The 129,301-nt window shown below is 42.3% G+C and overlaps 3 protein-coding genes across 6 annotated transcripts; 2 read left to right on the plus strand and 1 right to left on the minus strand.

Moving 5' to 3' along the window:
* The first annotated feature begins 42,511 nt into the window (after positions 1 to 42,511).
* On the plus strand, positions 42,512 to 74,752 carry NUDT4 (nudix hydrolase 4). Of its 3 annotated transcripts, none has more exons than XM_060245184.1 (5): positions 42,512 to 42,532; positions 64,590 to 64,700; positions 68,742 to 68,786; positions 69,750 to 69,837; positions 71,835 to 74,752. In XM_060245184.1, exons 2-5 carry the CDS (start codon positions 64,647 to 64,649, stop codon positions 72,035 to 72,037), a joined length of 390 nt encoding a protein of 129 aa, XP_060101167.1. In that variant the 5' UTR covers positions 42,512 to 42,532; positions 64,590 to 64,646; the 3' UTR covers positions 72,038 to 74,752. The 3 variants fall into 3 exon arrangements, with proteins under 3 accessions (XP_060101167.1, XP_060101164.1, XP_060101166.1); XM_060245181.1 differs by lacking the exon at positions 42,512 to 42,532 and adding an exon at positions 42,550 to 43,053; XM_060245183.1 differs by lacking the exon at positions 42,512 to 42,532 and adding an exon at positions 42,550 to 43,053 and having other exon boundaries at positions 69,753 to 69,837.
* A 9,354-nt stretch (positions 74,753 to 84,106) lies between these two features.
* Positions 84,107 to 102,026, minus strand: UBE2N (ubiquitin conjugating enzyme E2 N). Its single transcript, XM_060245185.1, has 4 exons — positions 101,839 to 102,026; positions 87,304 to 87,550; positions 87,007 to 87,147; positions 84,107 to 84,795 (listed from the first exon to the last, which is right to left on the minus strand). The coding sequence occupies exons 1-4, from the start codon at positions 101,866 to 101,868 to the stop codon at positions 84,755 to 84,757; spliced, it is 459 nt and encodes a 152-aa protein (XP_060101168.1). The 5' UTR covers positions 101,869 to 102,026; the 3' UTR covers positions 84,107 to 84,754.
* Positions 102,027 to 104,874: 2,848 nt separating this feature from the next.
* Positions 104,875 to 116,638, plus strand: MRPL42 (mitochondrial ribosomal protein L42). Of its 2 annotated transcripts, none has more exons than XM_060245187.1 (6): positions 104,875 to 105,188; positions 110,507 to 110,663; positions 113,809 to 113,872; positions 114,566 to 114,650; positions 115,407 to 115,570; positions 116,487 to 116,638. In XM_060245187.1, exons 2-6 carry the CDS (start codon positions 110,582 to 110,584, stop codon positions 116,530 to 116,532), a joined length of 441 nt encoding a protein of 146 aa, XP_060101170.1. In that variant the 5' UTR covers positions 104,875 to 105,188; positions 110,507 to 110,581; the 3' UTR covers positions 116,533 to 116,638. The 2 variants fall into 2 exon arrangements, with proteins under 2 accessions (XP_060101170.1, XP_060101169.1); XM_060245186.1 differs by having other exon boundaries at positions 104,986 to 105,188; positions 110,445 to 110,663.
* The last annotated feature ends 12,663 nt before the right edge of the window (positions 116,639 to 129,301 follow it).

The following is a 129,301-nucleotide window of genomic DNA, read 5'->3' on the forward strand; positions in this document are numbered from 1 at the left end:
GGTCAGCGCTTCTGTTATTGTAGACCTTACAGCAGCGTTCAACACAGTTGACTATGCATTGTTGACTCACCACCTCGCCAAAGTGGGAATACGCAAGGTGGCCTTGCAATGGCTTGCCTCCTTTCTGCACAGTCAGGGACAGAGGGTGGCGCAAGGTGAGGATGTGTCCACTAGATATCCCCTTTTATGCGGGGTTCCACAAGGGGCACTCCGCTCCCCAATGTTATTCAATGTCTATATGCGCCTCCTTGCCCAACTGGTATGGAGCTTTGGGCTGGGATCAATACGCAGTTGACACCCAGCTATATTTGCTGTTGGATGATCGGTCGGCTGCAGTGCCACCAAATCTGGCTGAGGATTTGGAGGCCGTGGTGGGCTGGCTAAGGAAGAGCAGGTTGAAGCTGAACCCATCAAAGACGGAGGTTCTGTGGTTGGAGGGAGCAGGGTTGGAGCTGGAGCGTAGACTGCCGACTCTTTATGGGGCGCTACTAACACCAGAGCGTACCATCAAGAGCTTAGGAGTGACACTTGATACCTCACTTTCAATAGAGGCCCAGGTCACACATATTGCCAGGGTGGCATTTTTTCATCTTCGTCAAGCCCAGCAGCTGGCTCCTCTCCTATCTCACTCGGACCTAGCCACAGTAATCCAGGCAACTGTCACCTCCAGACTAGACTACTTTAACTCGCTCTATGCTGGCCTACCCTTGAGTCTGATCTGGAAGCTCCAACGGGTTCAGAATGCAGCAGTGTGAGTCCTGACAAGAACGCCATGGATGGCACATATTCTACCTGTGCTGCACCAGCTACACTGGTTGCCAGTTGAGTACCAAATCAGATTCAAGGTTTTGGTTATGACTTTCAAGGCCTTCAGTGGCCTGGGACCGATGTATCTACGGGACCGCCTCCTCCACTATGTCCCTGGAAGGGCGTTGCACTCCAGTAATCGAAATCTGCTGGTGATCCCTGGCCCGAAATCTGCTGGTGATCCCTGGCTGTCCTCAACAAGGGCCGGGGCTTTTTCAGTCCTGGCCCCGGTAGGACACTCTGCCAGAAGACATCAGGGCCCTGCAGGATCTTTTACAGTTTCGCAGAGCCTGTAAGGCAGAGATGTTCTGCCAAGCCTTTGCATGAGGACAGCAACGGTTGCTGTGCTGGCACCTTTCCTCTCCACCCCCTCTTGGGGAGATTCCCCCACCCCTGATGTGGTCCAATAACTGAATAAAAGCACTTTAAAGATGCCATCAGGGTTTGTAATTTTTAATGTAATTGATTTATATATATATATATATATATATATATATATATATATATATATATATATATATATATATATATAATGTAACTGATTTTACTGTTGTACATCGCCCTGAGTCTGGCACTGGCCAGGATAGGGCGATTCATCAAATACAATGAATAATAATAATATTGTTTCTTACTGCTGATGGCTTTATGTTGTAAGCCACTCTGAGCCTGCTTGTGGGAAAGGGTGGGGTGGGCAAATAAATAAACATTTGCAATCTGGGTCTCCATAGATAAGGAGACATCCAGAAGCACACCCATGCTCTTGATGATTGGCACCTGTATTAACAGTGCACCATCAAGAGCTAAGAGTTGGCACCCCAAGCTTATATCACCCCCATCCTGCCACTGGACCTCTGTCTTCAAAAGATTCAGTCTCAGATGGCTCTGTTTCAACCATCCAACCACAGCTTCCAGTCCCTCAGTCAACTGGTCATCCATCAACAGATACAGCAGAGTGTCATCAGGGTATTGGTGACTACCCAGCCTGAAATTCTGAACCAGCTGGGCAAGAGGGCACATATAGATGTTAAACAACACAGGAGAGAGGATTTCCCCTTATGGAGCCCCACACATCAAAGGGTGCTGGAGTGATTCCTTCTCTCCTAACACCACCCTCTGTCTATGACCCTGGAGAAATGAAGCAAGCCACATCAAGGCTACCTCACAAACTCCTGTGTCAGTGAGGTAGTGGGCCAACAGATTATAAACCATGTCAAATGATGTTATCAGATTTAATAACAACAGCAGTGCCAACCCTTGATCTAGCTGTCTACAGAGATTGTCATTAGTGACACAGGATATAATAAGACCTTGTTTCAGAGAATTCTCATGTTCCAGTTCTCTCTCACCATATTGCTGCTAGGAAATGCTGAGTTCCCTGCTCACATAATGGATCAAGATTGACTTTGAATACGTAATGATTCTGTGAGTATCACAAGCACCTATTGATCAGTGTTGGTGACATCTCTCAAGAAACATCCCTAGTTACAAGAAATATACAGGACTGTGAACTTTTAAAAAGTTCTTGTTAACTGTTATCATTTACCAAAACTAGAAGTTGGAGAATTTCTTACTGTATCACTCTAAGGACAAACAAAATTATTATGAGTGTGCATTCTGATATTTCCAGTCTGGAACAGTGCCTGAAATTCCTTGTTTTGGATTGAAAGTATCTGAATTTGCCATCCTAATAGTCAGTCACTTACTTATAGAAATAAATATCATGAGCAATATCACCAGCAATATCTACTCATGCCATAAAAACCTGCATACCTATTTCTGATTTATACTGATGTGCTAGAACAAGGCCCTTGGCTTTCTTTCAGAAAACTCCATAGTCATCTTACAGTATTCTGTTCTTGATCATGTACTTATTTATACCTCTGTAGGTCAGTTTCTAAAAGTACTGCTCCAATCAATTTTCTTTGGCACCTTCTCCAGTTTCAGGATAGATGATAGTGCTAAGCTCTTTTGGTATTAGTTATTTGCTGACTGAGCTATGGATGGCATTTACTTTCTAATGGGTTGAACATGAGTTCAAAGCTGGGTATTTCTCTGTTATGAACATATGAAACTGCTTTATCCTGAACCAAACCATTAGTCCATCTATGCTAGTATTCTATGTTGCAGCTGGCAGTGCTTCTCCAGACTCTCAGGCTGAAGTCTTTCATTACTCTGATACTTGAGATCCTGTGTGCAAAGTGCTAGCTCTATGTCTGGTCTTGGCCATGCTGCCTTAGTTCAGATAATAATTAAGATCAGATTGGAATAATCCATAGAGTCATGCACTGCCCTCTCTCTCCCCTTTCTCACATAGCAATTCTCTCCTACATTTCTTTTCAGGAAGGCGCTGTGGCTCAGTGGCAGAGCCATCTGCTTGGCATGCAAAAGATCCCAGGTTCAATCCCTGACATCTCCTGCTTAAAGTATCAAAAGTTCAGTGATATGAGAGACCTCAGCATGATACTCTGGAGAGCCGCTGCTAGTCTTAGTCAGTATTGACCTTGATGGAGCTGCTTCATATGTGTTTTCATTTACATTCATTTCTGAGCTGTGATAGCCACAAAGTGTATCTGAAGACTTTATTTTTTATTCTAAATAGTTATTTGTAAAAATGGGCATAAGGTTATTTATTCAGTAAATTAATAAAATCAAATTCAGTAAATTAATGAAATCAAAACAAACACAGATATTTGATACATTGAGTACTAGTGATAATTACAGTATTGTCAGAGCAGTTAATTTTCCATATGCCAACTTTTTATGGAAGCTTGTATACACTTCAGAATTTACATTATCATCTCAAGCTGGAGAATCCTGAGGGACTATTCAGTCTCGTTTCTGCATGTGAGAACGCACATGTACTGTGCTGCACATTCAGGGATGCACACATATAGTTCTATACAAACAGAAATATAATGTGTAAGAGGACTACTCACAGAGCAAGGAACATGAAGAAAGAATGTTGGTGGGAGGCAACAAGGAAGATGGCTAGAATGATAGTGGAAGAAGACTTGAGATGAATGTGATAAGACACAGACTAAAGATCATTTTAAAGTGTTCTCCATAGTCGTAATAGAGGCAAAGAAAAAATACTTTCCCCCCACCACCACATCTGTACTGTGTAGCTGTAGTCAAAGGCCTGTTGGGGTCTGGCCTGCAGGAAGAAGTGAATTGCTCAGTGGTCCCGTTATCATTTTCCTCAACACTTTGCAGATAAAGTCTCTTTCATCTGTGTAAACTTGGCCTACATTACTAATGACAGGGTCAGATGGTGCCAGGATGCAGTTCCTTCAAATGCCTTCTCTAAGCCATATGACTCCATGATTAGTGAACTCCGAAGGCATTTAAAGTGCACATTTAAAGAGACTCTAAGCCCTTTAAATGCCTTCTCCAAATTGAGAGTTCACTCCAAAAACATTTAAAGGGACTGCGAGCCATTTAAATGCCCTTTAACTGTGGTTATTTAACAGTCCTGAAAAATCCTGAATATTTTCAGGATTTTTTTGGAGCAGCCATTTTCAGATAGCTGAATCAGTAGTCCACTTAGTAACCAATAAGGTGTTTTCCAGGAATTTTTTCAGTTTGGTTTATACTGAGAGCACACACTTATATCAGACCATAGAGATTTGATGGACCGCTGACAAGTTAGTTTCTCCAGGGTGCCAAGAGTCAAAGCTGTTTTAGGATTCTATAGATGCAGCGGATTTATTGTGTTAGTCTGCAGTAATAGAACAAAATTCAAGTTCAGCAACACCTTAAAGACAAACACAATTTTTCAGTCTTCATCAGATACTCTGATAAAGTGAGTGTAACTTATAGAAACTTATATCCTGGAAATTTTATTAGTCTATGAAGTGCTGCTGGAATGGGGTTCTATAAATGAGCTCTTACAAGCAGTAACAACCTCAGAAGGCATGTTATAAAAAAGCTTCCCTAGCACTTCCCAGTGTCCTTTCCTATTTTAAACAGTCTGAAGAAATACATTGACACAATACATTATATAGACCTTGTTGTTTTAAAAGGATTCACTGTGTATCATTGGGATTTTTCTGTCTAGCCCTAGGAAGAAGGACAGAGTTGTTAACACTTGTTCTCACCCTAGACTTTGACATTTGAAACTAGCAGCACCATGTTACATTTAAGTCTGGTGGACAAGTTCGTCATCTCTTGCTTAGACCAAGAAATCTTTGATGGTGCCTTGCTAGAGAAAAATTAAATAATGGAATTGAAAATATTGGGGTGAGTAAAAATTCCATATGTTTTATTTAGGGTAGTTTTTGGAACTGAATGGAGTGTAGCTTTACGACTGCTGGCTGTTTTAATTATGTATAGTTATAACAAATGTTTTATTTTAATTATATATTGTGAATTGTTAATTTAAAGTGTAATTTTATACTTTTATGTTAGTTTTATATATGTTGTAAGCCGCCCTGAGCCACTCGATGGGAAGGGCGGGATATAAATCCCAGATAAATAAATAAAATAAATAAATAAACTCTGAATGGAGTTTAATTAACCCCATTATATTTTACAAGCACTGTGGAAAATTGTCATAATTTACTAGGGACCAATTCAGTCAGCACAGTAGGGTAAGAATTGTAATAGATATTTTTTATTATTAATTCATTTACGTGGCTTTAAATGGTTCATAGTTTGTCTTGTCTTTATAGTTCACTGAATAAGAGTATTCGCAATGAAATATATATCTAGGATTCTCAAAGGAACAGAGTGGATTTTGAATACTGTATTGAATGTGTTGATTTCTATTGTATTTACTGTTTGAAAATGTTATATTGCCACTATTGACTTTATTCTTTGTGACTTTGAGACTATATTCTAAATTAATCTTGTATTGTGGTATCTGTATATGCCTACTGTTCCTAAGGATATTCTATGTAATGTGACTTACAACAAAAAGTACACACACATTGTGGTGTTTTATGGAATTTACTGAGATGCTATTACAGCTATCGGTAATTCTCCTGTTGTACTCAAGTTCTAGATGCTGTAATCCTTAACTATATTAGTTGCTCTACCACAGCCTGATAGTCACCTTTCCCAAAAAGGGGAATTGGGAGAGAGGCTGATATATGTTCACATCCTTTCTATCCAAAGATGACTTCTTCAGAAGGGGTTATCAAAAGCAGCCCCACACAGAGGTGCAATAATCAGTGTAGAGAGAAAGCTAGGAAATCTAAAGATCAGTATGAGTTTAGGCTAGCAAGAAACAACAACTAAAATCTTTTTCTTATGTTCAAAGTAAGAAAAAGAACAAGAACATGGTAAGCCCATTGTGGGGATAGGAAAGTGAAATTGTAACAGGAGATGAAGAGAGGGCAGAACTGCTCAATTCCTACTTTCCCTCAGTCTTCTCCTATGAGGGAAAAAATGCTCAACATAGTAAAAACAGAACATATGATGTGGAAAGGGAGTTGCAGCCTAGGATCAACACAGTGGTGGTATATCAACATCTAGTTTCTTTAAATGAAACTAAAACCCTAGGGCCAGATAATTTCAGTCAACCCTGCTTCAACCAGTCAGCCATGGCCTCCAGTGCCCTGGCCAGAAACTCTGGGAAAATATCTGGGTGGCAACTTCTGGACTAGAAGGTCAAGAAGGCACATATAGATGTTAAACAACATAGGGGAGAGAACTGCCCCCTGGGTGATGCTGCATACCAGAGGGTAATATGGTGAATCCTCTCCCCAAGTGCCACTCTCTGTTCCCGACCTAAGTGACATCAGTGTTCTCTATCATCATTACTTCTCAAAGATTTCAGGTTTTCACGGCTGGTAACATCATTAGGGTTTGTAGAATCTTTCGGGCTCAAGTGCCGTGTTCTACTGGAAACGTCTGGAAGGAAAACTTTCTCCAGTAGAACACGGCACTTGAGCCCGAAAGATTCTACAAACCCTAATCATTACTTCTATTTTGTCTGGATTCAATTTTAGTATGTCCTCCTTCAACGATGTGGGTTCTCATAGAAGTGATTGTTAGTTCTGGCTGCTCAGATATTGAAATACAGAGCTGGATGTTGTTGATCCCATACTCCAAAGTTGCAGATGGTCCCCCATATACAACAGCATTGCCACCTAACCAGAAGATATTCTACATACGAGGTGCTAGGAAACCTCACCTAGGACAACTCTTTGGGTCTTAGTGGTAAAAATAGATTGAAAATACTTGAGATGCTAGACAGTTGCACCAATAGGCTTCCCAACTCCCCCACCCTGGCGGGGGACCCCCGAATTTGCAGCCTCCTCCCCCGCTTTCAAAAAATCTGGAAGGGGGGCGGGGGGGAGAGAGAACATACCTGTAGGCATCATGTCATTGTAGAGCTTCTGATCCGTTTTTAAATTGTGTCCCTTTAAGGCTGCACAGGAAACAGGAAAGGCTTCATGGGAAAGGGTCAGTAACAGTTTCCATAGAGAACGGCCCCTCCCTTTCTTTTCCTGTGCAGCCTTGCTTTCGTTTTCACAGCAAGCAAAGTTCTGCTGGAAGAAGACCAAGTAAGTATTTGTGTGTGAGAGAGAGGGAGGGGGCAGGGAGGGGGGATTCCCTGGTATGGAGGCCCTCCCCCACCCTTTAGAAAGCGTGGGGGAGGGAAATGTCTACTAGGCACTCTATTATTCCCTATGGAGAATGATTCCCATAGGGAATAATAGGGAATTGATCTGTGGGTATTGGGGGCTCTGGGGGGGCTATTTTATGAGGTAGATGCACCAGATTTTTAGTATAGCATCTAGTGCCTCTCCCCAAAATACCCCCCAAGTTTCAAAACGATTGGACCAGAGGGTCCAATTCTATGAGCCCCAAAAGAAGGTGCCCCTATCCTTCATTATTTCCTATGGAAGAAAGGCATTTAAAAAGGTGCGCTGTCCCTTTAAATGTGATGGCCAGAATTCCCTTGGAGTTCAATTATGCTTGTCACATCCTTGTTCCTGGCTCTGCCCCCAATGTCTCCTGGCTCCACCCCCAAAGTCTCCTGGCTCCGCCCCCAAAGTCTCCAGATTTTTCTTTAATTGGACTTGACAACCCTATGCACCAATGATGTCATTATCAACTTATTCAAGGTCATTAAAAAGTTCAGAACAATTAACAAGGAAGAATTATCCCTTTCCATCTGCATCTACAGATCATCCACCAGAGCAATGAAATTCTTATTGTGGCAGATATGATTTTCAAATATGATAAGACACTGAAAAAATAATTTAGGCATCCATTTTGTAGTTTCTTTCTCAGAAGAAACATAGCCATGACTTTGCTCTTTAAAACATTAAAAAACTGTTGCAAGGAAAACTGAATTCTGGGATCTGTATGCAAATCAAAGAAACATGCATATATTTTCCTGTGTTTCATATCTGTGCTTCCTGCGAAGCTATGAAGTTACCTATGTATCCCAATACTGTCCACCATGACTGCTGCCCAGGGTCTTAATATCAGGGCTTTTTTTGAGCAGGAATGCACAGGAACACAGTTTCAGCTGGCTTGGGATCAGGGAGTGTGGCCTAATATGCAAATGAGTTCCTGCTGAGCATTTTCTACAAAAAAAGCCCTGCTTAATACCATAGCCTTTCATTCCCAACATTACTAACTCAGACGCTTTTACTGGAGTCAGAAATTGAATCTGGCACTTTATATGTGCATAGGGCTGCCAAGCCCTTGCTCCAGGCTGGGAATACCCCGACTCGGAGGTTCCCAACCCGCCAGCCCACAATGGGCCGGTGGGGGGAACCTCCCCCCACATCGCCAGCACGATGATGACACCCAGAAGTGATGTAATCAAAATGGCAACGCACACACAGGGGCCACTCTAGGTATTTCCAGGAAAACTCTATGGTTTTCCCGGATGCTCTAGCCATTTGGGAAGTAAACTCTATGGTACAATGGGTACCATAGAGTTTTAACCTCCCAAATGACTAAAGAGGCTGGGTAAACCATAGAGTTTTCCCGGGAACGCCTGGAGCGGCCCATGTGTGTGTGTGCCACCATTTTGATGACATCACTTCCAGGTGACGTCATTTTGTCGTGCACATGCGTATGTCCCCTGCCGGGGCTTCAAGAGGACTTGGCAACCCTATACATGCACATTATAAATTCTCTGTTGCATCCTGGTTATGTTTGGCTAAAGAAAGGAGATGTGTATTTACATGTCTTTCCCCCCGCCCCCATTTCAAACACAGGCCCAGAAATTTCTGTGGCAACATTTCTAATAGGGTGTGAGTTACTCTAAGAAAACACACACATGTTGCAGCATTCTCTTGAGGACCATGCTCCTGCCAGAGAACCAATCAGAACATCATATTCTGTCTTCCTTTTCTCACAGTTAGAGAGGCAGTGAAACAGTACATAAAGTAGGCCTGAAAACAGTCAATTTTTACCCAAGGTGACCTATTACATTCTTGATTACAAATGCCGATATAAAATGTTCATCATGAAATTTATTCCCTCTCAGCGAATCGTATAGCTATATAAGAGAACAGAACATGGTGTCTGATGTTCATTTCTGACACAATAAAGCCATCGCTAGAAGACATCCTCCCATCTTGTGTTTATATAGCAAACCTTGCTTCAGATAGGCCTTCCATGTGGTGGAAGGATTTTACCATACACTAGACAGGGGCAATCGAACAAACTACATGAGAGCCATTTTCCACTTTCCTCTCACCTTAAATTTTATTTAAAAGAACTTGCAAGAACCCTTAAACTGAGTCAAGGCCATGGTTAAAAAAAATCAAAATCCACCTCTTTACTGCTATTTGTTCTTATAGGGGAAACATATAGGTTTCCCCTATAAGAACAAAGGGGAAACATATAGGTTTCCCCTATAAGAACACTGGAGGCAGCAAATTCAGAGAGAGAAAATGTTCATCCTGTAGAAACAATGTAGACAATTCAAATCATTGTAGCTTTACAATGTAAAAAAAGTAAGATTCAGGCCAGAGCAATTAGAGATGTGCATGCCCTTCAGCAAACCTCCATTCTTTGTTCTTATAGCTAGAGAGGATTATTTCACCAGTATCTGGTTTTACTTTTAGCCTCACAAAGTAAGCTTTCTTGCAAACACATCAATAGAAACAAAAAATGTCAGTTGATCCAGTGATCCCCATTCCCACAATAATCAAGTAACCAGTTCTGGAAATTGTACAGCTTTGAATTGCCAAACTTCACCCAAAAGCTTACAGATGGAAAAATCAAAGGGCTTTTGCAAAAGTTGTTTAAAAAGGGATCTTTTGAAGCATCTCACATGTGACTTATGCCTTTGCAAATACAACTTTATATTGCTTTAAAAGTCAGTTTGCATAGTATTGGGGTGCATTCACACTACACTAAATAATTAGTTCTGCAACTGGATTTTTGCAATTCTTACACAGTAAAAATCCAGTTGCAAAACACATTATTTAGTGTACTGTGAATGCATCTTACAGTCTTAAGATCTGACACTAACAAATGGGAAATTATATGTTTCCTAGGTCTACAAACATTAGAAATATCCAAGCCAATTAAATATTTAGATAGCATCTATAACATTTTTGTTGTTGTTATTGAACAAAATAACCCCATGTCAGATCACAGTTTCAGAAGGAGCTTACATACATCTTTTAGGCAAGTGGTTGATTATAACTGAGAAGAGTGAGGCAACAGGATCTAGAGCTGCTACACAGGAAATCTAGAGGAATCATACTTTAAAATATGAACACCTTATATAGTCTGCAGAACCAGAAAAAGGAACATGTCTAATAGATACTTTTAGAGGATATATTTGAGCCATGTTTCCAGTTTACTGTGGAGTATATCCCGGCATTTGTTGTTGCAGATTTAGTCTGTACCCTCCACATTTAGAGTGCATGGCTTTGTTTGGTCTTGTGAACACAGTGTGCACATCATGCACTTGTTCACTCCCTCTCTGCTTCTTCCTCCCCTCACATACCATATTGAAACTGAAGGTCTTATTACAATCCTCGGTTTGTGGCAATGTCCATATCCAGCACTTTAACAAATTACAACTTGTTTCTTTCTTGTATACTAAGCATGATACTAACACACAGTTTAATTGCGCTTTAGATCCTTCCTTTTCAGAAAGAAACAAACCACAATTTGTCAAAACAAAATAGTTTCTTTCAAAGCAGAAAACTTGGGGTAATGCACAACTGGAAGAGGAAGGGGAGTAAGCATATGAGAACGACATCTCTCCATGAATGTCTGAATGTAGCCTATATTTGGTTTTGCCCAAACAAAATATGAACTATCCTTGCCCTTTAGTAACTGTTGGCTGTTCCAGGAATTGATCCCAAAACAAATGTGCAAAAAATATTTAGCAACAGCTACATAGCTTGGGAGCCAAATTTTTGCTTCGCTGAGTTCAGTGGGGCTGTCTGATGTAACCAAGACAGGAGTTTGGCCCAACTAATCTTCATTCTACTATCATAAGTTTTAACATGCTCAGCATTGCAACAGGCTCTGCTCAAAGGGCAAAGTGCACTGAGTGCAAATTTTGTCCCTGCCAAAGAAGCAGTCAATAAATCATGCCACTATTTATTAAATCCAACAACTAACTGTTGGACTAGTAGCAATGTGGTGCTTAGAAAACATAGCCGTTGTCCACTCTGGGGCTTACACTCTAGCCTTTCTGATGATAGCAGGGTAACAGGTAATTCCTGCTGTGCAAATAGAAGCTGATCATTATGGGATCCAATCCCAGCTTTTTTTTTTTCAAAGTAGATGAGGGCTTATTTTTATTATTTCATAATACAAAAGAAATTAAGGCTTTTTCATGAACCGTTTGCAACACCTTTTAATCTGCTACTTTGAATGCTATTGTGATGCCTATTTATTTCTTTGTTTGCTTAAAACCATTATAACATTCCATCAAAATGTCTCCCTACAAACGCCTATTAGCAATGAAAATAACAAGAAAACTGGAGCAGCAACTAATGAAACCACATGATTAAAAAAAAAATCCAAAATTACTCCTATGGTTGCCAAGTTCCAGGTGGACCCTGGATATCTCACAGATTTCCCCCTTTCCATCAATAACCTGATGACAGGGCCGGATTTAGAGGGGGGCACATGGTATCACTTGCTCCGGGTGCTGAGAAAGGGGGGACGGCATCAGCTTGGCAAGGCACGTGATCAGGGAAGGGAACCTTTGCTGCGTGCGCCTCTGCCCATCGTGCCGCCGCCCCCCTTCCCACCTCTCCAGAGCCGGCTTCGCTTCCACCTGAGACGGCAAAAGCACCTCCCACGCTCTCTGAGGCACAGGCACACTGTTGGCCCCACCCCCTAGACGTGCGTTGCACCAGCACTGAGGAGCGCAAACTAAGAACACGTGCGCCCTGCCTTGCTTCCCGAAGCCTATCCAGCAACTAACAACTGTACTGGTAAGCAGAGGACAGAGGGAAGGGAAAGTTGGCTCAGCTGGCTTGGCTTGCCTGGGCTAGGGGTCCGGAGAGAGGGGAGGGGATGCAGTGTGGGGCTGGCAGCTGGAGCACTCATAGATTGGCTGGTCTGGAAGTGCCAGTGGAGAGGGGGAGAGGCAGCACGGGCACCGGAGGAGGGCACAGAGAGAGCTGGGGAGAAGAGGGGAGGGAGGCAGCCGGTGCAGGAGCTTGAGGAGCGCACAGGGAGAGTGTGGGAGAAGTGGGGAGGGGGAGGGAAGTAGCAGAACTCCTTCTCCAGGAAGTCTCATCTACCCCCCCCCCTTGAAGAGGGGAGGGAGGCAATGCCAGAGGAGCGCAGCGCACACAGATCTGGGGAGAAGTGGGTGGGGGGAGGCTGGCAGTGGGTGTTGGATGTGGAGGATTGCGCAGAGAGAGTGGGAGAGAAGTGAGGACTGGGAGGGGGACTCAGGAGGGAGGCAGAGCTCAGGAGTACCCTCCTAGTTTCAAAAAGTTGGACAAGGGGGTCCAGTTCTATGAGCCCCCAAAAAGGTGCCCCTAATCCTTCATTATTTCCAATGGAGGGAAGGCATTTAAAAGGCGTGAGGTTTTTTTAAATGTGATGGCCAGAACTCCCTTTGGAGTTCAATTATGTTTGAAACAATCTTGCTCCTGGCTCCAACCCCAGTGTCTCCAGGCTCCACTCCCAAAGTCTCCTTGCTCCACCAGATATTTCTTGAATTGGACTTGGCAACCCTATGTCCAGAGGCAATTTTTTAAAAAGATGGCAAAAGACCTGTTGGCATAGAGGAGGAGGGCAGTTCTGGGGGACTGGAGCAGGGGAACCTAATGTTTGAAGCTCTCAGCCTTGGACCAATATACTTACAGCCTGTAATGTTCCTTTAAGCTGCAGAGTCTTGTGAGCAAAAATTCTACTTTGTGAGCTACTGCCTGATATTAAAGTTGTGAGCTACTGGCATGAAAGTTGTGAGCTCCTGCATAAATTATTGTGCTCTGGGGCCATTTTTCCTGAGCTAAGACAAAAATTTGTGAGCGGGAGGCTAAAAACCTGTGAGCTAGCTCACACTAACTCAGCTTAGAGGGAACACTACTTACAGGACCACCTCCTTTCATATGAATTTGTCCTTACACTCTGGTCATCTTTAGAGGCAACCCAAGAAAGGGCTTTCTCCATCCTGTAACCAAAACTTTGGAACGCCTTCCCCAGGGAGCCTCATCTGTCTCCTCCCCCACTTACAGGTGAAGACTTTTTGTTTTGTCAGCCATACCCCATACTGCCATAACTGTTACTGGTCCTCCTTCTAGTGTTGTTTGTGTGTGTTTTAATTGAATTATTTCATAATTTTAACTGTATTTATAATTTCTTTAATGTTTTAAAGGGTTTTTTTTTACAATTTCACTTTTATTTCTGTGTCACATAGTAAAACTTCCTGATGCACATTCATAAATAAACTCTGGATTGAATCCGGCCAGCTATTTCACTTAATGTAGGCCAGTTCCACTCATTATTATTATTTTTTAATCATTATAAATTAATATTTTATTAAGTGTACATATATCAACAGATTTATACATTTATACATCTCATATAAATACTTCTCAGTTTTGCTTGTTGTCTTCTACAAATTAAACTGAATACTAATAACACATAAATAATCTTCTGCCTCGTTATCTTATTTCCTTTCTTTACCTGATTTCACCTGATCCCCATACCACTTTTCCTAATTCTTATTCTAATCATAATTATATTCTTTCTTTTGTTTCCAACACTTCCAAAAAGGCTCCTGACAACGTTTCCTTGGATATTGTTGTTGAATTTAAACAACTGCAGATGAAGAATAAACTTTTTAAAATTGCCAGAGAAAAACAGGGACTGTGTCTTGAAGACACAATCATTTTTTTTTTATTTCCGGATATCCCAGCTGAAGTCATTAACGCAAGGAAGAGACTGAGAGACACAACAAAGATTCTACATGATAAAGGAATTCAGTATAGATGGTTACCGCTAGGCCACCTAGTGGTCAATATGGAAAATCAAACTTTTCTGCATATAATGAGGCATTTGGCAAGGAACTAATTGACAGTGTAATGAAACAAAAGTCTGGAGGAGTTTGAACCGAGAAATTATGTTTTCTTGTGGAGGAGAGTAATTAATAGGAGTATATGTATATAGTTAGTAGATATGAATAATGGGAATGGAAAATAGAACTGAATTGTTAAAGTCAATGGATTAGCAAGGAGGTGGTGGGTGTGCCCCCCCAGACCTCCAACTGTAGAGATTTTCTGCAGCACCCAGTTCTGGAGGTAACCCTGTCCAGCTTTCTTTTGCAGGTATGAGAGAAGATAGCTAAAGTTTTAAAAATTAAGTGTAATAAGATGGAAGTTCATGAAGAAGTAATGTTTTAAAGTTCACCACCTTGTGGACCCTAAAAAAGAGCAAAAACCTCTTTTTAAATTGTGTGGCATTTTTGATCCTGGGGAAAGTATGGCGGCAGAAAAAAGGTCCAAAATGACAGTAAGGCAAGATATGGAAATAAATGGGAGAGGCGGTCTTTATGATCAGTAGCCCCAACTGCTACATCCAATTGTCGCTCAGCTGATATTTGCTGGATCAGGGTGTGAAGTCAAGGCACTCACTTGTCTTCATTAACTCCCCCCCCCCCACAGCATTTTGTTGGCACTGAACTCCAGTTGAAGTAAGCTAAGATTTGTTCATGGTCATTTGAATCACTCTGTCTCTAGTAGTGTCTCTGTGATTTTTGTCCAGTGCTCAGACTTCACTTGTTCTAGATATCCAGTCAGAGGTTTTTTTTCACAACTTTTGTTAAGTGGTGTTTTTATTAAATCGATGCTAATCTAAATGGTATTGATGTTATGTTATGTACTTTTTATTTTAAAATATTTTCTAAAAAAAATAAATTAGCCTCAAAGTCTCAGGAGAGAACACTGGTCTGGATATTGCAAACCATGGGGTTTACAAATTGGAAGAAGATCATGGTGAAATTACCCCAGCATGAATCATCATCAGTTCACAAAAGTGTGTGCAGTAAGATGGACAACTCTTTTGAAGACTATAAAAAGTTGCAGTGGCATTAACAAAGCATTAGAGACATTAATAGAGGCAGAAAAGCAAAAGTGAACCCAAATTATTCACATTGTAATTGATGCAGTCCTCTTTTCCTTGCGAGGCTCTCATGAGAATCCACATGTGCTCACCATGACTTCAAAATCACAAGGAAATTTCCTGAACTTGATAGCTGTTTTGGCAAAGCATAATTCCACTTTAAAGAACATGTTGGATAACTTTAAAAAGGGGCAGGTGTCTTATTTATCAAGCACGACTCAAAACGAGATAATAGAACTCATGGCTCAGGAAGTCCGTAAAAAATATTGAGAGACATTAAGACTTCAAAATACTTCACCATCATGTTTGATTGTACACCTGATATATCTCACTGTGAGCAAATGAGTCAAATCATTCATTATGTTAAAATCGATGAAGGTGGGAAATGCAAAATAAAGGAAAACTTTATTGACTTTATAGACTTACATGAGAAGACAGGATACTACATTGCTTTTCAAATTTTGGGAAAATTAAAGAGTGATGGCCTTCAATAATTATCGAGAACAGTCATATGACAATGGGTCTAATATGGCTGGAATTTATAAAGAAATTCAGGCAAGAATTCAAGAAAAAAATAAGTTGACTGTGTTTGTGCCATGCCTAGCTCACTCCCTTAACCTAATAGGAGTTCATGCTTCATAAGCCTGTCCAGAAGCATCACATCTATTTGGTCTGCAAGTGCGGAGTGCGGAGGCTGTGAGTGCCCTTAAGAAAAACCCGGGTAAAGTAGCTCAAGCACTGGAAGAAATTAAAGGTGGATATTTTCTTCCTGACGCAAAATTTGATGCAGGAAGCCTTTTACACTCAATACGGGATTTTAGGTTTATTCTGAACCTGGTAATATGGAACGATATTTTGAGAGAGATTAATCATGTGAATACAGAAATCCAAAAGAGTGACATCATACTGAGCAGATCAGTCGCCTTGATTATGGGTTTGATCACTACTTTGCAGCAATTGCGAGATTCTGGCTTCAAAGGCTGGCTTGAAGAGGCAACAAATATTGCCAGTACAATGTCTGTGGAGGCAGCATTACCACAGAGAAGAAGTTCCAAGAAAAAGAGGATGGCAGATGAAGTTGCAAGTGATGAGTCCTGTACATTTGCAACAGAAGAACTATTCAAGCAAGCAATAAACATGTTTTTTGGCAAAATACTTTCAGAATGGAAAACACCAAAAGACTAAACAGACTTTTCTTTTCTTGCTGGTGAAAGATTAATGAAAATTAGTACTGCAGACTTAATGGGGGCTGCAGAAAATTTGGCAAAAAAGTATTCAGAGGACTTAGATATTGCCGAATTTAAATGTGAACTTGAACCGTTCAGAGATCAATGTCATCCTCTTTCTGAAAACGCAGAACTAAAGAGCTGCCTAGATATATTATCTGTGATTTACAGAAATGATATTCAGGGTGAATTTCCTAATTTATGCATAGCCTTAAGAATGTATGCTACTCTGTCAACAACATCAGCATCCTGTGAGAGGAGTTTTAGCAAAATGAAGTTAATAAAAACCTATCTTAGGTCAGCAATGTACCAGGAGCATTTATCAAGCCTGGCTATACTTTCTATTGAAAGTGATGTGGCAAATACCGTAAGTTATGATGAGGCAGTGAGAAGCTTTGCAGGAAAAAAAAGCAAGAAAAGTTCACTTTTAGTTGAAGACAAGACAGTTTACTTTTTTTGTCTCAGCTTTGTGACAGCTCTGGGTTCTTTTGGTTGTCAAACTTGCCTTGGCTAACCAATAAATGCTGTTTTTTCTAGAATAAATAATTTGAATCTATTTTCTTTGTTTGGGCAGTGAGCTTCCTTTGTTGGAGTTTAAATTTCTCCCATCATAGTGAGTTCCCTACTACATTTGTCTTACTGGAAAATTGACAGCTTGAGCTTTCAATAGCTCTTTTTTAAGGAAAATCCACCCCTCACTTGCTCCTCTCCCTTCAGTATTTTTTGTCAGGGAATGACTCTCATCGTGCCTCTGAGTTCCTTAAAGTCTGTCCTCCTAATATCTAACATGCATGTCTGGCTATGAACTCCCTACAACAAAAGGAATTCTAGGATGATGGATAAGGTAATGTATGGCTAATGATGGATAAGGTAATGTAAAAGCATTATTAACTATTTGTAGAAGTCAACACAATTCATTCTGTTGTTTAGATGAATCATTTATTATATATCTATATTACAAACATTGATCATATATGTAGGGCTTTTTTGTAACAGGAACTCCTTTGCATATTAGGCCACACCTCCTAATGTAGCCAACCCTCCTGGCGCTTACAGTAGGCCCTGTAAGAAGAGCCCTGTAAGGTCTTGGAGGACCAGCTACATCAGGGAGTATGGTCTAATATGTAAAGGAGCTCCTGCTACAAAAAAAGCCCTGCATATATGTATATATAAAGGAAAATATTAGGGGGCGGCATTTTTTACTTCCCCCCCCCTCAAAAAATATGTAGATCCGGCCCTGCCTGATAATCCCGCAATCATCCATCCTCCCCATGCTCCTACCAGTTTCCTAAGCCTCCCTATGTCTATCTGCAGCACTAGTTTATGGCTGCAAAAATGCCACCTAAAGTTCTCTCTTTTTTTCTTGAGACATAGATCTTGTATAGATCTATTGTGCAGCCTCATTTGGAATACTGTGTACAGTTCTGATCTCCATATCTCCAAAAGGACATTGCAGAGCTGGAAACAGCACAAAGGAGGGCAACCAAGATGATAGAAGAAGAAGAAGAAGAAGAAGAAGAAGAAGAAGAAGAAGAAGAAGAAGAAGAAGAAGAAGAAGAAGAAGAAGAAGAAGAAGAAGAAGAAGAAGAAGAAGAAGAAGAAGAAGAAGAAGAAGAAGAAGAAGAAGAAGAAGAAGAAGAAGAAGAAGAAGAAGAAGAAGAAGAAGAAGATGATATTGGATTTATATCCCGCCCTCCACTCCGAAGAGTCTCAGAGCGGCTCACAATCTCCTTTACCTTCCTCCCCCACAACAAACACCCTGTGTGGTGGGTGGGGCTGGAGAGGGCTCTCACAGCAGCTGCCCTTTCAAGGACAACCTCTGTGATAACTATGGCTGACCCAAGACCATTCCAGCAGGTGCAAGTGGAGGAGTGGGGAATCAAACCCGGTTCTCCCAGATAAGAGTCCGCACACTTAACCACTACACCAAACTGGCTCTCATAGTGTTGGAAAGGCTGAAGAGTCTGGGTCTTTTAAATTTAGACAGCTATGGAGGGGCATGATAGAGGTTTATAACATTATTCATGAGGTGGAGAGAGCTGACAAAGAGAATTTTTCTCCCTCTCCCAAAGTACTAAAACTCAAGGACATCTAATGAAGCTGATGGGAAGTAGGTTCAGGGTGGACAAAAGGAAATACTATTTTACATAGAGAGTGATTAAAATGTGGAATTTGCTGCCAGAGAATGTAGTGATGGCCACAGCTTTAAAATGGGATTAGGCAAATTCATGGAGGATGGGTGTATCAGTGGCTACTAGCCACTGTGTCTGAGGGGAACCTCTACATTCAGAAGCACTAAACCTCTGGATCACAGAGTCAGGAGGCAATATTGGGGAAGGTCTTGGCCTCTATGCACTGTTGTTGATCATCCAGTGGAACTGGTTGGCCACTGTGTGAGGCAAGATGCTGGACTAGATGGACTATTGGTCTGATTCAGCATGGCTCTTATGTTCTTATGACATCTGCACATGTTACTGTTTTGGAGTATCCCCCCATTTTTAAACCTTTCTTCTATTTCTGCAAACATAGGGCTTCTACCAGATACGTAGAAGCCTATACCCTAGCTAAGGTTGACAACCTTCTGATAGGGCATGAGGATCTCAACTGACCAGAATTACAACTGATCATTAGGTTACAGAGATCAGTTCCCCTGGAGAAAATGGCTTTCTAAGGAAAGTGGACTCTATGGCATTATACCCCGCTAAGTTCTCTCCCTTACACACACCTTACCTCTTTCAGGTTCCACCCCTAAATCTCCAGGAATTTACTAACCAAGAGTTTGTAAAAGCTAGTTCACCAAGTTTTCAATTAGCACCTTAAGGCTAGTAATGTAGGCACCTGTCACTGGGGAGAATGCACTATAATCTCCCCATCTCTAATAATAACTCACCACACCTCTGAAGAAGAGGGCATTTGGAGCAGGATCTCAATAGAACAACTTAGTAGACAGGCAGATTAATCATGGCCACAGACCACTTAGAGCTTTAACCATCAAAGCCAGGGTTTTGCATTGTACCTAGAAACAAGCTGGTAGCCAGTGTAGATTACTGATAAAATGTGATCAGCTCAGCAAGTTCCATTTAACAACCTGGCTCCCATGTTCTACACCAGTGGCAGTATCCCAACATTTTTTTTGCAAGCACCACAGTGTATAAAGCACATCACAGTAATCTAACTTAGACACGGCAAAACCATTGCCAATTGCAGTAGGATCAAGTTTTTTCAAGAAGGGCCTCAGCTGAAACCCCAACCCCAACTGGCTGAAGGTGCTTCCAGCCACAGAACAGATACCATGTGGGCAAGATCTAATAGCACCCTCCAGCTGCAAGCCTGATCTTTTAAAGGGAGTGCAACCCACATCCAAAACAGGTTGACTCACATTACAGAGAGGTATAAAAGAAATCATCAGCAAGCACTCCAGGTAAACAAATTGGAGGCTCATCTCAAGCAGTTATAATGTGCATAATTGTGGGTCTATATAAAAATATTCTTTCAGTTAACTGTTGTAAAATCTAGATCGATAAAAACCTGATTGGCTTATTAGTGACTAGGGCAAAGACAAGCTACATGTAATTGCTGCTTAAGACTTACATGAAAACCCCAGAGGCGTGAGATGAAGGAGATGAGAGCAGTAACCAAAGACATGCTGCTCAGCTGAGTCTAAGATAGCAGGCAATGATGACCATACAATGAAGGCAGATTTTCTTTCAACTATAATTATAGTAGATTAGTCATAAAAGGGAACAGGTAAAGTATCCACATCTGGTACATTTATCTAAAATTATAATAAACTCACTAATAGGCATGTGGAATGAACAGAATGTAACATACATTTATTTTCCCTAATAAATATAAAGGAGGCAAAATGTGTGCAGACACTCCAGCAGTGTATACCAGACACATTTTCCTCAAATTGTGGCATCCATGCTAATATTGCCATACTCCTTTAGTGCTTCTTATTCTACAGTCTACCTATTCCAGAGAATAGTGACAATCCCTTTTTTTGCTAAGAAAAGATCAACTTAGTTGTTGTGGGCAGTTGAGATGTCTAGACCCATGATAACATATTTTTCCCAGCACACAAACCAAACTACCATGTCTGTAGAAAAATGCAAAACATGCGAGCCTCTTGTGCTAATCCTGTTATCATGTGTGCATGTTGCAGCACCTACTGAAGAACACACATCATGCTACTGACCAACACCAGCACCTACCTGTGTTTTTTAACTTACTTCTACTTTAAAATAAAGTATTTTTTTTAAACTAGTGGTTCTCAGACATTTTAAAGTGGGATCCTCTTCTCAGTTTACTTCTCAGTTTACTGTGCTTTCAGAGATCCATGTGTAAAGCAACTCTATACTACTTTCTCCTTCCCCAGCATAAAATATGGGAATCTCACATCACTTAACACTGAACAAGTTTATATTTCATTTTTTGTGTCTAGCAATTTACCGTACATATATAACTCAAGTCCCAAACTGGTCAAAATGTATGATGCAAATTGGGTAGGGGTGGTTGCCCAATCTGACTTGCAGATGCATGTAATGTAATGCTCTCAAGCATTCTAGGGCCCAATTTAGGTTGGGAGCAAGTCATGGAAGAAGGAGTGGCTTCAGCCTTCCCTCCTGCACCACAGAGGGGCCTGTTTGTCCCCTGTGGGTCCCCATGTGTACTGAGTACTGTATGTGGCACCCCACAGTAGGGCAAAAGTGAGCTCCCTGTGACTGTTTCAGCTCAGGAAAACGGCTTGGGAAGGAAGGTGGAAGCCCCTTCTTTCTCCAGACCATGCTCACAAGCCAAATTGGGTCCTGGAGCACTTGAGAAATTTAGTTCCTTGAACATATGTGTACTTGCAAGTTCAGTCTGGAGAACCCTCACCCAACTTGTGTCACATGTATCTAGGGTTGCCAGGTCCCCCAAGCCACCAGCAGGTGCTGGGGCAAAGGGTTGCCAGATCCAGGTTGGGGAACTCCTGGAATTTTGGGGTTGGAGTCCAAGGAGGACAGGGATCTGGGTGAGATACAATGCCATAGAGTCCACCCCTCCAAAGCATCTTTTTTCTGCAGGGAAACTGAATTCTGTAGCCTGGAGGGGTCCCCAGGTCCCACTTGGAGGCTGACATCCCTATTTATCATCTAGTTTAGCCCAGGGCAACAGACTGTGACCAATTTTGCACTAGGGCTTGTTCCAGGTGGAGAGCCCTTTTGACCCGGGTGCTTCTCTTGGTTTTTGCACAAGCTACCCCAGAACTGCGAGTTGGCACGCCACTTTTCCATGCCAAACAGAAACTGCATGTAAGAAAATCTTGCTTGCTGCAAAAAAGCGGCACGCCAACTCACAGCTCCAGGGCAGCTTATCATAAATGGAGAGAAGTGCCAGGAGCAAAAGGGCTCTCCACTAGGGGTGTGCAAAAATTTTTTTCCCGGGAAAAAAACGGATTCAGAAATATACAGGGTCAAAATATTCGGAATACCGTATATTTCTGAATACCGGTACTCAGAATAGCCATATATAAAGGAGATATACACCTATTTCTGAATATACGGCCCAATTATACCCTATGGGCCATTGAAATCAATGGCAAAATAGGGTATATTGGAAGCCGCCTAGAGGGGAGGGGGTTTGAGTGAGAGCCCCCAACATTGCAGGGGATCTACAAGGGAATCTCCCCTACAAACCCGCCAAGTCCCAAAAAGATTGGGCCAAGGGGTCCTATTCCAGGGGCACCAAAAGAGGGTGCCCCTATCCCACCATTATACCCTATGGGCCATTGAAATCAATGGCAACATAGGGCATAATTAGAGGCTACTGGGGGGGCAGGGGGTTTGAGGGAGAGCCCCCAAAACTGCAGGGAACCCGCAGGGGACTCTCCCCTACAAAACCCCCAAGTCCCAAAAAGATTGGGCCAGGGGGTCCCTGTCTTTGGGCTCCCCAAAAGGCCCATAGCTACCAATGCTGGTGAAAGCCCAATTAGCCACTTCCTCCACTATAATTGCTGTGGGGAAAGTTGCTCTGGCCAGAGGGGAGTTTGAGGGAGAGGCCCCAAAACTGCAGGGCAGCTTCAGGGGACTCCCCCGCATGCAACCCCCCTGGCCCAAAAAGACTGCACCCATCTGTGGGCACCCCAAAAGGAACACTGTTCCCAATGGTGAGAAAAAACCAATTCCCCCACTGTAATTGCCATGGGAAAAGTGGCTCTGGGGAGCAGGGGAGTTTGAGGAGAGCCCCCCAAACTGCTGTGCAGCTTCAGGGCACTATCCCACATAAAACCCATAGGGCCAAAAAAAAATTGGACCATGGGGTCTAATTCCTGGGGCACCCAAAGCCAAACCTAACTTCACACCAGAGAATTTCCATAGGACCCAAATGCACTACATCCCTCTATCTACTCTATGAACCCTGCAGGCCTGGAACCAATATAAACCCAGTTGCTAACATCACTGCCACCCAAAACACAATCTGCTCAAGGTCTGCTCTGCAGACCTGGCTGCAGCAAACCCAGATGCCAGGTCTCCAGTCCTGCCCCAAACAACACGGGGAGAGCTGGCCAAGCACAACAAGCACGCTGGTTCTGGGTCTCTCACCCAGATGCCAGCTTCCCTGCCACAGAACACACAATCTACAGATGCCAGGTCTCTAGCCCTGCCCCCAAACAACGTGGGGAGAGCTGGCCAAGCGCAACAAGCATGCTGGTTCTGGTTCTCTCACCCAGATGCCAGCTTCCCTGCCGCAGAATGTGCAATCTACAGATGCCAGCTATCCAGCCCTGCCCAAAACAACACGGGGAGAGCTGGCCAAGCACAACAAGCATGCTGGTTCTGGGTCTCTCACCCAGATGCCAGCTTCCCTGTCACAGAACACACAATCTACAGATGCCAGCTTTCCAGCCCTGCCCCAAACAACACAACTCTCAAACAAGAGAAGTGGTGGACCACACCTAGCTCCACATCATTCTGTATCTGACACAAAGCAAGAAGCATTTAGACTTACCTTGAGTGATGGATGGTTGGCTGGTCCAGGCTCTTCTGCATTACCCAGGGTGCACCACGAAGAGGCGAACCAGAGTTGCACCCCAAATGAGGAAGATCACTGGGAGGACCTCAGATTGTGTGAGAGGAAGGGAACCAGATAGATAGATAGATAGATAGATAGATAGATAGATAGATAGATAGATAGATAGATAGATAGATAGATAGATGATAGATAGATAGATAGATAGATAGATAGATAGATAGATAGATAGATAGATAGATAGATAGATAGATAGATAGATAGATAGATAGATAGATAAGATAGATAAATTTATTGTCATTGTTCTCAACAAAAAGAGAGCAACGAAATGAGGTGCTCTTCCACAAAACATATCAACACATCAAACATACATATTCATATTCATACCATTTAAATACATCTAAAACCATTTAAAACATTTAAACCATTAAAACCATTTAAATACATCTAAAACAGATAAACATTCATAAAACCATTAAAACCATTTAAACCATTTAAATATATCTAAAACAGATAATCCTTCATAACCCTGCATTTAGCCTAACCACAGCACTTGGATAGAAACTGTCCTTAAATCTGTTTGTCCTAGCCTTCAACACTCTATATCGTCTACCTGACGGTAAGATCTCAAATAGCAAATGGCCCAGATGTGAAGGGTCCCTTAGGATCATTTGTATCTTCCTTTTACATCCCATATTATACAGATCCACCAATGAGGGGAGAGAACATCCACAAATCTTTTGTGCTCTTCTCGTCACTCTTTGGAGCACCCTTCTCTCTGCTTCCGTACAGCTCCCAAACCACGCGCAGAGGCAATAAGATAAAATGCTCTCAATGGAACTACGATAAAAGGCAACCAGCAGACTCCCTGACAGTTGTAGTGATCTTAAGAGTCTTAAGTAGTATAGTCGTTGCTGGGCCTTTTTCTCTAGAGCTAAAGTATTTGCCCCCCATGTTAGATCCTGTTTCATGGTAATTCCCAGAAACTTCCATTCTGTCACCTGTTCTACCATAACACCATCAATAAACAACGGCTGGATGTCCAAACTATTCTTCCTGTAATCCACTATAATTTCCTTCGTCTTATTTATATTAAAAATAAGATTATTTACTTTACACCAAAGGGACAGCTGTTGAACTTCCCTCCTATACGCAGACTCATCATCCTCAGAGATGAGCCCTACCAACATTGTATCATCTGCATACTTAATGATTTTGTTACTCAGACTGCTAGAAACACAATCAGACGTGTAAATAGTGAAAAGAAGTGGACTCAAGACACATCCCTGAGGGGTGCCAGTATTTAAGATCTTCACGGAGGAAATATATCCATCCATTTTAACCCTTTGTGAACGACCTGACAAAAAATTCAAAATCCACTCACATATAGAGTCCGACAGCTTCAAATCTTTAAGCTTAAACAACAATCTATGGGGTGATATTGTATTAAAAGCAGAACTAAAATCTACAAACAACATTCTAACATACGTCCCCCTTTTATCCAAATGCGATAAAGCAGTATAAAGAACAGTATTAACAGCATCCTCAGTAGATCTATTTTTCCTGTAACCATTCCTTCTCTCTCAGCTCAGCAGCAACACACCAGCTATCACTGTCCCATTAGAGGGACCTCAGCATTGGTATGGCTGCTGGCTGCCTGTCATCATCACTGGCACCTCCCTCTTTCTTCCTCCTGCCTCTGAAAAAAAAACCTAGGTTATCCTGGCTGGACTTGTGGGTGCTGTCAGTTACAATTGGGGGCTGCAATGGCCCTTTCAGTATTATTAGGCATGTGTGGATGGGGACTGGGGAAATTTGGATTGCTTTGCAGATTTTAAACCAGCATTCACTTTTGGTTTGAGGATGGATGAGGGGTGGGGGGGTGCACTGCCAATCAATTTGTTTTTGGGCTGTCTTTGGACTCTAGTTTATGTTTAGTGGGAGAGTGTTTTACAACCACCTTCCAAGCATGGGCCAAGAGAGGATGCAGGCACAAGTAGGTGCTCACTTCATTCACTCTCAAAGTCTACATTTGGGGAGCTGAAGAGAGACAAGCTGACCTTCAGGAAGACCAACTGCTCAACTGTCCAGGGTTGCAGGCGATTGCGATGTGGGCAGACAATGTCACCCATATGCGAAAAGACGCGCTCGCTCTGCACACTCATCGGTGGGCATGAGAGGAATGCCTACCGCTCCCAGAGGGGCCAATGAGCTGCCCGATGAATGTCATCTCGGCACTCTTCTTGGCATGAGTCTAGTGGGAAACACTGCCTAGCCAGGGAGGTTGGGGATGAACAGCAGTGGAAGTGGCAGATGAGCTGCTTTCACCTCCCTCCTCCTCAGCTACCAGCACTGGGCCCGCCCTGACTCTGCTGCGCTTGACCTTCTGGGAGAGCTCGTCTTGCCAGCAATCAAGCTTGTTGGCCCATTCGGCAATGGTGCCCTTAAGGCACAGGCCTAACATGGTTGCCATCATGTAGACCTTATCCTGGGTGAAAGTCTGAAAGCGGGCCTCAAGCCCTTCCTGCAGCCTAACAACCCAGGCGCACACCGCTGGAAGAACGAGCCAGGTCCTCACAGGCCATGTCCTCACAGGCCAGGTCCTCACAGGCCATGTGGACCATGGGGACCACCAGTGCGATGCTCACCGTGTCAGACGAGAGCATTTCTGTGCTGGTCTTGAAGGGCCCAAGAACCTCCACAGTCTGAGAAATGGCCACCCAATCCTCTTGGGTGAGACGGTTCTCATCCCAAAAGACTCTTGTCTCAGAGACAAAGGCATCCATGGCTGTTCTCTACTCCACCATACACTCCAGCACAAGTGGAGTTCCAGCGTGTGCTGACATCACCAATCAGACGGTGCCCTGTCATGCCTGTCAGTGTCTGTTTCTCATGCAGCAGATAAGAGGGCGTATTGCTGCATGAGAAGTGACCCGTGATATGCCGACACTTCTGGAGCAGAAGTCGATACTCATGGGTTGCGGATACCAACAATCCTGGCTTTTCATCTGGCCCAATGCGTCCTTAACCATGAGGTGGAGAACATGGGCCACGCAAGGAAGGCGTTTTAGGCCCTGACGCTGGACAGCCGCCTTGATGTTGGAGCCACCATCAGTCACCACAAAGCCCGTGGCGACGTTCTTGCTGCCTACCCAGCCCTCTAACTGCCATGAGAGGATGGCTCCAAGAGTGTCCACCGTGTGTGGCGCAATGACTGCTTCGATGTGCAGCAAGGCCCAGCGATAGCTGGCCTGGTGACCCTGACCCTGCCTGCCGCTACTGCCACCCCCACCCTGCAGTTCACTGTGTTGCCACCAATGTGCAGTCAGGGAGAGATACCCCTTGAACGCATGTTGGGAGGTCCAGATATCTGAGGTGAAATGAACAGTCCCCCCGACAGCATGGGACAAATGCTCCTTCACCACAGATCTGGTCGCCCTGAAAACAGATGGCACAATGGTCCTGCTAATGGTGGTTCTAGCAGGAACTTTGTACCAGGGCACCAGGTACTTGAGCAACCCTAGCACCCCATGATTCTTGACCACTGAAAACGGAAGCCCATGGTCGACCAACCTGGCAAAATTCCAGGTGATCATCCTCCTGCCGTACCTGATTCCCCCTCTTGGCACACAGATGCCACCCCCACCAAACATCTCAGGCAGAGATGGCTGGCATCCCTAAACTGTCATGGAACTCTCCTGGAGAGCTCTGGAGGTAGTCGCGATGGGACAGACCTCCTGGCTGGGTGATGTTGGCCGCTTGGGCACCCCAGCACCAGCCTGCTTCTCCCCCTTAAGACTGATCCTTCTCCACCCACGACTTATCCGGACCCTGCACAGATGGCACTGCACATAGCGTGGATCCTCCATAAGTCAAAAATGCTTCCAGACTGGAGGTGTACAGATGCCCAAGCTGACCGGCAGCATGGGTGTCCAGAGCCATCTCCTGTGAGGTGCTTGGGGCAGACACATCATGTCTCGGCAAGAGGGGCTGGCTGCCAGGGGGGAAGTGGGCGGAGATGGAGGCACCTCGTTTGTCTCCATTTCTTCCCCCTCCACCCCATGCGACCTCCCCTCCTGACCATCCCCTGAAGGACTGCTGGTGCCCGAAGGAACCGAAGAAGGGGGCTGGTCCTCCTCAACCAGCTTCTCCTCCAGCTCCTGCATGACACTCTGCACCCTCCTTGGGGTGATCATTTTGGACAGAAAACTGTCCCCAAAGCTCATCTCCAAGGAGGGTTGCTCTTGCTGCTCCTCCTCTGGCTGCTGAGGCCGAGTGACATCAGCTGGAGGAGAGACTGCCCGAGCAGCAGACCCCTGCTCAGTGCCGGCACCTAATGGCACCACTTCTGGGGGCGCCCCAACAGCAGCCTCGATGAAAGGCCCAAGGCGGGCCTTCTTCTTCATCACACTCCGACCAGAGGTCAGAGTGCTGGAAGGCGGCTGTGGAGTGGCCCTATGCACAGGTGTGGGGGGGGGGGGAACTGGGTCCTCCCCCTCCCCTCCACCCCTCTAGTCTTCTCCTTGGCATTGCTCCCAGGGCCCCTCTTCTGCTGCCTGTCACTCATGTCACCCTTGGCCAGTCTCACATAACCTGAACTGAGAGTGGGGTTTTTTACAAACCTAACTCACTACACTGTACCCTGAACCAACAGGTGCCCTGACTTCTTTTTTAAAAAAACACCCTTATTAGTAGGGCAGTCTATTTAGTGGCTCTAGCCAAACCGAAAGCACCCTCAGGCTCAAAAAATAACTCTATAAAAACATGAAAGTGACCCACCTCACACAGCCCACACACCAACCCCCACACCAACCAGAGGTAATTTAAAAAAACCAAAACATGACAGAAAGAAACTTTTAACCCACCCACCCCCAAAACCAGAACCAGGAAAAGGGACAACAGGACAGGATGCAAAACCAACAACAACAGATCCAAACAGATCACTGAGAAAAGGCCAAGAAACTCAACTATTAAAAAAGTGACCTTTTTAACAATAAAAAACCTCAGACCAAATCAGTCAACAACATTCCCACCCCACAAAACCAGAACCAGGAAAAGGGACAACAGGACAGAATGCAAAAAAAAGGCCAAGAAACTCAGCTGTTGAAAAAGTGACCTTTTTAACAATAAAAAACCTCAGGCCAAATCAGTCAACAACACCCCCCCCCCCCAAAAAAAAAAACCAGAACCAGGAAAAGGGACAACAGGACAGGATGCAAAACCAACAACAACAGATCCAAATCACTGAGAAAAGGCCAACAAACTCAACTGATAAAAAGTGACCTTTTTAACAATGAAAATTAGGCCAAACAGCCCCCACCCAAGAACCAGAAGAGAAAAGGAACAACAGCAGCACAACACAGCAGCAACAAATCAAACACAGAATCCTTTTAAAACAGTAAAAAACTTGACTTTTAACAATACAGGAGCTTTACCAACCCCTCCCCCCAAAAAAACCTTCACCCTAACCCCAAGAAATCCAAGCCACCCAAATCAGGAAAAGTAAAAGGACACTGCACTTTTAAAAGTCCTCTCACTAAAATAAGATATAGGCAAATTGGCAACCTCCCCACCCCCAGCAGAACCCCCTAACCCTAACCCCAAATAAGCTACCAGTACTCACCCACCCAAATTTGGATAAGTAAAGGGACTCTGAGTCTTAAAAAGTCCTTTTACTAACTAAAATAAAAACAAGAACCCCAAGATTGTCTTACCTAAGTTGTCTTCTCTTCTCCAGGCAGGTCAGGAAAGGCTGAGAGAGAGCAGCAGCAGCTGAGGCCAAGGGCCAGCACAGCACAATCTCTCTCACACACCAACACCAACACAGCAGCAATGGAATGGAGTCCAGTCAGGCAGACTCCTTAAAAAGGTTCTCTGGCCCTACACAGAGCAGTTTCAAAAAATACCACTGCTCTGTGATTGGCCAGATAACAGTGTTTACTTGGATATCTAAGTAAACAAAAGAACAACAATGTTGCTGATGGCTGGGAGATTAGCCCAGTCATCAGCTACACAACAGCCCTGCAAAGCATGCATTTGCAATGCATTTTGCAAATGCATGCTTTGGATTGGCTGCTGGGGCTCCTCTCCTCCTCCCCCTCCCTCCCTGATCCCAGGGAGGATATGAGAGAGGCGGGGAAAGGCTTCCAAAGGTGGGAAAGGAAGCAAGCAGCTCCCCTAAGGCTGCAGACGCTCCTTTCCCGCCTTTTCTATGGACTTCCGTATACTTCCGAATATTGATACTTCCGAATCAGGGGGGATTCGGAGGTTTATTCAGTTTGGCTGAACCAAATGCACACCCCTACTTTCCACGTGGAACAAGCCTAGTGCGAAATTGGTCTGTATTTCATGACTACTGCACACATTATGCAGGGGCAAACTCCAGTTCGTCATTTAATCTCCCAGCTCATCCTCTTCCTCTTCCTCCAGTTCCTCTCCTAGCCTCACAACCCACCTGTGGTCCCAAAGTTTGAGAACCACTGCCTTAAGCAATTTATCTGCCCTTCTCCGCTGTATCTCAACAACTGAGTAGCTACTCAAATTCTGTCAGAAAAATTATCTGGACTTATCTGTCAAGACTTTGTCACCATTTGTTTGTCCTTTCCCTGAAAGCCTTAAAGCAGGGGTGGGGAAGTCCGGCCAAAGGGCCGTTTATGGCCTTCAAGATCACTTGATCTGAGGGATTGCTGGGCCGAGCTGAGCTTCTACAAAAAAAAAAGCCCCATAGCTAGGCGTTTTCTAGGGTGACAGGCTGGGGGTGTGTGCGCCAAGTTAGGCTCTCCCCACATAATTTCAAATAGAAAAACAATTATTTGTATTAATTTTGCTGGCCTGAATCATTCTCCATCGGTGGAGCACTGTTTTTAAGTTGATAATTTTGTATGGCCCGCAAATGATGTTATAAATATCCAAATGGCCCTTGGCAGAAAAAAAATGTTCCCCACCCCTGCCTTAAAGGTTCAAGAACCTCAGGCAGGTTGAGTAGTAACTCTAAGGGCACATTTCCCTCACGAAGCTGGTGGGAAATAATCTGTACTCAACTGCATTTATGAGGAACTTGCTGCATTTGATCTGCTTTCACTTTTCAGCTTTTGCTCATCAAACAGAAACGTCAGTCATGGGTAGGGTTGCCACTTATTTCTGGCAGGGATACCTGGCTTTAATATCTGCATGACAAGTTGAAATTTAACCGATGAAGTGTTTCCTATTGTGGTTCCTTATGTAACCAAAAGCTACACCTGTTCAGTTACTGCTAGTCATACAGCTGTTTAAAGTTCAACAATTGAAAAGGATGGCAAACCTACTATTATTACAAATTCTAAAATTATGATGAAATACAAGCAAAATACCAAAATCTTTGCTGTGGAAGTCAACCACAGAGAAAACTGAACTGCATTCAGCACAAGTTGAGTCTTGCTTTATAGTCTTTGGAATGTATACCTACAAGATCTCACCCTATGAAAACAGATCTAAAGCAGAAAATCTTGTTCTTGTGAAGGCAAAGAAAAAATAACAAAGTGATGATAACCTTGCTTTCAGATATGGGCACCTCTCGGAGAACAAAGTTTCTTTAAAATCTGAGGTTAAAATTTCAACCAAGGTGAGAAGATGAAGAAAAGTGGAGCTTTTCTGAAAGTGCATTATGGATGCTTTCAGATGGAGGACATAACAGATATATGGCAGCACTGATCTAATCTTGCTTGGATGTTAGCATCAGAGTCTGAGAATGGACGGTCTTAAAAAATCTTCTATATAATTTCTCACATGAGCTAAGCCAAACACATACAAAACATATCAGATTCATATTTGGCTTAATTCAAAGGTGAAAGGATGTTCAGCACAAGAATTTGCGTAGAGGAGGACACAATAGCACAGCTGTATTTTCAGTTCTCTTTGATGCATCACCTGGGGTCTCATCCTGTACCTCTGTTCCATACCAATATAAATGAGTAGGGAATTCCAGGTTGTGGAGCCACAACCTACTTTTGTAGTGTTGCTTTATACTTTATAAGGAAAACCATGTCTCTAGAGTGGCATTTTGAAACATTTAATAGGAAATACGGAAGACATGAGGCTACAAGCTTTAAAAATGATATCTTCAGGCAGGGAATATCTTATATGTTTGCATACAAATGTCTCTTTCCTTCAAGCATTATTGGCAAGATTCAGTTGGCACTCTGAGGCATAGCAAGTACTATCCTTTTCATAAGCATATGAGTGATCTCAGGCAGATTCTCTGGAGAGGCAGCACAGATTTTTTAAAAACAAATAATAATGTGTGAAACAAACTTCAGATTACTGAATGCTTGCCAAGAATTGTGAACTTTGCCTCATAGTGCCTACCTGCAAGCACTGTCAGTCACAAAACAAACATGTAAAAATGAAACATTAATATTTATCAAATATATCTTTAACTTGAATGTCTTGTTTTGTTTTTTACCATTTGTATACTCAGAAACACATTGCATTAAGCAAATGCACCTGCTGCTTCCAAGGCAAAAAACTACAGTAGCAAAAAGACACATAGCTACTTTACACAGTGTGTGGCAAAAGTAGGTGTTCAAAATATCTACTTCAGTTGCAGTGCATGAAATAGTCTGTGCTAACGGGCCAGTAGATGATAAGTAATATTTCAGGGAGGAAATAGGCATGTACATTCACGGAACTGAAAAAGCAACTTTGCTTGATGTTATTATGGTACCTTTAGCTAATATCATTTTTGTGATGTAACAGCTAACTCATTAATATTTTTAATGTGATGTAAAATGTAATTTTGAAGAATTATTTATGCTAGTGTATAAATATTGTGGATCTATGATTTTTTTTTTAATTCTTAAGGATGAAAATAAACTATTTTGTCAGGTTTTTTTGCTAAATTATATTTTACTTGATTTTGTTTCATGGCATTTCCCCATTATGTTAAGTTAATTTATGTTAATTATGTTAATATACTTAAATAACATTATGTTAAGCTAATTAAGTATATCCCTCAGAGAAATAGGCACAGGATGTTTCAAGAACCATATCTATATATGTAATAGCCAACTGTAGCCCCACCCATGTGGATCTTTAATTCCACACAAGGCCACAAAGTCTAGGATTAGGGTTGCCAACTCTGGCTTGGGAAATTACTGGAGAGGTTGGAGCAGAGCCTAGAGGTGGCAGACCTTAGGGAGGGGAGGGTCATCAGTGGGATATAATGCCCTAGAGTCTATCCTCCAAAGCGGTAATTTTCTTAAGGGGAACTCATCTCTCTAGTCTGGAGATCAATTGTAATTCTGGGAGATTTCCAGGCTCTACCTGAAGGCCAGCAGACTTCGCCAGGGCATCATTTTCTGCAAATCTGGTAGAAATCCTGTTTGCATAAATACAGGAAAGGTTTAAAAATGGTGGGAGTACCCAAAGACAGTAACATGTGCAGATGTTGCAAGGGAAAAAAAGGAACAGAACCTCAGGTGGTATTTTGGCCCCAAGAACTAGTGTTAAAACAGAAGAGGATAAGGGTTATGGAAAAGTAGAAGCATGGAGAGATTGGGTGGGGTGAGAGATAATCAGTTAGTAATGGAAGGGGGTGTCAGTGAGAGGAGGAAGAAAAAGGCAAACATTTGGGACGAGCTGCTGGGAGGGGAGGGGAAGGGCAGGCACTCCGTCAGGAAGAATTAAGAGATAGGTGACCAGGTAAGGGGAAGAAAAAAAGCACATGAATAGGGAGTAAATAGGAGGTGAGGAAGTAGAGCCATAGAGAAAGGGAAGGATGAGGAGACAGAGATGAAGTAAGAGGTAGGGAACAGGTGAGGAATGAGATTTTCTTCAGGCGTCTTCACACAGGCCTCTTTCCTGAATGCAAAAGTTTGATGATAAAGTTAGAGGTCACAGAAAACTTACTGTACCTCAGTGTATATCTGTTGACTCAGATATGTGCACAATTTATTACACAAAAGAAGTATTTTATTTTCTGCTAGTTCCTTGATGATAATGTTCAGAAGATCACTGTGGGGAGAGGTAATAAAACTTGCCAGAGAAGAAGCATGGCATCTAGTTTCTACGGGCAGAGAGCCACAGTTTGGGAATGTACATCATTAAATTAGCACTATGTCTAAAGCTGACATAGTGGCAGTAATCCACATGTCATGGAATCTTCTTTAAGGCACCAGAGGTTACAAACTGGGACTCATGGCTGGCAGTCTCCAGAACTGTACGTCCTATACAATCAGGGCAGAACATCTATTAAATAAATTGGAAGCTAGCTAGGTAATATTCGTGTAGCACTAGTTCATTTAGCTTCTGGTCAAGTGATGCAAGGAACAAATGTAGCTCCATGGCACTATAGTCTTAGCCGCAGGATCAAGACATTGCTATCTATAAGGGCTATCTTCCTTCAAAACTCTGCCATAAAACCTTTGGCTCAATCCTCACCTTCCCATCTCAGTCTAAAATCATGCTGATGTATGTGACATTTTCCCATATTGTCTTTCTCTTTCTTCCTTTTCTGTCCTGGGCAACCCAATTCAGACATAAGTGGCGGCCGGCCATGGCGTAGCTGCCGCGTTGCTACTATACATTCCCCCCCCCCCAAAGAACCAAGTCTGTCCACCCTCCCAGGCATTCCCTCAGAGAGGCCACTGACAGAGGGGGGGGGGGTTGCCCAGGGAATGCGAGTTTGCCCTGTATTAATTCTGCCCCATTTTTATAACTTTTTTCCTATTACTTATAGTATTTAATAAACTTTTTTCTGCCTGGGTTCTTCATACATCAAATTTGGCCATAAATCAGGGTATGCCTTACTAAAGAGGTGGTGGCCTGGGGGCATGGAGGTTGCTCTGGGCACTCTCCAGTAAAGCCCTAGAATCAGACAGGTGGCAGTCAATTAAGGCCCTTCCTTACTCAAGGGCTGAGGGGGGCAGGAGGAAAGAAGGGTGTGTGGGGGAGACAGAGGTCCCTGGTAGGGATGTGCATTCGGTTCGCCCAAACCGAATCAACCGCCAAATCACCCCTGATTCGGCTGTATACGGAATCGCATACAGCCGAATCCAATTGGGGCCCATTATGCGGGAGCCGAGTATGGCTCCCCATATACTTCCGTATAGATATACGGAAGTATATGGAAGTCAATGGAAAAGGCGGGAAAGGGGCTTCTGCAGCCTCAGGGGAGCTGCTTGCCTCCTTTCCCGCCTTTGGTAGCCTTTTCCCGCCTCTCCCATAGCCTCCCTGGGATCAGGGAGGGGGGAGGGGGAAGAGGAGCCCCAGCAGCCAATCCAAAGCATGCATTGCAAATGCATGCTTTGCAGGGCTGTTGTGTAGCTGATCCCCCAGCCATCAGCAACATTGTTGTTCTTTTGATCTTTTGCTTACTTGGGTATCCAAGTAAGCACTGTTGTCTGGCCAATCACAGAGCAGTGCTATTTTTTGAAACTGCTCTCTGTAGGGCCAGAGAACCTTTTTAAGGAGTCTGCCTGGCTGGATTCCTTCATTGCTGCTGTGTTGGTGTGAGAGAGAGATTGTGCTATGCTGGCCCTTGGCCTCAGCTGCTGCTGCTCTCTCTCAGCCTTACAGGACTTGCCTGGAGTAGAGAAGACGTCTAAGGTAAGACAGTCTCGGGGTTCTTGTTTTTATTTTAGTTGTTAAAAGGACTTTTTAAGACTCAGAGTCCCTTTACTTTTCCAGATTTGGGTGGTGGGTACTAGCTTATTTGGGGTTAGGGGGTTCTGCTGGGGGAGGGGGCCTGGGGTGGGGGTTTTTTGGCAGTTTGCCCATATCTTACTTTAGTGAGAGGACTTTTAAAAGTGCAGTGTCCTTTTACTTTTCCTGATTTGGGTGGCTTGGATTTCTTGGGGTTAGGATGAAGGGGTTTTTTGGGGGGGAGGGGTTGGGAAAGTTCCTGTATTGTTAAAAGTTTTTTACTATTTTAAAAGGATTCTGTGTTTGATTTGTTGCTGCTGTGTTGTGCTGCTGTTGTTCCTTTTCTCTTCTGGTTCTGGTTCTTGGGAGGGGGTGCTGTTTGGCCTAATTTTCTTTGTTTTAAAAAGCCACTTTTTTAACAGTTGAGTTTGTGTTGGCCTTCTGTTTGGATCTATTCTCTATTGCTGCAGGTTTTGCATCCTGTCCTGTTGTCCCCCTTTTCCTGGTTCTGGTTTTAGGGGGGGGGGGGGGTTGACTGATTTGGCCTGAGGTTTCTTATTGGTGAAAAGGCCACTTTTTAAACAGTTGAGTTGCTTGGCCTTTTCTGATTGTGCTGGTTTGGGGGGGTGGGGGGTGGGGGGTAGGTTAAAGGTTAGGTTTCTTTCTGTCACGTTTTGGTTTTTTTAAATTACCTCTGGTTGGTGTAGGGGTTGGTGAGGGTGTGTGTGGGCTGTGTCACTTTCATGTTTTTATAGTTATTTTTGGAGTCTGAGTGTGCTTTCGGTTTGGCTAGGGCCACTAAATAGGCTGCCCCACTAATAAGGGTGTTTTTAGGGATTGTGTTTTTTGAAATTTAAAAAAAACCTTAATCCAGTTTAGCGCTTTATCTCCTCTCAAAATTCAAGTACGCCAGATAAGGGTGATTTAAAAAGATTTTAGGTTTCTCATAAAAGACAGCGTGACTACTAGGCCACATCAGGCTCCCTTTAAAGAGACTAGGGTTGCAGTGCATCTTGCTTTCAGCCACTGAAAGCTGGTGCATCCTTAGATTTCCATAGGGTAAACCACAGCTTCTCTCAAGTTATAGGGGACACCTGATTTCTAGTTTTCAAGGAAATCAGGTTTGTCCCAGGATCTAGTTAGGAGAAGTTTAACTAGGAGGATATAACAAGGATTGCCTTCATCTCAAGGTAGCCTTTTAAAAACTGTAGCGAGGTAGAGGCAGGATCACCTAGTCTCCTAAACTTTACCAGACTACTAATACCCCAACCCAAAGAGGGACAGCTTAGGGACCAAAAAAACAAACAAACAAGTTTTGGTGGGAGGGTTTTTTAAAAAAAGTCAGGGCACCTGTTGGTTCAGGGTACAGTGCAGTGAGTTAGGTTTGTAAAAAACCCCACTCTCAGTTCAGGCTGTGTGAGACTGGCCAAGGGTGACATGAGTGACAGGCAGCATAAGTGGGGCCCTGGGGCAATGCCAAGGAGAAGACTAGAGGGTTGGAGGGGAGGGGGAGGACCCAGGTCTCCCCCGCACCTGTGTGTGGGGCCACTCCACAGCCGCCTTCCAGCACTCCGAACTCTGGCCGGAGTGTGATGAAGAAGAAGGCCGGCTTTGGGCCCTTCATTGAGGCTGCTGCTGGGGCGCCCTCAGTAGAGGTACCAGTAGGTGGCAGGGAAGCTGGCACCTGGGTGAGAGACCCAGAGCCAGCATGCTTGTTGTGCTTGGCCAGCTCTCCCCGTGTTGTTTGGGGCAGGACTGGAGACCTGGCATCTGGGTTTGCTGCAGCCAGGTCTGCAGAGCAGACCTTGAGCAGATTGTGTTTTGTGTGGCAGTGACATTGGCAACTGGGTTTATATTGGTTCCAGGCCTGCAGGGTTCATAGAGTAGATAGAGATATGTAGTGCATTTGGGTCCTATAGAGATTCTCTGGTGTGAAGTTAGGTTTGGCTTTGGGTGCCCCAGGAATTAGACCCCCTGGTCCAATTTTTTTGGGGGGGCCTTGTGGGTTTTATGTGGGACAGTGCCCTGAAGCTGCACAGCAGTTTGGGGGGCTCTCCTCAAACTCCCCTGCTCCCCAGAGCCACTTTTCCCATGGCAATTACAGTGGGGGAATTGGTTTTTTCTCACCATTGGGAACAGTGTTCCTTTTGGGGTGCCCACAGATGGGTGCAGTCTTTTTGGGCCAGGGGGGTTTCATGTGGGGGAGTCCCCTGAAGCTGCCCTGCAGTTTTGGGGCCTCTCCCTCAAACTCCCCTCTGGCCAGAGCAACTTTCCCCACAGCAATTATAGTGGAGGAAGTGGCTAATTGGGCTTTCCCCATCATTGTTGGCAATGGGCCTTTGGGGGAGCCCAAAGACAGGGATCCCCTGGCCCAATATTTTTGGGACTTGTGGGATTTGTAGGGGAGAGTCCCCTGCGGGTTCCCTGCAATGTTGGGGGCTCTGCCTCAAACCCCCTCCCCTCCAGGCGGCTTCAAATATACCCTATTTGCCATTGATTTCAATGGCCCATAGGATATAATTGGGCCGTATATTCAGAAATAGCTGTATATCTACCGTATATGCGGCTATTTTGACTACGGAATTCAGAAATATACGGGATTCCATATTCCCCCCCCCCCCCCGTATATTTCTGAATCCATGTACTACCGATTTTTTTTTTTTTTGCACATCCCTAGTCCCTGGAAGGTAAAACCTGCACAGCCTGTGCACCACACCATGGCAAAGTATATTCAGAAGTAAGTCCCATTTTATTCAATGGGGTTTACTTCTGGGGAAATGTTTTTTAGAATTGCAGCCTAAGCTACTTTAATATTATAAAATACAATGCAAATTTTTCAAACCATTGCTATTCTTTTTAAAAACTGTTATTTGATCAAGGAGAAGTTGACTGTGCATATACAAGTGCAGGAAACATAGAATAAAGGTATACTTATCTATCAAAACTATACGCTCTCTAGAAACCTCAGGACTTTCACCAGGAGTGATTTTAAAGATTTTTTAAATATCTTCTATAAACAAGGCCAAGATCCAAAGTGATCCTATATGCTCAAAGTGATCCTAGATGCTCAAAGAGTATGCATCTATCCCCCCTACATATTTAACTGTTTTCCTTTAGGTAAGAGACTATCATGCAATAGTAAAAACTGCTTGTAAAACTCCCCTCAGATTAGAAAGCAATTAGCCATGCAGTGAGGGAGGCTACAGTTTATTAATGAAAATAAATTCAGTTTTAAATGCACAATGTCTGCAATCACATGCATCAATTACATAAATATTTTAAATAGTTTTCATCTCAATCAAGTTTAATCACTAAAGAAATATTTAAAGGATAAAGTGTGTCCACAGCAAAGATAAAATGTCAATTTATTGTGACAATGTGAATGTAGTCCCATAATAATTTGCTGTAAATTATTCTGGCATTAATAATAATACCATACGCTTCTTGGCCTTTTGGCTAAGATTAAGTGTAGTATCATTAATTGATACCTTAATAGCTAAATCCAATGTCAGTTTAGTAATCATAGAATCATAAAGTTGGATTCCAGGGTCATCTAGACCAACCCCCTGCACAATGCAGGAAATTCACAAATACCTCCCCCTAAATTCACAGGATCAGCATTGCTGTCAGATGGCCATCTAGCCTCTGTTTAAAAACCTCCAAGAAAGGAGAGCCCACCACCTTCCGAGGAAGCAAAGTAAAGCAATACCATCACACTTCATGTGATCTGGACACTATACTTCTGTTGATACAGCCCAATATTGCATTTGCCTTTTTAGCCACCGCATCGCACTGTTAACTCATGTTCAGCGTATGGTCTACTAAGACCCTTTTCATACATACTACTGCCAAGACAAATCTCCCCCATCCTATAGCTATGCATTGGATTTTTCCTACCTACATGCAGAACTTTACAATTTATCCATTAAAATTAATTTTATTAGTTACAGCCCAGTTTTCCAGACTGTCAGGGTCATCCTGTATCCTTTGTCTGTCTTCTACTGTATTTGCAACCCCTCCCAATTTAGTATCATCTGCAAATTTAAGAAGCATTCCCTCTATTCCTTCATCCAAGTAATTGATAAAGATGTTGAACAAAACAGGTCCCAGACAAGATCCTTGAGGCACTCTATTTGTCACTCCTGTCCAAGAGGATGAGGAACCATTCACAAACACTCTTTGGGTGCAATCTGTCAGCCAATTATAGATCCATCTAATGGTAACACTACAGGATCCAAACCACATTTTACCAACTTGTCAACAACAACAGTATGTAGAACCTTATCAAAAGCCTTACTGAAATCAAAATAAACTGTTTCTACAACATTCCCCTGATCCAGAAAGGTAGTAACTTTCTCAAAAAAAGAGAGATCAGGTTTGTCAGACATGACTTGTTCTTGAGAAATCCATGCTGTCTCTTAGTAAACACAGCCATCCTTTCTAAATGTCCCAAGACTGACTGTTGAATTGTATATTCTAAAACTTTTCCAGGTAGAGGTGACAAGTTGACGGGTCAGTAGTTACCTGAATTTTCCCTTTTCCCTTTCTCATAGATGGGGACATTTGCCATCCTCCAATCTTCCAAGAATTCTCAAAAATAATGGCCAGAGGCTAAGAAATTACATTCTCAAGCTCTTTTAGTACCCTTGGATGCAATTCATCTGGCCCTGAAGATTTAGTTTCATTTAAATAAACTAGATGTTTATGTACTACCCCTATGCTGATCTTAGGTTGCAACTCCCTTCTCTTGTTATATGTTCTGTTTTTGCCATGTTGAGCACTGTTTCCCTCAGAAGAGAAGACTGAGGAAAAGTAGGAATTGAGCAGTTCCACCCTCTCTTCATCACCTGTTACAATTTCACTTTCCTGCCCTCACAAATGGGCTACCATGTCCTTGCTCTTTTTCTTACTCTGAACATAAGAAAAGAACCCTTTTTTGTTGATTTCAGCATCTTTGGCTACAGGGCCAGTACATGGGAGTAGGCCAACTAGGCGGCAGCCTCAGGTGCCACCTCTCTGCACACCCGTGCTGGTTCTGGCTTCACCCAGGCTTCCCGAGTCTCAGGAAGCCTGGCAAAGTAGACGGGTGGGGCTGCAAGTGCTCGCTGCCATCCCGTTGAGACTTTGTCCAAGCTTCCTGAGGCTCGGGAAGCCTGCACAAAGTGAGGGAGGGGAGGCCGCAAGCGCCTGCTGCCGTCCTATTGGGACTTCACCCAGGCTCCCTGAGGCTCAAGAAGCCTGGGTGAAGTGGGGGGGCGTGTCAGTGATGTCATTGGTGATATCATCAGGGCGCACACATAAAGCGTGCAAAATATTATGGTGGAGATGGTGGAGTGCGATTCGGCCTCGGGTGCTGGAAAGCCCAGTGCCGGGTCTGTTTGGCTAGCCTAAGCTCATACTGAGCTTTAACTTTTCTAACTCTTTCTCTAGAAGCACTGGTGATTTGTTTACATTCATCCTTGGTTATAAGACCCTCCTTCCATTTCCTAAAGGAGTCTTTTTTATTTCTCAAGTCTTTAGAGAGCTGTTTGTGGAGCCATCTCGGCTTCTTTAGGCTTCTCCCATTTTTTTCTTCTCATAGGAATAGTCTGTAATTGTGCTTTCAATATTTCAATTTTAAGAAACTCTGAACCCCCTTCTTCCTAAGTGTTTCTGACCATGGGGTTTTACCCAGCGAAGTTCTAAGTTTGTTGAAGTTTGCCTTTCTGAAGTCCAACCTATATGTCTATGTACAGCTTTTTCCTTCCCTAAGACTGTAGATTCCAAAATCACATGGTCACTACATCCCAGGGTACCCACTATTTCCAACCTCATCAACCAATTTTTTCTTGTAGGTGAGAATCAAGTAAAAATTAGCAAATCCCCTTGTTTCCTTCTCCACTTTCTGAAAAAGGAAGTTTTCAGTAAGACAAGTCAGGATCTGTTTTCTAATACTCAGAAAAAAAGAAATCTGACCTTCCAATTTTCACCCTTTTCTCATTCCAAATAATGGCCCGTTCACATCAGATATTCAGAGTATGAGCACTTGGAGTTGCTAGGGGAGCTGTGAACTCATTCTTGACTCATTCTGTTTTTGTTTATACTGATCAGCCCAGGAGTGCTAATCTGCCAGTGCTAGCAGCAGACATTTTTACCCTTGAAATTAAAAGTCAGCAGGGCTTTTTTGAGCAGGAATGCACAGGAACACAGTTCCAGCTGGCTTGGCATCAGGGGGTATGGCCTAATATGCAAATGAGTTCCTGTTGGACTTTTTCTATGAAAAAGCCCTGAAATTCAGAATCTCATCTCTTCTCCAGATGTTTTTATGGCAACATTCAGCTCAGAGGTTAGGAAAATACCACCTTTCTTGGTGGTGGAAAGTGCCATCAAGTCACAGCTGACTTATGGCAACCCCATGAAGTTTTCAAGGCAAGAGACTAACAGAGGTGGTTTGCCATTGCCTGTATATGCATCACAACCTGGGTAATCCTTGGTTGTCTCCCATCCAAATACTAGCCAGGGCCAACCCTGCTGAGTTTCCAAGATCTGATGAGATCAGGACTATCCAGGTCAGTGCATTCCTTCTTACTGCTTCATATAATTCTAAAGTCTATTGTTCTCCTCTCTCATCACATTTGCATGTACTCTAGGGGATTAAGATAAACGTACACACAAGTAACTAAATAGCTCTATTCTAACTTTTCAAGGTAAATTGTGTTGTAACCAAACAGGTCTTTCAGACAGGCTGGGGATCAGGGACAGCTTGTCACAGACGCTGAAGAACTGAGGCTGTGCGAACAAGTGATGGTTGGTGGTGACAGGAAATCTAAAACCCCAAGTGTCCAGACTCAAGCTGCCTTGGGGCCTTTTGAAGGAATAAAATATATAAAAAGACATTTATGCTTTACGTAAAAACCTTTAAAAAATGAGAACCAGGCTTTGTGATCCAAAAATTCAAAAACGAAAGCACCATGTGGAAACTAGTCAGTGATGTGTGAGCTGCGTACTTTAAAGAACGAATCTGACTAAATGGCGCAGGACCAGTCCGGGCTTCTGTCTCCTTGCTTAGTGGAAATTGCGTCAGGTGCTAATGAGGCTGTGTTGGGCCCTTTAATTCTTAGACACCTCTTTTTGACAATTCCTCAAGCCTATCGCATGACTTTTGATAACATCAATTTCTCCCTGAACGAGCCTCACCACCTCTCCCGCGGCCTTCTCTCCTCAACCGACCACCCTACTCCTCTGCACCTCCCTCCTTCTCGTCGCCCTGCCTCCAAGGCGGGCTCGGTTGCCTCGGCGCCTGCGCAGACTGGTAGGGAGGCCGGGACGCGGCGGGCGGGCGGAGGAATGCGCCGTACAGTTAAATAGTGGGTACAGCGGCCGCAGGAGTGGCGGGTGGCGCTTGTGGAGTCGGGCTGAGACTAGCGGCTACTGCCGGATGAGGCTAGGGTCAGCCCGGGTTTCAGCTTTCTCGTGAGGGTAGACAGACGTGACGGGAGGGAGGGAGAGGCGGGACGGCGGGCGGACGCCCTGGCTGAGCAGACGGATGGGCTCCATGGCTTGGCGTGGGCTCCTAGAAGGCAGCGGCGCCGAGGGCTCCTCCGCCACCGCGAGTAGCGGCGCTGGGTTCCCTTGAGAGGCGCCTTCCCGCTTGAAGGGAGGAGGAACTGACTATCGCCTGGCAGGCCGGAGGAGAGAGGAGCCCGCGGGGGCCTCTGGGTCTCTTTTCTCCCTAACGGGCGCGCCGGGGATTGGAGTTGGCGGCGGCGGCGGCGGCGCCTCTGCCTCTATGATGAAGTTCAAGCCGAATCAGACGCGGACCTACGACCGGGAGGGCTTTAAGAAGCGGGCGGCGTGCTTGTGCTTCCGCAGCGAGAGGGAGGACGAGGTGAGAGCGGGGCTTGGCCGGACCTCCTCGGGGGCGGGGCGGCGGCCTGCCGGGTCTAGCCGGAGCGACATCCCCGCGCCCACCCACCCGCCGACCCCTTTGTGTTGCGGGGTCCTATGGAGCGGGCGGGGCCTGTCGCCCCCTTGCGTGTCTCCTCGGTTCCTTCCTGCCCAGCCCTCCTCCTCCGCCGTGGCTGCTATGGCCGCCGAGGAGCGACGATGCTGGCTGGGGAATGACACGTTCCTCTCTTTGCTCGGGGGGGGGGGGGGGTCGGCTTGGATGCCCCGTAGGCTGTGCCAGGCAATCTGGACTACAGTTTGTGGCTGCAGGGCAGGGAGCGAAGCTGCCTGTAGACTTGGTAGTTGGGCCCTAACTCAGAGTAAGTCAGCTGCTCTTTAAAGTCAGCGACCTGACATTCAAAGGTCTCGATGGCCAGCCGTGCCTCTAGCATTGCGCATCCTTCGTTCCTTGTCATCAGCTGGACAGAACTGGCTCTCCGCTGGTGGCCTGGCATGTTTCAGCGCCTTCTTCCTTGGGAGGAGGGGGGGGGGCGGGGAAGCAAGCCCCATTAAAAAAAAAAAAAACAAGCCAAAACCCTGTAGGCCAGGCAGATAGGCGGCACCAGTTCTTATTTATGCAACAGTGATTTCTGTAACTGGCTCCTGGAGTCGACTTTTGTGTTTGCTGCTTCTCTTTGTTACTTTGAAGCATGACAATAAACCCCTAGCTGGCTGCTATTAATGTACAATGCCAGGTAGGTCAACGGTAGTATTGTGCCATACTTATGCTGATTTCATGCATAGAACTCCTTGGGAGCTAAAGTACACTTGATTCTTAAGTCACATTTAATTCAACAGTGTGCAGAAGGTACAGTGATGCTGTGCAGCTTTAAATGCTACGATTACTTTATCTCTGCCTCAAAAAAGTATTGCCTGAAAGAAAAAATTATTTGGTACACAGGCAGATGCCCCACTACGTTAGGAACATTTTAAACCATAATGTAGACTTGCCTTCTAGTGCTTGTCAAATAGTTGTTCCAGCAATATCTAGGTTATGAAAATACTACTTGTCTGTTGTGCGAATGCCCATATGGGCAAGGGGGGGGAAATGAGACTCTGGAAAATAGGCATGTGTATTGAGGAATATGCTCCATTGATAACTGATAAAAATATTTTATGTTTTTGGAAGACTGGCACAGAAATTTTCTAGAAATACTGTTTGAGGTGAGCTACGGTATGTATAATAAATGAAAATTAAAACCATCCATAATTAAGTAAAGATGCATAAGAAGGAGACTACTTGTTAATGCCATTTTTCCTCCCAGCGGTCACCTCCAGTGGGCTGTTTTTAGATATTTTCTGAATGGTATTCATGGTTGCAAGGGACAAGACCATGGTCTAGACTTTTGTGCTTTATAACATCTGGATGTTTATGCTATCTAGAGGAAATGTGTGGTGTTAAACTTTGCATTGTCCCTTGCTTTATGCAGACATAAAAAATCTGAGTTTTTCAAACTAAAATCTGTCTCAGATTTTAACTTTTGATTATACCCTTGAATAAAAAAACTCACCTCGCCTGTACATGGCATAAAGGTGTCTAAGTAAATGGCTACTTGCCATTTAAAAATTGCAGTTGTAGGGGGAAACAAAGACATTCCTGCATCAATAAAGCCAGCACCATGGAAGATTTCTGTGGACAAAAGTGACACAATTTTCCATGATAAATCCAGTAACAGCAGATCTCCATCTCTCTTCTGCCTGCTGGCTTAGGAGGTTCTGGCTATTTGGGAACTTGTAGTGAGAAGGAAAGGCAAGGAAATAGCATTATATGTGCAAAAATTGCTTTTGGATCCAAGCCTGATTAAGGATGGTATGGTCACGCAAACAGAGGCAGTTTTGCCTAAAGCAACCTTAACTGTTGGAGGTGTTGGCAGAAACCTCGCTTGTTATGTTTTGCAGTTGTAGAATTTCCTATTACTGTTGGGATGTTGATGCTGGAAGTGGATGGGATTGCAGGAAGCTCCACCCATCTGAAATAACTATAATATGATATTGCAGAGTCCCCTGTGTGTGCACAGGGACTGCCAACATAGAGGTATAACTCTCTAGAGAGCTTTATCCTGTCCTGAACATTGTGACATACTAACGTGGTTGGCCAGGATCCCTCTGGTTTCTGAATCTAGCATTTTTAAGCTGACCTTAATGCTTTTCACCTGATCAAAGTGTAGTATCAGAATGCAGTTATTAATGGAAATGAGATAATAAATGTAGGAAGGTATTCACAAATTGCCAGTGCATCAGTTTATATGAGCTGATACTCAGGGGTCGTTTTGTAGAAAAATAGGTGGTGGAGCTCATCCAGGGATTGTTATGCAGCTGCACATACTATTCAATGGATAAGGAGGTGGAACTCTCAGAAGGGTTCAGGAGCTGTACTGCTGTGAGCTCCACTGAATCTGATGCCTGCATGTTTATGTGGTTCAACTTCAGGTTTAACTTAAGAATGAAAAAAATGCCATTCTTGAGTAGATCAAATGTGTGTCTAGTACAGCATTTTGTACAATATTCTGAGAAATTAACAAGCAGCATGGTGGTGCTTTTATATTCTAAAATTTATAATCTTATAGTAAACACCTGTTTAAATTAGATTGTATATTGCCATATGTTAAGAACAAATATGTTAAATTCTAAAACTAACTCTGAAACTGAATCATGGATATCTGATTTTTAAAACATGAGTGAATGGCTGATTTTCTGTATAGAACAGAGATGTCAAACATAAGGCCCAGGGACTGGAACCAGTCCATCCAGGGCTCTTATCTGGCCTACAAGCAACTGGGGGTAGGGAAGAGGAGGGGGCGAGGGAGGGTGGTGAGTGGGCAGAGCCATTTCAGTTGTGGCTTTAGCATGGTGAAACAACCTGGTCTGCAGCAGTCAAGCAGAAGCCCTTTGCTTCAGTTGCAGCTTCAGTGGTAAGTTGAGAGCCACCACAGCTGCAATCATGTTAGCTTTGGATTCCAAGGTGAGGTTGCACACCTCTGCTCAGCCTGCAGCTCCAAGGATGCTGTCCTGGATGGCTACAGGGATTGGTGTTTGCCTTTGCTGGCTGGTAGTACTGCTGCCATACTCAGACTCCCCCATGTGGCAGCTGTGCTTTGGCCCATGGAAGGACATTCTTCAGCAATTTCTTCCACACATTGGGGGGGGGGGGGCTAGACCTGCCTCCAAGCATGTTACATGGCAGCCAGGCCTCCTTCACCAATGGACCACCTGGCAGCTTTCAGCTGTAGGTGGCTGCTGCCAGGGCTGGCCCTAGGGCACATGGCGCCCCAGGCAGCCTTTTGCTCATTGCCCCCCCTGCGTGCCGTGCCCCTCCACCCCTCTTCGTGGCATCACCCCCTTCCTCCCAATTTTAATGAAGCGTTGCACTCCCAGGGCTCTTTCAAGCCCCACCACCACCAATCAGTTGATTGGTGGGTAAAGCAGCACAGAGGCCGGCAGCTCCTATGTCAGCTTTCCGTGAGGTCACCAGGATCAGCGCTGGGGCAGCGGGAAGGACGAGGAGTGCCTCCTCCCCACTTCCTTCCCATGTGATCCAGGGAGGAAGAGGGGAGGCGGCATCTGGCAGCGGCTGCTTTTTCAGCAGATCCTTGTCCTTCCTGCTGCTGCTGCCCTATCGCTGATCCTGGTGAGCGCATGGAAGGTCGGCATAGGAGCCATCGGCCTCCATACTGCTTTACCTGCTGATCAGCTGATTGGTGGTGGTGGGCGGCCTTGAAAGAGCCCGGGGAGCATGGCGCTTCACCCGGGCATTACAATTGGTAGGGAGGGGGAGGCAAACAGGGATTTGCCTAGGGGGCGGGCAGTGGAAAGGGCCAATTTTGGTGCCACTGTCTTGCTGGCATCTTAGGCAAATGCCTAGTTTGCCTAGTGGACGAGCCGGCCCTGGTTGCCATCTTGGGGTGGGGGAGCAGTGCTGGCGATCTCCGGTTATACCGGTCACTGAGTTGCTTGGGGCCTCCACCACAGTGGGGGATGGTGGGATATAAGTGGAATAAAATAAATTAATTAAAACGTGCGGTGCCCACTCCCCCATCAGATAAGCTGGTGGCCTTCAGCCGGGGTGGCTGCAACCTCATAGAGGTGGTGAGGCTTGCCAATGATCTCTGGCTTGAGAGATCAGCCATGGATCACCTGGTGGCCTTGGCTGGAAGTTGCTGCTGCTGTATGGGTATCTCCAGTTTATCAGGCTTTGCTTGGCCTCGGTCCCACTGTGCATGTGACCTTGGACCTGGTGTGCCACCCCACCACACTTATACAGGCAGGTGAGGTTAATTCAACTTGCCTTCCCAATCTCCTTTGATCATTGCTTAGTGGCAAGGGAGAGCTTGCAACACTGAGCTGCCTCGTATTTTTACCCTGCGGCTGGGATCACAGGAGGAAGGGGTTTGCCCCCTCCAGGCAGCACAAGAGCATCTGCCCAGCACTGCGCCACTGGCTCTCTAGTCTGCCCATTCAGGTTTTCCTCTGCGCATGCGCACGCACACACGCACAGAGCCCATGGGACCTTGCAGTGAGGACACACCAATTTAGAGCTTACCAGCTGCTATCCTTTATAAAGTTTATATCTCCAGTACCTGGCGTAATGTTTTATGGCATATCTGGCCCAGCTGACAAAGTCACATTTATGTCAGATCTGCTGCTTGTAACAAATGAGTTCAACACCTCTGGACTAGCAAGTGCTGGATGTGCCAGGATCATCTACAGAGCCAGTATGGATTATGTTCTACCTGAATTCTGTCAGAACAGTAGCTATGTTAATCTATTGTAGGAGAGAGAGAGGGGGATAAAGTGGCACTTCTAATAGTATATAGGTTTATTCCAGTTCCAGCCTAAATTTTCTCAAGTCTTGTTCATATCTGAAGAAGTAATACATGACTAGTAAAAGTTTATACTGGAATAAACCTGGTTAGTCTTAAAGGTGCCACGTGATTTCTCTTTTTGTTCACCTGAGTTCTGCAACATAGTTGGTTCTTAAATTATGTGTACTTAGTTTTCTGTCAGCCAAACAGTGACAACTTATTTTCTTAAGGAAAAAAAACGCCACCCAGTAACTACAGTCACTTGATTCTGGAAGGTGTTGGACATTTGAAGTGGGCGGCATACACATTTAAAGTAAATAAAATAAAAAAATTCGTTGTAGCCTGATTCCTTCTGTATGGAAAATCCACTTTATTCAGTGAGAATCATGAATAAATGTACATGTGATTGCAGTTCTGACTTTCATGTAAGGAGTATCCTTTCATGTGCATGCAGACAGAAATCGGTTGTAGGCAGACACGGTTCTATAGTTCAAGGTACGTGGGTTGCATTACCCAAAATTGCATTGCAGGTTACATTACCCAGACTGCTCAAAAAATACAGAGGAACTAGGTTCTGAACAACATTGTATGCATTTCAACTGAGAGATTGGTATAGATCATTAAATCAATATACTCTAAGCACAACGTGAATCTGATAGCTATTTCCTGTTTATCTACAGTATCTAGTAATCTTGTCAATGTGCAGTCTCTATTTTTCAGTTATCTTGTCAGAACAGTTGTTGATAATCTGCTTTACAATGTATTAAAAAGGTAACTTAAACCTAGTGGCAATGAATTAATATTTTTCAGCTTATTGCATGAGAAGTCATCTCAAATCTGTAGGTGTTCCCCTTGAGTCATCTTGCTGATGTTTAAAATATAAAACTTTTTATACAGCTTGAGCTGTAGAGGGAGCTCTAACCATACTAGAAAATTAAGTGCACCAGAATTGTAACAGCTATGCTAGGCTGGAATAGTTTGCTTTGAAAGGGTAAGACTACTAACTCCTCTGTACATCTCAGATCTAGTCCAGGACATGGAAGTTTTACTGGGCAAGTAATTTGTCAGACCTGTTGCTTGAGCCGACACACACATGCATGATGGCAAGCTGTCCATCTTTGTGGGCTGGTCTGTCTTGTAGTTATGGATGAGATTTGAGTGGCAGATATGTTGATTATGAGAAGCTTTATAGGCTCTGAGGGCGGTCGATTTTATTTCTTAAACAATATTATCCTGTTGGCAGTTTGTTCTTAAACAGTCCCCTGCAAACCCACTAATTTCAGAAAACCCTTCAAGGAGTTAATACTCAAAATGTACTTGGACTTATGTAAACGTTGTCATTGGTGAAGTTGTAATAATAATAACAGTAAATAAATTGTAAATGGAAATAGAGTGGAATGTTCTGCTGTACAGCACAAGTCTTGCAGTAACTGCCCTTTCTTGCAACTGATTGGATTTCTATGTAAGATTAAGCTGCCATTATGCCAGCAGGCTGGACTCAGTTGGGTTAGCCGGAGTCTCATTGCTTCCAGTAATGAAGAAGCAGCTGACATTTGTGCACCTCTGTCAAGATTCAGACTGTTTTTGTCTGGTAAGTGGGGATGTTGTTATCAAGCTCATTTGATGGTGGTATAATTAAAACGTTGATTCTGAGTTTTCAGTAGACATAATGGCTAGAAATCTCTGATGGGAGTCACAGCTTGAATGGTGAAGGCCATGTAATAGTTGTATGTACGAATTCTTGATGCATTTTTCCATTTTAATTCTCAAGTGACTTCTGCTGCACAGGAAAAAGTGACCTTATAATTTGAAACAAATCAACACATAATTTGCTTCTCTGGTCCTTAACTGATTGTATGCTGGAATTGTTATGTAAAGGATCTAGGACTGACATCATGGTAGAAATTTTGTACAAAATAAGGGTGCTGCATCCTGAACAAACTGCAGTGATGTTTCTAACTACAGTGCCTGCAGTCAGGTTGCATATCTCTTCCAGGTTGATGACATGGCATATGTAATGTGAATATCCTCTCTGCACTGTCCTTGTCTTGGTTGAATAATAGAACTTCAGCGGTGGATACATAGGAACTTCAAACAACTCTAAATTATTCTAATAGCTTTCAGATTACTAGAGGCTGTCACTGTCACTTAGTCTCATTTGGCTTGAAATGGGTAAAGACACTGGTTAAACCATTAAAAGGTTAACTTGCTGAAAGATAATTTGGCTCTTGTGGCTACCTATAATGAGTTTAGCAGAAAGGTTTACGTCTAATCTGTGGTCTTACAGTTTCTGGAAAATCACCAGTACAGTAATAGTTGGAGCCTTGGTAGGCTTGAGTTACCAGTACTATTGACAGCATTTTAACTTACTCCCTTCATGTCAGCTTTCTCTTTGGAAATCTTCCAGGCTTGCTGCTCAGCTTATTTCCAAGGCTGCAATAGATCTCTTATTTAAAGTGCAGTTTTAGCACACTGTGGGACAGATTTCAGACAGAATATGAATCAAATGTATGGGACTTTAGTAAATTCTTAATATCTCAGATCTCCACACAAGGCTAGAAATATGACTTTAGACATTTTTCTTTATTTAAAAACCAGGGAGAAAGTCAAAATCAAGCAATTAAATAGAATACAAAAAGAAAACCAAAGGCTATATTTAAGGGATGTGTTCTATGACTTACAAAACCAATTGTAAGACATTTTACTCCATCCGTTGTTAAAAGAGTCACTGTGGTGTCCAGTATATCCGAAATGGTTTTTGCTGCTTGTGTTTCAACTTTATATCCATAGAGAGCAGTTATAAACTTCAAGGCCGTTGCTTTGTACAATCTAGCTCCTTGTTCCATTCATTCCTGAGACTCTGCATATCATAATTAATGAACATCCAGTATGTATAGACAAAATATTGTAAATTTCATCTTCTGTATAGATTTAGAGCTTCAGGAGCAAAGGGGACTCAAGACATTTAATACCATGTATGACAGACCCCTGTCACTACCTTACTGTGAGGCAGATTTTCCTGCCAAAAGTTTTGCTCCATGCTGTGACTGAGCAGCCCAGGTAGCATGCTAATATATGTGTTTTTGATAGTCTATTCTTTCCACCCTGTCACACAAAATATAACTTGGCTTTTAACCCAGCCCAGCAACTTGATGGGGGAAACTCCTGAGACGGCCATCTTGTTTTACCCTTTGAAACGGCACTTATAGAATCATAGAGTTGGAAGGTACCTCTAGGGTCATCTAGTCCAACCCCCTGCACAATGCAGGAAACTCACAAATACCTCCCCCTAAATTCACTTGAGCTGGTATAACACTCAAACAAAAATCTGAACTTTATTTAACAGGCAGGGGATATGAACAGGTGTAGTCAGGGGTTGGAAAAGTTGAGGTAAAACTTGTTGCTATTTCAAAGTACACTTTTAACAGGCAAAATAGAGATCTTGAAGCTTGTTTGCATATATTCTAGGCTCTTAACAGAAGATATGTTTACTTAGTATTTTAGTTACAGCAACAATGTTTCTTCAGAGAGTTTCCTGTGACAGTGCAGTTCTACTGGAGTGGGTTCTCTTTCTTTGAGCACCTAACTCACTCCTTTCTTTAAATTAATTTATTTCTGTCTCCTGAGTTGTCTGAAACTGTTTTTCCTTCATCTCAGACCTGGGGTCCTCCTCAAATCAAACCCCCAGGAATTAATCTTCTCCAAAGAAGATAAAGCCCAGTTACTTTTGGCTTGAAAGGGAGTTTCAGCATACTACCCAATCACTCACCAAATCACCATCCCAGCTCTGTTGTCAGTGTAAAGTGTACTTCAACTTAGGCTGATACTTCCTCAGGTTGGGAGTACTACAGTTAAGGCAAATGAGTCTTTTTCCTTCAGTGAACCTGTCCGGCTTTTCCTTCAGTGAACCTGTCCGGCTTTTCCTTCAGTGAACCTGTCCGGCTTTTCATGTCAGACTCACTGACTCCAAACTGTCAAAAACCGACTTGACTGCCTTCAGAATGGTTCAACTCAGAACCTCCAGAATGGGATGAGCCCAACTGAACTCTCTTCAGCACTGGTATAGTTCTTCTCAGCTGGTGCTGGCAAGGAGTAGCCCTTCACTAAAGCTCTCCATTCCATTGGAGTGCTAATACCTCACCTCCCATATTTCTGATTCTGCTGCACTAGGAACCTGGTTTTTAAGGGTGGCACTGCTGCCAGTCCCCTTAACTACCCAGACAGCTGGAGACCAAGGGACAAAACCTTCAGTCCTTCTGGGACTAAGATCAAGAAAGTCAACCCTTTAAGGTTGCACACTCACAAGGCAAGTTTCAAAATATTTTGGTAGCTGTAGCCAACGTAGGTCATAGTATTGGATTCTGCAAAATACAATTAAAGTGATTTATTCAAATATTAAATTGTTCAGGAATATGCAATAAAGGAGCAGTGAATAATGATAAAAATAATAAACCTAAATAACTTTTCTTAAGCACTTTTACAAGCATTGGTTCCAGTCTAGATGTTACTTGGGGAAACCCATTCAAAGATAGTTCCAAAGTTGAAGTCAAAACAGGTGCCCGGCCATTGTTTTCCACTCAGAAACAAGTGTCCCAAAGCTAGTTGTATACAAATCAAAGGGAAAAACTAGAATTAAAGATATTTCCTTTATGTCTCATAATCTGCACTGGCATGATTCTGGTTGACCAATCAAGTATAGGCCCAGTGCTGTAACGTAACCCACCAAGTGACTCCATATATCAGGTAGGATTGCCAGTTAGCTCTGTAATTTTACAGCTGTACCAAATCCAATTTAAGCAGACATTTTCCTACAATCCATAGACTTTTGTGTTAATGAGGCAGAATATGTAGGTCCACCCTGGTGGCCTTGAAACTGCTAGACATGCTGATCTACCCAGCACCTATGAAAACCTCCCATCTTCTTTATCTCTTCTGTAGCTGCAGTCAGCTTGACCTTGGTTTCTCAGGGAGCAGAAAGCTCCCATAATTTTTTTTTCTATGCCTCAGCCTGAACATTGTTGGAATTTTGAACAAGAGGCTGTGGAAAAGGCCTGATCTCTTGACAGTGCAGGGCCATATTTAGATACCAACAGATGTTGGAATTATAAATATTGCAATTCAAAAGTTGACAAGTCATATCTAGACCTCAGCTAAAAAAATTGCAAAAACACTCATAGTCCATCAGTTAGTCAGATGTAAAAATTTCCCTAGTTGTCCAATCCTCCCATAAAAAATTTCTTCCCAGTTTTTATTAGCCCATAATGTTAATTTAGCATATGAAAATGGATCAAATTTCTGTTGTCATTACATTACACATCATTGTTCTCTAGCTGCAAAAACTACAGGAAAAACAAGATCCACTGTAGCATAAGTAGGCTCTGCTGCAGGAGTGTCAAACAAGGGCAGGATCAGGCCCACAAGAAACTCACTGTCATCTGCTTCCTTCTCTCTCTCTCTCTTGCTTTCTTGTGCATCACAGCTTGCTTTGCCAGGCTCGCTCAATGACACAGGAGTTACAGAGCAAAGCCTCTATTTTCTCCATTGGCTGACCAGCACATGAAGCAACTTATGTACAAAAGCTTGCAATGTCCAGCCATTTCGTGTTTTCCCCTGGGACTTAGACTCAAAGCATTACCATGAGATTTCTGTAATGAATGTCAATCAAAACTAGGTTTGGAATTTAGACACACACCTGAACAGCATAGTCAAGATTGCTACAGCACATTGTCTCCAGATTTTGACACAATAATTCAAATAGGGGTCAGTTAACAGAAACTGTTAAATAAACAAAATAGTGCAAGAATGCTAATCTTGTAAGCATATTTTATTTTAAGTTTTTTTAAAAAAAAAATATTTAATTGTGTTTGTGTCCTTTATAAAGTTTATATCTCTGCCAACCTGGCATATTTTATGACACATGGCCTGGCCTGACAAGGTCTCATATATGTCAGATTTGGCCCTCATAACAAATGAGTTAAACACCCCTGCTCTAGTGTGTTTCAGTTAGAGAGAGGCACCAGTCAAGAAGCCTCCAAAAGAGCCCAGGATGGATAGCCCAACTGCAAGGAGCAATTACAGTAATTAGTGCAAGTTAAACTGAGAACAAGGAATGAGAATCAAATAGGACTCCCAGGGTCATCTAGTCCAACCCTCTGCACAATGCAGGGAATTCACAAATACCTCCCCCACACCTCTCCCAGAAGATGGGGGGGGGGGAGGAACCCTCCAGGATTCCTGGCCAAACTGGCCTGGAGAAAAATTGCTGCCTGCTGACCCCAAAGTGGTGAACAGCATTTCCTTGGGCATGAAAGAAAGGGCCACGAGAACTCACCTCTGGTGCAACCCTTGCTGTTCTCCCCCTCATGATCTGCCTAAGTTCACTGAATCAGCATTGCAGTCAGATGGCAATCTAACCTCTGTTAAAAACCTCCAAAGAAGGGGAGAGCCCATCGCCTTCCGAGGAAGCCTGTTCTACTGACAGCTCTGTCAGAAGTTCTTCCTAATGTTTAGTGGAAAACTCTTCTGATTTAATTTTAACCTGCTGGTTTAGTGGAAAACAACTCTGCGCCATGTATATGACAGCCCTTTAAGTACTTGAAGATGATGATCATAACGCCTCTCAGTTATCTCCTCTCCAGGCTAAATATACCCAACTCCTTCAGCCTTTCTTCATAGGAGTTGGTCTCCAGACCCCTCACCATTTTCATTGCCGCTCTCTGGACATGTTCCAGCTTGTCTATATCCTTGAATTTTGGGAAACCAGATCACCCTCCATTGAATGGAAGTCGTGTGTGCTCTTTAAAAAATTGGAGGCAGTAATGAATAGGAATGGGCATGAACTGGGAAAATGGAAGTTCATGGTTCATGGGGTCTCATGACCCACAAACCTTTCTGTTTAATGAACCAATTTGAGGATCTTGATTGGTGATGTGGCATGTCTTGAAAAAGCCATTTAAAGGGTTCCCTTTAAATGGCTTTTGCAAGCCCTGCCACTGTAGTGCAACTCACAAGTGAACTCGGAAGTCATTTAAATGTTTCTGAATTCACCTGATGAGTTGCACTGCCACTGTAGCATGGCTGGTCTCTTTAAATGCCTTCTCCAAGCCCCATTGCCAGCACAAACATGTCTGTTGTCACAAACCACACAAGCCTCCCAAAGCTTCATGGGAATTTTGTGGGGGCTGGATGGCATGAACAGAGGTTCGCAAACTATGAACTGTGTCCAGTTTGTGACGAACTTCGCTTCATAACTCAGTTCATGCTCATCTTGAGTAATGAACCCTACATAAATTTCTTATGGTATTAATTTTATGACTATATTTGTAAGGCATACAGAAAGGAACTGCACGTAAAATATAAATAATCCTAAATACAATATTATTTATTTTGCGTATGTTTACTTTGCTCCATGAAGACAAGTTTAAAGATGTCAGTTTGTCCAATCAGAAATTATATTAGCAATTAGCTTGTTAAAATTTTGCATAAAATAAAGTGGAAATGGCTGTAGATAGGTCAGAATGTTTGTAGATGGGTGAGAAGTATAGTGTTGGCAATTAATAGTATTTAATATTTTTGGCGCATCCATACATATTATATGTGTAACTAACAATGTATAGGCGGACTTCTGGCTGCTGATGCTCTTTATTTACCCTTTGGTGTCTACAAACAGTTTTGTATAGTCCCAGAGAGACCTAGGAGAACACCCCCTGATTCCTCTCAGTCTTAGGTATTACCGGCCTGGGTTTTGGCATGGTTAGAGGCTTCCCCTTACAGCTAGGCGGCAGGTCTAGTCCCCACCAGGAGTCCGCCCAGCTTCCCTCTTGTTGGGTGAGGCGGCTCGCTTCGCTGTTTGGCAGCCTGAGTTCCTCGCAACTCCACATGCCGGCCTCAACCTGTGCCGGCGTTCCGTTTAAATCAGCATTGCCTTGTCTCAGCTGTTCTTACTCTCCAACCCTTGCCAGCTGGGGAACCTCAGAACCTTTTTCCTCCAGGGGCTCGCCCTTGCCTGTCTCACAGTATGCTTTGTGAATAGCTTATTCTGGGCACAGTTGCCATCTGTGGTTCTGGGAGAGCCTGGTCTTGCCAATGCATCTTCTGGCAAGAAAGATAAATCTGAAAGTGTTAATAGATGGAATCATGAATATAAGTAATCCTTCTGGATCATTCCCTGTATGACTAGACTGAACTTTTCAGGAAGGTAATACGCCGCAGTTACTATTCATAAGATAATACTTTTCATGAGCATAGCTCTGAATTCATGAGCATAGCTCTGAATTCATGAGCATAGCTCTGAAGGTAGCTGAAGAACAGTATCTCTTTCTTCATTAATGTTAGTCATTTACCCAGACTTTAGTGTCATGTTTTCATATGTCATAGCTGAAACGTGTATAAAGCCATGAATTAAGCTTTTGGCAGACCAAACAATGACTTCTTCCTCTCTGTGCTAGTAAACTGGAATTTCTGTCCAGGCATATGGTGAATGATAAATGCTGATTGAATCAGTTTCATTAAGCTAAGGCTGTCTGTGTAGAAGAATAATACTGTTGTTTGCATTAACTCGTGACTATAGAAAGCACTAGTTTAGTCAGTGCAGAAAAAATGAAGTAGAATTTGGCTGCTACAAAAGTAAACATGCAACAAATCTACTAAACACCATTTTAAAAGCTAACCTAATTGCATGCTAACCCTTCTGTTTGTCCCCATGCCTCACCCTGCATTACAATAGGAAACCTGCAGGTGTAACTAGATATATGAACACTTAGTGCCTGTCTTGGCTAAGTAGGTTGGCTTTCAAGCTAAAGTAAACTGATCAGTTTCCAGAATTTGTTTTTATTTAATATGTTACCCACTGTAAATTTTAAGATCTAAGTAGCCTAACACCTTGACTTTTCATTTCAGAGCATTAACTAGGGTGGTCAGCTCCCTGTTGGGAAGGTCTTGGAGATTTGGGGGTTGAGCTGAGGGGAGGGAGTGGAGCTCAAAAGGATATAATGTCATAGAGTCCACCCTTCAAAGAAGCCATTTTCTACAGGGGAACTGATCTCTGTAGGGGAGATCATAGAATCATAGAGTTGGAAGGGACCTCTAGGGTCATCTAGTCCAACCCCCTGCACAATGCAGGAAACTCACAAACACCTCCCCCTAAATTCACAGGATCTTCATTGCTGTCAGATGGTCATCTAGCCTCTGTTTAAAAACCTCCAAGGAAGGAGAGCCCACCACCTCCCGAGGAAGCCTGTTCCACTGTCAGGAAATTCTTCCTAATGCTGAGCCAGAAACTCTTTTGATTTCATTTCAACCCATTGGTTCCGGTCCTACCTTCTGGGGCCACCGAAAACAATTCCACACCATCCTCTCTATGACAGCCCTTCAAGTACTTGAAGATGGTGATCATATCACCACTCAGCCGCCTCCTCTCCAGGCTAAACATCCCCCGCTCCTTCAGCCTTTCTTCATAGGACTTGGTCTCCAGACCCCTCACCATCTCATCACCCTCCTCTGGACCTGTTGCAGCTTGTCTATATCCTTCTTAAAATGTGGTGCCCAAAACTGAACACAGTACTCTAAGTGAGGTCTTACCAGAGCAGAGTAAAGCGATACCATCACATCACATGATCTGGACACTATACTTCTGTTGATACAGCCCAAAATTGCATTTGCCTTTTTAGCCACCGCATCACACTGTTGACTCATGTTCAGCGTATGATCCACTAAGACCCCTAGATCCTTTTCACAAATACTACTGCTAAGACAAGTCTCACCCATCCTATAACCATGCATTGGATTTCTCCTACCCCCTCTCGGCTTGGCTTCGCGAACGAAGATTTAAGAAGGGTGCAATAGTCCACGTCTGCTGCAGGCTCGCTGGTGGCTGACAAGACCAATGCGGGACAGGCAGGTCCGGCCACAGTGGCTTTCTCCTACCTATATGCAGAAATTTACATTTCTCCCTGTTAAAATTCATTTTATTTGTTTTAGCCCAGTTTTCCATCCTGTCAAAGTCTACCTGAATCCTCTTTCTGTCTTCTACTGTATTTGCAACCCCTCCCAATTCAGTAGTATCGGCAAATTTAATAAGCATTCCCTCTATTCCTTCATCCAAATCGTTTATAAAGATGTTGAACAAAACAGGTCCCAGGACAGATCTTTGAGGCACTCCACTTGTCACTCCTCTCCAAGAGGATGAGGAACCATTCACAAACACTCTTTGGGTGCAATCTGTCAACCAGTTACAGATTCACCTAAGGGTAACAGGATCCAAACCATATTTTACCAACTTGTCAACAAGGATAGTATGTGGAACTTTATCAAAAGCCTTACTGAAATCAAGATGAACGATGTCTACAGCATTCCCCTGATCCAGCAAAGTAGTCACTTTCTCAAAAAAGATCAGGTTAGTCTGACATGACTTGTTCTTGAAAAACCCATGCTGGCTCTTAGTAATCTCAACCATTCTTTCTAAATGTTCCAGGACCGACTGTTTGATGATTTGTTCTAAAACTTTTCCAGGTATAGACGTCAAGCTTATGGGTCGGTAGTTACCCAGATCATCTTTTTTCCCCCTTCTTGAAGATGGGGACAACATTCTCCCACTTCCAATCTTCTGGCACCTCTCCTGTTCTCCAAGAATTCTCAAAAATACTAGCCAGAGGTTCAGAAATTACATCCACAAGCTCTTTTAGAATCCTTGGATGCAATTCATCTGGCCCTTAGTTTCATTTAAAGAAACTAGGTGTTTATGTACTACCCCTACGCTGATACTAGGTTGGAGCTTCATACCCTCTTTATATGTTCTGTTTTTGCCATGTTGAACACCGTTTCCCTCAGAAGAGAAGACTGAAGAAAAGTAGGAATTGAACAGTTCCACCCTCTCTTCATCACCTGTTACAATTTCACTTTCCTGCCCTCACAATGTGCCTACCATGTCCTTGCTCTTTTTCTTACTCTGAACATAAGAAAAGAACCCTTTTTTGTTTTTTAGCATCTTTGGCCAGCCTATGCTCATACTGAGCTTTAGCTTTCCTAATTTTTTCTCTACAGGCACTTGTGATTTGTTTATATTCATCCTTGGTTATAAGGCCCTCCTTCCAATTCCTAAAGGAGTCTTTTTTATTAAGTCTTTAGAGAGCTGTTTATGGAGTCAACTTGGCTTTTTTAGGCTTTTTCAATTTTTTCTTCTCATAGGAATAGTCTGATTGCACTTTCAGTATTTCAGTTTTAAGAAACTCTGAACCCACTTGAACCCCTTCTTCCTAAGTATTTCTGACCATGGGGTTTTACCCAGCAAAGTTCTAAGTTTGTTGAAGTTTGCCTTTCTGGAAGTCCAACTGATACGTCTATGTACAGCTTTTCCCTTCCCTAAGACTGTAAATTCCAAAATCACATCGTCACTACCTCCCAAGGTGCCCACTATTTCCACCTCATCAACCAATTCTTTCTTGTAGGTGAGAATCAAGTCCAAATTAGCAGATCCGCTTGTTTCCTTCTCCACTTTCTGGAAAAGGAAGTTGTCAGCAAGACAAGTCAGGAATCTATTTGACTTTTCATTTTTAGCAGAGTTGGACTTCCAGCAGATGTCTGGGTAACTGAAATCTCCCATGATCACTGTATCCCTTCTCTTGGAGAACTTTGCAATCTGTTGTAGGAGTATCTCATCTAAGTCCTCTGCCTGGCTTGGTGGTCTATAGCAGATCCCCACCATAATATCACTGTTATTTCTTACTCCTTTTATTTTTACCCAGAGACTCTCAACTGAGCTTCCATGCTCAGATTCACATATTTCCTCACAAGTATAAACCTCCTTCACATATACTGCTACGCCTCTGCCCTTTCTCATTTGTCTGTCCCTTTTAAATAAGTTGTAACCCTGAATCCTAATACTCCAGTTGTGAGTGTCATCCCACCAAGTTGCAGTAAGGCCTATTATGTCATAGTCCCCTTCCTGTATTAGGACTATCAGTTCTTCCTGTTTGTTTCCCATACTCTGTACATTAGTGTAGAGACATCGGAATCCATGTTTTATGCATCCCGGGGGTTTAGTTTCCATACAAAGCTGCAAGTTAACATTACCTAGCGTATGCGCCACTCTCTGCAAAACTTTAATGTTCTTATCCCCAGATTCTGGCATCATACGAGGCTTTGAATTATTGTCTCACTCCCCCATACAATTTAGCTTAAAGCCCTCCTTATTAGGTTAGCAAGGCTGTTACCAAACACTCTTATTCCTACTGCTGTAAGGTGCAAACCATCTCCCAATAAAAGACCACCATCTAAAAAGCGTAAGCCATGGTCCAGAAATCCGAATCTTTCCTGACAACACCATCGATGTAGCCAGTTGTTTATATGAAGTATTCTTCTTTCTCGTCCTAAGCCACAGCCTTCAACAGGAAGCACTGATGAGAACACAACCTTTGCACCCAGTTCCTTCACCTTCTGACCCAGAGCCACATAGTTTTTTCTAATACATTCAGGGCTATGACGGGCAGTATCATTCATTCCCACGTAGATCAGCAAGAAAGGATAGTAATCTGTGGGCTTGATAAGTCTTCCAATCCTTTCTGTCACATGCTGGATGCGTGCACCCAGCAGACAGCAGACCTCTCAGGATGACAAGTGTAGTTGGAACACTTTGGACTCCACCCCTCTGAGCAAGGAATCTCCAATCACCACCACCTTCCTCTTCCTATATTGGGGAACAGAAGCTCCAGGTTTCTTATCTACAGGATCCCGAGAAACTTTGATCAAGCTTCGTGGAGGCTGGGGAAGTAGCCCTTGTTCTAGTGGTTCAGAATCAGTTACTTTGGGGAGACCCTAGAACCTAATGGTGAGTAGCAGAGGCTCAGAACATTTCCTGATTTTTTTTTCTCCTTCGGGTTACATTTTTCCAGGAACCCTCCTCCTGTGTTGGGTTTTCTTCTAATTGCTGTGATACCGTTTCCTCTCCCTCCTCTTGTCCTTTCAAGAGTGCCTCATGTGTTTTGTCAAGAAAATCCTCACCTTCCTTTATACACTGCAGTGTGGACAATCATGCCTTCAATCCCTGTATCTTCTCCTCCAGTAGGGCCACTAACTTACAGTTGCTGCAAGTGTAATTGCTGCTACTGTCAGGTAGAAATGCAAACATCCCACAGTCTTTGCACGTCACTGCCTCTGCTCCCTCACCAGCCATGCTGCTGCAATCCATTTCAAAATTTTCTTTATCTTGACCTCTTTAAATTCCACTACCAACTGCCACTTGAAACTACTTGTGAGTAACTACCCACCTTTCTACAGAACCCCCAGGCTAAGAGCCACAGGCCAAGAGCTTGTGCCTCTGGCAAGGATAAGCCTTGCAAATTAAAGGCTTAAGCCCCCACCCACCTCTGACTCAACAGCCAGAGCAACAGCAGAGGGTGGGGACAGCAACTACCCCCAGGCAAACAAGCGCTCCTCACTCAGCAACAGCTGCACAAAAGACACACAAAAGCAATCAGAAACCCCTCTCCAGCAGGCACCAAGCACTCACACATTTCCCTCCCCCAGCAACCCTAGGTAATAAGTTGTAGGTAATCAGTTCTAAGTCCAGAAGATTGCCAGGTCCCTCCTGGAGGCTGGCAACTCTAGTTAATCTCAGTTGAGGACTGGATGGGTATTTGGTTTTTTTTGTACTAGTTGGTTCTGAACTCAGTTTTCACCTAGTTGTTAAATGTGCCTTCAAGAGTTCAGGTACACACAGAGAGATGTATTTACACACACACACCCCTTCTAGTACTTATCCTTCATTTTGTGGAGAGTGTTGGCCAGCTTTGGACTATGACGTAGACCAGGGATGCAAAACATGCTGCCCAGGAGCTGAATCAGGCCCTCAGAGGGCTCCTATCAAGCCCCTGAGGAACTGGCTGTCATCTGATTCCTCCCTCTCTCTTGCTTCTTTCTGCATCACAGCTTGCCGTACTTGCTCAATCACACAGGAGCAAAGCCTCTATTTTCTCAATTGGCTGAGGCTCCTCCTTTGGGGAGGAAGGAGGGAGGAATAGTTTGCTTTGCCAGGCTCTCTGTCACACTACTGGGAGCTACTGAGCCAAGCCTTTCTTCCTTCTATTAGCTGAGGCTCCTTTCCCTCCTCATCCCTTGGGGAAGGAAGGAAAGAGCCAGAGTTTCCTTTTACTGGATTGCATGGGAGAGATACAAAGAAAGCACCATTAAGACCAACAAGTTTTATTTAAGCATGCTTTATTTTAAGCTTTTAAAAAACATGTGTTTGTCTGTGTCCTTTATAAAGTTTATATCTCTGCTACGTGGCATTACATTTTATGACACAAACAGCTTAGCCCGATAACATCTCATTTATGTCAGATCCAGCCCTAATAACAAATGAGTTTGCCCTGAGTAGACCGTGTCTTCTTTGCAGACAGCCTGATATCAGACTTACTTAGAGTGTTCTGTGCCTGTAAATGGGCTCTTGCAGAATTCTGGTTTCAGAACAAGAGCAATTTAAAGACTAACAAAATTTGTGGCAGGCTATGAGCTTTTGTGAGTAACTTATTACTCCTAAAGGTAGTTCTTTGGAAAACTCATACCCTACCACAAATTCTGTTAGTCTTTAAGGTGTGACTGGACTGTTGCTCTTTTCTGCTGCTACAGACAGACTAACATGGCTACCCATCTTGATCTGCCGGCATGACTAGTGTTTTCTGTTTCATCAATACAAGGCCCAAGGAATGGTAAAGGCTTGGGTGATTAGAATCAGGGGATTAGAATCCTATCAGTGAAAGCTGTAACCCACATGCTTGACTACTCATGTTTACAAGAAAAAGTTGCCCTATCTTGAATCTAGATTCAGAGTTCAATAGTACTGCTCTATATTTGTAACAAAAATGTGAAATTGTATAAAAGACACGTGCAGTTAACAATAACCTGACTTCTGAAAAAACAGAATTATTCTGAAGGAAGCTTGCATTTTAGGAGATCTTCCAACAAATACATTACTTTAAAAAATAGTGACTTGCTGTACATGAGACTATTTGTGCTAAGAAATTAAAAGTTCTGATGCAGTGGCTGAGGAAAAAGAGCTGTAGTGTAAATATCCAAATACTGTTTGGAAAAAAATACATGGTCCTTGGGCTTATGAGTATCCTGAAATAGTGGAATATTTGGTGTCCTGTGTGACCTCTTGACCTATGTAATAACTGTACTTTTCTGTAATGGATATTTTGAATATATGGATGTGGATATTTTGAATAGTATATGGATATTTTGAACTATATTCTACTTTTACTGTCCTCTGAACAACCCCCAAGTTAGTAAACCTTTGGTATGCCTTTATTCTGCATGGTAAACCTAATGGACCAGCCATTAAAGTATCTGATTAGTTTTCCATGAATATATGCTACATAGATATCTCTGCTGCTTACATTGCTAAAGCAATTGAATGATACTTTTTAAAAAAGGATACAAATGAATAGATTTTCACTGTTTTTTAAAAACCATTTATTAAATTAGGTTGTTGGTGATGGCTGTTGTACTGCTGTTATGATGTGTCACATGTTTACATCAGTTAACCTGCCTTATGAATCTTCTTGATTGAAAAGCAGCATACAGATATTTGAAATACCTAATAATGATCAGACAAGCCTACCACATGCTATAAAGAGGGTAGCCAAACTTGCTTAAAGTAAGAGCCACATAGAATAAATGTCAGATGTTTGAGAGCCACAAGACGTGAGTATCAGCTGTTTGAAGCTGTAAGGAGGGAAGCAAGCTAAATAGATGGGGGAGGGAGAGGTGGAAAGAAAGCCACCAGCTGGCTTGGCGTGGAGAAGTGATTTAAAAAGACAAATGCTTTCTCCAAACTGGCCAACTGGGTGGTGGGGGCCTTGAGAGCCACACAATATGTGTGAAAGAGCTACATGTGGCTCTTTGGTGTAGTTTGGTGTAGTGGTTAAGTGTGCAGACTCTTATCTGGGAGAACCGGGTTTGATTCCCCACTCCTCCACTTGCACCTGCTAGCATGGCCTTGGGTCAGCCATAGCTCTGGCAGAGGTTGTCCTTGAAAGGGCAGCTGCTGTGAGAGCCCTCTCCAGCCCCACCCACCTCACAGGGTGTCTGTTGTGGGGGAGGAAGGTAAAGGAGATTGTGAGCCGCTCTGAGACTCTTCCGAGTGGAGGGCGGGATAGAAATCCAATATCTTCTTCTTCCTAAGCCACAGTTGCCAGCCCTGTGTTACAAGAAGCAAAGTCTCAAGTAAAGTTGATACTGCTTTTCATTTACTCAGTAAAACACATCTGCAGTCAGTGCCAGACAATTATACTGAACAAAAAAATGTTGAGAATTTGAATCAACAGCCTTTTGTTAATTTCTACAGGGGTGACAAATGCCTGATTTAAGTAAGGTGACTATGAATAGCATTGATATTAGGACAGCATACTTTAAACATGATGTGCTCTGAACTGAAATGCATTATTTATAACTATCTGATATAAACACGTCAACTCAAGACTCCTTCCTTTTGATGCTAGAGATAAGAGTACATCATTCTTAGAGTTTGCAGTTTTTCAGTTGGAACAATATCTTGCTTATTTTGTCTAAACACAGTTTGCTTTGTGCTGTTCTTAGAAGATGTAAATATGCTGTCAAAATAAGTCTTATTAGTGTGATATTTATTGATGGCTTTATAAAATGTACTTGTCTTTTATAGGTTCTGTTAGTAAGCAGTAGCCGGTATCCAGATCAGTGGATTGTTCCAGGTGGAGGAATGGAACCAGAAGAAGAACCAGGTGGTGCTGCAGTCAGAGAAGTCTATGAAGAGGTAAACAGTTTGAGCTCACCATTTGAGATGAACACTCATGTCTCCTATTGGATTTTGGCTGGTGACTTTTACAGGGTTGGTTCATGTTGGAAAGTTGCTGTGGTCAGAATGTCAGACTCGAAGGCCCAAGTTTAGAGCTCTACTCTCTATCACTGGGTAACTCTATCAGTTACACTTTCTTTCTCCATTTGATCTACTTGAGAGTGTTGTGGTAAAGAAAAATTGTAGAAGGAAGGAACCCTGTATGCTAGCCTGCTCTTGGAGGGAACTGGGGATAAAAATGCAATTGAACTCTAAAATATGGTTTAGTGCTACTTGAACAAGTCTCTGGCTCCTTCACTTCCTCCCTTTGTATAGCACTATTCACGTCTTTGTCCCCAAACTGTTTGTATATAGTAGAAAACTATCACTTTCCCCAAAGCAAAAGCAAAGATGATTTTGAGGCCTTTTCCAGGTTTTTTCAAATAGCACCAAGTTGCTCCCTGAACAACTTGACATTGATCTGACTGAAACCATAGAGAGAGAAAGCATGTAATAGCTACTAGTTCTTAATACATAATGGATATAGAGCCTTATGCATAGCATGAAGTAGTTGTTGTCAGTCTTCCCTTTCTCCAGACCTTGCTTTCCAGCAGTAGCAGTTTCTTGGTCAGCTTTTTGTGAGACTTGGGATGAGTGTGGAGTGGTTGCTATTTACCATAGGCTGATGGTTGGCAGCAGCACTCTGCTTTGTGCTGCTTTGATGTTCATGAGATGTTGGCTGTAAGGCCTGATAATAGCTTCTCAAAAGAGATTGTATTTGCTCATTTACATTAGAAGCCTGTGATTAAACAATCAGTCAGTGCTCAAGGCCAGAAAACTGCTTCATAATATCAAATTCATATACAGGTTTTTGTTGTAGGACCAGACTTGTATATGGGGTCTACCTCTCAATTACCAGAGACTTTCAGTATTTGCTGTTTAATGCTAATATCATACATGTTGATTGTTTTAAATGATGACTTTTTTGGATGCTCTTAAAACTAGCTTTGTTCACCAGGCATTCTGGAATGAAGTCTATAAGGTTCATGGTGTTCACAGGTGAATTTCCCTGCCTTCCTCCTTCCCCAGCAGTTCTTAGATCCCTGAAATGCTGGGAGCCATGAGAGCTTTGGGGGCATGGCAGAGCTGCAATGCAGTGGGGAGGCATCAGGTTGTGAATGGTTTATAACAGGGGTGGCCAGACTTGCTTAATGTAAGAGCCACATAGAATAAATGTCTGATGTTTGAGCGCCACAAGGAAAGAAGGCAGGCAAATAGATGGAGGAGGCTTGGAGAAGTGATTTAAAGAGAGAAATACCTTCTCCAAGCTGGCTGACAGGGTGGTGAGGGCTTCAAGAGCCACACAATATGTACGAAAGAGCCACATGTGGATCGCAAGCCACAGTTTGGCCACCCCTGGTTTATAATATAATTGTTAGACAGCAGGTTGTCAGCTTGACAAGGATTATTGTACAAATAGTGGCACACCAACTCCAGAAATACTTGGATGAGATATCTGGCCTCAATCTTTTTATGCCTTGGTTTGGCTTTAGTGGGCTTTGGGGACATTCCAGTCTTCAGTTGGACAAAGACAATGCACCTATATTGCTGCTGCTAGATCTTCCAGCAGCCTTTGACAGTATGGACCATGTGATACTGCTGAGGTGCCTGGAAGGTGAGGTGGGTCTGGCACAACAGTGTTGAGGTGGCTCCAGTCTGTACTGCTCACAGAAGGCTGCAGTGGGACATGCCAAATCATACCTTCAGGAGCTGATGGAAAGCACTGCAAGGCTCTGTTACCTTCTGAACTTCAGGCCTCTGCAAGGCCCGTTAATGAGATCATCCACAGTATTAAAGTAGGTTGTCATCAATATGCCAGTGATATCTGGATGTATATTACTCTGAATAAGCCATTTGTTGCTGCTGTTTCTGTCTCAGCCCAGTGCTCAATGTGATGTTCAATTGAAATTGATTCAAGATAAAGCAGAACTGATGCTAGCTGGAAGGGTCAGTGCTTTAAATGAGATTATCCTCTCTACTGTCAGTGGTGTGCCAGCATTCAGGGGGAAACATTAAAAGCTTCAGAGTCTTGCAGGATCCAAGTTTCTTGTTGGAGAAACAGGTGCCAGAGACAATGAAAAATGCTTTTTTTCCAGCTACTTCTAATTAGGAAGCTAATCTCCATGTGTCTGATCTGGCCATGTTGATCCATGTGTCAGTAACCTTAAGGCTAGGTTTTTGCGGGTTTTTGTAATGCACTTTATATGAGGCTGCCCTTGAAGGTGATGTGGGAGCTAGGATTGCCGGGTCCCACCTCGCTGTCAGCAGGGGGGCGGATCCTGGACCTGGTCCAGGAGTTTTCTGCTGCACATGCTTTGTGATGTTGTCACCTGGAAGTGACAATGCCCCTGTTTGGGGGTGGGGTTTCTTCCACTGGCCAGCTGCGGGGGGGGGGGGGGGGGGCAGGCATTGGAGCCCTGAAGACTGGGGGATCCTCTGGCCACATTGGGAGTCTGACAACCCTAGTGGAAGTTGCAGCTGGTGTAAAATGCAACAGCTTATCTGTTACTTGGGACTAACTAACAGGACACTTCATTCCTATTTTGAGGTCCCTTCACTGCCAGCTGATTAATTTCCACGACCAATTCAAGGTGTTGACCTGGGGCCCACATACTTGAAGGCCTGCCTCTCCCTGCATATTTCCATATGGCACCTCAGCTGTTCCCACCATAGTCAATTATTAGTTCCTCCATTGTCTAAGGCAGAGATGTCAAATTAATTTGAAACAAGGGCTGAATCTCACATAAATGTCACTTTGTTGGGCAGGCCATGCATGCCATAAAATGTAACATGAAGTACAGGAGATATAAACTTTATAAAGGTGATTTCAGATGTCAAATGGTAATAGCAGGTTTGATTGGATTAGGTGTGATATGCAGAGGGATAGTAGGCATGGAGATACCAGTGTTGGTAATGAGGCAGGAAGCCTAGGTCTCAATTCCATCCAGGATTCAGTCCAGTAGGATGCAAAGAATAAATGGACATAAGTATGACATTAGAAACCACAACATTCAGTTGACCTAAGAGTAGCAGTGCTCTTACAAAGAAATTTCAAAGGGAGACTAGAAAGAGAGACTGCTGTATTATGATCAGACCCATAGCCAAGGCAGGGGGGGTTGTCTCTGGGGGCCCTGCCCCCTGACTTCCAGCAGAGGCTCCCAACCAGGAGAGGGCAAGAAATACCATGCCGGGTCTCCCTGCTTCTTGCAGCCAGCTTTAAAATTTTGTTGTCTTTCTCTCTCTCTTTCCCCACATCCTCAAAAGAGGAGAAGCAACCCAGAAAGGAAGTAGAAGCTCTGTGTGTGAAAGAAAGGGCAGGGGACATGTTTTTGTATCTGTCCTGAACGGGGAGCAGCCATGGAGCGCTCTCTCTCTTGCTCTCTCTCTGTCTCTCTCTTGTCTCTCTTGTCTCTGTCTTTCTGTCTCTCTCTCTGTCTCTCTTTCAGAGAGGGGGACGGGGAAGGAGGCAACTGACAGGAAACAAAGAGCCACTGAGGGAACTGGGGAAAAGAAAACTATGATGTGGCTGCAGTAGCAGCCCTGGAAATGGAAGCAGGAGAGGGAAGTTGCTTGGGGATGGATGTGAGCCCTGTGTGGGCTGCATCTTTCCCACAGGCTGCATGTTTGACACCCTGGTCTAAGACATGTTCTGCTATGGTCCCGACTCAGGCTTTTTCATTGGCTACCCACCTAGGTTTCTGTCAAGGAAGGAAAACAGCTGTTCTCAACAACTTTTGAAACATTCTAAATCTTGACAAAGGAGGGATACCCTGCTGATTGGGACAGGTTTTAGTTTTGTTATTAATGCTTTTAAAGGTTTTATTAAATTGTTTTGTATTTTTATATTGTTACCTGCCTTGGATCCTGGGATGCCTGGTACAAAGTGGTATATAAATATTTTAAATAAATTGCCACAAGGTACAGAAAACAAACCTAATTGTCGTTTTTTTATTCTTACAGGCTGGAGTGAAGGGAAAACTTGGCAGATTGCTGGGAATATTTGAGGTGAGATTTTCTTTAAAAGTGTTAGATATTCGGAAATTTAACTAATCTGAAGTTAAGGTTCTCTTTTCCATGTGCCAGAAAGCCAGTTTTAGCAAAGATTCAGGAATGTTGCCATACTAGTGTAAAAACTATGTACAAATGAGATTGGGGAAGAAGGAGAAGGAGATGATATTATTATTATTATTATTGGATTTAGATCCCGCCCCATACTCTGAATCTCAGAGTCTCAGCAGTCACAATCTCCTTTACCTTCTCCTCCCACAGCAGACACCCTGTGAGGTAGGTGGGGCTGAGAGAGCTCTTACAGCAGCTGCCCTTTCAAGGACAACTACGAGAACTATGGCTGACCCAAGCCCATTCCAGCAGCTGCAAGTGGAGGAGTGGGGATTCTTACCCAGTTTTCCCCAGATAAGAGTCTGCACACTCCACCGCTACACCAAACTGGCTCTCATAATATAGGTGTATGCAGGTCTTTGATTATTAGACACAGTTGTGCCCTGTTTGTTGTCTTTAAACAAAATGAGTAGTTTACTATAATTTATGTAAGTTGTGATAGGCATAGGTGTATGCAGTTCTCCAGAAAACTCTGAATTGTCTGCATTGTGGAGTAGGAATTTAATGTGTGAATGCAGAGCACCATGGGTTGTTCCAACCAGCTTTTTTACTTATCAAAAAGGGAGAATGGGGTCCCCACCAAGAAAGCTGTGCTAGTGATTATGGAACCTGCATGAACAAGAGAAGATTATAGTAAGAAGCAGAATTGTGTAGGACTGAGTGAATGAGCTGGCTGGATCCAACCCTGTTTGTACTACTTTGTACAAATGTTTTTAATGAAATTCATTCTAATTCTGACTAAACTATAAGTGCTATATACATATGGACAGCCCTGCCCTTAAGGCTGGTTCATTGGTCATACAAGTGTAATTAAAATATGTATGTTTCTCTTTTTTCTCCATACTGAAGCAGAATCAAGACCGGAAGCATAGAACCTATGTTTATGTTCTTACAGTGACTGAAATCCTGGAAGACTGGGAAGATTCAGTTAATATAGGCAAGACTTTTTTCCTCATGTGCTTATTTATAATGCTGTATGTAGGAACAGTTCTCTTTTTAGCACTCATGTAACTGGTATCAAACATGTGATATTCTGTTGCTAAAATTATATAGACAACTTTTTTTCCAAACGTAACTGAGAACAACTAAAACCAGATTGTTCTAACACTAATATGGTTCAGTTGAAAGCACTGAAAAGTCAACTTCCTGATGGCACCTGGGGTTTTTTGGCCCCTTTGTGACACGGAGTGTTGGACAGAATGGGGCATTAGCCTGATCCAACATGGCTTCTCTTATGGTTTGTAGAAAGAGGTCATTTTTATGTATAATCCATTCACTGCTTTCTGATGTCTTCATCTTTGAAGACACTCTAAATAGCAAATCTGTTGGTCTGAATTTTTCCTGGGAATCACCTCCCATTGTCCATCTCTTTCCTGACTTCCTCACTTCCCTGGGGAATTTTAGCAGGAATAAAGATACAAGAAGATGAAGTCTGGGTATAAACCCACCCGTGCCAGGAACTGGAAAAAGATAAACTGGTAGGAAATAGGATGATTTACTTTTTAAACTTGAACAAGAATGAAGTTTATTTGAAAAAGAAGCACAAATTGAGGTAAACAAAGAGATAATGTAGAGAAGTTGGGTGGCAGTTTTTAAACAGTACACTTACATTATTAAAAGCATAAGAGAAACCATGTTGGATCAGAGCAGTGGTCTATCCAGTTCAACACTCTGGCTGGTTCCACACTTCCAGCTCAGAGCAGCAATGTGCCAACCCAGAAGTGAGACGGCAGAAACAGCAGTGCCCTGGAGCGTCCAGACGGTGCACAGCCCACTCCCAGAACAGGGATGGGCTTCAGGCACCCTGGAGGAGCTTCCAGAGTACTTTTGCTCCCATCCTTGGCTTCCCGGGTGCTTCCAGGCTGTCCAGATGGCTGGGGAGATGTCACAGAGGTGCTTCAGTGATTAGGTACCTTTTTGAGCCTGCTGCACATCAGGTAGGGACAGGTTGAAGGCGGGAGCTGAATGGCAGGCAGATGTGCTCATTTGGATTCACTTTTTTTGTCCACTCGTCTGCCATCCCTGGGGCGGCTTAAACCACCTGTCTGGCACCAATTATCTTATCCTCCAGGCACCAAGAATACAGAGCATCACTGCCCCAGACATAGAGTTCCCTCTATACCTTGCCGCTAATAGCCACTGATGGGCCTCTGCTCCATTTGTTTATCTAATCCCCTTTTAAAGCTGTCTGTGCTTTTAGCCACCACCAGTTCCTGTGGCAGTGAAATATTACAGTTACTCCATCTGTAGTTCCATAACTCTCAGTTCTGGGTTCCTTTTTCTCCCACCAGACCATCAGCTCCTAATTGTCAAAATCTTAACAGACTGCAAAATCTTAACAGACAAACAACTCCTACTTGGTGGTTTAGAGCAACACTCTGATTGGTTCTTGTATCGGTGGGGTATTATAACTGTTCTACCTGCTATATTTTGAGTACTGTACCAATATTTAAAAAGGAAATATTAATGAACCAAAAAGTATTAAGAGGTGAAGCAGTAGACTAGAGTAAATAAAGGCATCTAACTTGTTCATGTGGAAAGAAGCATATGGATAAGTTTGTTAACATATTTATTTGTGAATAATTAACATGCTTCATGAAAAGTAGACAACAGTTTGTTACTGATAGTCTGTCACATTGAGCCATTTGGTGAACCATAGAGACTAGTTGCCTTTATTTATAGCTCTCAATGTTCAAGATTCAGCACTCTCAGAGCATCTCAGGACTTTCTGGAACCCAGCTACTGAGGATCATGACTACCTTTAATGTCCTTGCTTTTTATGATTTTGCTTGCCACATTTGGCCCATCTCTGCAGTATTAGATACTGCAACATGAACAAAGAATAACTTGAGGAATTGCAGTAAATTCTACTTATCAAATGTAAGTGTGCGAACTAGACGTCATTTGAAACTAATTTTGTGTGTTTTTCCATAGGCAGGAAAAGAGAGTGGTTTAAAGTTGAGGATGCTATCAAGGTCCTTCAGTGTCACAAGCCTGTCCATGCAGAGTACTTGGAAAAACTGAAATTAGGGTGTTCACCAACCAATGGAAATTCTGTGGTCTCTTCCCATCCTGGTAACAGTTCTCTTTATGTTACTTCTACACAGACTTCTGGGCTGCCATCTACTGTAAGATAAAATCTGATTTACTTTCTTGTATACCATCACAAGGAGAAATGAGTTTGGATGGTAATGTGCCATGTGTATAGTCATCAAAACCCTGAGTGTGAATACTTTGTATGTTCAGGCCTGTTTTTCTTTTTTAGCAATTTATAATATTTAATAAGCCAAAGCCATACAGGGAATTAAAGATGCCTTAAATGGCCCTTTAAAGTAAAATATAGTTATCTTAAATATCTGGTAAAAATAAGAGTGAAGTTGTAATTTGGCTTTTGAGTATAGCTTAATTTTTCTTCCTTGTAAATTTCCTGAAAATCAAACCATTAGTTTGGGGAAACTTTAGTACAGTAATTATTATTTCCCTACTTCAACATAGTTAGCTGGAGGAGAAAAGAGGCAGTGGAAATCAACAGCAAGTGCCTTCTTCTATTTCAGGAAACTTCCTCCTCCCTAGTATTTTACATGAAGATCCTAACCAGAGCAGTTCAGGTGGACTTGTCTTTGCCCTAAAGACTTCGTACTGCTCTTGCTGACAACATTTAGCCAAACAGCCAGATTGCTGAGGTGCATACATGCTAACCCCTGTTTAAAATCTGCTTGTCCTCTTCTTGCTCAAGTCAGTGTTGGCTTCCTTGGCTATTCCAGTAGCAGGAGATCCATCCCTGCTTTTTTCAAATTGTGTGAGTTGAATCACTATTGGGAAGATAATTGCTTGAGCATTAAGAGAAAAGGGAGCATACACAAATAATTTCTGGCCCTGTTTTAATTTCTGCTACTAAAAACAGACATGCAGACTCTGTAAACTTAAGTCTCTGAAACCATTTACACTAAACTTCCCTGTTTCTCTAAAGTCAGAACTGTGGCTGAGGTAAAGAAACTACCTCTATCATGAAGACTTGTCTCTTCTCATTGTTCTATGTAAGATAAATCCACTGTAAATAATCCAACTGGTGTAAAGTAAAAAGTAAATGTAATGTAAATATTGTGTTGCGCACAAAACTAGGTTATCACCTAGGGTTCTAGTGTCTTAGCAGCTATGTAACAGGCAGAAAGTTAAAACAGCCAAGTTTTTTTTTCATATCACTGTTACCATCATCTAAGGAATCTCTGCTGAAAGCAGTTAAAGGCACAGATGCCCTTTTGGAGCTGAAGGTGGCAGCACTACGCTACCTTCAACATTGTTTAAAATGCTGCTATAAATTAATCCTTGTGCTGTTACAATTTTGAAGAAAAATAATGGTTCCATTAGCTTTCAGTCTAGAAAAACTGGGGATATAAATATTGTGCCATATAAATGCATTTGAACAAGAAACATCAGTCATGAGTTACTTTTAAGAGCCAAAATTCAAAGTAGACTTAAATATCTGCCACAGAATAGAACTTCTGTTTGCATTTGAAGAAGCAGTATTGCCTGGAACAGCAGACCATTTTCAGCTGCTGTGCTTAAAGGGTGTTCTCTATATTCCACTTTGTGTAAGTTAAAAAAAATGCTAATAGCATAGACAACTGGCAGATCTAATCAATGTAAAATCTCACACCTGATCAAATTGGGAAAATTTCTGATTCCCAACAAGTATGCATTTTTCCTGAGAGGAGAACTTCAGCATTCTCAGTTGGCACTTGGTACCAGATTCCCATGTATTAATCATTTATCTCTAAACATTTTGAAACTGATAACTTTTAAACAAATGAGAAATGCCACTGGCTCATTACAATGAAAAACAAATTGATTGGATTTACAGTTCCCACAACTGGTTTCATCTCTATTTTTACTTTTGAAATTTAAACAAGCCAATCTTGTAGGAGCTGCATAATGCATGATTATTTGGGTTTCTAACACTTACGTATTGTATAAAAATGTACAGCTGTCAATGCTAACCAAATCAGAGGTGATGGCTTATAAATATTCCAGCCTGCTGTGCCACATACGGTTAAATATTTTGGTGTACAGACCTTTTCAGTCTATGCAACTCAACGATGAAGACCCTTACTAAAACTGACTTGCAAAATCTGTCTTGCAACATAACACTGGAATGACAAAGATCCACTAAGCTTTTAGCTATCTTTGTAACAATTATTAGGCATTGCCAAATCCAGTCATTTAAAGGAATAGGCTGTGCAACATGCTTGTCAAAGATGACAGTTACGATGTTTTCTGCCAAAATTAAACCATGGTTATATAGTTCCAATGAGAGGATCAGATTTGACAGATAAATGGAGGCATTTGAGAGTACATTGTGAGAAGCTTTTTGTGGCATTAGGAACCTGGACTTAAGTTTCTTCTAAGTGGCCTTTGAATCTGTGCCTGGATTCGCATACATAGGGATAAGGATTTATTTGGATCATATGCCCCAAACTAATCCATGTTTTAGATTTAGTAAGTCTTGGGTTATGAGTTCATTACCAGGCAAGTATAGACTCAGTATCGTGGAAGCATGTTACTGTGAATGGTTAAACTTGGGAACATGCCATTGAACTACTGCAATTTATGTAAGTAATAGAGGCTATTAAAAGTGAAAGTCATCCTGGAGGGCAGCTGAAAACTAACAAGATTATTGTTAATGTTAGAAATGATTGTTCAACATGCTTCTGAGAAGTAAAAAATTCTGAAGGAAAAATACAATTTAAGTTGTAAACATTTTGAACTGTGTGCATGGCTTTCTTTTAAAGACTGGTGTAAGAATTTTGACTTTTTATATCTGAAATGAACAAAATAAAAATTGAAACAACCTATAGCTGTGAGTAGTTCATATTCATATGGCTCATCTTCCTGAATATGGTTGATCTGGAAGTGATTCTTCATCTTGTTTTCACCCATTAATGGTTTTGCATCTGAGCACAAGTATTTGATGTCCTTTTCCATGGCATGTTATAAAGCAGTGTTCTCAGGACACTAGTTTAAAAAGCTTCTGGATAGCTTATTAAAGCCACGGCTGTGCTTGTTCAGCCTTTCTGTCATCTAGGCATTTCTCCCTGCTTATTTCCTAACTCATAGCTCAGAACCTAGCATACAACTTTATTGTTAAGCCTGAACTCAAGAATAGAAGCGTTACAGAGCTGGAGAGGGTGAAGTCTTTAAAGACTTCTTCGGAATGCTTTTGGAATTACGCAGTATGAACACAGTAGCTTTTTAGTAGGAGCATAGACAGTGGTAGACAGTAATGTGACTTTTATTGACACCCCAACCTTTGTGGAATACTCTAGTATCAGCAAGCATTTTTGTGTACTGCCCTGTGCAGTGGAGGAAAAAATATTTCAACATGATGGCATTACCTGAACAAAGCTGTTTATCTGCTCTTTGGTGCTGTCTTCCATCTGTTTTCTGCATAGATTGCTAGTGGAAGGAAATCAGGAACTTCCATTTGTTTTCCTTATGCTAAGTTAAACATGGATGGCAAGCTAGACATGACAAGGAAGCTCCATAATGAACCTTTGATGTAAGCCACCCTGAGCCCTGCTTGCAGGGAAAGGTGACATAAAAATCCAAATAATAAAAAACTCCTACTCTAGGGCTGAGCCAAGGATGGATAGGTATGAATTATATTGAGGGAGTGTGGCCTAATATACAAATGAGTTCCTGCTGGGCTTTTCCTACAAAAAAGCCCTGAAACAATGGTGATAGCGTATGGCCTAATATGCAAATGAGTCCCTGCTGGGCTTTTTCTATAAAAAGCCGTTTCCCTTGACCCAGTTATTTCATCACATTATGGATGTATGACTAGTATTCTTAGGTTAATACCTTTCGCCATAAAGTTATTTCTGATCTATTGTATCTTGCCATGTCACAAGTTTTTGGCAAGGGTGAAACTTTGTTTATAAGGCAGCCTAGTTACTTGGTAGCATTGTTGCTCACTGGAACTTCCTCAGGGTTACTATACTCTCTTTCACAGGTGGGGGGAAGTTCATGTAACATTCGCTTCTCTTCCTAGATGGGCAATGAAAATGTAAAATATCTATTAGTCTTACCACTATTGCTGTGAGGATTGATCTTGAACCATGAACCAGAGTTTTGGATACTTCAACACTTATCACTAAATTGGAATCTTGGTTGCGGCATAATCATGGTGGGATTGCGATTATACATCCCCACTGGGAACACTGTTTAGAACTGGTACTGAGTGTTCAAGAAGTATGATGCCATCTTATTGAGATTGCCACTAACACCATATTTAAGAGGGAAAGTGAACTATGATAACTAAATATTTTATGGTGTTTGGAAAATGTTTTCCTGCAAATAGAATTTCATTCCTAATAATATAGCTAATTTCTTATGTGAAAGCAAAGTTTTAGAAACCCACAGTACATTTTCTACTGATTCTTCCACTTTCTAGAGCTTTTAAAGTATACTAAGAAATTGCTTCTTTCCTAATTGTTCTACCGTTTTATAAAGTACAGCCTATGGTGCTTTATAATTATTTAATAATAATTCTCCTTCTGTTCATTGTATAACTTTTTACACAGCCTAGAGAACTGTGTACTCAGGTTCAGCTAGTCCTCATAAATAGGTTAATGTAAGCATTTAGAAATGATTATGTAAATGTAACATTGCCCCAAGTCATTGTTGGTTGTAAGGCATAATCTGAATGTAGCAAATCTGTAACAGAGACTAAGTAGTGAAATACTAGTGAAGAGTCTTTGCAGGACACTCTGAATTACATAAATGCTTATAATTTATCTCAGTGATTCTTATTACAAGGCAGGAGAGAATGTACTAAATAGATAATAAACACTAGTTGATCATTGTTATCAATGTGTCTCAGATGGGGCAGGATGGCTTAAGATCCCCTTGTAAGTCCAAGGCTGAGCCTTCTTTAACCAAGGACTTTTCAACTTCCAGTCTTGTACAAGTCATGAAACTAGACATTATCACATATCAAAGTCATAACACTATAATTGCGTTTGTATATGTTCACTATAAGATTGTTTCATGATAACCAATGGCTTGTGCCAAGTCATTTCTTCTCTTATAGGAGGGGGAAAGGCTCTGATTCCTGCTGTTTCCAGCCTAACCACATCACAAGGTGGTCTGGAAGGCTCTCCCTATCCCCCCCCCCCCCCATTTAAGAGCAGCTTTTCAGGAGCACAGCAGACAGCAGGTTACTGTTCTCTGCATCCAACCCAACATACAAATTGTGTGAAGAAAAAAATCAAGCTAAGTTAAATCACTGCTCAAATCGAAAGAATATTACTAAAGCTATATCACTGTTTTAAAATAAAATTTCTGCAACCTGTGTGTGTGTGTGTGTGTAAGGGGGGAGAAGTATAACTTCCTTGTATTGATCATGATAGATTCAGAACTCTGAAGCTCTGCATTTTAAATTTATAAAAAGCCCAAATGGTTCAGTAGCCTTAATGTGTGTTTTATTCACATGCTTTTTTTGCTAGGTTGTCAGGTAAACTAATGAAAAAACTTTACTTTTGCAATGTTTTACAGCCTTTGCATTTGAGGAATTTTAAAAAGTGTAGTTTGGTAGTATTTGGTTGGGATTTTGAGAACAAATTCATGGAAAATACCAGTTCCTATATATTTTGATCAAGTTACTGCTACAGTTGAGCAGTTATAATATGGTAATATGGAGTCTGTGGCATTGTACCCCTTAGAGGTCCCTCCCCAGGATCATTTCCCATCTTCAGCTATACCATATTCCCTTCTTTCTTTGATAGGATTAAAAATGTAAATATTAGGGGGATATTGAGTAAGGCTTTTATCATTTTATTTTCTACTCAAGGCAATAATAGCTATAAGAACAGTAGTAGATTAGATAGACAGATTTTAGAGATTCAACCCCCCTGGAGAAAATGGCTGGTTTGGAAAGTGGACTCTTTGGCATTATATGGAGCTGAGGCAGATTCTACCTCCCATCTCCAGGAACTTCCTGATCTGGAGCTGGCAACCCTAGTCAGGCCTGGCCCATGGGTCTTCAAAGGTCAAAATAGGTCTGGAAAGGGCCTTGCCTTTAACTCAGAGAAGCCCATCTTGGGAATCTGTTGCTTAAAGCTATAGGCACTCCTTTTATTGTTTTTGTTGTGTGTTTGTTTTTAGGGGGACTTTTTAAAACTCCCTAATGTTTATTTCATATTTTTCTGCAAACAAGGGGCCCTTGTTTAGGTTTTTTTCCCTTCACAGTTCCAATCACCAGATTTAAGAATCCAAAACTGGTTTTGCTATCATCATAGATAATGATTCCCCGATGGTTGTGGCCAAATGGAGCTCTTTCATTGGTTAATACTCTCAACAAATAATTGGCCCATCACGCCTCAGCATTTCTGGCTGACTCTCCTGCCCCTGCCTACTGCAGGCCCAGAAATGTTGAACATACCACAAAAAAAAAGTCTTTCTTTAGAGGCACATATCTCCAACTCTTCTCTGTGTCCTCTCTGTCAATCAGCCTCATGAAAAGCATTACTGGCAACAGACCTCTTCTGCCCCGTCAACAGCTCACACAGCCAGCCTCCCAGTGCACACAATCTGAAGGCCACAGAAGTAGCCAGGGAACCACCACCTCTGTGATATAGCTAAGCAACAAGGCCTGGCCCTAATGGGAGCATTTCCTCACAGGCCTTGGCTCTTTCCTATCACTCCCTCTCTCCTTCCTCTCCTCAGCCCCTAGCCAGAGGCTGTTGCTAGGCAACCAACTTCTGTCAGTAAAGCAAGAGGCCTCAGGTGAACAGAATGGCATACAGTCCACCTTTCAAAGCAGGTCTTTTTGCCAGGATGAGGAGAGAGATCTGTTGTGATCGCAGGAGATCTTCAGGCTCCACCTGAAGGTTGGCTACCCTAGGCCTGGCTGCACCCTCTGGGTGATTTAATGACATCTGACTTGCATGACCTAACTAAGCCGATCTGCTTGCTGCTATTCAGCAGCACCCTCCCCCCTCATGACAGTCATTGTGACTTAGCAGTTGCCAATTCCAGGTTGGAAAATCTCTAGAGATTTGAGGGGTGGGGCCTGGAGAGATTGTGGGTTTGAGGAGGGGTGGAACCTCAGACAGGCATAATATATCATAGACTCTACTCTCCAAACCAGCCATCTCCACCTGGGGATTTCCAAGTGAGGGCTGGAGATGGCTCAGAATTACAACAGCTCTTCAAATGGCAGAGATCAGCTCCTGGGGAGGGGGGGGAGTGAATGCCTTCACTTGGGTGGATTGGAAGGCAGCAAGGGTGGGGGGGCACTTGGCCAGAGCCTCTTTCTAGAGCCATTGTATTTTTTTCCCACAACGGGACTTATTCCTAGTTAGAATATAAGTTTACTGACTACTATAAATTATTTGGCAATTAGTTGCTGCTACAGAAACATGAGAGAAATGGTACTGCAGGTTGTAAAAAGTAATCTGTAAATCAGGGGTGTTGAACTCATTTGTTATGAGGGCCGGATCTGGCATAAATGAGACCTTGTTGGGCCGGACCAGGCCGTGTCAGGCTGGGCCATGTGTGTACCTATTTAAAATTAGGTAGCAAAAATATAAACTTTTTAAAGGACACAGACAAACATGACTAAAGATTTATTTAAAAAAGAATAAAACATACTTAAAACATTAGCACTTGGTCTTAAAGGTGCTTTCTTCGTATCTCTCCCATGGGATCCAGGAAACTGGGCAAAGGAAGCTCTGGCTCTTTCCCTCCCTCCCCAGGGGACCAGGAGGGGGAGGAGCCTCAACCAATGGAGAAAATTGAGGTTTTCCTCTGTAGCTCCTCTGCGATCTTGAGCAAGTCTTGCAAAGCAAGTTGAGATGCAGAAGGAAACAAGAGAGAGGGAGAAGGAAGCAGACAAGACCCAGTTGCTCAGGGGCCTGATTCTGCCCCCGGCCTGCATGTTTCACATCCCTGCAAAATCATCCAGGGCCACATAATAAAGGCTCTTACACAGATGCAAAAATAACATGAAAAAGCTCAATCTGCCAGCCCCGTTGTACCACATGTTCTTCTGTGAACAAAAGTTTATTCCCTGAAAAGAGAACTATTACTCCTAAAGCTATCTGTGAAGTATGTTAAGTACACATGCTAAGAAACACATACTGAGTACACATGCTAAGAGAAGTTTTAACTGAAATCTAGATTGACAGTACCTATAGGAAGCTGTTCCTCGTTTGTATAGTACTACAGAGTCCCATATACAAGGAATTGGCTAGGAATTAAGAATGGGATCAAGAAAGGTATTATAAACCAAGCCTGGATTTGTAACCATTCTATAGTGGGAAAGTACCATATGTTCCTGCTGGCTCTTGCTCTTGCCTGATATGGCAGGTGGCAAGACTTTCATGTAAACTTATACTTCCAAGCACCCTACTTTACAGACAGTGGCTGGCTACTAAAGCCACCTCCTAACCCATAGGTAACAAAAGGAAATCAACTTTAAAAACTAAGGTATTTCCCTACTGGTACCTTCCTAAGGCTGTTTAAGTTTAGTTTTGGTTTTGGCTGCTGCCAGGTGGTAAGCATTAAACCAATGAAATATCTCCTTAGTGTACAGTACAGGCAATAAATTAAGGTACTAAATAGTTATACTTTAGAAATCTAGTGAACTATGGTATTTATATAATGAATTGTGTAGCAATAGGGCCAGAAATGCAGACAAATGGGCAAGACCTTTTCATTGAATGAGTGTTACTTTATCTGGATCCAACATAATCCAGTCACAACACTCTTTTGGCCATTAAAACTCCAATATTATTCAGTGTAAGATTGGTATACACAAAGATCTCACCCTTAAGCACAACTATTATATCTCCCTTCTAACTGGAAGAATTGGAGCATTTGTTTTCTTAACATTACACAAAATATACTAAGAGACCAACAGGTCTTACTAGAGTGGGGGACTTACTTAAAATGAGAAGCTCACTGTGTAATGAATAATCACTCTTCCTTTTATTTCAGTGTCATAACATTACAGTCAGAAGATGTTAAACAGAACCTATCAGGCATTTCAAAATAACCCTAAAACAGCAGGAATGTACATTAAGCTTACATACACATAATTTGTGATTCAAGTCACCCATGAGATGTTTTACAGGAACCATGATGTGCTGGAAATACTCTTCCTTTAAAAGCATAAAACTACATTTGTTTTAAGTCATAATCATACTTTAACAGTCAGTATGGTTACTCATCAGTTAAACCATCTATCCATGCAAACCATGGATGTGTGTGTCACTTGGGGAACCTTCGTTTCCTTCAAGAACCTTACTACAAACAGAAGGACTATCTAATGCTTAATAAAAGTAGTTACTGCAAATTTGATTTTAATTTAAGTGTAGGGATCATAAATAAACCAGTATAAAACATTTTTGGACCTGTTAATTATCAGCACCAAGAAGAGGAAACACACCTGCATTGTAATTCAGTAAAGGAACTCTTCCTACACTGACTAAAGCAAATGCATTTCTCTTTTATTACAAACCTAATTTAGAGATTATGGAATAAGATTTGGATATTTGTATGATACAGCAGTCCTTTTAGAACTCAGTGGAACTTTTTCAAAGTCAATGGGCTACAAATCAGTTTTACAGCCTGGGCTTGCTAAAGGGGCACACACAGAGCATAGTTTTTACATCAGATAAGGTCAGCAATTCCAAAACTACACAGATAAAATTCAGGCACCTTCAATAACTTGACAGTTGTATTCCTACATTCAAAAAGGGACAACTCTGATTTGCAATGCTTGCAGTCAGAAACAAACTACAGAAGATATAGCAGATTAATAGTAATGGCTCCCCACTTTAAAACAAGGTAACTGCAGAATAACCCCCTCCTCCAATATCATTTTACCATTTTAAATCATGCACACACTCAAGTATCTGCCCCACTGGGCAAAATTTAAAGGTATCCACATCCAATTTGCCTTCCCCATAATCTTGCAGTTACTGTTGTTTTTTAAAAAATGCATGATCATTTCATGTAGCTTGATCCTTAGTTGAGATCAAGAGTTTCAGATGCAAGTCAAGAATTCATACACTTCCAGAACTTGAGCTTGGGAGTAATCTTTGTGATCACAATCACCATTTAGTATAACAGAGATGTACATTTATGGAGAGTCCTCTCTTAACAGATGCCCCCACAAAATACATTCCCTAGTTTAGAATGATTTTAGAATGAAGTTTTCAGGCCTGGCACAAAAGCCATTTAAAAGACACACCCACATTTTCATAAGCAGCTAATAAGAGAACTCTTGGAAATGTGAGTATGTTTATTTCAGTAGAGCATAGCATAGAAATTAACTTGGTGTGGCCAGATTGTAAATTTAAAATCGCAATTCAGACAGTTATTTCATACACATATATTTACCCACATGCAAGATAAAGAGAGACACAATGCAATTAAATACATTTAAGTCTAAATTATTTCAAGAGGAGAAATTTCAGCATGTGCTGAAAGTTATCCTCTGCGCATTTACATGGGAGTAAGATTCCTCTGAACTCAGATTTGCTTTTACACAACTATGTCTAGGACATGGCTGTAGCTTTCCCACTGAACTCAGTGCTTTGATTGACTTATTCCCTGGGTCTAAAAACTAAGCAACATTCGATCAGTACAGCTTGCACATATTTCAGACTTCAACATGCTGCTATATAAAACCGTTTTTAGAGGAAAGTTTTAACAGCATTTCTTTCTAGAAATGTATACATTTCTTTCTAATATATTCCATCTATCCCAGAAAGTTACAAAACAGAGGAATTCTTCTGTGGTATGGGGAAGAAAAAGTATAGTCCCACAGTAGAAATACTTCGCATGTCAGGAAAAAAATAGTAATGTATTTGTGAGTTTCAAAGTAGACAATACAAGATCACCAAGTATGTGAGTATCCAAGTTAAAGAAATATTAAGGCTGCAATCCTGAGCATGCTTAGTACAGAATAACTTCTGTTGAACTGAGTAGCATCTGCTTCTAAGTAAGCATGCTTAGGATCATGCTGCAATGCAAGTATGTATCTTTATGTTCATTCATGGATATACACAAAAACTTCAATACTTGTAAAGTCTGAGAGCATATATCATAGCTCTGCTTATTACTCCAATGTGTCATTTCTCAATGACAAAAAAGGGACCAACTGCTAGGTAAGATGCAATCTAACAAAATCTGAAAACTGGCTGTAAACAGTTTTTTAAACGGTCCCTGTCTTGCCAAAGCTGATCATCAGGTTTTTTCATGCTATCATGCAGTCAACTTGAGGGACAATACCATCACTAAAAGCACTTTGTTGAAAACGATATTTTAATAGATATTCTTTATCTTACATTAGAGCACAATACATACACCACATTCTATAGAAACCCCAGATACTGCTAGAATACGTATGATGGAAAGAGAATTTGGATTTCAATACCACTACCACTCCTGAACTGCAAGACAAACATTCCCCATGGCAAGCTGGCATTATACTGGCCACACTGAAAGCACAGAGATCAGAAGGTGGTCAAGGCAAAGGAGTAGGGTCAGAACAGTAAATTTTAGAAAAGCACAGGAAGTTGAATGAGTCAAAATAGGCTCCCATGAGATATATACATTTTTATGTAATGGTTAAAAGAAAAAAAGTGAGTGATCTGTATCTAATTAAAAAATGATCCAGAAAGTGGCTTAAAGGTTTGCAGGTAAAGCCAGAGTTTTAAAAGCCTAGCTGCAAATGCCTTAGCAATCAGTTACCTGGACTGTAACATCTCACTTTATGCAGAGGATTGATTTTTTTTTTTTAAAAAAGCAAGTTCTCTAAATGTGTAGTCTGATACCAGATAATAGTTAGCACAAAACAGACAAGTTACATATACACCCAAAACTGCTGTTTGTTTTGCTAGCTTCCTGCTTCAGTGGTACTTAATATTGCAAGTACATACACATCAATGATGTATCTAACTTAGTTGGACTCTGACAAGCGATCACGTTTACCAGAGGCTTTTAAAAAAACACAACAAAAATATTATGAATACAATAATGTTGTATGGCCTATTAATACAAGTCAGGAAAAAAATCCAATATTTTACTACACCTGTCAGGCTGGTGAAAATGAAAGGTTCCAATCTAACTTCATTAAAAAAATACGATTGTCACAAGTGAAAAAAGAACACAGCAAAACAAACTGTACAAAGGCAAAGTAGAATAACAAAATATTTTACTAAAACATAAGATTTACAGAAGATTTTCCAGACAAGCCATACAAAATGGTCACAAGCTTTTCCTTGAAGGGAGGGTTTTTACACTTGACAGAAGAATCACAATATTATTAGTGATGGTGATGGATGTTTAATGTTCCCATTTTTTGTTCAAACAACCAAGCTTGTCCATCTACAGCGTCTAAGTTAGACTTGGCTAGAGGGCAAATTCTAGAGTATAACTGGTTAGCTGCTTTAACCAATGCAATTAGCATCACCATAAAAAGGGGGAGAAAGGGCCCACACAATTAGAACAAAAATCCCTGCAGCTAACCCTGACTACTTTCATTCACAGTGCTTACACTTAAACCATGATGGGGGGGGGGGGAAACCTGTTAAAAGCAGAGATCTGTTACTGCTTTTAAACAATTTTCACAACAATCCCGATATTTCTAGCCTCTGCTCATGCGGAACAGGAGTGAATTAGGACAAGACACAGATTTGCTAGTGCGCATTTAAATCACCAAAGAACTGATGTCTGGGTTTTTATTCTGTAATGTTTTCTAAGACTGTGTCCATTAAATGCAAACAAAAAAGGAAGAGGTCTTGGCAGAACAGGAAAAAGTGATGCACACTGTTTCAGAGCACATTTTAAATATTATTCATGGCATATAGCCTAGTCCATGCTCTAGCTGTAAAAAAAAAGAAAGAAATATGTATTAACAAATAAATCATCTCACAGTTAATCATATAAATATTCTCTGATATCCAGGGCTCTTTTTTGAAGCAGAGCCTGTAAACTCTTGGAGGATTGGCTACATTAGGGGTGTGTGGCCTAATATGCAAAGGAGTTCCTGCTACAAAAAAGCCCTGCTGATGCCCCATCTCCCCCCCCCCACCGAAGACTCATTAGTGTGTTGTTAAAGACTACTATTATATACCATTACTGTGGACATCATATGAAGGCGGATGCACCTTGATTTTTCAGCAAATTTTTTTACAGCAGAATTACACTGATAGATGCAGTCAAGCCATGGTAAGCTGAATGTGGCCAGGGATCTCCAACATGACACCCACTGATGTGTATCCTGGTGCCCACTTGTGTCTTCCCCAAAATATCTTCTTTCTAAAGCAAAGATTTTATCCTGTCTTTTCTCTACCTCATTTGAGGAATAAGTGCTTCAGAAGACCCCTAGGAGCATTACTTTAGGTCCATAAAGGAGCACCTATTCAGAAAACCAACTTCATGGTTTGCTTACAACCACCCAACATATTGCCCCCCCGAGTTATTTTATGATTGGCCCCATCTCCTGAGGCAGCCATTTTGCAGTGAAGCCCACCACCCTACTGCCAAATTCCAAAAGTGCCCACAGGATCAACATATCTGGGGATCCTATTATGACATACAACCTCTCATGAACAGATAAGACAAGTCTGTACCATGTCTAGTACTAGGGATGGATACGAACTGGTTCAGACTCAAAAGGCCAGGCCAAACTTTGCCCAGTTCAAGGTGCATGAATCACAGCTCAGGAATCACATGCTCAGCATGGGCCTATCCAAATGTTTTGCTACAGTGCAGAAGCAATCAGAGAAGAAATCCCATCCAGAAGCTTTCGCGTGAAAAAGCTGCTAGTTGTGGTCTTCTGCAGTCCTGGAAACAACAATATGGACCTTCCAAAGATTGACAGGCAATGCTGCTTGCCAATCAGAGACATCTGCCTCCACTCTTCCCAATGGAAGGAGGGGTGTATAGAGGCAATGGAGTTCTGCACATTGTTTTTGTTTGCATCATGTCTTTGGGAGTTCTGGGTGTCCATGAGTTCGCAAAATAACATTGCTGGTGGGCCTGAGGGCATGATACTGGATCTCTTGGCTACAATACATACTGCCACACAAGATTTCTCATCAACATTAGTCCACCAGGGACCTGGGAAATTGCCTTCCCTGAGTTTCCGTGCTGCAATTCCTCCCCCCCCCCCATGTTTGTTTCTCTGCTGCAAAGAGTGTTACTGCTTTTCATTCCCCCCTTCTCCTGGGGCGGGGGGGGAGAACGAGGAGGAGGAGATTGGATTTATACCCCACCCTTTACTACCCGAAGGAGTCTCAGAGCAGCTTACAATCTTCTTTTCCTTCCCCTCCCCACAGCAGACACCTTATGAGGTAGGTGGAGCTCTGTGAGAATTTTCTGACTGACTCAAAATCACACCAGCAGGTGCATGTGAAGGACTGACTCCTCAAGTCCAAACTTCACCGAATTTGATGGGCACATAGAGGAGATCCCCTGTGAGTTGGAGCCTTGTAGACCCCCGGGGTGGCATTTTTCATTCAAACTGTTTCAGGTTTGGTTCACAAACTGGTTTGGGAATCAAGCCAGTTCAGTTTGCAAACCAAACTGTGATTTCCTGATCTGTGCCCAACCCTATCTAGTACTCACAAAAGAGAAGTTACAACCCTGTTGCTTTATAATTTTATAATCCTCCTCTTAAAATTAGCTGACTTAATGTTTATTGAACTATTACCTGTGCGAGCCCTGTAAGATTGCTGGGAGGTTGTAGTCTTACATCAGAAATTACAGTTCCAAGATCGCAAACATTGCCATGGAGACCTCCTGCTCAACTGCTACATTTTGTCATTTGAGCAACTGGCCACTGATGCACTGAAACCAGCTCTTGATCCTTCAAATACAGTCTGCGCTTAGAAAGGTGTATGCATTTCTAAAATCCAGGCATGGTTATCATAATTCCAAAAGATCAAATGTATCCCAAATCTAAAATATATCCACTGTATTAATGTATGAATTCTGGTGCATCTACAAAATTTTTTAATTATGTTCCTAAGCCTATATGGGGGAACTGTTTCATATATCGAATAATTAAGATGTACAATAAAGGTTACACCACCTGTTTCTATGGCTTGGGCTTCATTGGTCTTCCACTGCTCAGCTACATCATTTGCTAGTGGATCATCTGGGTTGGGAGCACTTAACAAAGCCTGGATTGATAGCAGAACTGTACGGATCTGCAAAGCTGGAGACCATTTGTCTGAGAAGGGAAAAGTTAGAGTACTAAAGCAACATTGTTAATACAGAACGTTTCTCTTTAATAGATGACTACAGTATGAAACAACCTGTTAAATATCTTAGTAACTTTAAGGTATGGAAGAGAAAATGTATCACTCTGACGATTCCAAACACTTACCTTTCAAAATATCTAAACATATTCTTCCCAATTTGTCTACGTTAGGATGATAAATTTTGGTCATGAAACGTACTTTCGGAGCTGCCATTGGATATTCTTCCGGAAGGAATAGTTCAAGTTTAAATGTCCCACCCTCGAAGGGGGAATCCTGTGGACCTGCAATGACCACATGAAAATAACGTGCATTGCTTTCATCTGGTTCCGCCTTTATTCCAGGAACAGGTTCTGCCAGCAAGCGCTGGGTTTCCTGAAAAAGGGGGGGAAAGCAATTAAATAGAAACATACTATGCAACTTTCCACTGACAAGAACCATCTTCAAATTGTTCTCATTTCAATACATGTTCCTAACTCTACACAAAACTTCCTAGTAATGAATACTTTAAGATATCAATAAACATAGAAGTCCAGGAGGTTGGAATGCCATGTGATTCCCTACAGTTAAGAACTGCCAATTCTGTGCCCCATCTAATTTGCATGAAGCTGGGTCATTTCAGCTATTAGTACATTTTGTATACACACACGAGAGAAGCAGTGTGATACCGCCTTGTTACAATTACTCTGATTAGCAGGAAAATAAACAGGAATGTATCAGAAGAAAGATCCTGAGAAAAGCCTTTCTACACAGACTAGCAAAGCATAAGCTCTGTCCCCGAGTTACAGTCTCATCATAAAAGAGCAATTTGAGAAACAAGATTTAGATTAGCCTTTCATTAGTAAAAAAAAGTGAAATAATGTCAAGTAATCTTTTCATGCAATTTTAAAAGCTTGATATTTCAAGGCCAATATTTCATAGTTCATATTCTGGATATAGATGTTTAATTTTTTTTAAACTATTCACAATGAAAGATAAAATCAGTTAATTTAAAAAAACACTCAAATGTAAACCAAGACTGCTTTCTCTACTTGTGTGCATCTTTCACAAAAGTTGGGTGGATGCAATTTTTAAAGGAAATGCTTAGCATTGAGTGATGCTGCATACTGAATGCACCCTTATCAGGGATGTGCAAACAGAATGCCCAACACACAATACTGAATAAAACATGCTGCAAATTAAAATTTCCATAAATCTCTGCAGAAAGGTTAATACCAATATGATAATCTTCACAAAGGCACCCCTTGTGTATTTTAAGTACTTTACATTCATAAATGAAGACAAAAGCAGAAAAAAATGTATTTTCAAGTTCTTCTACAAAAAAAAAAAGCAAAAAATTTCCCCAAGTAATTACTTAAAGAATCATTTGACCCTAGGGTTATGTAGTACTCACAAAAGAGAAATCAGGAGGGGTCATGTGGTCTCCTATTCCTAGATAAGATCAAGCACAAGGATCTGAACAGAAAAGAGGAATTTACAGCTGTACTACAGAGGGCTGCAGCCTTGGCTTCTCTATTCCACCACCCCCATTCTCAGATCTGTTCTGTTTGCCAGCTGATATAAGCATACCTTTTCCATGCTTCCAGCAAACCATGTGAGCTGCCTACCAACTGTGGGGGGTGAAGGGAGAAGAGTGCTAGTTTCTGTGTGTCTCTGTGTACCACCACTCCTCAATCTGCCAGCAGATACAAAGAGTTTGCCCTGCCTAGCCTAGAATATTTGCAGTCCCAGATAATGTAAAAATTTTCAGACGAACAGGACCCAAGCTTACACAGACTCAGAAAGTCCTCCAAAGCCAATGAGAGATGCAATAATTGGTGGAAAGTAGTAAGTATAAAAATACCACTCAAGATGTTCCCTTCCAACATCCCAGCCATGATGATGATGACGAATCCTCTCTTTGCACCGGGTCTAGTCACTAGCAAGGTAACTGTCAAACTGCAAGGTTTCTGTCCACTATCAAATGCTGAACAATTTTGTTCAGATCTACAGTCTGTGTAAATGGGGCATGATGCAGGTCAGATGACTGACAGTGAGGTTCAAGCAGTACCTCCCTACTTCTCACTTTATCTCCTGTATCAAGTCAAGGACTGATGAACATGTGCACAAAAGCAAGTTAACATGTTAAGAATTTATGCAAATCTTCCATTTCCTGAAGCTCAGACCGGAAGTTCAGAATCAGAAGCTATGAAATTGTCGAACACTGATTCTAATTTAAAAAATTAATGCTAGATTTTCAAATATACATTCACTGTGATGTGGGGGATACTGAAAAACTAAAGATGGACTAGTTTGGTCTATAGTTGCTACTGAACACACAGTCTAAAGAGGATCAGAGAGTTCAGTGGGACCTACATGCAGCTTACTGTGTGCAGAGGATTGTGGTTCATGTTCAATATACTAATAAAGAATTTAACATTTAGTGCTATTTCTTATTTGAAAATACAGTAATTCCAATGAGAGATACTGTTTTGAGTTCATCTCTAAAAAAATGGCTTTATTTAATTTCTGCATTATAATGCCAAAGCATTAAAACTTGAGTTTTCACTATGATGTTGACAATTTCAATTTTCAACCTCTTCCCCTCTCTGAACAACCCTTACCATTTTCCAAACTAATGGGAGGGGGGGGGGGAAATGAAGATAAAGTCGAGTAACTTTCAGCTCTCCATACAGAGCTGGCATACACAGCTTAGATATGGTTAAACGTCTTTTGCTAGCCCAGTGCAATTTCTGACTTCTCTAGACAGCTGCCTCTCATACTCCGACACAAACTGTTTTTGGAAAGTCCCCTCTTAGTTTCAAAAGCACAGGAGGCAGATGTTAGAGGTAACCGAGTCGATATTGTTCCTTTGGGTTCACGGACCAAATTTCATGATTATTCGGATCTTCTTCTGGACAAACATTGCTAAAATAAACCTAATATTGTTATCTTTTCAATTTCATCAATACAATAATATATACAGTTTAATAAAAACATAACATGTTTCATGTTGTCAAAGTAGGCAAGAGACTACTCAAGTATTTAGCCCAGTTTCCAAATGCACAGGCTTAACTACAGCTTCACGCATTGCTAGAAACACTACATCTCTAACCCTTACGCTAAGCAACTTCTCATCTGCATTTCCTCATCAAGACAGTTTTCTTCTTTCCTTCTTAATCACTTCGCAAATCCACTTTAACCACAAAAACTTTTCAGGCCTTCCCATTCATTAGATGTATCACTCCCTTTCCCACTCTCTAAAGTCCTGTCCTATCTATCTCAGACCACTAAGCAAAAACATTGTCATTTGGAATTCCACACATTACATGTAATGCACTAATGTTAAAAGCAATTTTTATCAAATTCAGGAAGTACCAGAATGAAGATACCTTTCATTTTCCTGTCAATCATTTTCTCTGCTTTGCTCACTGCTTGTTAAGACATATGATCCCCTTTCCATGCCTCTTCATAACTTTTAAAGGAGACAGAGCTATTATTAGAGCTCAGCCACTAGTCAAAAAAGTTTAAAGAACTTGAGATTACTAAACACCTGTCATACATGTGAAGAAACAGTTGCAGATCTTATTCCCTGTCACCTGTTTGTTTGCTCAGTCACTACTAAGCCATTTTACTCCTCCTTGCCACTTCAGTCTGAATCACACGCTCATATATGAACACACCTTAGAGGTTATGAAACTATTTCCTGTCATTGGTTCTTTGCTGATTCCCCCCAATTCATGCAAGAAAAACTGCTGGAGATGGCACATTTCCATCACCATTCCGGTACTTACATGGGGAGCAGTGTTCATGTTTATTTGCTCATATTAAATTATGGAGGAACCAGAGTTAATAAGCTATCCTCTGATTAAGGGCAAAAAAGGAAACCTAGTTACTGTTGTCTCCATATACTAATGGATACTAATATACTTCAGGTATATGGAATACAGAGGATGACAAGTGATCAATACACTGGCAGTATGCAAAGATCCTGTATTATAGCTTCAGTGGAAGCTGTGAAAGTGTTGCGTGGGTAAGGATTTAAAACCAGCCAAGTTGAATAAGGAAAACTGTTTTCAAATCAGCACATCAAAAAAAAAGGAGTTAAGCGTTTTTGCCACTTTTCTGCGGCAGAAATGAGCATTGACAGTAATGCTGACTGCACATCACAGGCTGGAATAAATTACATTTTATTTACTACTGAGAGCAAATTAAACATGTTTAAGTATTTAGGCATTTTTACACATACTTTTGAGATATTTCAGTATTTAAGCATTTGTTACTTTTTATGATGTCTGGAGCAAGGGAGGACGTGACCAGCAGTGAAGTTTAGTGCAAGGCATTGCCCGTGAATTAAGTAAGACCAGGTTCCCACTAGCAAATGATCATTTATGGAACTGGAGGAGAGATACGCGGTGATGTGCGGTGCAACTTCTGACTGAGGAAGGCATGGCTGAAACCAGTCTCCTATTACTCCTCTGAGGAGATATTTCCATGTTATGGAAGAGTACATTCCAAGTACTGGATTTTGGACTATGAGAGAATTCTGTGCACTGGGACTTTTTGTATTCTTTAATGCATTTTTGGTCTACTGTGTCTTTAATGACATTTCCCTAAAAGAATTAAGTGTGTGCTACTCGGATACATTGTATTTTTGCCAAATATTCACCGGGTATCCTGTGTTTACCAAATGCCAATTATCTGTGGCATATATTTTTTTACCACTTTTTGCCTCAATGGGGACCCAAAGCAGCTTACCAAAAATACTCTTTTACATTTTACACATAACAAACAAAAGACAAAAGGTAGACAAGACATCCTGAGTTAGTATCCACCAGGTTAAATCATCTGACCAAGGCCATTGGTTGCAGTCCTTAGGCTGAGAACCGAGAGCCCCAAGGCTTGTCTTTCAGTTCACACCCTCAGATATGCCCAGGCTATAGACACTGTGGTGCCACTATTGAAGCTGAACAAACAGCTGGCATTACCACAACAGCCCCAGAAAAAGTTCAGAGATGAAACTACACGCAGCAAATGGAAATGGAAGAAAGCAACAAGAAAAAGATGATGATATTGAATTTATATCCCACCCTATACTCGGAATCTCAGAGCAGCCTACAATCTCCTTTACCTTCCCTCCCCCACAACAGATACCCTGTGAGGTGGGTGGGGCTGAGAGAGCTCTTGCAGCAGCTGCCCTTTTAAGGACAACTCCTACAAAAGCTATGGCTGACTCAAGGCCATTCCAGCAGCTGCAAGTGGAGGAGTGGGAAATCAAACCCAGTTCTCCCAGATAAGAGACTGCATGCTTAACCACTACACCAAAGAATTTTCAGAGGTAAATCCATGAAGACTGCACCATCTGAGAATCACCACATCAAGGCCATTGTGTGAGATGACATCAAAGACCACTGAGATGACACTGAAGAACATTTAGATGACACTGAAGAGCATCAGCCCGGATGAAATGGAGTCAAAGACAATTCTGCAAGGAGGCCATGTAAGTGCTATGCCAGTTGTGTTAAGAGAGATCGGCAGCAGAGCAAGAGGTAGAGAGTGGAACTTCTAAGGGAGCAGTTGCACAACTGCCTGCACCTTCATTCTAAAGGCTTGCTTCAACATTGGAGAACTCCAGTATATTTTAGGCATTTAGCAATTGCCATTGTAAACACATTAGCCACTTAGTTATGAAGAATGCATAACCAAAGGTGTCAAATCTGGTGAGCTGATCTTGGGATTAGTTCATTAGGAGGCCAAACAGCCTGATCTCCTCAGTCATACAATAATGCACCATTTCTTACCCATTACCTCTGTAGAATCATATGTGTTAAAACAACCACTAACAATTAAGCTCTGCAAGTTCCAGCCACCTGTCTGTATTAGTGGTAACCATCAACAATTGCTTTATAAATACCACAAGCCGCAATGTTAAGTATCAAAATAAAAATTTGAATACAAATCCAATAACTAAATTCTGCAAATATTAACTCAATTTATTCTAGTCCACTTCCTCACCAACAAGGACCCAAAGTGGCTTACAAAAATACCGCATTATAGACAAGCAATTTGAAGACACAGAAATGCAATGTAAATGACCGAAACTAACAAGAAGTTACCCTAAAGGCACCCTAGACCAGTCCTGAGTCCCCCAGATATGCTCACTCAGATCTAGAGGTTGCAAACGATGGGCTAAGAGGCAAGGGCCAAGAGTCCCCTTGGTGCTTGGCTTTCAGACTGCAACTCTTGCCATACCTAGGCTATGTAACTGAAGAACCAAGGGTAAACAAAGCCTAGATCTTACTCAGCTGCTGCTAGCTAATTCCCCACCTTCCTCCCCAAAGAAGAAATAGGGACATGCATAACTCACAGTGGAGTGATACAATCACTGACATGCAGCCCTGGCGCTAGGGGTTCTTCCACTAGAGGCAGCCCTCTTCGCTGTGCTCCCCCACAAGTTCCCTTGGGGGATATTATTGCACACACAGCATGATGATGTCACAGAAAGTGACGTCATCACACCAGGTGAGCAGGGGATGAGGGAGTGACAAAAAGCAGCCAGGCACCGCTAAAACAATACGCTCTTCCGAGACTTCCAAGGAAGCCTCCAAAGAGCTTACTGCACTGTGTAGAGCTCCTCTGAGTCTGCCTTTAAGGCAGACTTTAAGTCTGCCTTTAAGACTCAGAGGAGCATTCTGCATGGGCAAAAGGGAGTAAGGGGGGGGGGGCCTCACAGCACCCCCAGGGCAAGGTAGCACCCTAGGCAGCTGCCTGCCCTGCCTACTCCCACCCGTTGGCCCTGTTGACATGAGGCCACTATCACAGGAGAAAAAGTCAAAGGGAGAGACAGGAGTACCCTGACAGGAACCTCCACATTTCATCTTTATACAAAGAGTTGGCAGAAGGATCCACCAGTTTTTCCAATATATATAGATTCAAAGCCAACATGACTTTATGTCTGTAAAAGTGTATGGAATGATTACGAATGCTCTACAGCTTTCTTTGTTCAACCTTGTAGGGCAATTCCTACAACTCCTCCTCTGTAGGGCAATTCCTGCAACTCATTCTCAACCCACTGTATTTTCTAGACCTTCCATTAAAGGAGCAAACAATTTAATAAAAATTGTTATCAAAGGGCCAACACTTGTTCTGCATTGCATACAAAATACAGCACAAGAGCTGGGACATTCCTTGAAGAGTCTAAACACAATTCTCCAAATGCATAACACATTATGCTGTATAGTCACAAAATTATCACAGAGCCAGATCAAGATTGTGAGCTGAATACCTGATAGCTGAACATCTGATACAGAAGATGAAGCAGATCTTCAAAACAGACTCAATACAAGGGGTTGGATCCAGATTAAATTGGCAGTTGCAGCCACTCCCCTTTCCTGCTGTAGATCTCCCCCCAATACATCATCCTGCAGGCTCCCCTATCCCCCAGGGACAGCATTTTGTGGGGATCAGAAGATACCCCACCATCCACTCTGAATCTCAAAGTGGCTTACAACATCCTTAATCTTCCTGCCCCACAACGGACACCCTATGAGGTAGGTGGGGCTGAGAGAGCTCTCATAGACACTGCCCTTTCAAGGATAACTCTGCGGGAGCTATGGCTGACCCAAAGCCATTTCAGCAGCTGTAGGTGGAGGAGTGGGGAATCAAACCTCATTTCCCCAGATAAGAGTCCATGCAGAACTGTTCCATTCTGCCATGGGAAAATTTAGTCTAGTTCCAACCCAATGTCTCAACTTCATACACATCCCATTTAACAGAGATACACACATTCTGCCTTCACTTATAGTCTGCTATTTTTGTTATTGTTGCTACACAGCTCTTGCAAAGAGTTCTTTGCCACATGCCCAAGCAGCACAGGGGCTGATTCTTGTTTCACATCCAACCAAAACATAAAGCATTCACTTTGTACGATACAGTGTCCTGGAGTTCATTGGCGAAGAACAGAGAGACTTTGGACTGGATGCTCAATGAGAGTTTTGCACTTCTGAGATTCACACATGTTCTTCCCTTCTTGTGACAACCATGAATGGGTAGAAGCAGCTCCAATCTTCCTCATGTCTTTTTCATTTCCTTTAACAACCCTGTGGGTTTTGCAGAGTCAAAAGCATCTCCATAGGAAACAGGATTGGTAGGGAGAAGGCTGAAGCTGCTTCTAACCATGAACCACAGCTGCAGGGAGAAAAGGGCATGTGCGAATCTTGGAAGCAAAATACTCCCACTGAGCATCTGATGCAAATTCCTCATACCATCCACCAAACACAAGGACACTGAAATGCATGATGCAGTTCAGAGACTAAATCATTTGTGATCTCTGTTTAGCTTTGGGAAGGAGCTATAGCTCAGTGATAGAACATCTGCTTTACACACAGGAGGTCTCAGGGTCAATCCCTGGTATCCCTGGGTAATTAGTGTAGTTTTAAGTAATTCATCTAACACTATTTTTTTCAGATAAAGATTCTGCCAATGTCTATGCCCACAGTTTTCAAACTGTGTTATATCAAGATCGAAGCACCAAATTAAAGTATGGTTTTAAATTGTTAGTTTAATTGCTGTTTTTAATGTAATTGTATATTTAACTAAGGAACATAACTGTTATGTAATTGGGGTATTTTTTAATTGTACTATTGTAATGTTGTATTTTATGCTATGTAAGCCGCCCTGAGCCTGCTTTGGTGGGGAGGGCAGGATATAAATTAAAAATTACTATTATTATTATCTTTCTGTATCTCCCAATATCATTTTCTCAAAAGTAAAAATATTTGGATTGTTGGACACAGGGGGTTATCTAGATTTGCATTTAAAATGTCTATCGGTAGTGTTAGAGGAAAACTCTCTTAATTTAATCAATCTACAGTATTTTTTGCACCATAAGACTCACTTTTCCCCCCCAAAAAAGTGGAGGGAAAAGTGTGTGCGTCTTAAGGAGCGAATACTGCAAAAAATTCACACAAATGCTTCTAAATTCACACAAACGGCTCTAAAAACTAGGTGCGTCTTATGTTCAGGTGCGTCTTATGGAGCGAAAAATACGGTAGTTAATTTTAAAAGATCTTTTCTAGTTTGGAAAGCATTGTACTTGGAGGTAGGAACAAAAGTTAAACCCTTATTAAGATTTATGTGGCAAAACAGAACCAATTAATGGAAAGCTTTAGAACTCACTGAAAATCATTTTTCTAAATGAGTAGTACCCAGGAGCTCATTTTATGTGATTTCTGTAATCTTCATGTATGTATAGTGAGTTTTGGATATTGTCACATATTACATATGACACCTTGGATTTTTGGGTTTTTCACATGAAGATCAACAATAAGACGACCAAAACTTTGTTGGTCTTAAAGGTGCCACAGGACTCGAACTTTGTTCTGCTGACTCAGTATAAGGCAGCTTCATATGCATTCCTGTTCATTTCTTTAACTTCCTATCTACAATATCCAAACAGAGAAAAGCAAAGACTCTATACATTGGAACTGTAGGGGGGGGGTTTAAAAGGCTTTCTGTAACGGCAAGAATGGTTATCACCACTAACTTCGCTAAAATCACATGGAAGAAGAAAACTGTAACCTCTCAAAAAGATGTGGCAACTTAGAAAGTGTCATTTATCTCTAGGTACCAGCATCCATGAGCCCCATGGCACAGAGTGGTAAAGCTGCAGTACTGCAGTCGGAGCCCTCTGCTCACGACCTGAGTTCGATTCCAGCAGAAGCTGGTTCAGGTAGCCGGCTCCAGCTTGACTCAGCCTTCCATCCTTCCGAGGTCGGTAAAATGAGTACCCAGTTTGCTGGGGAGAAAGTGTAAGTGACTGAGGAAGGCAATGGTAAACCACCCCATAAAAAGTCTGCTGTGAAAACATTGTGAAAACAACATAACCCCAGAGTCGAAAATGACTGCTGCTTGCACAGGGGACTATCTTTATCTTTTACCAGCATCCAAATTTTAGACTCCAGAGATTTTTTTTTTCAGCTCTGTTTTGGTAAAGATTCATCTGCTTGGGAGTTTAGGTTTTTCTACAGTTTGACATAAGTACAGAGAGATATGGAATTTGCTACCAGAAATTAAATCTGAGGTTGGTATAAATATATTCAATATTAGGTCATAGGAAAAGGAAAGAAAAGGTCCCCTGTGCAAGCACCAGTCGTTTCTGACTCTGGGGTAACGTTGCTGTCACAACGTTTTCACAGCAGACTTTTTATGGGATGGTTTGCTATGGCCTTCCCCAGTCATCTACACTTCCCCCCCAGCAAGCTGGGTACTCATTTTACTAACCTTGGAAGGATGGAAGGCTGAGGCGACCTCGAGCCAGCTACCTGAAAACCCAGCTTTCACCGCAGATCGAACTCAATTCGTGAGCAGAGCTTAGGACTGCAGTACTGCAGCTTTAACACTGTGCGCCATGGGGCTCTTATTAGGTCATAACTGACTGCCAAAAAGGATATCAAGTTTCATTTTCAGTTTTTGATTGATGTTGCACAAAAATGTTTGGTGAAATCTCAAAAAAAAGGGGGGGGATATTGAAAGCCCCTCTAGTCTGAGACTTGGTTTCGATATACTGCACAGCATCTTCGTGTGAAGGCTGCAATCCTAGTCATAACTGACAGTGAGGAGCATAAAATATTACATATTAAGAATTGTAAGTTTATCATGAATACATTGCTTCAAACATTTAAACATTTCCCAAAGTTTTGAAAACTGGCTAAGGATACCTGATCATTCCAGGATTGTCTGTACCTGCAGAGTGTATATTTTCTAATGCTGGCATCCCAGTTAGTCATCTGTGCACAAAATGGACTCCAGAGCCTGTTCATGTGTTAATTTTTCTAAAGTATAGAGCTGATACATTAAAAATTCATATGTGCTAAATAGACTACACTTGTTAAATATTTTAAAATGATAAAACTGTTGACAGTCAGCTGCTTTAAAGCCGAGATAAATAAAACAGCCTCTCATTTTAACTGTCATAGCAATATTTAGGACAGTGTTCTATGCTTTAAAGACTGCCATCTTCTGGACATAGAACAGGGGTCATTGGGGGTCACTGGGGGCGTGGTGGTGAGGTAGTTCCTGCATTGTGCATGGGGTTGGACTAAATTACTCTGGAGGCCCCTTCCAACTCTATGATTCTATTACCAGCACTATTCTCTCTCTCTCACTCTCTCACACACACAAAGCCTTTGATATATATATCTCAAGCCTTGCATTATATTTAGAATTTGTTCCAACATAAGCACTTCTGTAATTCTTGAAAGTGTCACTGGACTTGTTGTATTTTGTCCCACAGTCTACCAAAACTAGCCATTTGGAATTATGTGTACGACTGTAACACTAGTTGGAATTTTCGCAGGAGAAACTGGTATAGTACACGGAGAGAATGAGCTGTGAGCCAAAAAGTACCAGCTCAGAGCCCACAGGAGCCATAAATTCACCCCAAAGCCTCAGGTCCAAAACCATACTCTCACCTTCAGCCGCCAACTGTAATATGGGGATAAAAACAGTATATCTTATGGGGCTACTGTTACTGGGATAATATAAGCAGACTGAATACTGAAAGCACTATGTAATGCTTATCTACTTTGCACAGCTGGAGAAAACTTCAGTACAAGGAAAGTTTCATCCCAAGAGCTCAGCATACAGGTTCAGTCCAACAAATCTTTGCTGCAAGAGGAATCCAAAACAACTGATAGAAAAGTCATTGAAGAAAACCATGGAACAATTAAATCTGAACCCACCTCCAGTCCCACTCACCATTTTATCTGCCCAGCTCAAGGGCTTACGTCTGATTGTTATTTGTCTTTTGCCATTTTTAGTGAATTTAGATTGCATGGCTGTTTTTAAGACAAAACTAGTTTTTACTGTCTTTACTTTGTTGTTACCAGCCCTGAGCCCATTTATGGGGAGGGTAGGATAGAAACCCACATAAATAAAGATGCACCAGGTGAATCATACAAACAACCAAAATACATTGTAGTCTGAGAACTCAGAATTAGATATTTATTTATTTTAGTACATTTCTATTCCGCCTATTCCCTGTAGGACTCAGGGCAGAGTACAACATATGATAAAACAATAAAATACAATAAAAACATTCTATAAACAGACAACTCAACAGCAATCAGATTACCATATCATCACATATTGCCCAGTCTAGTCATCTTACATCACGATATCTCATAGAGATGGCAGTTTTTATTCCATTTCCTAGCACAGATGACAGTGCTGGCCAGGGAGGCCAACCTGATCAAGAATAGACACCCGCAGCCTCAGCTAAAAGCCTGGCGGAACAGCTCTATTTTACAGACCCTACAGAAGGCTAATAAGCCAGGTAGGGGCCGGAACTCAATAGGGAGCTGATTCCATCAGGTCAGGGCCAGGACTGAAAAAGCCCTGGTCCGAGGTAAGGTGAGGAATGGCCAACAGATGTTGGGAGGCCGAACGTAACGACCTCCTAGGCATATATGGAAGGAGACGGTCCTGCAGGTATGTTGGTCCCAGGCCGCATAAGGCTTTAAATGTTAGAACTAAAACCTTGAAGCGAATCCGGTACTCAATGGGCAGCCAGTGCATAAATTTCAGTTGCAACAAACTAATATAGACCTTAACAGCTATTCTCCTTAGCAGGAAGGTCATCTTGTGCTGGCAAGATTATTTTGGAAGGCCATGTTGCCAGAATGACTTTCTGAATCAGGGACATCATGGAGCTGAGCTGTAAGCAACCAGTAGCTGCAAGGTATCAACATCAGGACTAACATTAGGACCCTCATACTCCAACTTGACAGTTCCATTTCCCATGTCTTTACGAGGGATGGGCACAAACTGCATTGGTGCAGTCTAGTTAGTAACTTAACAACAAACCAATACACTAGCTCATGAACCCAATTGGTTTGTATGCCATTTGATGTTTAAACCCCTGCTTTCTGCTCCCTGCAGCATTTTGCAGGAAGCAAAAGTTTTAAAACAGTTGAATAGAAGGGATCACTACTCAGCTGTTTAGTTTAAATGGTTCTGAAAAGCCACAGGGAGTAGAAAGCAGGTTTCCAAACACTGAGCAGTGGGGACCAGAAAACAGGGTTTAAATGGCTCAAAACCGTTTAAGCCAAACAAGCAGCAGTCTCTGCCACTCAGCGGTTTAGAAACCCCTGCTTTCTGCAGCTTTTCACAGGGAGCAGAAAGCAGTGATTCTGTTCTTCATGAATCACAACAAACTGCACCAAAATTCATGGAAGTTCATGGTGGTTCTTCAGTTCATGAACACTGCTTTGCAAACTATGAACCAGCCAAACTTCATGATGAACTTTAATTCATCATCTTACTATGGAATTTGGTGAAGCTCCTTTATTCTGTGAAAAGCCAAAAATGGACCTGTACATCTCATCAACTACCTTAAACTAAAATGGTGATCCATGTTAACCATAGCCCAGTTTGGCTGAACATAAAGATATGGTACATGGTACTGAAGTACAAGGAGCCCCACAGTGCAGAGTGGTAAGCTGCCATACTGCAGTCCAAACTCTGCTCACGACCTGAGTTTGATCCCACCAGAAGCTGAGTTTAGACAGCAGGCGCAAGGTTGACTCAGCCTTCCAAACTTCCAAGGTTCGTAAAATGAGTACCCAGCTTGCTGGGGGTAAAGTGTAGAGGACTAGGGAAGGCAATGGCAAATCACCCCATAAAAAGTCTACCATGATGCAATGTCACCCCAGAATCAGAAACGACTGGTGCTTGCACAGGGGACTACCGTTACCTTTTACTGAAATGCATACTTCTAAGTATTCACGCTACACAGGATTATAAATTAACATGATACATACACTGTACTGCAAATTCTTTTATACTGATAAGTTGTTGGTCACCTTCAGCTTGTACATTAGAGCGGCACAGAAGCCAAAGTCAGTCAAGCAGGGTAACATTCAAGAAAAGGAAAGGAAAGACCTAGCGTATGTACCGTGTAAACGGTGTGAGCGGACTGTCTTATGCAAGGGTTCCTGAGTCACGGCAGAAATTAAGAAAAGCCTCTCTAACCCCGTCGCAGAAGGAGAAAGAAGGAAAGAGCTGCATTACTCTAGAGTAGGCAGGCCACCAGTTCTTCTCTAGCTCTAAAGAAGGGAGTAGCGACGGAAGGCTACTGAGCCGCTGCTTTTCCACGAGATTTCGCTTGCCGCTTCGAGCCGCCTGCAGGGACAGTCGCCAGGTCGCAACACACCCGCCCCGCGAGAGCGCGCGCGCCCTGTCACCGCCGCCGCCGCCGCCCATCTCTCCCCGCCGTGAGTCGAGGGGCGCCGGCTGCGGCGAAGGGACAGAGCCAGCGCTGAGCCTCGCGCAGCAAGGAGAGGCTCAGAACCCAGGCCCGGAAAGGGCCTTCTAGCCCATTCATTCACAGCAAGGCAATGTTCGGAGGCCCCGCCGCCCCCAGTCCCTCCCGCCGGCCGCTCCCGCCCACCCGCCTGCCACAAATGGCGGTAGCTGCCATCTCCAGCCACCCTCTCCCTCCGCGCGCTCTGCAGCCGCCAAGAAGGGAAGCTGCCCGAACCCCCCGCTCACCGGAAGCGCAGCGCTTCCTCCCTCCCCAGGCCCTTGTGCAGGGCTGGCGCGGCCTACCCAGGAGACCCGTCTCTAGCTGCCAAGAGGAAGGAGGGAAGGAAGGGGACAGGCGGCGTGAGGAGGAAAGCGGATACCTTGATGATCCTGCGGGGCAGCCCGGCCATCTTGTCTTATCGGGATTCAGGCTCCGCTGGGTCTCGGCTCCTCTCGGGCTTACGCACTACCGGAAGAGATCCACGCTTCACTTCCTGCAACGTCACTTGGAGTGTTCCCCAATGCGAACTGGAAACTGTAGTCCAGATAAGGCCGACAGCAAAGCAGGACTGGGAAAAGAACGCGCTGTCGTTTTAAAATCAGCTCAAGGCTACCTGGAAAGTGCACCGTTAACTCAAATGTGCCTGGCACAGGCTCATGGCCCCTCCTTCTCTATCGCGCGTGTCTTCAGGTCTTTCTCGAAGGAAGGTCTTTCTCTGTGGTTCTACCTTCTTGCACTTCATCCTCATAACAAGACAGCGAGGCCAGTTAGGCTGGCAGAAAAATGACTGAGTAAAGGTCACCCAATGAGATTAATGGCTGAGTGAAAACATGAGGCAGTCCCCAGTTTTCCAACCACCACCCTGATAACATACAACCACACTGGCTCATCCATGTGTCTATTAGGACAGATCACATTTTAAATATTTAATCGAAAATATGTGTTTCTTGTTCTCTGATGCCTTAACATCTCCAAAGTGGTGCTACTTCAACTGTCTCTTTAGTCTGATCAGAACGAGGGAAAAGTGATCCTCTATCCAAGAAAGCTCATTTGGATGGGTCATTCACATGTTTTAGAAAGATATTAAAATTCTTTTATAGAAAAGCCTATACAGCGAAGATTCCATCTATGTCTTGACATTTACAGCATTTTCCTTTGTAGTATTCATGCAATTTCTCAATAGCCTTTGGAGTTATATGTCATCTGAAAAACATTTTGTAAATTTTTCCCATAATTGTTCTCATTGTTGCATAGACATCTGTTATTTATGATTTTGTATCCACTTAATCATACATTTGAACTTGTTGATCTTCCATTTCTAGCTGGAGTAAAATATCAATAGTAGTAAATGCTTTTTTTGTTCTATAATCAGCTGCTCAAATTCACTGGCATCTCTTAGAGCAGGGGTGGCCAACGGTAGCTCTCCAGATGTTTTTTGCCTACAGCTCCCATCAGCCCCTGCCAGTATGGCCAATGACTGGGGCTGATGGGAGTTGTAGGCAAAAAACATCTGGAGAGCTGCCATTGGCCATCCCTGTCTTAGAACACCACTTTCAATACTCATGATCTCCTTTAGTCTTGAGACTAATTGATAATATATCAGTCCCTGAATGTTTACACCTTCTTTAATATCTCACCAAGACTTGATTTTCCCCAGAGTGTTTATCATCATGCCATAAGTTAAACATCATTTTTATTTCTCATATTCTTATCATAAGGAGTTTTTATTGGGGACATAAGCAAAGAGTTTGAGGGGCACAATAAATTCTGGAATGTAAACTATATTCTCAGAAGTCCATCTCTGATTACATGACTTCTACATAAGAGCCAGTTTGGTGTAGTGGTTAAGTATGCAGACTCTTATCTGGGAGAACTGGGTTTGATTCCCCACTCCTCTTCTTGCACCTGCTGGAATGGCCTTGGGTTAGCCATAGCTATCACAGGAGTTGTCCTTGAAAGGGCAGCTGCTGTGAGAGCCCTCTCAGCCCCACCCACCTCACAGGGTGTCTGTTGTGGGGGGAGAAGATATAGGAGATTGTAAGCCGCTCTGAGTCTCTGATTTAGAGAGAAGGGTGGGGAATAAATCTGCAGTCTTCTTCCTCTTGTATTATTATCTTTTTAGTTGTTTCTTAATCCATAAGTAATTATATAGGCCTTCATCAAGATCTGCTGATTCTAATTTCACTTTTCTTTTTCTTGGGTTTTTAATCCAGTCCACACCTGCTGCTTGGTAACAGGCCCATTGCCAGAAATTTTGGGATAGTGAGGCAGGGGAGCTGGGAACCTACGTAATTAGATTACTGCTAATCTGTATTGTCTGAGTATATTCCATGCATCCAACTCCAACATTCAAGGCCCCAGCCCCCACACAGAAATCTTTAGGAGTTGCCAGAAACTGGCAATCAGAACTGAGAGGAATTTATTGTTGAGTGCAAACAAGCTGTTTGTTTTACTGAAATTTTGTGTATGTTATTTTTCTGTTGTTATGAATTTCAATTGTAATTCATGAGAACTGTAGAGATTTTTTTATAGGATTAAAAAAAATAACTTTGGAGACAGGAATGCTACCACGCTTGCTTTCAATCAATACTAAACTGTGGAGTCTTGTGAGCAAAAATTCTACTTTGTGAGCTACTGGCATTAAAGTTGTGAGCCACTACATAAATTAGCTTGGTCTGGGGCCATTTTTCCTGAGCTGAGACAAACCTGTGTGAGCTGGGTGTTTATCTCATGCTGACTCAGCTTAGAGGGAAAGCCGCTTCCACTATCACCTGCCTATGGTGCACATAACAATACAACACATGACCTAAAAACAGTTTGACTGCACAATATGGCATTGCTAGATGCACTCAGATTCAGACTATACCAGAAATATCAACAAATTAGTACACAATGGCATAGCCATCTTCCTTCTACACACCAAAGCATACCCTTCATGTCCTAGCAAAGTTAAACTATCCCCAGTAGCAAAAAAACATTGGTGAGTATAATGGAGAAAGGAAAAATATGGTACTGCAGAATATACTTTAGTAGGAAAGTGAGCACTGAGTTAATATGTACATACTGTGATTCTGCTGTCACGTGTAATATAATGTACAGATAAATTCACAGCAGCATAAACCTAGGTTTTTTATTCTGAAAGCTTTGCATGTATTACTTGTTGACTATTCAAGCTAAGATAGAAAACTCATCTGCAACAATTAGATTTCTAAATTGCATTTTGGTTGGAGATCAGTTGTAACAGCAGATCTCCAGCCACCACTTGGAGGCTGACAACCGTAGATCCCTGTCTCGTTGTAATCCCAAACACTTATTAGGGAGCAAGCTCCACTGAAGTATACATGTTTCTGTTCAGCTCAACATGTGCCCACTAGACAGAAAAGGCATATAAACAACCAATCCTCGTGGATCCTTTGTTTCCCTCGAAGTAGTCCTCTTGATTCTTTAATCACTGACGCACAGGAAGTTATTCATTAAAGCTTTCCTCACTACCACCACTTCCATCCCTGTGCTAGACAAAGCAATCCCAGTTGAATGCGTCAGACTGGGTAGATCATTCGTGCACTGCGATCCGGCTAAGGATCAGACTGTCAGTCTATTGTATTTGTAAGAGTTCTTAGGTGGACTACATTTCCCAGCATTCTTCAGGCACTGCCGGATGTTTAGTTTTTAGAGCAAAGGAAAGCATTTTGGAACAAGATGGCTGTGCTGTTGGCTCGGTCGTTTCAGGTAGAGGTTCTCTTCTGTTTTTACCTTTCCTGCAGGGTTCTCGCCTGTCCGCCTCCGGCCAGTTTTAGTGACCGGAGTTGGGGCTGAGAAGATCGGAAAGAGAGAGGACGCAAGGGAACAGCCCGCCCCCCGTGCTGTGCAGAGCCAGTCGTTTGGCGGTAGGAAGACCCTTCGCCTACCCCTAAAAGTGGCGCCCTGCCCCTAGTCCTTCGGGCGGGTTGCTAAAGCGTTGCTTCCTGGTCAGGCCGGTTTAATTGGAATACGCTGCCTTGGCCTACCAGAGTGTGCGATGTTACCGCGACTCATGGGATTGCTGCCATTGGGGAGGGTTGTCTCCTACGTAAGGGATTTAGAAGACGGCCAGTATCATACAATGGTCCCAGTTGGACTAGGACTGGAACAGCCCGAGTTCAGATTCCGACTCGTCTTTGCCACTCGCTAGATGATCTTGAGTCGCGTCCGTTGCGCGCGCTCTCTCTCTCAGCATCACCTTCAAAGAGTTGTTGAGGATAAAATGGGGGAAGAGGAGGACCGCATATGCTGTTCTGACCTCGTCAGAGGTAGGGTGAGATAAAAATGGATAAACGGTGACCCTTTAAAGAAGGAGATTTTAAACCATAATGTGCTGCTTGTGGCTATGCGGTGCTTGGAATGCAATGGCCAAATTGGCATTCTTATTGAACTATAAAGAAATGCCTTTAAGGCTTCTGCTAAAAACTCTGAGCAGGCACCATGTCAAAGTGACACACCCTGTCTTCAAAGAAATTTGGAACCTTTGGCAGAGTGACTCTATAAAGGAATCTGTGTTCACTTTGGTGGTAATATAAATACTATGTCAGTTGCTGTAGGCTGAGGAGGCTGGTTATGTCCTCCTCTGGGTAAAGTGCTGATCTATTAGAGAAGAGCATTCTTTTGTACACATGTGGCCTGGTTGGAACCTGATGCTGGTGGAGCATATTAATGTACTCGTGTGTGGCTGCATGCTCCCATCAGTTGTCATAAGCAGGGCTGGCTATTGCACAGCCAGTCCTGACAATATAATGTTGACTTGGACCACAGATGCTAGTATTGCATGGCTGTGAAGGCCCAGCTGAAATGAGAATCTGGGTGCATATTTCTGTTCCATTGTTGTCATGTTTAAATTGAGCCCTAGCTATACTGATAGCAAGTGAAAGTGTAAGGCCCACTGATTGTGGCTCGGAAGCATGCTAATTATATTCTCATTTCCCTTATTGAAAAACTTATTTTAAAGATTCTTGGCTTCCTCAAGCATAGTTATGATAGCATTGTAAATGAATTCATGCATTTAAAAAAAAATAGTCTACCTCATCAAGTGTGACATTGTAAATAGCTTGTGCCACACAGCAGACTGAAAAAACATTTAGCCTGCCTTATAAAAAGCCTTTGTACATCTTCACTTGGATACAGTTCTTACTGCCAGAGGCAAGTGATTGTTTTTTACAAGCCTGGGTTATATGTAGGCTGGATTCTGCAACCTACATAGCTTTTTATTACATTCTGATTAACTGAAACAAAGGTGGAGGCCTGTGTATAATCTTTGGCATGAAAATCATGTGTTGTTGGCTGTGAAAGCCAAGACCAAAAAGAGTAGTTTTTAACTTCTGTTTTATATTGGTCTGAGGGAAGGAGCTGGAGCACAATTTTGAAACCTGTTTTATAGCAATAATGGAGCGGTAACTATTTTTTAAAAATGTCCAAACATTTGCAATACTTTCAAAATAATTACATCTCTGACACCATTGCATCCACTGTGCCATGCTGTGAAACATTTCCAAAGTGGTAAGAGATTTGCTAAACTCTTTGGCCTAGGAAGATCCAAGTGGGCAGCCGTGTTGGTCTGAAGCAGTAGAACAAAGTAGGAGTCAAGTAGCTCCTTTAAGACCAACAAAGTTTTATTCAGAACATAAGCTTTCGTATGCAGGCATACTTCTTCAGAGGAGGGGATAAGGTACAGTGGGCTGAAATACATGTAGTTGGTGGGTTAAGAGTACAAACTGATACAAAGCTAGGATCACATGGCAAAACAGTGTAACAAATTAAAAGGCCATTTGGTCTGGATAGCCATAAAAGGTAATAAAAGTTGCCAGCCAATCGGTGTTGCCGCAAGTCTAGGTAAAACAAAAGGACATTATTTCCTTGTTCTTGTCCGCCTAATTTACTTCTCAGCATCATTGTATACATTGTAAACATCATTCTAGTTTGCCATTAGAAAAAAAGAATACATCAAATGAAAATGGGTTAAGTATATGTAATGAGATAAACAGCCAATATCCCTTATTTGAGTATGTCAATACAAAACATTGTTCTGATACACTGTTTTTAAAGAGAAATACATAAAGCTGATCTACAACAAACCTTTTAGGAACTAAAGTACCTACCTTATGAAGTCAGGACACAGAGTAACAAAGCCAGAATGATACCCCAAGAAAACCTGTTACAAGACAGACCCCAAAAAAGACAATAACAGAACACCACTAGTGGTCACACACAACTCTCAACTGAAAACAGTTCAATGTATCATCAACAACTTACAACCTCTATTGGACAGTGACAGCTCTCTTTCAAAAGTACTGGGGGGTAACCCTTTTCTTGCACACAGACAGCCCCCTAATCTCAAACAACTCCTCACCCACAACAAAACAGCATCTTGTCTGAGCATGGACTCCGGTACCAGAGCTTGCAATAAACCGAAGTGCCAACTTTGCTGCCACATACACCCAGACAACACAATCACTGAACCTAACAGCATTAACTATACCATCTCAGGCTCATTCACTTGTTCATCTTCCAACATTATATATGCCATTAAATGCCAACAATGCCCTTCAGTTCTCTATATAGCAGGGGTGTTTTTTGCCTACAATTCCCATCAGCCCCAGCCATTGGCCATGCTGGCTGGGGCTGATGGGAGTTGTAGGCAAAAAAACATCTGGAGAGCTACCGTTGGCCACCCCTGTTATATAGGACAAACAAGACAAACCCTACAACAGTTTGGTGTAGGAGAGAGCCAGTTTGGTGTAGTGGTTAAGTGTGCGGACTCTTATCTGGGAGAACCGGGTTTGATTCCCCTCTCCTCCACTTGCACCTGCTAGCATGGCCTTGGGTCCGCCATAGCTCTGGCAGAGATTGTCCTTGAAAGGGCAGCTACTGTGAGAGCCCTCTCCAGCCTCACCCACCTCACAGGGTGTCTGTTGTGGGGGAGGAAGGTAAAGGAGATTGTGAGTCGCTCTGAGACTCTTCGGAGTGGAGGGCGGGATATAAATCCAATATCTTCTTCATCTTCTATCTACACCAGAGGATAAATGGACACAAATCTGACATCAGGCATTACAGAACTGAGAAACCTGTGGAAGAACACTAACCTTCCAGAGTATTCAATGAGTGACCTCAAAGTAGCTGTTTTACTGCAAAGGAACTTCAAGAACAGAATGGAGAGAGAAATTGCTGAATTACAAATTATTATGAAACTTGGAGCAAATACCTCCCCAGGACTGAACAGAGATATTGTTTTTAAATCTCATTACGTATGCTAAACCCACTCTCAGTGAGTATAGCTATACATCCACAGTATTCCAATGTATTTCTCTTTAATAATAGTGTATCAGAACAGTGTTTTGTATTGACATACTCAAATAAAGGATATTGGCTGTTTAAAAAAAAAAAAAGTAACGGTAGTCCCCTGTGCAAGCACCAGTCATTTCCAACTCTGGGGTGACATTGCTTTCACAACATTTTCACGGCAGATTTTTTTACGGGGTGGTTTGCCATTGCCTTCCCCAGTCATCTACACTTTCTCCCCAGCAAGCTGGGTACTCATTTTACCGACCTTGGAAGGCTGAGTCAACCTCGAGCCGGCTACCTGAACCCAGCTTCCACTGGGATCAAACTCAGGTCGTGAGCAAAGCTTAGGACTGCAGCTTTACCACTCTGCAGCACGGGGCAGTTTATTGGCTGTTTATCTCATTACATATACTTAACCCATTTTCATTTTATGTATTCTTTTTTTCTAATGGCATACTAGAATGATGTTTACAATGTATAGAATGATGCTGAGAAGTAAATTTGGTGGACAAGAACAAGGAAATACATGTCCTTTACCTAGACTTGGGTGTGTTTTTTGGCCACTGTGTGACACAGAGTGTTGGACTGGATGGACCATTGGCCTGATCCATCATGGCTTCTCTTATGTTTTTATGTAGCAACACCAATTGGCAGGCAACTTTTATTACCTTTTATGGCTATCCAGACCAAATGGCCTCCTATTTTGTTACACTGTTTTCCCATGTGATCCTAGCTTTGGATCAGTTTGTACTCTTAACCCACCAGCTACATGTATCTCAGCCCACTGTACCTTATCCCCTCCTCTGAAGAAGTATGCCTGCATACGAAAGCTTACGTTCTGAATAAATAGGGTGATTGAGGGAAATCCTCAGGAACTTTCTGTAGAATTTGCTATTCACTTTGACTTGGCCACCGCATTGGATGTAGTACAATTGCCAGGTATTTCTGAGCTATTACTTCCATAAACGTCCATTTTTGTAGCATGAAGAGTCCTTGGAAAGGTGTTGCCTGCCACTTGTATGCTTGTTGTGGCTGAGAGGAAACCAGGGGTCGTGTCCAGAAGGTGATGAATTCCTTGTTATGAGAAGAAATGGTCCTAGCTGCCTTGAACAAAGAAGACAGTGAAACCACTCTTGAAAAAGTGTTGCCTGATCTGGTTGGTTTAGCTATCAGCCATTTATTTATCTCTTATGTGGGGCATGGTTCTCCAAACATTTCTGGATAATATGGGCTATCTGAAACAATTTCAAGACTGGCTTATGCCCTAGGTTTAGGAGAGGTTGCCTTAGTTTCCCTAGCTGGTTATGCTGAGACACAGACAGAACATCATGAGGGTGACTTGTTGGTATTTCTGGATCTTTAGTGGTCATTGAAACTATTAATCACCCTGGATGTCCTTCTGGATCACTTATCTGGGTTGTGAATTAGAAGCACAGCATTGTGTTGGATTTTACCTACCTTGCAGGAAAATTCCAAAAATGGTGCTAGCAGACCTCTCCACCACTATGTTTCATTTATTATATTCTTGACTCCAATTTTGAATTCCCATTTTGAATTATGTGCTATTTAATATTTTCGTGAAACTTCTGGGGAAAACTGGTCAAGGTTTGGTGATATAGTGCCATCAGTACACATACACTGAACTCAGAGCTAATATCTTTATTACCTAAAAAGTTACAGATTGATTGAGGTTTGGATCTTGACTACTGCACTGACAAACTGTTGACTACCAATAGTGGTGAAACCCGGATTGAACTTCGCAGCTGCCCTCCAAACGACTTCTTGAAGTGCCACTGGTTTTATCTGCTGGTATGGCTATGGCATGCAGAAAGGCTGTGTTCACTACTCTGGGAACATGTTTCAAAGCAATAACTAGACAATCTCTGGCATTCGGTAAGGATTGTAAACATTCTTTTATTAGATAATCATAATATTCTTTTTTGGGGGTAGTTTGTGTATGCATGCACATCTGGGAGTCATGGTGACCTCTGGTAACTGACCCCCTACTGGGGGCCTGGAGGGTATTTAGGGAGGTGGCTGAATAAAGCCTGCCGCCACCTCCTGACTCCTGGTGTTCCCAGGAGGTTTCCCATCCAAGTATTTACCAGAGTCAACCCTGCTTAGCTTCTGAGATCTGATAAGAGTGGGTTTGCCTGGGCTATTGAGGTCAGGACACTAGCAATGTGTTTTTTGTTTTGGCAAGGGGAGTGGGTCTTGTATATCACAGAGGTGCTCCCAAAAGTTCCAAACAGTCAAGTATCCTATGGCATATAGGGCTTCCTGATTTCTCTTCTCATACAATGGGGGCTATACACTGTGTATAGAGTAAGCTGCTGCCACTTTGGCGGGGGTGGGGGGGCTCACATTTTAGGTAACTTGTCTTAGTCCAGAGCAATACTCCTTCTAAGCTGTGGAGTCTTGTGAGCCAAAATTTTACTTTGTGAGTTACTAGCAAAATTGTGAGCTACTGCATAAATTAGATTGTTCTGGGGCCCTTTTTCCTGAGTTAAAAAAAAATGTGTGAGCCAGAGGCTAAAGAACTAGCTCACAATAACTCAGTTTGGAGGGAGCACTGGTCCAGAGGTGTCAAATGGTACACTGCTGTTATGAACATAATACTCAACACTTGCCATTTTTGCGGTTTAAAATGTTTTAGAGCTGTAATTGTACTTACAATTTAAAATCAATTTAATTGATTTTAATGTATTCAGATTTGCCATTGGACTTGTTTGCTGCCTTGAGCCTGCTTCAGCAGGGAGTGCGGGATATAAATAGAACTAAATAAATAATGTGCAGCCCATGGGCCTGATCCATCCCCTGGAGGGCTCTAATCAAGCCAGCCAGCAACTGGCCATCATCTGTTTCCGTCTCCCTCTGTTGCCTCCTTCCCTCGCCATTTTGATATTTTTCCCATGCAGTGCAGCCCAGCAAAGTAGCCTCTTTCTCTTTTCCTCTTCCTCAAGGGAGGGAGAGGGAGGAGGAGCCTCAGCCAATGGAGGTTTGGTTCTGTAGCTCTGCTGTGCAATTGAGGGATTCTGAAACAGCTATTGAGGGAGTCTGTAGCTCTGCTGTGCAATTGAGGGAGTCTGGAACAGCTAGAGTTCTCTTAATCAAAGCTAAAGCTGTGCCAGGCTCTCTCAATCATACTGCAGAGCTACAGAGCCACGCTCCTCCATTGGCTGAGACTCCTCCTCCCTCCCCCTCCCTTGGGGAAGAGGGAATGAGCAGGAGGCTCCTTTGCTTGGCTGCATAGCATGGGAGAAATACAAAAAGCACCATAAAATAAACTTTTACTCAAGGTAAGAGCTTTTTGCCTTGCTACTCTGTGTATGTGTGTTGTGAAGCTGGTTTTGCCAGGGTGCAGCTGGGTTCCCTCCCCCAATCCAGTCTTTCTCAGTAGGAAAGCAGTGTGGGTTATCTCTTTTGCACTGTATTCATGCCCTCCTGATCCCGTCTGTCTATTCTTGCCCTGCCTCATAGGAATTGCAATTATTTCTCTGGGAAAGGCTATAGCTTTGTAGATAAACACATAGCCCTTAGCCTGTGCCATGGTTCCTTCTCATGTTCTTGAACAGCACACAAAGCAGCTTATGTACAAAAGCTCACAATGCCAATCCATTTCATGTTTTCCCCTGGGTCTTAGGGCACTGAGTGTGAGATTTCTGTAATGAATGTCAGTAAATTAAAAGTAGGTTTCCAGTTTAGAAATAAACACTGGACAACACCTGATTGCTACAGCACAGATATTGACTCCAGATTTTGATGCAATAATTCAGAGCAAGACGTGTCAATTATCACAGACTGTTAAACAAAATATTGGAAGTTTGTAAATATTTTAAGCATGTTTTAAGTAAAAAAAATCTTTAATTGTATTTGTGTGGGCCCTTTATAAAGTTTATATCTCTGCTACCTGACATTACATTTTATGGTACACATGGCCCAGCCCGACAAGGTCTCGTTTATGTCAGATTCGGCCCTCATAAGAAATGAGGTTGACACCCCTGACTTAGTCAGAGAGAAATGTCTCTAGGCCACAGGTGAACTCAACTAGGTTAGAGTTGCTACAGCCAAGGCAAATCAGTTGCATCCCACTTGCCAAGAAGAAAAACACCTCTCCCTGTTTGTGTTCAGCTGCTAAAGTCAGTGAAAGAAAGATACTTCTCTCAGTTTTGCAACAAGGTGTAAATGCCTGAGCACTGTGTATGAGAGCAGAAACAATGTAGAGGAGCAAAGGATAAGCTGCTGGTGGTAATGTGTTGGAGAAGAAGAAGATATTGAATTTTTATCCCGCCCTCCACTCCGAAGAGTCTCAGAGCGGCTTACAATCTCCTTTACCTTCCTCCCCCACAACAGACACCTTGTGAGGTGGGTGGGGCTGAGAGGGCTCTCACAGCAGCTGCCCTTTCAGGGACAACCTCTGCCAGAGCTATGGCTGATCCAAGGCCATTCCAGCAGGTGCAAGTGGAGGAGTGGGGAATCAAACCCGGTTCTCCCAGATAAGAGTCCACACACTTAACCACTACACCAAACTGGCTCACCGACTGGAGCCTTCCTCTCCATCTCTGCTGCCCTGAGTTCAAAGAACTATCAGTGAGGATCCCTCCAGCTGCTCGCATGTTTCCACAGCCTTACTAACTCCTCTTCATGAGGCTTTGTGGAGCACTCTCTCTGCCTCCCCCTGCCAACCATGGGAGAACTACTGAAGCAATGAATGGTAGTTTGTTTTTTTTCCCAAGCAACTTCCCGCTTATGTAGTAGCCCAGTAGTCAAAAAGTAGTTCTTAACTGTCCTTCAGAATAAGGACACAGTCATCTCTACAATTATTTGTGTGCATTCTGTCTGTTTTTCTTTCAAAGCACAGTGGAAAGGGTGACTTTGAGAAGGGAGATAATGCTTCAGCGTGAACATGTGCACTAGTCCCTCGGTTAGATGATGATCATTTGATAATACCCATTGTATTGAAAACAAGTACACATAATACTCTGCTGTGCTTATACAGTTTATACACTTTACTCAGCTCTTGTGTTTTACCCCTCAGACTTGGTTATGTATTGTTCTTGCAATAAATCTACATATTCAGCTCTTCCGGATGACTACAACTGGTATGTATTGCATCAGAATGGCTTAACTCAATGTTCAAACGTCTGCCAATTAGCAAGGGTAACACTAGAATAGCTGTTACTGTATGGACTCAATTCATGCCTGCCTGTTTCTCAGCTTTTGGCCCTGTCTATTGTGATCCACCTGCAGACATTCACTATTATTGAATATATGTATTGGCATTGAATATTGTTACTATTTACTTTATTTATATCCCACCTTTTGCCCCAGTGGGTACCCAAAACAGCTCACACTGTTGTCCATTTTATTCTACCTTCACTACTCATGGAATTCATATATACACTCCAGTTTATTTGAAAGATTTGTATATTGAATCAATATGAATGTTTATTTAATGGTTTAAATGGTTTTAATGGTTTTATGAATGTTTATCCGTTTTAGATGTATTTAAATGGTTTTAATGGTTTAATGGTTTCAGATGTATTTAAATGGTTTATGAATATGTGTGTTTGATGTGTTGGTATGTTTGTGGAAGAGCACCTCATTTCGTTGCTCTCTTTTTGTTGAGAACAATGACAATAAATTCATCTATCTATCTATCATATTGAATCAATAAAATCTACATGGTTGTTATTTCATAAATGTAATAATCAGCATCTTTTCAAATGTATTTATCCAGCAGATCTATGAAAATGTCATTCAAAGGAGTAGAAACTTTTTTTCTTTCATTTTAGCAAAGTGGAACTTGGTGTGACATCAGATGGAAAGACTATAGTTTGCTATCACCCTTCAGTGGACATTCCATATGAACACACAAGGGTATGTGAAATCCTACCTAGAAAATGAATCTAATTTCAGTTTAGTTCTCCAATATATTCTTGGGAGTTAGCCCTTTGCATGAATGAGTTATATAAAAGGAATCAAATGGGCTTGTGCTGGAAAATAAAGGTACATTTATTTTTTTCGTTTGGCAAAAAAAAAAAAGCTGGCTGAGAAACATGATAGAGGATTGTGAATGTGGACACTGTGTGACATGTGAATAGAACTTTCCTCCTTTCCCAGATACAAGAACTCAATGAAATCAGCTGGCAGTCAGTTTAAGAACATTAACTATTTTATGCCATGAATTAATTACCATTAGATTTGGGTGGCCACTGGTTTAGATAGCATTAAAAGTTTAGGCAGATTCAGGGAGGAAGAGAAGGATATCAGCAGCTATTAGCCATGGTATGTTCAGAGGCAGTATGCCATTGAACACAAATTTGCGGGAGCAAATGGTAGCCAAGATGCACATGGTCTTCCTGGAAGCATTGGAGTTTTCACTGTTGATGCTAGAATAGTTGGACTTCTGATCTTACTCAGCAGATACTTGTTGTTTTAATGCTTCTTTGCAGGTCCCCAGGTAGTAAGATTCAGTTGGTGCACATGTTTGTGTATATAATTTTTTTGCAATCTGGTTTTAAATTCCTGCAGACCTGCTCATCATGGTAGCCATGAGTGTAGAGATTTATGGCTTCTTTTTCAAAGAATAATAGTGGACTTCTTAAAACTTTGAATTTGGTAATTTTTTGACAGCCAATTCCACGGCTAGATCCAGTGGATTTTAAGGAAGAAACACATGATCAAGTGCTGAAATCTAAGTTTAAAGTGGAAGATCTCAAGAACAATCAAGGTCCAACAATTGAGGAACTTAGTAAAATGTTTTATACCACAAAACATCGCTGGTATCCAGTGGGGCAGTAAGTGCTTTCTTAAGACATAATGTGTGAAACAGTGTTGAAGAGACAATTTAATATACTAAGTGTAGTATTTTTATTTGTACTCTGTACAGTATAATAAGTGCTTTATTACAGGGGTTCTCAAGCTTACATCACATCTTCCAGGGTGGTCTTGACTGAATGTGAGTGACCAGGGATATGTTGGGTTGTTTAGAAGTTTCTATTTGTGCAGCAGAGATGGGGGCGTAATATACTTTACTGTTATAGTGATATTGTGATAGAAAGTGCCATCAAGCTGTAGCTGATTTATGGCAATTCCATAGGATTTTCAAGGCAAGAGATGTTCAGAGGTAGTTTTCTATTCCCTGCCTCTGTTTGGTGACCCTGGATTTCATTGGTGGTCTCCCATCCAACTACTAACTAGGGCTGATTCTGTTTCTTCCAAGATCAGATGAGATTGTGCTAGCCAGGGCCATTCAGGTCAGAGCATTCTGTTTTGGTTCACTCAGCAACCCAATAAGGATTTTAAGTGGTGCAGTTTAAGATGGAATGCTTCTACTTTTGATAGTGATATTATAAATGTAACAAATGAAGTACCTTTCTGGGAAAATCTCAAGATGCCCTTGACCAAAAAAGAATTGTTTTCCCCAGCTAGACAAATGCTTGAAGTGAGGCAAGGCATTGTGGTGCAAATGAACTGGTTTGTGTAGCAGATCATGTAGGGAGACAACCGACAAAAAACTTTAATTCTGCTTTGACTTCTTGGAATAGGTGGGAGGCATCTGTAGAACATTCAAAACATGTTCAAAAAAGTCATGCACAAGATGAATTGTAAAAAGTTTCAAATAATTCTAAATTCTCAATTTTAAACCAAAATCCTTAATATCTGACAGGATACCAAGACATCTTCATTTTAATGTTTTTTCTCCCCTTCAAGGTACCATAATAGACGCAAGAAAACCAATACTCCCAAAGATCGGTGAACAGGAGAGTGTGTGTCTTGCTTTATCTTTCCTGTCATTGAAGAAAATTCCTGAATAGATGGACTATACGTGTACACGGTCATTAAAATGTTTTTCTATCTAAAAACTTGCCATATGACTTCATTCTTTGCAGAATGTTGATTGATTTGTCTTGATGCCTAATTTAGAAAATAACAATTTGGGCAAACAGGTTGCAGGCTGATTAAAATAGATCTCTTGGAAAACATGGGCAAATCCTGCAGCTGACAGAATAGTTGTGTTAAAACTGGAGCTGAAATTCAAGGCATCTTTGCAGTGAGATGTAAGCAGGAGCCAGAGGTCAAGAAGGAAATGCACAGCTAACAGAACTGGATGCCTCAGACTTCCTAGGAGACTGAAATTAAATAAGTGACACACAGATGACCTTGAAGAGGCGTGTGAAGAAAAATTTAAGCTGCTACTGCCAGTCAGGATTTCAGGCAGTGTCCTGCACAGTTCACCTTGTGTTGTCTGCTAGTGAAGCCACGTTTCCAAGAATTTACTCATGGTTTTTACTGATGAGCAGTTGTTCCCAGGTGGGGTCTGTAGAAAAGGTTTCATGTGAGCAGGTAATATTGCTGAGATACACAGTGAGCTGATTGTAGCTTAGCTGGCAATGGAGAGAGGGATGGCTATCCCTTGTGACAGTCTTGTTTTAGAACGTTCTGTTTCAGATACAGTGTGCATGGGCTACCAAAACAGTTATCTTATGAATGAGCTTGAAATGGTTTACCAAACTCCTTTCCTGCATACCCCATAACCACTCTATTGTTGGAAAAGTAAGTGGCCTCCTGCATGCATTACATCACTGCTGCCCCTCCTGTGGCATTCCTTTTCATAGTAAGGCAGCAGCTGTTCTAAGAATGTGAGGCACTGAGATTAACTTCGTGTGCCTGTGTGACCCCACCATTATACCCTGCATCTGAGGGTAGCTTGCTACATCCACATATACAACCAACTCAGGGTCCCCTGAAAGGAACACACATAATAATCATGGGAGCTTGCACAAAACATGGACCCTGGATGTTGCAAAAGCAAGATATCTGTCTCTTCAGCATGCAAGTCACTTCCCACTCCCCGTCCGGCCAGGTAAGCATCAGCTTTTCGGCATTGTAGCACATCCCAGTATTTTAGCATGGTCGCTGTCTCTTTGAAGTCTAAATCTCCTTTAGTGACATTTCTCTTCAAAACACCTACTCTTTCCTCTGTGGGCTTTTCCTGGGCCAAACTTCCTTTAAAGTGTAACCATTTCTCTGGGAATCCTATTTCCGGGCAATCCTCTGGGTTACCAAAAGAAATTCACTTTGAAGTATTAGATAGTATGAGCCACCAACAGGACATGCATTCTCCAGGAAATACCCAGTAGGATTCCATCACACCTTTTTGATCAGAATTCGGGAAACCTCTCAGTCCTTTGATCAAACCCATAATCATGCACCTCAGAACACCACCTCTAATCTTATAAAAACAGCTACCAGGCCACAGTTGTGTGTGTTTTTCTGGATCCAAACTGCACACCCAAGATGCTGGATGTCTTGCCCCTCTCCCAGATAGGAAGCTATAATTCCCCCAAGCCCCTGTATTTCTGCTAAACTTGTGTATTTGTTTCCAGTGTGCATTTATTCTGTTATTTTACTATTTTTCTTTTTAATAAAATAACCTTTCCAAGTTAAGCAACAGTCTCATTCATTTTGAGAGTTCTCTGAGGGAATTAGTAGTGCTATGCAAAAGTGAAAATGGTCCCAAGTTACCCATTCTTGCTAAATGCTAAATTCCCCAATCAACCAATTAATTAAGCCTTTTACTGTCAGAGACAAATGTTGAGTTCACACAGGAAAGCCCTGCTGTTAGTTTTGGTACAAGAAATGCTTAATTTATTGAAGATAAAAACAGTTTATTAAAAATAACAAGATCTGTATAACAAAGTTTGAGTCCAGTGGAACCTTTAAAACCAACAGTTTAATTCCGTTTATAATCTTTCATGTGTGCGCACTTCTTTAGATACATTGAAACAAGATATCCTCAAGCCTTATATATAGAGATCTGTATAAGATCTGTACAACTCCCTGGAGGATCATTGTTGGTAAAATGTGGAGTGCTACCAACGTGCACCTTAGAATTTCAGTTAAAAGAAAAAACACCCAAGATTTACTTCTGAAAATTACAATTAAGATATTTATGAATTTAGAAGGCAACCATCATTTTCAGTAGCACCTCCTTCCATGGAACAATCTCAGACCATGATTTCTGCTTGCCAGGATGAAAACAAATGACCGACAGCCTTGCTAACCACTCAGTCTGAGAACAGATAGGTTGGATTGTGCAGCTCCATTTGCTAAAGATAATATTAACTGCATTGAGGAATTCAACAGTCCCCCAAAATGCGCTTGAGCAGATCTTTGGATTTAAGCCAGTTTTCCTGGTTCACAAAAATAAGAATCAAAAGGGTGCATGTGTATAGAAGAGTGTTTGTTCTATACACACACACACACACACACACAAAGAAGATACTTATACTAAGTAAGCCATTAGTTCATTAAGGTAAATATCTGGCAACAGCTCTCCAGGATCTCAGATTTCAATGTGATAAATATTATTTCACATCTTTTACACTTGTTCCTTAAGTGCTTGCAATATTGCTATAGTGTGTTTTACAAAGCAGGCTGTACAATAGGCCTGTCTGTTTATAGCTGTTTGCCCATTTTAAGCAGTTACTTGGTTTTGAAAAGGTGAGGTGACCTCTAGTTTTAAAATATGTATCTTATTATTGTGAAGCTGTTTAAAATTGTTAATATTTCCAGGAAGAAAGCAAAACTAATTCTAGTTAGGAAAAGTAATTCAAACAACAAAAAATAGTTTTATATTTCTATCAGGAAAATAGGAACATCAAATAATTGTGCTTGCTCTTCAACATGTGACTCATCCTTTCTGAAGGAGATCCTGACAACATTTCTGGATCTGGGAGTACTTGACATCCATGATGGCAAGAGTGATGATCTCACTGGGGTCAAGAGCAGGAGTGGGGGGAGCAAACCAAGACAGCCAAAGGGCAGGCAATGCAAGCTGTGCACAAGGAGGCATACCATTGCAAGCAACAAGCCATACCCTGCCTCATGAGCTCAACTTGTCACCTGCTGCCCCGCTGTGTATGTGCAAAGAGAAATGGAAGCCTTGATCTTAGCTAGCAGCAAATATGTGGCAACTTTAGAAGGCTCTGTGCCCCACCTTATGGTCCTGACCCATGGGATGAAGACCACAGCCCAATATGACAAAGGGATTCCAGTCAGACCTCAACATTTGTACATGCCAGGCTCATGTTGAATCCTGAGGCTTTAATGACCCAGACTTTATATTTGCTTGACCAACAAGAAAGAGCTGAGACTGGATTAGTTAATTTTACTCCAACAAACACCATATTCATGGCCAAAGTGAAGACAGATGAACATATGCCTTCTAGAAAGTAAAGTGAATGTTAAAGCAACTTTTGAAAATATGTGGCCAATGTATTATTGTGTGAACCACCAGGGGGCACTGCTGCACAAGCAAAGCACTTAGCTTTGGTTGCTTAAAACCAGGACCAATTTGGAAAACATACTTTTAAAAAAAGTTTAGGATGTTGGCATTTGTGAGCAAGCAAATCAAATCAAACTGGTTGACCTTAGTGAAGCTAAGGTATAAGCTATATATTACTGATATTAAATGTTTTCCATTACATTGATTTGGGGCTGTAAAAGAAAGGAAGGTTAGGTTTGAACAGGGATGTGGATTTCTTGAGAGCAATGACTGCACTGTGTACCTTCTACAAATACCTGTAGTGGAATAACACTGAGCAGCACAGGAGGGGGTTAGCATAAGTTCTGCACACGAGGAAAAATGACAAGTTTTGAATTAGAACCTAGAACTGCAAGTCATTAGCTATGGTTACTGCCGCACATATTAACATGGCTACTAGAATTTATATCTAAAATTCACAATAATCCTTCTGTAAAATAATTATGAACTGGGCATAAATTGAGAATGCCTTTGGTTTATGATGGCTGTCCATTGTTGCACCAAAGAATAGGGCTTGTTTGCATTTAGTTCTTCCTCTTGCATATTCTTTCCTTGGCATCTGACAGCTACTAAGGGGTGAGAGGAGACAGCATGTGGACAGAATTCTTCCACCTTAATCTGCATTCAGTTGCAAAGAAGTCCCAGTGATACTTGCTTTCTAGTTAAAAATATCTAGAACTGCAGCTTCTTAGCAACTGCACTGTGTCTTAAGGCCAACAGTGCAATTTCCAGATTCAAATTTTGCCTTATTCAGTAAATAGCCTTGGGCAGGACACCATCTTTTAACCCAGCTTTCTTTAGTGAGAAGCCTCTGCAAATATTTCAGATTTTTCACTTAGGAACTATTATTCTCGAATACTGTGTTCAGGGCGGGCAGCTGGCCACTACACTGGAAAGAACCCAAGTCTTTGTGGAGAAGGCATAACAACAGTGCATGCAATTATTGTTTCAGCTTTTAAAATTTGTATTTAACATGATCCAGCACTGTTCCTTTACTCAATATATACTAAAAATGACATAGGTAAACACCGAAAAGAAGGTCATAACAGCAAAGCATGAAAGGCCAAACCATAACTTGGTAACACATAACCTCAAAGGTTTTTTTGAGCAGGAACTTGCAGGAACACAGTTCTGGCTGGCTTGGCAGCAGGAGGTGTGGCCTAATATGCAAATGAGTTCCTGCTGGGCTTTTTCTACCCCCAAAGCCCTGCATAACCTTGCTGATTTGAAGAACATGCTGTACGTTGAACAGTAACTACATCTGTATCCAGCCCTTCTTAAAATTCTTGCCAGTACTGGGGTGGCGGGGGGAGGGGGGTATTCCACTTTTCTCTCTCAATAACCTGTGAGACAAGGCAGAGAAACTGAGTGGCTGGCCCAAAATCAGTGAGACATGCAGCTGATCACATTCCTCTTTGGCTTGTATTGCAGCTGACATGTTAAATTTCACTTTTGTAAACACAAGCCAGATAGATATTTAAGCACTAGTGCTGGCAGAACTAGTCCTGCTTCAGACACACATTTCTTAAAGTGTATTTTGGATGAAAGTCATCAACTGTCTTGTGCTGAAAAAACAGTGTTTGCAGATTTCTTCCTGTTTATTAATGCAGTAGTATGGCATTGGAACAATAGTGTGAGGTTGCTGATCTCTGGGGCTACATGAGGAAGCTTTGTGCTGTGCCCACAAAGAGTCTAGCACAATTGCCCAGTATGCTTGACAGCTGAGCAGAAAGCCGCCCATCCCTGAGTACGAACCGAACATTACAAGCAAGGGGATATTTGTCCTCCTCCCTGTCCAAGTTGCATAGTGTGCTCCTCCTACAGCAATCTCACCTCCAGAAGCTGTGGTCTCCCCCACTCCCTCTTTTAGACAATCTTGTTGTGCTAATTAAATGCCAAGGTTGTGGGAGCAGCATGGACTAACAGTGGATAAGGAGGCGGCATCAAAGGGCAGCATGGACCGACAGCCATGAGGATAAGACGGAGAAAACTGGCCCTCCTCCACAAGCACATTCAACTGACTCAGGAGGGGGTGGGGAGACAGGACCACCAAGTTTGCTGTTTACCACATATAGCCAGCAATACTAATCTAGGTAAAATTATAATGGTCTCCATTTGTGCTAGATAAACTTTCCTTTTGAGAAACACAAGAACTTTATTCACTGAGTTCAGGTTGTTAATGAAAAATGTGTATGTGTTATGTAACACACAAAAACAACGCTGTGTAAACCATGTGCCTGTGGATTAGAAAACAGGCAAAATTTTGGATTTTATATTTAAAGTCCAAACAAATAAATGAGCATCTAATTAGACCAACTTAAATGCTGCTTGCATCATGTTACAATTTAATAGGAACATTATCTGATCAGTTCAAATTTGCGCTACAAAAAGAAAAAACCCCAATTCTTTAATATATCTATATTCTTGAATGATATCAACAAACCATAACCAAGCCTTTTGTGGCTAGTTGTGCCCAAACCTAGGGATTTCCATGACCTTAGAGATACTTTACTTTTAGTAGAAGTGGGCTGTAATTCTATCTACATTTACTTGAGGATAAATTCCATTAATTCAAAACAGTTTGTCACTGAGCTGACGGGCAAAGGCTCCATGACTCAACAGATAAAATGAAACAATAACCGGTGTCAGTCCTTTAATAGGAAATTAATATATAAAAACAGAAGGCAATCAGTCCTCAAGCAAAACTAACTTTTAACTTTAATAGATTCAGAACATTAATCTCATGATCTTTGAAGTATTGAAAAATAAAGCAATCAGCCGTTGTTCTTTCTCTAACTTGCAGATAATTTAGCAGAAGCTGTAACAGGTTTCCTTCAAAATCTTGTTCTCTGAAGCATATCTAAAATTATTTCCTGTAATCTGCATGAAGTTTAAACTTGATATACCTGTTAATCAAGTTTGAAGCTAGATTGTTTACAAATAGGCTAACAGCATAGATCAGATCCATGCAATAATTAGCAAGCAGATGGATTTAGGAAATGGACTTATAAAAATATACTGCACAGGTAACAAAAGTTTATATAACAGCTTCTTTAGGTAGACAGGGAACAGACTCATAAAATATACCTATGTTACCCAGCATGGTCTAACCGCACAAATGAACTGTGATTATACACTGTCCTTGTTATAAAAGCGATATAACAAGACACTCTTTATTTCCAGCAACTTTCACATGTCTCAAACTTTAAACAGCTCTCCCCCACCCTTCTTTATGTAACTTAGGAAGAACGGACTCTATAAAGCCCTATTAAATAGCCAACTGAAAACAGATAGAGCTGTAGCTGTAGCACAAGTTTCTGGACATAATTGTGTCTTCAAAAGAAACATGCACGTAAACCTAGGCAGCATGTTGCCATTGTGCTCTACCTGAAGAGCTGTGTGCTGCTCCTTTGAAGGATTTCCTGCACCTCCAGTTGAGAGGCTTTCTTCTTTTGGCTCAAAATACCTCAGTGTTAACTTAGAAGACAGCTTCATTCTCTTCCATTGGATCAACCAGAGTACACTGGATGAGTAGCTGTCTCTTAGAAGGACTGTTTATTGAAGGACTGAGCCTTTAAGATATTTGTTTTGGAGTGTATGCAGCTGGTATAAGCAATTTGTTATTTCAAGTGCAGTTTATGTTACAAGCTAGTATATTTGCTAGAAAAGATATATTTAAAAAGTAAAGCATGAATATATAGTGTATAAGTATTGTATGCAGTGTTTTCTTGTGTGCTGTCCCACCTGGAGGCTGGCAACCCTAGCTAGCAAGGCTGAGTTTGTTGTACTGGTTAGCAAGCCTCAAAGGCTGCAGGGGATGGGGGGATGGACAACTTTAAACAATAATAAGAAGTTGTTAGGGAATAGATGTGGGGGGTTGAAATAGAAGCAGAAAACATTGCTTCCTAAAACAGATCCTCATTTTACATTTACAGACTTCCAAACCAAAATACACAATCCACCCTTTCCCTTGTGCAGCAGTGGGGGTAGGGTAGAAGGGGAGAGATGCTGAGATCCCTAGCAGAGAACTGATCTCTGTAACAGGGCAGGCAGAAGAGGCAGGCTCCAACAGAAGTTGTTCTTAACCCCGCACATTACTCCCTATATGTCTGAAGTGGGATATCTTAAGGGCCTGAATAGATGAGTGGGGCATAAGAGAACAGAAAAGCCACAGTGACTGGAAGTCCCCAAACTAACTACAGGCAAATTTATAAAAACAAGTGCAGTTTGCCAGTACTACACCTATTCCCTGTGGCAGAAGTCCATACTCAGGGGACAACTCTGGGCCTAGCACGGAAACTGTTTGAGCTGAGCAGGATGTGAGCACGGCCAACACAAGGTGATCAATAATTTTCCTCAGCCACTCCCAGAGTGACTACATGGGGATCTTTGAATCTTATCATCCTCCTTCAGCTATTTGATCATTGGAAGGTAGATTTGGCTTCCAACAGAGTTATCTCAGAGCTCAATCTCTATTTCAAAGATCTATTTGTCGTGGGAAAAGGGAAGAGAAATACTGTTTATGAACAAGCCCTTTGCTGGCTTTCCTCCCACTGCAATTCCTTCTTGGTTTCCACCTACTTACATTCCTTTATGATGCCATTTAACAGATACAGAACAAAAGGTGCCCTTTCGAATCCCTACCTAGAAAGAAGGCGGGGTCAGCTAACACAATTCTAAGAAAGGGAGAGAAGAAACTCCTCAACCTGGTTATCACTTCTAGAGACAGAAAAAGATTAGTCCAACACAGCCTGAGCTGGTTTTTAAAAAGGGAAGATACCTTTGGTTATAAATGCACAAGGCACCTTCTTGAAGCATGAAATCTATATGATGAAAGCCCTCTAAATATTTTTGCATTTGAAGATTCAGTGGAGTGGAAACCCGTTCAATTTTATACAATTGCCTTGGGATTGTACCTTCTGGTTTTAGATGTGGATGGCATCTGGGTTTTATGCTAATGCAATTTTACCCCGGGCTGATGGAATCAGGTGCACTGGGTTCTATGTTCAGCTCAGGATGTAATCCGACCCTGGCAAATAATTCTTTAACTGTCTTTCTGTCACAATCCTGACTTTCAGCAATGTTGTGTATTGTTGTGTGCAACGGCAGTAAAATTATTTTAATGTTTCACATAAACAAAGCACGTTTCACATAAACAAAACACATAAACAAAGTAAAAACACAACTGGCTCAGAGATTAAATGCAGCTTGCTGACCCGATATATGCAAGGAGACAATTATAAGATATAGAATAAGACAATATGCAGCTGGCAATGATATGATATGGAGAGCCAGTTTGGTGTAGTGGTTAAGTGTGCGGACTCTTATCTGGGAGAACCGGGTTTGACTCCCCACTCCTCCACTTGTACCTGCTAGCATGGCCTTGGGTCAGCCATAGCCCTGGCAGAGGTTGTCCTTGAAAAGACAGCTGCTGTGAGAGTCCTCTCCAGCCCCACCCACCTCACAGGGTGTCTGTTGTGGGGGAGGAAGGTAAAGGAGATTGTGAGCCGCTCTGAGACTCTTCGGAGTGGAGGGCGGGATATAAATCCAATTTTATTTTATGTTATTTATTTATTTATGATGAAAAGATCACTCTATCTTTTGACAACCTTTCTGCTACCAGCATTATTACCCTCATTAATTCTGAGCAACACAAGATGAACAAAAAATAAATGGTACCTGAAAATCAGCAGTGTGAATTTGCCGTGTATCCTTGATGTTTTTCCATGATTACCATTAATTATTTAAATAAAACAAAATCCTCTGGAAAGACTAGACTGGGTCTACCTGTGCTACCTTCAAATGGAAGTCCAGGGACAGAAATCTGTGTAACATATTCTGGTTTCTGTGTTTTATTCCCCTTACCCCCAAAGCAGTGAAAACAACAGTCAGAAGACAGACTGGAGTGCTTCTTTCTCCCTTTCTCTCCCCCTCAGAATAGCATGTTACACTAGCAGAGAAATGCCTGCCCTAGATCTGCATGGGAGTTGCCATGCAACACCTGCTGGGATCTGAGTCTTCGGGGCTGTGTTGGCTCAAACTGGAGGAGTGGCAGTTTACATACATCCTGAATTCTAAGAATTACTCAGATTATCTGAATTCTCAGAATTCCATTCATTTAAAAACAAAAACACTTCCCTCTAGGAACCACAGATACCCAAAAAAGTCTCCTGACAATGTGTCCTGAACTACATTTTGAAAGAACATGCACACCTTCCCCCAAAGTTCCAGGTTTTGGCTTGATTTATGTTTTTCTTTTTTTATATTAGGATAACTTTTAATGTAAAAGCCACGTTTGTTTACAATTATCATAAAACGCCTGCAAGGTATGTTACTAGCAGGCCTCAGATTCAGCAGGAGCTCACAGGAGCACAGCACCTGAACCTTTCTGAGGGTTCCCCCTCTTCCTCCCCACCTACTTTGTCCATTGAATAGTAGATGCAGCTGCGTAACAATCCCTGGATTAGGAGAGCAGCCAGCCAGCCAGTCACCAGGAGCTTTGCCGCACCCCGAGCAGCCCTCATTAACCCCTGGAGAAGCCCACACCACCTTTTGTCTACTTCTTATGTGATTTTGGGTGGCAAGTGGCTTGATGGCCTTTTGACTGTGGAGGGAGTGACCAAGGAGAGCCCCAGGTGAGCGAGGCCTGCTTGGGCTGGCTGGATCTCTAGCCTGCCCAAGCAGGCCTCGCTCGCCCGGCACTCTCCTTTCTTGCATCGGGTTGCTTTTGGCTGGGGGGTGGTGGCATATGCTAATTAGTTATGCTAATAAGCTCCACCACCTATTTTTCTACAAAACAACCCCTGGTTTCTAGTAGTATCCTATCAGCAGGAGTCTTATTTCACAAGTAGGGGAACTGAGGTTATGGAGATGCAGCTTACTCAGACCCAAGAATTTTCAGCCCACTTCTGCACAACTCACATGCAAACACTGCACCAGTCTCCTCAAATTTAATGTTCTTTTTAACCTATTTAAATTTCCTATGTCTTCCCTGCCCCACCTAGAAACCTCACTTGGTACATCCACCCGGCTACCTACACACCATACCATTTGTTTTCACCTACTCACCCAGTCACACCCAATGCAACAGCACACACCTTCTTCCACCTAGATCCTGCACGTCCCTGTACTTCCTTCATCCCCTCACCACTTTTCAGAGTCTCCTGCCATTTTCCTCCCTCTCTCCCACCCATCCAGCAACACTTAATTCCCTGTCTAAATGTCTGCAGCTCTCAATCCTTCAGTTATGATTCAGACCTTAAGGAAACCCCCGATCTTGAGTGTTTAGAAATCCATTTCCAGTGCTAGATGCAAACTGTGTTGCACTCATGTTAGCAGTCTCAGGTCTCCAAGTGGTATTATGATGGCCAGCTCCAGCCTGGGAAGTTCCTGGAGATTTGGGGGTGTTGCTTTTGGAGAGCAGAGTTTGGGGAGCAGAGGAAACTCAGTGGGGAAGTGCAATGCTACAGAGTCTACCTTCTGATACTGCCATTTACTCCAGAGGAAATAATCACTGTGGTCTGAAGATCAGTTGTAATTCCCCACCTGGACATTGGGAACCCTAAAGCTTGGCCTATACCCACAAACAATGAAGTATTGCACTGCCCCTAAGACCAAGTCCACTCTGTTTTAGTACAACTGAAGAACACAGAATTTACTGCCAATAAATTTGGCATAATTCTCAGGAATGAGTAAAAAAACAATCACAGCATTTCAAGAAGAGTCTGAAAATATTTGCATCAAATATGCATCCTGCCCAGGCTTCAAGAGCTCAAGGCAGCATTACAAATGAGTGAATTTGAAATACTCTAATTTTTCTTCTTGCACAAGCCTGTGGAACAAGTTAGGCTAAAAGAAAGCAACTTTCCTAAGAACAAGTGGGAATGGGCCTTGGCTCATTGGTAGAGCACCTGTTTTGCACACAAGAGCTATTCACAACACCAAACTGGCTTCAAAAAGGATTCCTATCATATTTCCCATTGCATCACATGAAACGCTACACGGAGCCTTCATTTTCATAATGAACTGGGACAAGTTTTTATTCCCAATACAAGAAGGTACATCTTACTAAGAGAGCTCTAAACCTGTTATTTGCAAATCTGTGACTCACTGCTAGATCTTTCGTCCATTTTTCCTCTCCCCATATTCTTTCTACTTTTTCAACATTTGATGTAAACTTTAATAGTAAAATGCTTAATAGTCCAAGAATGGACCAAAAGTGTACTGGCCACAGAAGCTTTTAAAAAAATAATAATCCATTTTTTGAAATGCTTAAAAGTACTTACAACTTTAGAGAGGGGATGGGGGGGGAGTCTTTTCCACACAAAAAAACCCCTTGGTTTTGTAATTTTCAAGAATGAATTACTCATGAAAACAAAGAACGACGCTGAGTGACACCAGCCTCAAACTCACAGTGCTCCAAGAGCTTAAGGTATGGGGCTGGAGGGACCCATTCAGAGCGCATGAAATTCTAGTGTGGAATAGAATCCTGAGGTAGGTGGAGCCTACTGCCTCAAGGGAGATATAAGGACATAACCTCAAGAAGAGTAAAGGGAGGGGGATCCTGCAGAGGTTTCCTCCTCCATTGCCAGCAGCTGGTTTAGGCATTGTTATCACTACCTGCCCTTTGGAGACCCCTCAGCCTAAACAGAAAAGCTACTGGCTTCCCACAAACACATGGGTGCACCTCTATACATGCAATTAGTCTTCCAGAGTATCCCAACCAGATTAAGAGGGGCCCAAAAGTTAGAGGCAGAGATAAAAAAATTAATAGTGCACTATGTTCAAACTCTAGTCCTAGTCACAAGCATGTAAGTTATAGCGCTGCCACTCAATCCTGCTAAATCAGAAAATACCAACAAAAACATCATAGTGGAGACATTTCCCCAACCAGAAACATTCAACTCTGTATTCTTCCCAAAGGTTATCAGACACAGCATACAGCGAAATGGGTTCCTAATATGCCAGAGATACTTGTTAGCTGCTTCTGGGATCAAGCCAAGCAGTATTTGGATGAAGCTGGACCTCTGTCCTAAGTGGAGTTGACATTGACATGGGTTGGAATGGAAGTTTCCATCTAGACACAAGTACCAAGTGACTGCTTCACAATATACAACTTACCTGGAGGATTTGGAAGGTCGAGAGTGTTCATTCCATACTGTGCTTGTTTCATGGATGTTAAGAGTGTTTTTGGATTTTT

This window comes from Heteronotia binoei, chromosome 8 (genome assembly GCF_032191835.1).
Source record: "Heteronotia binoei isolate CCM8104 ecotype False Entrance Well chromosome 8, APGP_CSIRO_Hbin_v1, whole genome shotgun sequence".
In the NCBI taxonomy this organism is placed as follows: Eukaryota; Metazoa; Chordata; class Lepidosauria; order Squamata; family Gekkonidae; genus Heteronotia; species Heteronotia binoei.

Bases quoted from the DNA above. Each gene is read 5' to 3' on its own strand.
- UBE2N (XM_060245185.1), bottom strand. From the start codon at position 101,868: ATGGCCGGGCTGCCCCGCAGGATCATCAAG. The intron at 87,551-101,838 runs GTATCCGCTTTC...CCCCTTTTTCAG, and splicing joins TGCCCCGCAGGATCATCAAG to GAAACCCAGCGCTTGCTGGC. The intron at 87,148-87,303 runs GTAAGTGTTTGG...TTCCCTTCTCAG, and splicing joins ATGTTTAGATATTTTGAAAG to ACAAATGGTCTCCAGCTTTG.
- NUDT4 (XM_060245181.1), top strand. From the start codon at position 42,955: ATGATGAAGTTCAAGCCGAATCAGACGCGGACCTACGACCGGGAGGGC. The intron at 64,701-68,741 runs GTAAACAGTTTG...TTATTCTTACAG, and splicing joins TCAGAGAAGTCTATGAAGAG to GCTGGAGTGAAGGGAAAACT. The intron at 69,838-71,834 runs GCAAGACTTTTT...GTTTTTCCATAG, and splicing joins GGAAGATTCAGTTAATATAG to GCAGGAAAAGAGAGTGGTTT.
- MRPL42 (XM_060245187.1), top strand. From the start codon at position 110,582: ATGGCTATGGCATGCAGAAAGGCTGTGTTCACTACTCTGGGAACATGT. The intron at 113,873-114,565 runs GTATGTATTGCA...CTTTCATTTTAG, and splicing joins CTTCCGGATGACTACAACTG to CAAAGTGGAACTTGGTGTGA. The intron at 114,651-115,406 runs GTATGTGAAATC...ATTTTTTGACAG, and splicing joins TTCCATATGAACACACAAGG to CCAATTCCACGGCTAGATCC.